Source organism: Lagopus muta, chromosome 10, assembly GCF_023343835.1.
Source record: "Lagopus muta isolate bLagMut1 chromosome 10, bLagMut1 primary, whole genome shotgun sequence".
Taxonomy (NCBI): Eukaryota; Metazoa; Chordata; class Aves; order Galliformes; family Phasianidae; genus Lagopus; species Lagopus muta.
Window position 1 is genome coordinate 1,025,141 of NC_064442.1, and position 120,675 is coordinate 1,145,815.

At 49.5% G+C, this 120,675-nt stretch overlaps 5 protein-coding genes and 1 long non-coding RNA gene across 29 annotated transcripts; 1 reads left to right on the plus strand and 5 right to left on the minus strand.

Moving 5' to 3' along the window:
• Nucleotides 1–2,268: 2,268 nt before the first annotated feature.
• On the minus strand, nt 2,269–20,445 carry KIF23 (kinesin family member 23). 7 transcript variants are annotated; one of them, XM_048956291.1, is made up of 24 exons: nt 20,227–20,445; nt 20,059–20,125; nt 19,854–19,982; nt 17,566–17,671; nt 16,754–16,890; nt 16,041–16,147; nt 14,939–15,109; nt 13,707–13,748; nt 13,190–13,302; nt 12,924–13,045; nt 12,263–12,365; nt 11,851–11,930; nt 11,644–11,763; nt 10,992–11,151; nt 10,277–10,444; nt 9,918–10,075; nt 9,556–9,729; nt 8,637–8,816; nt 7,975–8,256; nt 5,843–6,073; nt 5,171–5,253; nt 4,788–4,869; nt 4,604–4,674; nt 2,269–3,023 (listed from the first exon to the last, which is right to left on the minus strand). In XM_048956291.1, exons 1-24 carry the CDS (start codon nt 20,235–20,237, stop codon nt 3,008–3,010), a joined length of 2,913 nt encoding a protein of 970 aa, XP_048812248.1. In that variant the 5' UTR covers nt 20,238–20,445; the 3' UTR covers nt 2,269–3,007. The 7 variants fall into 7 exon arrangements, with proteins under 7 accessions (XP_048812248.1, XP_048812247.1, XP_048812254.1 ...); XM_048956290.1 differs by having other exon boundaries at nt 20,059–20,128; XM_048956297.1 differs by having other exon boundaries at nt 7,975–8,280; nt 20,059–20,128.
• Nucleotides 20,446–20,531: 86 nt separating this feature from the next.
• Nucleotides 20,532–28,080, minus strand: PAQR5 (progestin and adipoQ receptor family member 5). The gene is made up of 9 exons (XM_048956298.1): nt 27,509–28,080; nt 25,764–25,805; nt 25,381–25,552; nt 25,133–25,260; nt 24,856–25,058; nt 24,542–24,668; nt 22,896–22,992; nt 22,458–22,599; nt 20,532–22,310 (listed from the first exon to the last, which is right to left on the minus strand). The coding sequence occupies exons 3-9, from the start codon at nt 25,429–25,431 to the stop codon at nt 22,075–22,077; spliced, it is 984 nt and encodes a 327-aa protein (XP_048812255.1). The 5' UTR covers nt 25,432–25,552; nt 25,764–25,805; nt 27,509–28,080; the 3' UTR covers nt 20,532–22,074.
• Nucleotides 28,081–32,447: 4,367 nt separating this feature from the next.
• GLCE (glucuronic acid epimerase) lies at nt 32,448–65,503 on the minus strand. Of its 8 annotated transcripts, none has more exons than XM_048956089.1 (5): nt 65,406–65,451; nt 54,577–54,947; nt 39,584–40,143; nt 37,348–37,593; nt 32,448–35,087 (listed from the first exon to the last, which is right to left on the minus strand). In XM_048956089.1, exons 3-5 carry the CDS (start codon nt 40,128–40,130, stop codon nt 34,063–34,065), a joined length of 1,818 nt encoding a protein of 605 aa, XP_048812046.1. In that variant the 5' UTR covers nt 40,131–40,143; nt 54,577–54,947; nt 65,406–65,451; the 3' UTR covers nt 32,448–34,062. The 8 variants fall into 8 exon arrangements, with proteins under 8 accessions (XP_048812046.1, XP_048812045.1, XP_048812044.1 ...); XM_048956088.1 differs by lacking the exon at nt 65,406–65,451 and adding an exon at nt 55,026–55,207; XM_048956087.1 differs by lacking the exon at nt 54,577–54,947 and having other exon boundaries at nt 65,406–65,503.
• Nucleotides 65,504–70,266: 4,763 nt separating this feature from the next.
• On the minus strand, nt 70,267–75,801 carry NOX5 (NADPH oxidase 5). Its single transcript, XM_048956326.1, has 16 exons — nt 75,682–75,801; nt 75,394–75,544; nt 74,829–75,039; nt 74,144–74,378; nt 73,885–74,038; nt 73,392–73,564; nt 73,104–73,286; nt 72,669–72,801; nt 72,379–72,506; nt 71,887–72,042; nt 71,565–71,609; nt 71,299–71,423; nt 71,016–71,085; nt 70,729–70,828; nt 70,469–70,635; nt 70,267–70,398 (listed from the first exon to the last, which is right to left on the minus strand). Exons 1-16 carry the CDS (start codon nt 75,799–75,801, stop codon nt 70,267–70,269), a joined length of 2,283 nt encoding a protein of 760 aa, XP_048812283.1.
• Nucleotides 75,802–76,418: 617 nt separating this feature from the next.
• Nucleotides 76,419–99,829, minus strand: LOC125698091 (uncharacterized). Of its 8 annotated transcripts, none has more exons than XR_007379072.1 (7): nt 97,748–97,861; nt 97,020–97,127; nt 95,818–96,158; nt 94,930–95,148; nt 86,096–92,354; nt 78,348–85,995; nt 76,421–77,484 (listed from the first exon to the last, which is right to left on the minus strand). It is a non-coding gene; the product is annotated as an uncharacterized LOC125698091 (long non-coding RNA). The 8 variants fall into 8 exon arrangements; XR_007379073.1 differs by having other exon boundaries at nt 86,091–92,354; XR_007379076.1 differs by having other exon boundaries at nt 76,419–77,484; nt 78,348–92,354; nt 94,930–95,091; nt 96,052–96,158.
• On the plus strand, nt 98,128–116,366 carry ANP32A (acidic nuclear phosphoprotein 32 family member A). Of its 4 annotated transcripts, none has more exons than XM_048955986.1 (8): nt 98,128–98,317; nt 111,110–111,259; nt 111,401–111,523; nt 112,891–113,089; nt 113,306–113,392; nt 114,932–115,029; nt 115,929–115,989; nt 116,189–116,366. In XM_048955986.1, the coding sequence occupies exons 1-8, from the start codon at nt 98,264–98,266 to the stop codon at nt 116,248–116,250; spliced, it is 834 nt and encodes a 277-aa protein (XP_048811943.1). In that variant the 5' UTR covers nt 98,128–98,263; the 3' UTR covers nt 116,251–116,366. The 4 variants fall into 4 exon arrangements, with proteins under 4 accessions (XP_048811943.1, XP_048811944.1, XP_048811942.1 ...); XM_048955985.1 differs by having other exon boundaries at nt 98,130–98,317; nt 113,294–113,392; XM_048955988.1 differs by lacking the exon at nt 98,128–98,317 and adding an exon at nt 98,671–98,913 and having other exon boundaries at nt 113,294–113,392.
• Nucleotides 116,367–120,675: the final 4,309 nt, after the last annotated feature.

The window sequence follows — 120,675 nt, forward strand, 5'->3', positions numbered from 1 at the left end:
CTGGCCTGCAGAGAGCACAGAGCATCCACCGCTCATCAGTTCTCTTCCAGAGAAGCTGACTTGAAGTGCTGAAACACTGCTGGCTGCGAGCTACAGGAACTAGAGACCAGGAAAACAAGCCTCAGAACAAAAGCATTGAAGAGCTGCTTTCACCAGTGGGCTCCATGCCTCTGCAAAACAGAGTGATGCATCCCACCGGAATAGGGTTTGATCCTGCTTGCCAATGGGAGGAGCGGCAGAAGGAACAAAAGCCTGCAATGAACTGGGGGAGCTCTGAGAGGAAGTTACTGGATGGAGAAAGCAATTACCAGGATCTTCCCTGTTCAAGTTAATATTTCTTTTTTTCAGAAGTACCAACACTGCATAATTTGCCATGCCTTTACGCCCCCTGGTTGCTGTGGTCCCATGTACAACTGAGCTCTGCTGAGCAGCTTGTTCAAGTATCCTACTTAGTGAGACCCCAAGATGTCCTTGTTTTAGAGCCCCTGCTTGGGGCTCATATATAACAGAGCCAACTTTCCCAAATCCTGCCCAACAATAACTGAACATTATTTACTCCACAGGGCTCCACTCTTCCCTGCTTCAAGTAACGCCAGCCTCAGTCTGTGCAGAGCTCAAGGCAAAAATAAAGGTAAGCATTAGCACACAGCAAAAAACAAGCAAAGCCCCATACCTGCATTTCCAACCATTTCTTCCCCCCAGCAAGCTCAATAAAGGCTTTTCCACCCCCGCTGACAGCAAGTGGGGGAGCTGGCTGGGCCAACACAAGCAGAAGGCCTCGCTCAGCTATTGCACAGAGGAGCGTTGGTACAGGCAACCCTCCTACTGCGTGCTGCTGTTTGCTTTAACGCTTCCCACTGAATGTCAACGGAGACGAAAGAATGACAAGTACACAAAGATACCCACAATAAATGCCAGCCCTTGTTAGCTGAGTAAATTGTGTGCTTAGCTGAGTCTTAGAGGAATCTTTGCAGAGTAAACACTGCCAGTGCTATGTGCTAGAGTAAATATGTGAAGAGGACGCAAAGACACGAAGAACGACTTCACAGGAATGCAATTGAGTGGCACTGGATTCAATTCCTCCCACGGACAAGCACTGCTAGATCTGGGCCAGGAAACAGCTTGATATGCACTGAAATTCTGCCACCGTCACTAGTGCAGGAGCCCCTGTGCCCTCCCCCCCAGGCTGCCAGGCCTCATGCTGCATCCATCCCAAGGAGCACAGAGCACACTGCTGAGCTCAGTTCCCTTCCAAACACAAGCCTGAGCAGCCAGCTCGCACAGAGCTCACAGGCAGCACGTGAAGAGCAAGTCAGGCTTGATACAACTTGTTAACAAGCTGCCACCTTCCTCACAGCACTGCCAAAGACACAGGCATCCTCCTTCACAAGGTCTCAGATTTGCTTTATATTAACCTTTATTTGGACAAGGCAGCTGCAGCAACTCCTCGTGCACCCTCATTCGAAGCATGGAGCTTCTGAGAAAAGCTCCTACAAAACACTACGTGTCAAGACACAGAACTTCACAAGGACTGAGAAACAAACACTTCAGCCAAACATCCTTTGCCACAAGTGACAGAGAAAACAGCACATTGAGCGCCGAGTCAGAACTCCTCATTCATGTTGCTTTTGAAGCAACCCAGATGAAGCCACGTTGTGCAGCTACTGCTTTCTTTCACAAAGTTCTGAACACTTTCCCAAGGCTCCCTCCCAGGTTTCCCCACTCTCAGTACGATTTATGCTGATGACAGGGTGACTGAATCTAAATCAAAGAGATCATGCCTTTGATCGCTTGCTTATCGTTAATAGCAGCCAAATCATTTTGCTGCACGTAAAGGAGTTAATTTAAACACTTGAAAGAGGAGTACAGCCTTGACGAGTTTCTTTGCCTCTTATTTCTGCTGGCTGCCCTTCCTGTCCAAGGCAGGAGATGTGTGGCAGCGAGGACACAGTGCACAGGTTAGCAATGCCCCAGAACTCAGCAGTGCTCAAAAGAGGAATTCAGGGCAAAGCCAACCTCCGTGCAGGGCAGCTGAGCGCAGCATTCCAAGGCCAGCACCCCACAGCGGTTATTTCACACCACCTAGTGGCACTGGCTTGCCATGCCAGAGCTTCCCACTGCTCCATGACAGTACAGGATTTGCCCATTTAGATCAAACTCACAAAATCTCTCCAAGAAAAGAAAAGCAAAGCAAACTGCAGGGCTTACCTTGGCTTTTGTAGTTTAGCATACAGTGGTGTAAGGAAAACATGACCAGTAAGAGCCACTGAACAGAAGTCTTTATTTTAACATGCAGAGCCACATATAGAAAAGTCATCACCGTATCAGTGAGCACATCACTCTTTTACCCCATATCTACAGATGTAAAATATTTACTCATTTGCACCACAAAATAAAGTAGCCATGACGTCAAGTCATCATTACTCATCATCTTGGTATTCTCGTTTTGTTGCCACGAAGACTAGAAGATTGAGATTAAAATTGATTTCACAAGCTGATTCGTATATTAAATAAAGGGTAAAGAAATTTAGAATACCAAGCTGCTGCTGGCTACAATACATGAAATGGCATAGGAACACTCGTAAAGTGCATCACTGCGTCTGAGTAAATTGCAGCATTTACATCTCTTCAAAACAGAGCGCCTGACAAGAAAGGGACAGTGACCAGAGCACAGGTACATCCTATGGAGAGCTGAAACACATGCAAGGCAGAAGCCTCGTGTCGTTACTCTATAGAAGATACAGCTTAGTAATGAGGGCTTCACAAATACAAGACAGAAGGGTTTCTTCAGAAGCCCACAGGGCGCAATGGCAGAACCTCCCACTGAAAGTATTTGCACCACTCGCCTCCTCAGGTTTGCAAGAAGTATTTTCCATGTAACCACTGCCCAGCATAGGCCAGTATTAAAAAAATACAAGATGGTAGTGATGACAAAGCAGTTAGTTTAACACTGGCAGCAGGTAAGTGATAAAAATCAACGGGATCCCAGCGCAGCAGGACGTTAAGGTCATGGCTTTCTTCGCCTAGAAGAAAAGAAGGCAATCAAACAACTTTCAGATCTTACACAGCAGTCGTTTGCTGTAACAGCAGTCAATAACTCATTTATTTGTACTGCTGCGTGCATAAATTTAATGCACTTCCTGTGCTGAGAAACACTGCAAGCAAACTAAAGAACTTATTTACCCAGAAACAGGCGAATTCTGTTTTCTCGTTTTTAAAATAGCTTAAAAGTAAGTTTTATTTCAATTTTTTAACTTTAAACAAATAGAAGTTGCAGTTCAATACATGGGAAAACTACAGGATTGACTACAGTACTGTAAGGCTGCTGCAAGGCTGCCAGTAGCAGCAGCCAGCCTGGACAGGTTCTGTGAGAACAGCAACATTTGGGCCCTTACCCAGAACAGCAACCACTCATTTCTGAAACTCCCCGGAACACCTTGCCACTACAGTCCTGAACCCTTTTCGTACAAATAACACACATCACACAAGAGATGAGAAGCTGTGCTTCACTAATTCTTACTAGTTGGATTCCAAAGATACTCAGTTTGGGTTGCTTTGGCTTTGTAGAAACCTCTTTACTTCTCCAGCCCTCTCTCCTCCCTGTAAACATGTCTTGCAAAGCTGCAAATTGTCTTCCCTTGAGTTGAACAGGTGACTTCCACAGCACTGCCAGCACCTATCTGCAAGAGTCCAGGCCTGGGTACTTAGTTCTGTTCTGCAACATCTAGTTTAGCAAGACCAGATCATGTGCAACGTTTCTTTTACAGGCAAGAGATTTATTTTTTTTACGATGTCTGGTTGAAGAGTTAGGCACCAACTTCAAGTACATCGTTTCAACTTCTACAAACTGAGGCTTCTGATCTGGTATGGGTGCTGTGTAACTGCAGCTCTGACCCCATCACATTAAAGATGGATGAGAGCCCTGACCAACTCAGATTTATCCATGCACGTCAAGAGGAAGAAAGATTCTTCTGGCATGACTAAAGCCCATGCTTCCTCAGCAGATCTCTTAGCAGTTGCATTGCAGGTAGCAGCTAAAATATTAGCTGCATTCAGGTATGCTATTAAGCATATCCAATGATTCCCTCAGCTGAGGCACCAAAATGAATGGTGAGGTATCTGTAACCTCATGGCAATTTATCTAAAGAGACAAAGATGAAGGTTTTGTTTTAACTACATCAGAATCTGATAAAGGCTCGAGGGACTGGAGAAGGACAGTGCAATCCTATGCCACTGTCACCTTTGATCCCACTCCAGTTGTGACCTGCCAGGCATGCTGCACTCCCCAGCTTTTTGCAGTCCAGCTAAGAGCACTCTGAATTGCTGCAGCAGGACAAGATCAAACCTGACGTTCTGCTCACAGCACTAAATGCCAGAGAACGTGCCAGAACACATCTTCTGGGTAGAAGTCCCCTACAGATCTGTACTGCCAGTGTTTCCAACACTCAACAAGCCTGTTCACTTCACAGTATAATAAAAACGTATGCATCACAAACCCAAAGCAGGAAGGGCAACAAGGTGAAGGGGAAAAAAAAGGGTTGTCTCACCTTCGGAGTTACCAGGAAAGAGAACAATGCACCAAGTAGAGAGGAGAGGCACTTACTTGGGCTGAGCATGATGCTGATATCCAGGTCCAAGGGTAGATCCTGCCCTCATTTCCACTGCCACAGAACACTGAGAAGACACAGACAGTCAGTCTCTAACCCTGACCCGACCCAGCTACGAACACTACTCCAAGCCCTCATTGAGATCAAACATGAGATCTCTCTCCCTCCTTTGTAGCTTACTCTGGTTTCCACATCTGTCCATTCAGAGTCTGCAGCATCCTCTGGTGGATCAGCATTGGAAGGCGACGATCTTCGCTTTCGACTGTAAGACAAGGATGGGGAAGAACAAGAAGATGTTACAGGAATGTCAGTTTCTTTAAAGAATCTACAAGATTCTCATGCACAACAGCATACATTGTGTAGTTTTTCAATTAAGTGCTTTTTCTCTCAACAGCAGATGGGCCATCAGTGCCTAAGAGCTCTTCAAAGTTACTTTCATATGATTTTGAGTTAGCCACAACTACTATTTACTCAACCATTTGGACCAGAATCAGTTACACACCAAGTACCACAGTTATACATTACCAACAGAACCAGAGCCCAAAGTTAAGGGCACAACTCACCCAGTTGGAGATTCTTGCTTCAGAGTCTCTATCTCTGTGAACTGCACAGCCTGTCCACCACCTCTGGTTTTGAAAACATCACCCTGGGAGCCAAAAGCAGTTAAGAAGTTACAGCCACGAGGTTCCTGTGCCAGCTGCACTGTCAGTTTTCACATGAAAACTTAAGCACTTACTGCTACAGCTTTCCTTCAAGTTAGTAAGCATACATCTGCAAGAGTTCAAAGCTTAAGTCATCCCCCCAAATTGCTCATTAGTTGCATTCCAGGAATTCTGCTATGGAGCATCTGAGCATCCATCACTGCAGCCACCTAAATCAAATACCATTCCAACAAGAGCAACTCTGCAAGGTGAGATGCAGTCACAAGTCTTAGAAACTTTCATTATGGATGGATTGTTGTGTTTTACTAGAGGGGAAAACAAACCTTCATTACTTTCAAGTAATAATTATGTGATGATGATGCATACATAAAATAATGACAAAGTTCAAGAAAAGCATTCTCAGACTCTAAAACCTCCCTTGAATTCGGCAGCACAAAACTTGCAAGTCCATTCCCTTAGCACATGCAGTCAAACACACCTTTCTGCAAGGCACGAGCCCATAGCACAAACATATTGCCAGAAATAGGATTCGACAGGGTTATCACAAGTTCACCACGGAGGTGTTTGCTTTACCTTAATTAGTTTTGTTTCAATCTCCCCATCAGAGGCTAGCTCCTGGTGCGTCAGCATGTACTTGTCACACTTAGCTAGTGCCTTTTCACTTGCAGCTGCCACTGTGATGGCATGAGGGACATGAGGCTGCATGACTGTGTCAGTGGGCAGATTAGAAGGTGGCTTATGATCTACCCATCTCTCCCCAGCTGAGCGCGACCGTCTGCGTCTGAGACGAACTGGAGGTGTGTTCTGATCAGAGTGGGAAGAGAATCACAAGAAATCAGCACACAGCAAGCTTCTCAAAGGATCATCATTAGCAAAACTGATTTTTGCAGGTCTGGTTAAGATGCATTTATCTGAAGATCAAAGCTTTGTTCCTTTCAGAATCCACCCTGAAACGTACTGTTACCGTGAGCCTTGCAAAAATGCTTAATGGATTTTATTTCTGTGCCAATTATTTCCCACTAATTTGATGTCGTTTCATCCAATTGGTTGCATTCCCCACATGACAGGGTTTCCTCAAGGAGAACATCTTTCTCTTTGGCAGCACTCCTCCCAGATTCCCCTGATCTGATTGCCACAAACATATTAACCGACCTGAAAAGATAGATTTGGAAGTGCTGCCACAGATGCACTAATGGATCAAGATGTAATCTTGATGTAGCAAAGGAAACAGGTTGAGTATGACTTTTCAACAGCTGTGGAAGACACAAAGCCTCTGTTTACTCAGAAGTATTAAAAGCAGAGAAAAAGGAAGAGTGCCCATTGCTAGCATTTCTGCTTGTGAGCCCAGCTGCTGGAAATCCACAAGAAGCAGGAGGTTCACAAATCTGTAACTTACATTCATGAACGTTGCCAGTTGCTCAGGTAAACCAGAAAACAGTTTGTTTAAAAACCTGGGTCCTTTCAAAATCCCCAAACGGGCATTTGAAAAGAATGCTGCAGGCTCCCTCTGTTCTGTTTGCTCACTAGTGTACAGCTCTCTGTGAATCACAGTGATGTTAAATAACCCAAAGCTATGAGTGCAAATCCCTTCACTGTGCTTTCAGGTGATGCACAGCAATTGGGATTTCTCTCAGCAATAGAGATGAGGCTAGCTGTGTCCTTTGCAGGTTGAGCTCTTACAGAGCTAAAGCAGCTTCTAAAGATTAAATGTATCTAGAGATTCATGGCTTCCAAAGTTGTTTTACGTGGAAAATTAGGAATAAAACACTCAAGATCTCTCCTCTTTTTAGTGGAGAAGTGTAACTCTGCCCTAGAAATCTGGAAATTAAGTCCAAAGGAAGACATTACCACCAGTCACGTTTTATTGTGGGAGAGAACACCTCCCATAACCTGATGCTGGTGATTTGTGTTTTAGTTAATTGGAACAGCATCTGTTTAAACCACGTCCCACACTTCAGAGGGCTGGGACTAGCAAGCAGCAGGAATTCTGAAAACAATACCCAAAGTAAAACACCATGATAAGCTTCTCCCTTCTCGGGAAGCCCTCTCACGGGCTCTGATCCTGGGAGCAGGATGTAATACAATCCTCACGGATTTACCTGAGCCACTGTGACAGTTACATCACGACAGAGACACCACCATACAGACATTTGCACACAGCAATTTAATGAAAAAGCATCTCTCGACTATAAGCAAAGCCCCCCCAGTTCTAATGCAGATGTGAAACATTGGAAAGACTATTCTAGGAGAGCAAAAGTTAACAGCTACTCAAGTGAGAAATTTGTCCAAGCACTATTTCTAGTAGATATTTGCATGTGGCTGGCTCATAAGACCACCTTTTAAGCTGCCCAAAAAGGACTGTGGTAAGTTACAGGCTGTAAGACAGATTTGAGGAGACAGACACAAATTAAAACAAAGACACTTAGAGCTAGAAAAAAAAAAAAGGCCCGGTTAGTTCAGAGTTCCTTTCCACAGCTATCTACACACTAATGAGAAACAGAAATGCTTTCCAAAGATTTTTAAATGCCAAATCAAAGATTTAAAGAGTAATAGTGAGACTCAGCTTGGGAACAGCACTGCCCTGTGAGAAATACGTTCAGGGGAAAATTCAAAAGTCTCTTTTACACCCAACGTAAGGAGCAGCTGTGATGGACTTCTGAGCCACACTAACACTACACGTAGCTTTTGACAGGAGCAGCACTAACCCTGCAGCATTGATCCTCTTCTATCTCTAGCTCATCTCTACGTTTGGGAACCTCAGTGATTCCAGTCCAGCACATCCCTCGCCTTCTGTCTGAGGTGTTACAGTCTCTACTTTGTCCTGGTTCTTGTTGTCTAGTCCTTGTTTTAGAATTGCCACCGGTATGCTTGTGTGAAGGGGTTTTCTGCTCCCATTCCATAACGCAGGAAGCCACAGAAATGCTGCTACAGGAATTTGAACGTCTGTGCAGCTGCTGGTTGCTCACAAGCCGCTGGCTGTTAGGAACCTGAGTGATAAAGTTACCAGAAGGCTAAAGAGAATGGGAAAGTTAACGACACAGAACTATCAACTCACAAGGCAATAAGACAGTGCCACTGCACGCAGTCGATACTCAGCGTAGCTACCCGAATTTCTGGTTTTGGAGAGCAGTGACAGCACTGAGAATCAGATGTTCTTCAATGCCGAAGGCATTAGGAAAGTAGGAGCACAAATAAAATACAACAATATAAATACAAGAGGAGAAGAAGAATTCAAAAGCAGTTTAAACATCCAAATTCTGTGCTTGGGAAACGTTTTCTAGCCACTAGAGAAAAGCGCTCTGCATTTTAGTTCATTCTTAGAAGTACACTTGTCCCTTTACCAAGAAGTGCTTTAAAGGCAACTTACAGGTACTGGTGGTGGAGAGACTGATCTCTGAATAGGCTTCTCTCTCTCTCTCTCCCGTGAAGGCCTCTCAGGCTTTTCACTCTTTGATTCAGTAACAATGGCCTTCAGCTGCTTCAGTTTTTCATCTTTGACCCAAAGTTTGTTCTGCATTTCCAGCTGCTTTGCAGCTACACGACGCTCCTACAAAGATAAAGAGAAGAAAAGCATGAAGAACTTCACACAAACACAGACTATTTGGGCTACAAGTGTGTAGATAATTCTATACTCCACATGGAAAGATATTCTCTCCCTCTGAGATAGAAGCTGGTCAAAGTAATGATGTACCAAACTAACAAGACAGACTGCCAAGGTTACATCTAATGCCATAAATACTTTGCTTCCTAAATCAGGGAATGATTTATGAGGAACAGCACTGAGGGCAACAATGAGGGCGAATCAGAGCACTGCCTAACTGTAGATCTGTCGATAGCCCTGAAGAAGTAAACAGTCCTGTAGTAGCTTAAATTAATTCCTCAGACTTCCTTTCCTTACTGCTCACAAAGTGCAGTATCTGAACAAGAGTTTACATGAAGACAATGGGGAAAGCCTGATATTAGGCTTCTCCTGACAGCTGCCAGAACAAAAGATTCACTCCTCAGAGAGCCATACACCCAAAAGAACAAGTGCCAGATACCAAAACTAAGTGCGCAAGAGAGCTGCTCTAGCTGCATCATGGGCCCTTGAGGAATTCATCCTATCATACAACATTTATAAAATTTAGGAAGAAAACATCTGCTCAAGTCCTCAATTAAAAGCCAAATGCAGCTTCACTCTTAACAGCATCAAGAAAACAAAGAAAAACCTTGAAAAGCAATCAAGCTCCCCAGCTCCCTCCAGCACTACTCCTTCAGGCAGCTCTCACACAGGGCAATATACTCACACACTCCTTCTCCCATTTCGTGGTTGTTTCAGCAACCATGCCTTGCAGCCGTGCCTCCAACCTGCGCTTGTCAGAAACCTGACGTTGCAGCTTCTGGCTCTTGCTCTCTAATTCTTGCTGAAGATGACGCTTATCTTCTTCATAAATTGTAGCAGTTTTCTCTAAAATCTCAACCTGGAAGAAGAGAGGAAGAACTTTGCTATGCCCCCAGGCAACACAACCATCTAAACCCAGAAATGCAGGTTACGTCTGCTTGTGCTTATGATGTATCTTATGATGTGAAGAAGATTGCCAAGAGCTAGACAGAAAAAGCTTTTCATGCTTAGGAGCTGCATAGCTCAGAACAATGAAAGAAAACTAACCTTGTATTCCAAAGTCTTAATTTTCTTCTCCAGGTGTTCTAACTCTGCTTTCTGTCCTGTTATTATTTTCTCTTTCTCAGACAACTTTCCTTGAAAATAGTTTTCTTTGGACATAATGTTGGAATCAAGTTCTCGCAACGCAGTTCTGAATGTAAGTACTGCAAGAGATTCAACATTACTTTCTCATCCTTTCTTTCTCCTACTGACTCGACACTACCAGCTACTTCATTACCTCAGTGAAAGCGTTTTTAAGCCATTAACCTAGACAAGGTAATTATTCCATATTAGTACAGAAGAGGTGCTTGAGCAGCAGTGAGGGCACCAAAAATCGAGCTCTACATCAGTGCTCAAATTCTTACCGTTTCTGGCAAACTCCTCCGAAAACTTTTGTCGTAGTTTATGGCGTTCTTCCAGGACTTCAATAAGCTTTGGAAGTGTTTGATCATCATTAATATCCAATAGCTCACATGAAGGCAAGGGAGGAAAGTTCTGCAAAAGTATTTCTGAAGCAGATTGCTCTTCTGTTTCTGTAAGATTTAAAGCCAAGGAAGTCTGTCAGCAAGCTAGAGAACAAAGTTCTCATTTGACAACACATAGCCACAGATCATTCCACAGAATTATGAAGGAGACAGAGTGTAGAATTATTAATGGCAACTACATGTTTTCTGAATAGATGACAGTACTGAGAAGAGATTAAAAGTGACATTTTTTATTCATTCCTTACAATACCTCCAGGCGAGTCCTCATTTCTAAAGTAAACCCAGAGCCTACAAAAGCATCGAAGCATTATCTTCAACACAATCTCTTTTCCAGAGTTGCAGTAAAGGGACCCTGAATTCAGCTCATCAACAACAACAAAGAATTACTGTGAGAATTGTAGCTTAAGCCCAATTACTGTGTAAACAGTAGCACAGCATGAGAAGAGCAATTCAGGTGCAGCTACAACAGAGAAAGCTCACCACTAACAGCTCCTTGTGTGTCCTCAAGGCTCAAGCTTATACTTAAAGAAGCCTTCAGCCCCTAAGAACAGACAAAAAGGCACTTGCTGCGAACACTCTGCGTCCTCCTGTTTACCTTCATTAATTGGGCCACCTCGGATCTCCAGTTTCCTGGCCAGCTCGTCTCTGAAGGCCTGGTTCCTGAAGCGCCGTCCCGGCGTTAGGCCGCACAGCGGTCTGTCCACAGGCCTCGCAACCTCCACCTCCTGCGTCATCTCTGCAAAACGCATGACTTGCTGCAAAAGGACAGAGGCAAGCTCAGCAATGCCATAAAACAGCAGCTACCCAAAGCAAGTTTGGAAGCGATACCTTACATCAACAGAAGTTTTAGCAGAGACGTTATCGACATTGAATCTGAAGTGTTTCCCAGCTTGCAAATCTGAAGTACAGCACCTAAAAATCCCTCCCTAGTAACACCTTCCCTCCCTTCATTCCTCAAATCTGACTGTGCAGATATCTCAAGTTCTTGCAAATATTGTCCTAGTGGGGATAAAGCACCTAAATACAGCTATTGGGACTGCTGTAAGTAAGAGAAACTTCCTATGTTGCACACAAGCACTTTTGAGAGGCAAAATTAAGACTTCGAGGGCACATTTGCCCTGCATTACATCTGATTGCCTGAAGTATTCAGACAGTGTAAGTTATCATCCCTGCCACCTACTAAACTAGTACAGTAATTCAGAGCTAGCTGTGAGAGTAGGCAAGGATAAGGACTGCAAGAAAGTTACCAGGCTTTCCTCGTAGTCCTCAGCTTTAGGGTTTACGCATACAATCATACGCACTTTGCCTTCACCATCAAAATAGTTCTTGAAGAGATGAGTCAGTTTGGAATCTCTGTAGGGCACCATCTTAAAACAAAGCAGAAGGAAGTTCTAGTAAGCTTTTATCACACCAGCTTATTCAAGAGATAACTGAATGAATGGCAGGTTGCATACCTTATTTGTTCCATACTTCTGGTTTTCCCGTAGAACTTCAATACATGTTCTTAATGTCATTAATGACTGATTAATATTACCTTAAAATATAAAAACATCTCTGTAAGCAGCTATTTGCATCTTATTTCCAAATGTTGGAATGTTTATTTGTTTTTAAGATAAACTGTCTGTACCCGTAAGCCAATTGTTACTGACAGCCTTTCCAAGTAATCTGAAGCACACACAAATGCAACAAATGCTGCCAAAAATTCCAGTTTCCAAGCTGGAGGATTGAAGACCATCAAATGAGATAACCAAACATCATAACAGAACACTTAATGAATCTTCTCATGGTTTCTTTACCAGGAGACAAGATTAACACATGCACAGCCTAGCCCATACAACTCACAGGCAGTCTGAACACGGTACATACCTGCTTCTCGCAACCTGCTCCCTTCAGCTTTTGTTCTGTTGGTCCTTTCACTTCCAGCCAGATCAACTAAGGACAGCTGGCTTAAAGTAATCTGTTCCCTCTCCTGTTATGGGAAAGAAATTAGGTTAGGCTAATTATTAGCTCTATATTCTCTGCCTTGTAAGGCGGCGCTGGGTGGGCAGGGTGCAGGGGAACATCCCTCACAAACACAAGCCAGCACATTTAAACACATATTACACCTTCAGACTAAGATTGAGAGTGTTTTTATAGCCCTTAATAAATGCCTCATAGGGTTTTTGTGAACAAGTTTATCAAATCCTTTGTCTTGTGGCACGAGATAGATTATATTAAGCACTCTTGTCCAAAGCCTCTAAGTCATACTCTCACGTTAAGGTGTTTGGCTCAAAACAGAGGAAGAGTAAATGAAAAAGCAGCTTTGCTGCTCACTTTGCTGCTCTATTTACAGGAAGGAGAGAAACTAAATACTTTAGAAACTCTGTAATTTTGATTCACTTCACCAAAAGTATGTGAGGTTCAATAGCATAAGTTTAAGTCAGTAGGCCACACTGCAAGATTCACCACTCTTTCTCACTTCTACATCCACACACACACACACACACACACACACACTTCTCCTCTGACAGCATGCCCCAGAATTTACCTGCAGCACATTATCTCCATCTGCATCCAGAGGTGCCTGAGCCAACTTGATCGTGAAAACTCCATGAGATCGACTGGATTCCCGATTCAGCTGAGTGTTTGCAATACGCCTCTTCTTTTGCCCTGTTTGGAAGAATGACCTTTCCCTCCAAACACCTGCTTCATGCAACAGATTTGCCACCTACCAAAGTCACTTTGTTTCCAGCATGGTAATGTAAACTCCACACAGACACACAATCTTTTAAGTTACATCTCAAGACTATTTACCTTTCCAAAAGACTTCAAAAGCTTCCTCCGTGGATTTCACCTCTACTTCTGTGCACCCCATGACATACATGTTGTGATTCTGGTCCTCACGAAGCATTTTGGATTGTGGAGGTCTTGAGGGCAAGGAAGAAAGGAAAGCAAAGTTTCAGTGGAGCTGGATATGCAGTAGTATATCATCTCATGTAAGATCTCTTTTATTTAAGTACACGATTCACTCTAAATACATCACACAGCAGATGGAAGCAGAAGTACAAGGACACACACTCAGCCAAGGTTAGTTACACTCCAGCTACTAATTTAGAAGCCACGTTTAATTGCAATTCTTACAGGAAATCATTGGTTTGTGTGGCAGCTATTGCTTTACTACATGCATATGGCTCATATAGAAGCAAGATGGTTTCAACAGCGTTCTACGTTCACTAGTAAAGCAATGTAGAGACAAGGAGTCAGTTTATTTTCTGCTTCTACTGAAAAAAATCACTCTTCAGTAGTGGGAGTAATTTGCTCAGGCACATACATAAAGTCACCGTTTCGCACAGGAGTGTTGCAATTGTTCCACCTACCAAAAAAACAGGATTAGAAATATTAAGTCCTTCAGCCCATGTCCAAGATCTTTTCATTTTTAATGCACTGCACCTTCCGTAAATGGAGATTATCCAAGGCTTTTCCTAGGCTGATTTCTGGATATGATAAGCAACAAGCTAAACCAAATTTCATTCCTATTTAGAAAGCATTCAGATACTCAAACCCATTTCAAAGCAGTACCAAGCAGAATGCTCTGCGTTTCGATGTGATCAACGCACTCTGTAACCCAAGTAAGGTTACAAAGCAGGCAGGGTTTGTCCAGTGCAGCGGGTGCAAGGGGGACAGATCTGCCTGACCTGCACCTGCCTGGAGAACTGGTGCTACAGACACAGGCTGAACTGATACACAGACAGTAGCTGTCCTGGAGTTCCATACAGATTCCTTACGCAGAGTTCGTTGGACGCAGAGCCCTCCCTGTTGCGCGTGCACAACGGGTTGTGGGATGAAGGTGTTGTCATCTCCCTTTCATAACGACTTGCTTCACTCTAGTTTAGACTTTGTAGATTGGCCATCTCCTTAATTAACCCACGTACAAGGAGATACACATAACTTTCTTGGATACGGTCAAGTAAGTTTGATTTACAGACTGCCTTTCCAAAGATCACAAGATTCACTGGTCCTGGATCACCAAGTAGATACCTTTCCAAAAAAGCATCCAGAATTTCACTTGAGACTATTCATCTCTGTTGCTAAGGAAATGATTGGCACCAAATGGAAATAATACACAAGCTTTTGCCCAATATGCAGTTTTCCAGAGGAAAATGCCAGCTATGGAACAGCCTGCTCTTCAAGCCGTGGTCACAAGCTAGGAATAGCACTTGCAGAATAGCTCCAAGAGACTTAAAAACTCAGTAGGATACAATGCTGCCTAAAAAATTAAATATTGACTTCTTTATCTTTCGTTACATTAGGAAAACAAGCACTAAATCTTAGCAGCAACAGAACAACTCAGAGCACTTTGATACCATTGTCTGGATTCCTTAGGCATCACCTCATTCTCTGTGATTTTTGGAAGCAATTCACCTGAACTGAGCCAGATTTGCAGAGACTACAGTCACAAAGACATGCAATCCTCACAAAAGCTTCACCTCCCTAATTATTATATATATTATAATTATAATAACTAATATAATTATTATTAATATCCAAGTTATTCCTACTAACTTGGGTTTTATCAGGTCAAACGAAGTATCTTCCAGGAGGTCATAAATGTAGTTGTTGTAGATCTCGATGTAGGAGACAAAGACACTGTAGACATTATCTTCATCAACTTCTTCCACTTTGCAGTGATCTTGCACGTTGATCATATCAGCAAACTCTGGATCCACCTGTCGTCTGTTGATCACACACAGTAAGGGATTGTGATGAGGCACAGCCAGCTACCTTGGCTGAGCAGCCAAAGCACCAAGCTAACTGACAGTTGGTGTGACTGGAGGAGAGAAACGCGTTAGGAACTAAAGCCAACATATCCAGTTTCAGGTGCACTCAGAAGAAGTGAAATAGACAGATCCATCTACCCAGTACTGCTGCACTCAGCTCCAGAAAGAAGCAAAATTTCTGGACAGTTAACATTGCAATCATACACCACTCACAGTCTCTCTATTTTACAAAACATCCTCAAGTTTAACTTCATAGTACCCTATATAAACAGGAGGGGAGTCAACTCTTTACAAGGGTAGATAATAGCAGAACAAGGGGAAATGGTTTTAAGTTGAAGGAGGGAAGATTGAGGTTGGATGTCAGGGGAAAGTTCTTTGCTATGAGAGTGGGGAGGTGCTGGAGCAGCTGCCCAGAGAGGCTGTGGATGCACCGTGCATCTCTGGAGGTGTTCAAGACCAGGCTGGATGGGGCCCTGGGCAGCCTGGGCTGCTATGAAATGTGGAGGTTGGTGGCCCTGCATGTGATAAGGGGTTGGAGATTTGTGATCCTTGAGGCCCCTTCCAACCCTGGCCATTCTATTACTGCATGTGGTCAAATCATAGCATTATGTGGAAACAGATACCAGAAAAAAAAAAAAAGAAGAAAAGAAAAAAGCCTCATGTCGCTCAACTCTAAAGCTTAGAATCGAAGTATTCCCCTATGCAATTTCCCACCCTACATGGAACATAACACACTAAACTGCCATGAATGTCTTCTGCTTATTTGTTGTTTTCTTTCCCCCCCCCCCCCACAAGAATGAGATAAAGACATCAAGATAACTTGAAACCAGTTTCAGAACAACATTTACAGTAACTCCTTTTTCCTGCATGTTACAACAGTTACTTACTTGCCAGAAGCCTTGGGAACAGGTGTGGCGTCTCTTTTCTGCCTCTCTAACAGAGCATCTACTTCACATTGAATATCCACACCATTCTTGTCGTCGAGCTTAAAAACCTGAACAGTGAACATGTTTAGACAATACAGTGACAAACAGTAGTGAACATAAGGTGTTGGCCAGCAAAAGACAAGTGATTTGATCAAGCTGTCTGGCAGCCAGCAAATACCACACCCCCTCACTAACACTCAATCTGCTAGCTAATTCCAAGTAGATTTGACAGAAAACAGGTACTTCCAAAACAGTATTTCACAAAGGCTGCCAAGCTAGCAAGGAAAAAGCTTCCGGTATTGTTCCAAATAGATTTGGATTGGGAATTAAAAAAAAAAAAGACTTCTGAAGAAAAGAAAAACATCATTTTCTATGTTACTTCAAATACAGAATGAGATTTGTCTCAAGATGCAAAGGTCACAAAATCTTCGCTCAGACTCTTCTTTTTTTTACTGAAGTAATTAAGAAATGAGTAACAATTAGAAGGACAGTTAGACCATACATCTTCTTGATGTGCCTGTCCTGGATACCAGGCCCATCTCTGTGGTCCTGCTTCAGAAACCCAGAGTTTCCTGGGGCTACCTTCTGCTGTTGTTTAACACAGGAGGCATTCTGAGCAGTGCTTTAGGTTGTTGTGAGCAGCAGAGTGGAGAATTTGGTACAAAACTACTCACAAATCTCTTGGCCTGGAACGGCCCTATGCTGTTGAAGATCACGGCCAAACACCGTGGAAGCAGCCCTCCATCACCAGGAGATCCGGTCATAGTGTGGGTTTTACCACTGCCTGTTACTCCGTACGTAAAAAGGAGACCTAGGAAAGACAGAAGAGTCCTGCAATCATGCTCACAGCCTCAAAAAGCATCAGTTACATTCACACTGTTTCTTGGGTAAAACATTCTTATGAAAAAAAAAAAGACTCCTGCTGAGCTATCTATCAGTAAGCTCACCCCAGTGCAGCAAAAGCCACTCTTAGTCAAAACAAGTACTGAGCACCTGCATGAGTCACACTTCAACTGCTAATATCTGCCCTGTTTTGGGATCCTGCATTTGGAAGTGAAAACAAACGTAGCCTCTAAGCCCCAGGTGCAGCAGCCTGATTTGCTCTGGCTGTTACAGGGGAGCTTGACATTAACCTCAAGGTATCAAAGTGTGCCTAGGACAAATTGATTTGTTTCTATAGTCAGTCTTTAGGAGAGTATCTGACATCTTTCCCCTGAAAAATACATGTTTCTTCACTTAACAGTGCACAAAAGAATTATACCTGGACATACAAAGCATCCCAGGGAAGTTGTACAGGGGAGCTAAACCACAACTGTTTCCATTGCAAATAAGATGTATGTATATATGCAAATAAGATGTATGTACACAAATATATGATGATATACATATATATTTTATCTAGACAGGATAAGAAACCTTAAGACATGCAAAACCATAGCGATACCAAAAAAAGACACACAGAGACATGAAACAAGGAAACCCTTACCGTTTTTCCCATGAACGAGATCTTCCACGAGAGGCTTCGCCACTGCGTCAAAAAGCTCCTTTTGAGCCACAAGGGTACCAAATACTTCTTTAAACGAATACTGTGTCTGAAGTAAAGAAGACACATCACCCTAAATCTGAAGTTTCCCTGCCCAGAGGTTCGTTGCTTCAAAATGCTTCATTCTTTTTCCCTTAGCTCAACAGAACAAACTACTTGAAGATTACACCTGTGTTTGAACACACACAGTTGCTCCACTGTAGCTCTTTAATAATCACTTCAGTTTGTATATTGAAGAACAGCAACCTCTGGGTTTCATAGGGCTTATGTCTATCAATAACCACAGTGATCAGGGAGCCTGACCTCACGTGCAAATAGAGAAGCTCACAACCTTCAGTTTCAAGCTCAAGTTTTTGTTTGATCCCCAGCCTTTACACAGATACTGAAGGAACACCAAGGACGCCAGCAACAGATAAAGTCACATTCCAAAGTTTAATATTCTTGCTTTTAAATTCATGTCTTTTCCCAGCCCAGCCTGTTTCCAGTCATAGGTTTGCAACGTACTTGGACGGATCCAGCCACTTTTCTTCAAAACACTTGTAAATATTTAAACATCACTTCATATCCCTTCAGATTCTCCCAGCACAAATTCAGAAACAAAATATCCTGCATGCCAGCTAACATTCATTATGCCTTACCCACTGCCTGGGAACTGCTAAGTCACAGCCTGAACCTCTGATTGATCACCTGAGGTGAGCCATGAGTCAGCCAGAGGAGCACAGCTGAAGGCAATTCACCTCTGCTGCCAGAAGGGGTGCAGCCAGGCTCCACACCTCCTACACCTATTTAAGAGCTGGGGAAGGATCTCTTCTGGAGATTGCCTCTACTGGTGTTTTGTGGGTGAGCCCAGGATATGGGTAAGCCTTCTATTTATCCTTTTTTGTTATCATAGTCTGCTTTGCCTAACTCTCTTGTTTATTTTGTGATTATAACATCCTAATATTCTTTGATTATACACCCACAGAAAGAGATTCTCTCACTTAGAACTACTGCACTCTGTGAAATGGCTAATCACAGGTTCCCAACAACCAAACCACGCTCAGAGCTGAAGCACTCCAGCTCTTCATTCTGAACACATGCCCTAAAGTCCCCTTTCCAGTAAACACAAGAGTTGCTTGCTATAAGTGACCTGCCACCTTCTTCCTACTTCGCACCATTTCACCGCTTCAGAACAGGTTGGTTACAAAGAGCCCACAAAGATCAAACCCAACTGCCTGACCTCATCAGGGTTAACCAAAAGTTAAGGCCTATCACTGAGGGCCCGCTGACAGCCACAGGACACCACCCACCCTGCTAGGAAGCCCATTCCAGTATTTGACCACCTTCATAGTAACTAAATGTTTCCTGATACTCTGATCCTCCATGGCACAGCGCTGTGCTGTTCACTTATCTCACTGGTTACAGGGGAGAAGAAACTACCCACCCACTCTCCTCTCTTTATACATTAACTACAGCTTTCCCCTTCAGTACACACAGGGAAACGTCGCTCTTTGCTAAGCTTAAGGACATACCAGACATACCAACTCTTAACTCATTTGTGCCTGATTTTGTTTAGAGCTAGTTTCTAAGAACCGGAGCTTTGTGAACAAAACCTTCAAGAAGTTTTGCCAGTTTTATCTTTTTTTCCCCCTTTTGCTCTCACCCTTCCACCCTGCAGAAGCCTTTTTGGACATAGGGAATACAGAAGGACATGGAGACTCTGAAGCCTATCCAAAAGTACAACAGAGCTGCAAAGGAAAGGAGCCTTACGAGGAGCAGCTGAGGGAACTGGGATTGTCAGCCAGGGGGAGGCTCAGGGGACACCTCATTACTTTCTACAACCCCTGAAAGGAGGCTGTGGTGAGGTGGGGATCAGCCTCTGCTCTCAAGTAACAGCAACGAGAGGTGATGGCCTGAAGTTGCACCAGAAGAGGTTTGGACTGGATATCAGGAGACGTTTCTGCTCCATAAGAGCAGTGATGCAGTGCTGGGGTCACCACCCCCAGAGGCACCCACACAACACGGAGATGTGTCACGGAGGGACTCGAGCATTGGGCACAGAGGGCTGGGCTCAAGGATTTACGAGGGCTTTTCTACTCTTCTGATCGGTACAGCGATTCTGTATATCGATGCCAAAGGAAGGCAACGGTGCATTTCTGCTCCAAAGGGAATTTGAAACCTCTCTCAGAGCACCGCCTGCACCGGGCCCAAGGAGCCCCGGCAGTGGGGAAAAGAGCCCCGCGGGCCGTTACCTCCCGGTATTCTCCGTTGCGGAATATCCTGTATCCGTCGGGAGGGTGGATCTGCACCGTGCTCTCGTTGATCACCTCGATGCAACACTCCTGGTCCGGGCAGCTCAGCGGCCGCACCCTACAGTACACCTGTGGGAGAACATGGCTGAGCCACGGCCCGGCACTGCACGGCCCGGCCCGGCGCCCCCCGGAGCTCCGCACTCACCCCAACGGGGTCCTTCGGGCCGGGCGGCGACGCCTTCTTCAGCGCCGGCCTCCGTGGGGTCTTGGCCCTTCTGGGGGAAGGAACGAGGCGTGAGGGGCGGCTCGGACACCGCGTGGGAGCGGGACAAACCGAACCGAGATGACGGCCGAGGGGCCGGGATGGACTTACGCCGCCTTCATACTGTGGGGACGCCGATCGCCGCAGGGCCCAAACTCCGCGCTGCCTCACCCGACGGCCGCGCGCCTGTTCTGTTCAAATCCAACCAATCGGCGCGCACGCCCGCGTGGCGTCATCACGCAGCGTTACGTCGGGGGCGCCACCTCCCGTCCCCGCCCCGGGGCGTAGGCCGCGAGCGTTGCTATGGTAACGACGCAGCGCGCCGCCTGCGGTCAGAGCGCCCCCTGTCGGGCTGGGGGTGTGGAGGAGCGGTCCCCGGAAGGGACTGTAGAAAGAGATTTGTCCGAGGCGATAAATATCCTCTATTGCAATCTGCCCCAAAGCTTTTATTTCCAGATGTGAATACAGTGCAATCCACCAAACCGCTTCTCAAGGCCGTCTCCAGGTGAACAAGACGTGTGCTGCCCCAGGAGCAGCACGCCTGCTAATTTGTTCACGCTGGGAGGAACTGGGAAGGCTGCTCAGAGTCCAAAGCCAAACTACCGAGCAAAAAAACCAGAATGATGAACATAAAGTTGGCAGAGTCCTAAATCATGCCAGGTTTCTTTCCGGCTGCACATGTACTCCAGGTAAATAAGCTTTGCAATTATCAGCAATTATCTCCGAAGCAATTATTTTCACAGGCAGAAACAGAACCGTCCAAATCAGGTTAGAATACATCAGTGCCATCGCTCTATTAGTTTCCTCTCTTAATGAAACAAACATTGAATTCAACGTGTTGAATAAACAATTACATTCCAGTGCTTATAAATATTAATATCTTGGTCAGCTTTCAAAGGAAAGTTTGTTATCAAAAGACTTAGTAGCCCCATAATATCTTTAACGAGCTGCTGTGTTGTCACTCCAAAGTGCATCTCTTCTACCTTGCGAGAGGTAATTACACACAAAACCAGTTATACACCCGTATGATTACTGAGAGACAGTGCTCCACAGCAGGCATCACTGCATCACGTGTGAGGTTCTGGGTAAAACCGACTGAGGGCCCAGTGGCAAGCATCCTCAAAGCCCTGCGGAGCTATTCCGCGTGCTCTTGGAGAAGCAATTCCCTTGGGAAGGCTGTTTGATCCACAGAGACCCGAGGTGCCCTGGGTATTCCCCTAAAACTAAATGTAAGGCAGGCTGTGGTCCACTCCAACCCCACATTGGTTAGGCACTTGGGTGCAGTGTCAGATAGTTGGGGTTATACCCCCAGCACCAGAAACGTTGGGCTCAGCCCTGGGATGTGGCAGCTTGCACTGCATCCACATCCTGCCGTGGGGCTCTGCTGCTGATCAGCATCATGGAATCACAGCACGGCTGGGGTGGAAGGGACCCCAGGGCATACCCAGTTCCAACCTGCTGCCACAGGGGGGTTGAGCAGGTCACCCAGAGCTCCATCTCCAGCCTTGGGCACCTCCAGCAATGGGGCACCCTCAGCTCTGGGCAGCAGTGCCACTGCCTCGTTGCCTCTGAGTAATGGATTTCCCCCAACATCTGACCACATCTCTCCTTTCTCAGTTTAAAACCGCTCCCCCTGACAGCAAGGACACCTGTGCCTCTCCATAAGGCAGAACTGGTGAATGCCTCTTGCTCTGGAAAGCATTGGCACGTAATCTCCCTTTTCTGCAGAAAAACCGTTAAAGATTATTTTAAATATTTCCGGTGATGAAATATCAGCTCGATTAAAAGCGTTTCATAACCCATCCACAGCCTGAAAGCCATATGTACAAACACCAGTGCAATACGTTTCGCCCTCCAACACTGCTCATAGAGCGCACGCAAAGAGTTCACCCTGTGCATCAGCTGCCTACGTTCCGTGCAGCAGCAAACCGGGAACCCCCATCCTGCAGACCAGGTGCCCTACTGCCCGTGCAGCTTCTCCCTGTGTGAGGGTTCTGGTGCTTGGCAGAGCTGCGCAGAGCATCGTGCAATGACCGCCAACCCGATGGCCATGCACGTGCCCATGGGTGCCAGCACCTGCAGCAGCGATGTGGCTGGGAGCCGTGCCTGCCTCTCACTCATATCCATCAGGATGGCTTCCAGCTGGAAGTGCGTGCCAAGGATGCCGCAGACGTGGAACACCTGGTGGCTGTGCCCTGCGGGGAAGCCAAAAGTACTTAAGGAAACTCAAGCTTCGTTCAAACGCGACCGCCAGAGACAGAGACAAATCCCCTCCCGGAGCTGTGTTTATAAATGTGCGTTCTGCCTGACGAGGAAGCAAAGCTCAGCCTCCTGCCGCTTACCGATGTAGTCAAAGTGTCCCGGCGCGAGCCTCTCAGGCAGGTGGGTGGCGAAGATGAAGCAGGTGAGGAAGGCGAAGGCAGTGTGCCTGTAGTGGGCAGCGACCGTGGGATCCGCACAGCTCCGCGCTGCGCACACGTAGAACTAAGGGAGGTGGCGGTGGGACTGAGTGAGCCTCTTGGCCCCCTGGGTCCCAGCACCACCAGCCCCACACCAGCAAGACGCCCACCCCCAAAGACATTCAAGTTCCTCCCAAGCCAAGCCACCAGCCTGTGACTACGATCAGGCAGCAACACGCAGCTTCAATGAGTGCAGCGCCTGGATGGGGGCAGGAAAAAATAACGCAATCTCTTTTCCTGCAGGAGTTTGTTTTTCTTTTTTAAAAAAGGACCTGTTTTCCCAAACGCTTGCAGGCTGAGCAGCCCCGCGTGTGAGCATACCCTATAGAAGAGTGGAATGCTGTCGAAGAGATACGGGTACACAAAGGCCAGCGTGCGGGACGCCTTGCTGAGCCACGGTCGCTCCAGCTCCAGGAACCTGCGGGGAGCAGAGCAGCACCAAGTGAGGCTGCAGCAGTGCTGGGTCACGGCTGCCACCATCGCAGAGCTGCAGCGAGGTGCACGATGCTCTCACCCTCCTGCTACGACTCCCAGACCAGGGTGAGGCCATCTCTCTGGCTGCCACCCTTGGCACGTTTCCATCCATCGCTTAGGGCACACCAGGAAGCAATTCTTTTTTTATTCCCCTGATCTTGCTGCTGATTTTTGCGGCCATTCATTTGCTGCTTCCCATCAGCGGCAAACAACTGCCTCCCCTGCTGTTGCTAACTGAGCTTTCGCTCTTGTTTTTTTATCCAAGCTTTAAGAGCTTGGATTGCAAGCAGGATGCACCTGCATTGCTTTGGGACTTGCTGTGCTTTGGACCCTGCCTTGCTTTAGATTTTGCCTTGCTCTGCACCCTGCTTTGCTTTGGGCCCTGCCTTGCTTTGCGGTAATGCAGCTCTCAGGCTGCAGCCACTGATGTTTGTTAATTAAGCTGTATTGCAGCTCGTGCCTGAGAGGCATGGAACATCTCTGTGTGCTTCTGTCTCACACCCCGCCAAGACTCTGCAATTGTCATTTCGGGGAATGCACAGAGTGACTGAAATCTGAGAGTTAATTAACTTAATCAGTTGCTTTTTTTATGGCATCAACCTTATAATAGATGTAGGAGCCTGTTGGTTATCATCATACCATATCTGAGGCAGGAAGCCTATGTCTGGATGGGGAGTGACATTCTGCATTGCATTGCCCAGGAAATCAACACTGAAACACTGGAATGGCTGAAATCATACGGTAACTGAAGAGCCACCCCAAAAGCAGCAGTGGAGCAGTGGGGCTCTCCTTGGTCGGATCCAGATCTCACAGAACCTCCTGGTGCCAAAACGTGGGGCAGGCGGCCAGGAACAGCACAGGGCCCCATTCACAGGCAGGAATGCCTTCTGCTGCAGCAAGGAAGCACAGACAGGTTTGTCTGCTCTGTGCAGGAGACTCCAAACCCGCAGGCATGAAAGGAGCCCTTGTAGGGCTGCTGCTCCTGTGAGGCAAATCGCATGAAGGTCATGCATGCTCACTGCAGCCCACCTGGCCATGCTGGTCCTGCGACAGAGGTGATCAGCCAGGAATTGACTACAAAAAAAAACAACAGCCCAGCACTGAGCATGAAGCTGGAATGCAGCTGAGCCACTGAGATATTTTTTAGACTTATTCCAAACAAATGATCCGAGTCTGCTGGGGAGCCAAATCCCGCACACAAAGTGCTATCCGTGCGGTGAGACTGATGCAGGAGGGCTGCAGTCCCTCCTTGCAGCTCTGTAACACAGGGCTGGAGCCATGCACCACGCAAAAATACCTCTTGGGCTTTCCAAAATTAAAGCAGTGGTTCTGCATTCTGTTTGTCACGCTCTCCTGGTGCCAGCATGCAGCAGCACAAAACTCCCTTCTTCCCCTGCCTTGTTACAATACAGCTACCAGACCCAAAGCCCTATTAGTGACACTAATTAATAGTTATGCCGAAGCAATTGGGGAGGTACAGAGAGGGCACACACCTGGAGTAGCAGGCCAGGCTGGTGCTCAGCACCGTGTTGAACACCGCGATGGGGACATAGCAGCAGTGGAAGATGCTACCAACCCACTCTTCTGGGAACACATAGGCTGAATACGCCAGGGCCGAACCTGGATGAGGACGGGAGGACGTGGTGAGGAGCTGCCCTCTGCCCAACAGGGGCTTTCCAAATCCCAAATCCCATTTCTCCAGCCTTTGGGCCAGCAGTGCTGCATGGCTGCAGCCCGAGCCCTCCCATCCCCACAGAATATATTCCCTGCAGGTTCCTTATCCCGGGATGAACCCCCCCATCCTCACCCAAGCTGTACATGCTGAGCGCCGCGTAGTCGAAGAAGTAGCAGACGTGCCGGGCGCGGGCCGACATGGGGCTGAAGGTGTGAGCGCAGCTGGAGGCCAGTGGGTAGATGCAGCAGCTCAGCAGGTAGGCGAGCAGCGGCCAGGCGGGGGGGTCCCGGCCCCCCGGCCCCCACAGCCGCCCCACCAGCATCCACACGAAGTACCTGTGAGCACAGGGTGAGCGTCACACCCGCTGCGTCCCCTGCCCCGGCGACACGGTGACAGCCGTGAGACGCACCATGCAGGGAGGAAGTGTGTCCAGATGTTGAGCGTTTCGTTGGTCATCTGGAAGGCGCTGAGGACACAATCAGCTGCTGAGATCCTCGGGGGGCGGTACCCGCAGAGGATGCCCTGCTCCTGGTATCCCTGTGAGGTACAGAGTGGTGGCAGCGTCCCCCAAGGGGAGGTCCGGCCGTCAGCACCCTGCGTGCAGGGTGAGGGTCCCGCATCCCTACCAGCCCCAGGGGATGGAAGCTGTCCTCTGACCTTAGGCACTTGGTGGATGCTCAGCAGTCGTGGCAGCTTCAGGCTCAGCATTGCGCCGTCGGGACCGCGGCTCCGTGGGACGGTGCCTCACATCCCTGCCCTGGGGATGGCACCGGGAATGGTGGGGATGTGGCTGCGCCGTGGCGATGGCTCTGCGCTCAGGATGGGTGGCCTGGGGGACACAAGTGCTGGTGGAGTTGTGGTGTCCAACGCAGTGGTGCCGAAGGCGTGGATGTTGGGGATGGAGGGTGGCACCCCCTGCAGCCGGCATGGGGCTTCGTGGGGTCCCGCACTGCCACTCATATGGGGACAGGGTTGGGGAATGTGGGGCTCTCCCCGCCTGCTCTTTCCACATCAGACATCAGGGAACATCCAGCACTTACCCAGCCTGCAGTGTTCCTCTGCTCCCTGCCTGCACCACGGGGCTGTGGAGTAAAGGTGAAGAAAGCTGAATTCCCAGGGTGGAGAGCAGCAGAGCTGTGAGCAGCACCCTGCTATGAGCCCCACTGCACCCACGCCTCCTCCTCGCCCTCCCCATAACCTCCCCGAGCGGGGATTCGTCACACCTTGCTGCTGCACGGAGCGGCCACAGAGCCCCACCAAAGCCCTTTGCTCCCTTCTCCCAGTGCTTCCCAGTGTGTGCCCCTGCCCAGGCTGATGTGCCCTGATCCCTGCAGATGGGGCCGGGGGCACAGGGGATGCCCAGAAAGGACAGCAGCCAGGAGGTGGTTAACAAGGGAATAATTAACGAGGTGAGAGAGCAATAAACCTGACATGGAATGAAGTTGGAAATGCCTTTAGTTAAAGATTAGTCTCCAGTTGGGACTTTTCTCTTGGCTACTGCACCAGCAGCATGCAAGTATTTGCATTCTCCACCAGCAAAGGCACAGCGCTCTGCCTGCTCCCGTCCCCACTGATAGGAACACAAATGAGCTCAACGATGGGATGGAACAGAAATACTTTTTCTTATCTTGGAGATAAGAAGGTGCGAGCTGTGTGACGAGCTGGCACCAGGCACACGCTGCGCTGCAAATACATGGGGGTAGCAGCTGGGTTTGCAGGAGTGCAAAATAGGGATGGCAATAAGGATGAGGGGAGGGGCAGGAATGGAGAGAGAGACAGGAATGGGGACAGGGATGGGGACAGGGACGCCTGCCCATGCATCCATGCATCTTCTCCTCCCGCTTGGCTAGAAGGAACAGCCCAATGCAAGGAACAGCAGTACAAGCATTGCCCCACTGCATGCATAACTTCTCTGAGTGGCATAGGGGTGCTCAGGATGACAAAGTGACTTCAGCGAACTGAGAAACAAACCGAAAATGATGGGTGGCTGCAAAGCTTCCTGCTCCCAGGGGGAAACACAGTGGGTTGGCTGTGGGTGACGTGGTGGGGGCAGCGCCTGGGGACGGCTGGAGGGACCCTGCTTCTCTCAGCAGGGAGCTCCCCAGCTGCAACAACCAGTTTGTGTTTTTATGAGCAAAATGAGTCACTGGGCTGAGGCCGCGGGAGCAGCAGGCACACCCTGCAGCCCCACTCCTTCCTGCTCCAAGGGCACATTTGGTGAGACACAGGCAGTGGGGCAGGGATGGGGGACATCACCCTGGTGGGAAGGACGGACATACGTTGAACTGCGACCTCTGTGGTAGCAAGCTGCAAAGCCTGGAGGCGTGCTGCAAACACACCCTTCTCCTCCTCCTCCTCCCGCTATTCCTCCTCCTCCTCTTTCTTCCCATCCCGACGGCCATGCGCGGCCCCAACGCGTCCCCACCGGTGCGTCGGCTCAGTGTGTGCGTGGAGCCGTGCGTGCCAATGAAGGGGAAGGTATTTTAGCTGTTAATTGTTAACTTTCACAGCTTTCTTAGAGCAGCACAGGAGCAGGACCGGCTGAGCCGCAGAGCTGCTGTGCAGGGGCCGCTGGGTGCACAAGCAGCTCGGAGGTACCCAAACCGAGCTGGGTACCCACAGCACTTCTCCAGCAAGAGAAGAGTTCCATCTGCCCCACGCACAAACCCACACATCCCCGGGCCTTGCACAGCCGGAAAGCAGCAGCGCAGCAGCACAGCAGCCCCTGGGATAGCAGCACAAAGCGCAGCGACGGAGCAGGGCGAAGCGAGCGTGCCGTACTTACACAGCGGCCGGGCGCAGGGCTGGGCGATGCCGCGCTGGCGCCGAGCTGTTGCTCATCTGTGTACAAACAGAGCCCACATGGCCCAGCGATGGAGCTGCATGGGAGGGGACGGTGGGACGGGACGGGGCCGCCTGGGGACGGATCCCGCTGGGCGCGGGAAGGACGCGGGGAGGTCAGCGCGCACGGTTGGGTTGGAGCCAAGGAGCGCTGGCCGGGCGCGAAGGGAATGGGGGAAAAAAACAAAACCCACAACAAAACACCACCGGAAATCGCCGCAGCCAAACTCTGTCGGATCGCGCTCCGATCGGCTTCAGCCAGGCTGGGAGGAAGCAGGAAAAATGCGCGCTGCCAGGCTGCTCCCCGCGCGCAGCTCCCGGCTCCGCCGCTCTAGCACCGGAAAAGAGCAGAAAGTTGCTCAACTGTCTCCAAGGAGACTGGAAAAGTGCAAAGCGCAGTGTAGGGAGGGACGTGCTGCTGCCCAGAGGTGTCCTCGCATCGCTCCCTTGGTGTTGCGTCGACCCCTGTTCCGCATGCAGCTCTGCGGAGCTCACGGCATTCTTATAGAGCGACAGAGAGAGGACTGGGAGTCACTGGAAAGCACTGTGTGGCCATTACTGTAAAGAGCCGAAGGAATGGCATGCGGACATACCCACAGCCATTACCCTCAGCACTGCATCCAGACCTAATGCACCGTTCACACAGCACGGGGAGAATTAATGCTCTCAATCCGTCTCAACCCGTTCAGCCCAGCCAACACGGACAGCATGAAAGCATTTCCCAGAGCCGTGTGAGCCATCCCTCCTCTCCAAACAAAACGTCTGGGTTTGCTTTGGGAGCACAGCGTGGATGCAAAGGTGGCTGGGTTAGATGTGCCCCCCTGCATCCAGCCATGCGGCTCCCAGGGGATGCTGCTGCTGACCCCACTGCCCGGAGCCACTGTTCCCAAAGTGCTGTTGGCACTCAGGTGCACTTTGAACAATTTCCTGCAAAATTCTGCCTTTTTTCTTCTCCACACCATCTCCTAGTTGTTGCTCTGAGGTGCCCCCCAGCCCTGTGCCATGTCACCTATTGGGACTGCTTATCTGGGCGATGCCCTCCCTGAGGTGACATCGTTGTGCCCTATAAGGGATGCAGACGGCTCCTACTCACCCCTCACCTGCACAGCAGCTGCTGCCTGCCAGCACCATAACCTGGCAGCTCCCCTTATAGTGCCGGCCCCACACCCACAGCACAGCAAAACTTCCCAGCATCAACCTGTGAGGTCAGTTGGAAACCAGTGGAAACTCCCCCAGCTGTAAAAGGTGTTGAACGAGCTTGGGGCACAACCCTCGTGACATTGTTTGCAGCTAAATAGGAATGGAGCTGACACGCAGGCACGCACACAGGACAGCATGAGGATCTGGAAAGAGCTGCAAGCACGCGTCGGCCATGGGTTGCTGCTTGCTGAGTCAAACCAGCAGGAGAAGGCATTTGCAGTGGGAAAGATGCAGGGCTGCACAGTGCAGGTGTAGGATAAGGGTCACAAAGCAAGGGACGTGGACGGAGCACGTGGTGACACAGCAAAGCCCTCTGGAGATGCACACCCACCCCAGCTGTGCACAATCCCAATGCGCACCGACTCCTCCCAGCTGTGCAGCCCCTCCAGAAATGCCCCAACCCCACGCAGGGGTTGCAAAGCCCTGCACAGCCCAGGGCCCCCAGGGCAGTGGTGCTTCTCCATCCCGCGCACCCCAGCCTGACGCAGACGATGGTGATGATGCTCTGAGCACGTTTGGCTTTTCCCACTGTTTAAATTCTTTACGTGAATTCCACAATCTGACTGTGGGCTCTCTCAAAATTCCATCGTAGGTGCAAAGGCCAACCATGGGAAGGGCCTAAAATCTCAGGGCAAAGCCAGCCAAAGGAGGAGCGGAGCCATGCGCTGCTCCCAATCCTTGCAGACCTACTGCTCGTGGAGGCGCCAAGGCAGAAGTGGTTAATATTTAATGCAGCCCCAAGCCTGCATGTTTAATTATGCTCATTTAATTTATCAACGTGGTCTGCCTTGAGTTGCAGCCCTGCAAAACCTGGATCTTGCCCACGGATGGGGCAGAACGATGCGAACGAAAGCTGGGGACGTGCCAACCTAAAAACCCATCCTATGGGCCAAAGGCACCCTGCATTGGGAAGCGCTTCCTCCCACCCTCCTCACCCTCAGTGGCTTCTGGCCACAGTGCCCAGCACAGCTGGCTCAGCCCTGCCATGCACAGAGGGCTCAAAGCATTATGGTGCTCTGCATCCATAGTTAATGCTCTGTGAGCAGCTCAGCCCCTGGGCAGGGGGAGGTGGCAGCTCCTCACCAGCTGCCTCTGCCAACAGAGCCTTGTTGGAAGGGGAAAACACGAAGATCCAGCAGCACAGCTTGGGGTTAATGGGATCCAATCTGCACCAATCTGTGCCGGTACTCAGGATAAAGTGGGGATTTCCATAAGAAGGCCTCTGTATGATCAAATTAATGGGTTAGCATTCCCCAGCCAAGCAATGCCATTTAGATTTTGTGTTATTTTCCCTCTGGTAATGGGCTTTGCAGAAGCAAATCTGTTTAGGTGCTCCCTGCACACATGTGCCTGCAGTATCTGGGCTGGGAGGCAGCAGGGGCAGTGCTGGCACCAGGAGCATCCCCAGGGCCTTGGGTTGCACGGATCCCAGTTCTGGAGGACTGCTGGACACGCCAGTGTTGGAGAGCAGCTGTGATTCTCTCATTAAAAAACCCAAGGTGCTGCACCCACCGGGCTCCTGCCCTGCAGGATGAAGCCCCAGCACTGAGGAAGGTGATGCAGAAGCATTGTGCAGGTGCAGGAAAGCCAGCCCTGCATCACCTGCTGTGCTATTCCAGGGTGTGAGGAAAGCACTCTGTTAGAGCCCTCCGTCTGCAGAGACCGCACTGGGCATTGGGGCACTCATGCATTTCCTCAATGGGGTGACAAAGCACCGCTCTGTGATGGTTTAGAAGTGAGTGCCTCAAGGCCATGGCACTGCTTCAGCCCAGGTTGGCTATGGGCGAGCAGGGGGACACGCTCAGAGCCATGGCCCCACTGATGGGGGAGGATCAGAAGGCAGTGATGGGCCCACAGGATGGGGGCTGTGTGCAGGACAGGGGATGCTTTCCCATTATTGCACTCCTATGTGGTTCTAGGTGCCACAGCAGGTGCCACCTGTAGCTCATCCTCAGCTAAACCACCTGAGAGCCATTCAGCAAAGTGCTTTGAGGCCATGAAACAAGAGGAGCTGCTAAAACACTCCCTGCCCTGATGGCGAGTGTTCAGGATGGCTTTGAGCCCTCGCACTTCACCATGACAAACGTGAGCTTCATTGGACACAGAGCAATGCACAGCTTGGCACCCAAACGGCTCCTTCCCATGCAGGATATGAGCAGAGTGCAGACAGTGCTGTTCAGCATTCAGGAAGTGCAGCACATCCATGGGAGCCATCAGTCGCCCTCAGCAGATGGTGAATGTATCTCCTTTCACCACAAACTGAGCAGCAAACATTCAGACCCAGCACCAAGACAACATATGTAAGTCCTCCTCCATTTTCCCGTGCAAAGAAAGTGCAAAGAAAGGGAAATCTCCGATCTCCCCCATGCCCACAGGAGGGGACCCCAGCAGCTCCGCTCTGTGCCTTTCCAGGACTTCAGCTCTGCTTTTGGGGAATGAATCACGGTGACAGGTTGCACATTGGGACTGCTGGAGTAAAACTCATTTTGAGTCAAAACCCTTCTAAATTCCCCACAAGGAGATGCCTCAAAGGCCACCAGGATGGCGGGTTGATGGCTGGTGATGCACTGGATGTGGTGGTGGACACTTCCAGCCTCAACGAGCTGCAGCCATAGGGAGGGGGGAAGATACTGACCAAAATAACACAAGCACTCAGTGTTTACCTTAAGATAAAAAAAAAAGAAATTTATTTTACAATCTTATAAAGCAGCTTTACATGAAGCACAAACATTGATCCATTTACTTTGTATATAAACATAGTAGAACCTTTCCCTCTGCAAAAAGTCACGTCTCGCCGTATATAAAACTAACATGTGCACATTGTGCTTAAACTGCAAAGTCTGTACAGCTTTACAAAGGACCACCCTTTACAAGAGCATCCTGTAAACAATTTATTGCATATTTAACACATGGCGTGTATACCCCACATGTAAAAATGTAGAAAAAATAAAGTACAATTACAAGGTGAAGGGAAATAGCAGCTTTCGGTGAATGTCTTGCACAATGGCTGAGAAAACAGCACGGCCACACGCGGACGGTTGTGCTTGTGTGTCACTGGTGTGCCATGCAGCACGCCTCCAGTCGGCTCTGTGCACAGCGAGCATCACGGGGACGTCGAGCTGATCTGAGCCCCCAGGACCTTCGTCATGTCGACCACCGGGAAAGCGCACGGATCAAAGCGACTGACTTCAGCCAAGCGATGGGCGCCCACGTCCCACCATCCCCTCCCAGCTCTGTATGGAAAACACGACCCCAAGAGGAGCCCTCACACCGAATCCCTGTGGCCCCACGGCCCCTGGGGGCGGCGGGATGAAGTGACACAAGTGCCACGGCCAACAGGAACGCAGCGCGGGTATTAAGGACGCGGCGTTGCCCAGAGCAGCGGCGTTGCCACCAACGCTCCGGGGCCGACCCACCCCAACACAACCATCACTGCCATTATCAACCCGATATTGAAAAACAAGAAGAAAGTAATTAAATAATAATAAAAAAGAGGGCACGGTGGCCTCGGTAAGGCACCGGCACCGCTGCAGAGCAGCGCCCTGGAAGTGTCTCTCGCTTCCCCGAATCCAAAACGGGCAAAAACCGGAGGGGATGCACAGGGGGAGATGCTCTGCTTGCAGCGAGGACCGTCGCTGGAAGGAAGCACGTCGTTTGGGTTGTTTTCTCTGTGCACACGTGTTAAAGAAAAAAACAAACACAAAAACAACAACACTAAAAATAGAAATCAGCTCTGCTAACTTTGGTATCGAGATTTCTCCCGCGATGTCTGCTTTTCACATTAGCTGGTACGATCACACAGCACGCGTTTGCAGAGATCAAGTAATTACAAAGTCGCTGCAAATATCTGCAAGAAAAAAGCACTGAAAAAGCAAGAAAAGCAAACAAAAGCCTAGATGCACGCTGTCCTCGTGCCCAGCCTCTCTGCAGTCTGAAGCAGCTCTGTCCTCTGTAGGAGCACCTTAAGCCAAAGCACACCGACACCTGCAGCATGTCATGGGATCAGTGGAAAAGCCCCGCAGCCATACATGATCACAGCACGCCAGGACGTGTTGGGAGCTTTCGTGCCTGGATGGGATGGGAGAGCGAAGCCCAGCAAGCCTGCACAGAGCTGACGAGCTGGTGTTTGCTGTGCTACCAAACCACACCATTGCCATCTGATGATGCCATCGCTTTTACCCTTCCAGATCCACCAGAAACCTCCACGCTGTGAAGGCAGACCCGTGGTGTGGGTATGGGCTCACAAAGACAAGATGCAGACCATCTGCTCCTCTGCGTGCTGCCAGCACAGTGGAAGTGCTGGGGTTCTGTTTGATGACTGGTGTCGGGCAGCAAAGGCCGAGCAGTGCTAAAGCACAGACGGAGCTGCAGAGCCCTATGGGCTGATTGTCATTTTTCAAGTGCTGGATCTTGGGAAAGCAGGTTAAAAAACGAAAACCCCCATAGGACAGTGCTCAAATTACATTTCCTGCACGCTACTCAAAACCAGCTCCACGCCACACAGGAATTCAACACGGGTCTCCTACAGAACCAAGCCAACGCTTACAGAAACCTCTCAGATGTGATGAAAAAATACAGAACAGAACATCGGGCTCCACGAGAAGAGACTCCAGCTGCTGGGGGGGGAAGTGCTGCCAGCTGCCGGCACCCCACGTGTGCCTGGCTCCCAGGTCAGGGCTGGTGCAGCCGCAGCGCTGGGCCATCCGTGAGCCACCAACTTGTGCTTACGTGGTGCGACGCAAAGCCATACGGCTACAGGACCTCCAGACAGAGAATAAAAAAGGCCGGTCACCCCAGGGAGGGAATCCATACAGAAAGGAACACCTTGAAAAAGCTACGCTGTCCACTACCCAGGCTACAAGGAAACACACGTTTACAGCATTACACCACACCACCGGCGACGCTGTTCCAACATATACACAAATAGCTCCATTTCCAAAGAGGCCACATACTAACTTGTCAGGCAAGTGCTGGACTTTAGAGACCTGTATGGCTTCCGTAAATATCTTCCTGCAAAAAGCAAAAACAAAATCGTCCCCCAGCTCAGAGCACAGACGGGTTTTGCTTCGTGCGGGTAACGTCACGGTGGAGTGCTATAGAGAGCGAGCTGAAGTCCCCGATTCCTGCCCATCAGACCCAAAGGTTTTCACACTGGAATGCAATTATTTCAGGAGATCAGTTTTAAGGATCACTTCTTCAAAACGAATTTAGGATGCGACCTTTTCAGGTGTCCCCTCGCCGAGCTCCAGAAGCCCGAACCTTCGCCGCCAGCGGGCACGAGGGCTTTGGTTGTCAGCTCTAGTTGTGCTTTGCCCTGCCGCCCCGCAGGTAGCTCTTCCACCTCCTGACAAACTCTTTAAAAATCGGGGCCTCGTCGATGGTGCTGAGCAGCTGGAGCTGGTTGATGTGGGTGGTGTGGTAGTCCCAGCGCGCCAGGTTGGGAGCGGTGCCCAGCATGAAGTGCCGCAGGTCGTAGATGGTCCCGGAGCCGGTGTCGTAGAGAGGCAGCATGGCCTTCAGGGACTCCATGCCACGCTCATACAGCAGCCGTGCCTCCTTGCCCAGCTTCTCCCCCGCGGTCTCCTTCAGGTCGTAGAGGCCGATGAGCGAGTACATGAAGCCGTTGAGCACAAAGGAGCTGGGCGAGGTGGGGTACTCCTCGTACCAGTCGTGCCTGTTCATGAACACAGCCTTCACCCCGTGCTGCTCTGACGGCAGCTTGTAGGGCGCAGTGGCCCGCAGCGCGGCGCTGAGGAAGGCGTGCTCCTTGGTCAGCAGGTAGGCCCGCACCAGCGTGGAGATGGCCTGGCCCTGCGCCATGGCTGAGTACCAGCCCGGGTCCAAGGACCTGAAGCCTTCCCCAAGCTTCCTGGTCACCATGATGGGCCAGCCGCCCCGCTCGTCCTGGTTCCTCACCAGCCAGTTGCTCGCCGCGAAGAAAGCCGCCATGTGCGCGGTGGCCGAGATGGTGACGTTGTCGAGGAATCCCCTCCCCTTCGCAATCAGCCTCACCACCTTCTTAGGCATTATTTTGGTCTGCTTGACGGCCTTGGTGTTGGACAGCCCCACGCCCTTGCGCAGGTCGGTCACCAGGTCCCGCGTGACGGTGCTCCAGGCGGTGCGGGCCCCGATGCCGTAGAAGATGTCGCGCTCCCTGAAGGCGATGAGCTGTGTGTTGGAGACGTAGTGCACCGTGAAGAGCTGGTTCTTCTCTGTGGTCTCCAGCACCACAGAAATGCTCCCATTGGTTACGAACTTGAGATCGAAAGAAATAATGAAATCTCTGGTGTTCCCAAGCTGCAGGGAAACCCCCTCGGTGTTCTCTGCAAAACAAATAAACAACCGTTTGGTGGGAAAGAGCTCATTTCTTTAAAGATATCAAAGATACAGAGCGCGGCGTCCGGAGGTAACCAGACAAAACTCAAATGCTTTTAGGCGAGCTGATCAATAATTCAAACAGCCTCTGCTTTCTGTACATGTATTATTTAATTAAGCATAAAAGTAAAGCCGTGAGCGATGGCTGCGGCGGGGAGCAACCCACAGTCACTGAGCGTGCCGGGGGCTCAGCACACAGCCCAGGCAGCCGCTGCTGGGAATCCAGGATTGGGGCAGAGGAAAGCAGAGGCAAGGAGAGTCAGGGGGGATTCCGCTGAGCCTCCAGGTGATGCTGGGAGGACACAGGCCAGGAATTTGGGGTAGGGTACGGCCTTAAGAAATACAGTCACAAACAGATCTTATCATTTAGTAGAACCACAGAATTGTGATGGTTGGAAACGCCCTCTGAGATCCCCAACCCCAACCCACCCCACTACGCCCCCTGCCCACGTCCCTCAGTGCTATAGCCCCATGGAACCCAGAAAGAAGAACATATTAGAAGTATTTATTAACCTCTCAGTTGGCAAAATTCAGTTCAGTTTAAAACACAACAATAAATAAAGCTCCCAGGCGGTGGCACCTAATGCAATAGCACCTAATGCAGCTAATGTGTCTGTAATGCCACGTGCAAATGCCACAGCTTTGAGGCTGACCAACACTTAAAAGATGTTTTAAATTAACAGCTTTCCATAGAACAAAACCCTCCCGTGGAAGACCACCGTTTCCATTCTTCTACCTCCTGACACGTAAAATATCCCATCATGAGCAAACAGAGGGCTGTGGCCACCAGCAATGGCTTCCCCATCTCCAACCACTCCCAGTGCATTTCATATCATGGGCACTTCTGCACCGTAGGTACCACTGTGCTGTGCACAGTTCCATGTAAATAACTTCTGGTGCCACAACAAAGTGAACTATAATGGGAAAAGGGGCTTTAAGAAGGAAACCTAAAGGCTGCATGTTCTTTCCACAGCCATCAGCGCCTCTAAAGCCATTACTTACAGCCATCTCAGAGAGTGGATGCAGACTGCAGCCTTCAGCCCTGCACATCACTCTGCCATCAATAAAGGATGAGGACAGAACACAAAGCAGCTCTTTCAGCCTTCTCTCTCCCTGTATTTCTCTACTACAAAGACACGAGAGTGTTCGGCAGCTTTTCCCCAGAGGCCTGAGCCTAAGGTGCCAACTGCAAATTACTTCATTGTCTTTGTAAGTAATGGACTCATTAATTCTAATGGGTATTGATTGAGGAAAAACACATTACGTCCTTATCAACGAACCTGTCTGAGCACAAAGGAAACTCCTGCATGAAATAATCCACTTCTCAAAATAAACCTCTGCTCAGGATGAAGCAGAACAGGGGAAAGTCAAGCGGGTAACAGCAGGCATGTGGTGTGCAATGGGCACTGAGAGCCCACACACAGCCCCACAGAGCCAAGGCTATGGGGGTGTGGTGGGCCACCTCCCAGGGCCTGGTGGCAGTGGTACTGCAGCCTGGCAATGCCACCAGCACTGGGAGCTGTTGGGGGGCTTTTGTTGCCCATCTGCCCATTAGGGGGTTTTCCTTTCCTCCCTTGGAAAAATATTCATCACCTATATACGGTCACTGCAACACAGAAGCTGATTTAGTTATACTCAGAGAGGGTGAAGAACACAAGAAGTCATCCCTAACTGCCTGCACTCCCTCTTGCTGCCTCATTAAGGCAACCTGGTTAAACCAGAATGAGGTCTGCATGGCCCTCAAACTGCAAAAATAGTGGCATCCCAATGAAGCGATGCAGGGTCCCAGCAGCAGTCCTGCATGGCACATCTGCTCGGGATGAAAACTGCCCCTCTCTGCCATCTCACATCATACCCAGCTTCACATACCAGCTCTTGCATTATGCTCCAGCACTGCAGGCTGGAGTGCTTTGCTTCCATTCTGGGACCGAAGCAAGCAGGCTCAGGAAATGTGAGCACAGCTGCTCTGCTGAGCTGCACTGTAATATACCCACATATACCAATATACCCACATGTCTTTTAATTAAAATAAGGATGTTTCAAAGAGCAGTGACGGAGAAAAAACAGTAAAAACAATAAAATACACAACTCAATGATGTTTTCAGGTAAGGCCTTAAGGATGGAAAGCTGCTCCATACAAACAAAACCGGAAGAAATGGAGGAGAGCCCTCTGCTGAGCGAGCCAACCATCTGTCTGCCATAACCCACCTGGAGCAACAAAGTGTTTAACACTGGTGAACTTGGCTTTATCGGGCACTGTGGAAAGGGAGCAGCCCTTGGGCACGGTCCACTCGGCTGCCCTGCTGCCCCTGTCCTTCTCCTCAGCCGTTTCGTACACCTCGATGTGCGGGGGTTTCTCCGTCAGGTTTTTGCTGTAGTGACTCAACCCGTACTGTGCGATCTGGATGGGATAGAAGTAGCCCTGAGGCCCCCACTGGGTGGATAAGGGCACACCTAGGAGAGAGGAGCAACGTGAGTGTTTCGTTGGCACAGTTTCACATGTCAGTGTTTGCAGTGCTGCACGCTGCCTTCCCCATTCCTTCCCCACCACCGATGTACTCCTGGCAGACGTGAGAATCACAGAATAACTCAGGTTGGAAAAGACCTTCAAGATCATCAAGTCCAACCACAAAGGTTAACAGGCTTCACCACCAGCTGGACTCAAGGAAAGTCCACTCACACAATGAACTGCCCCCAATGGCACTGGGATCTGCGATGGGGCAGAACTGAGCAGATGGGAAGGGCAGAGCAGTCCTTATTGTGGTCCTCCCATCTAACTGCATCCTGATGCATCATACTGATTTTAACATGCATTTAAAACAGATTTTCCTCCCCAGCCCCCACACGACATCCCATATAACAAATCCCTTTGACACTGCATGCATCTTTTCAAGTTCAATGGCTGTGTTATTGCTGGACTGTGGTTTGAGTCACTTGGTGCTAAAGGAGGAACCTCCCAACCCTGAGCTGCCCCCATTACCTCTGCTGGGATGTGCCAATTAACCCAGCCACACACGTGCAAGACAAGGCAAACACACATTGCTTAGGATAGAATGGAGGAAAGCAGGATTCCCCAAAGCCCTACATTTTGTTTGGGGCAAATTCCCAATTGCAATGTAAGAATCCAAAGTGGGAATACAGCACCGTGACCCCCTTGCAGCACGTTTAGCACTGCAAGCTTTCATGTGCATGTAAGAAGAGAAAAAGGAAGATGCAAATAAACAAGTTGGCATTCGCACCACTCTCCCCTTTGGCAATGTCAAGCTCAGAAACTAATACTGCAGTGAAAATATTGCTTAAACTCAATGGGAAAAGCTACATTTTCATACATATTTCTGTGCTTCATGTTCCTAATAAATATCATCGATGGGGATGTGATGGTTTACTGCTGCCTGAAGAGAAAACCATCAGAGGAAATATTTGAGTCTCGTGTGCTATCGCTGCTCCTGGAAGCCAGCTCATTAGTGCTAAGCATCTGCAGTTAAAGGGTGCACTCGTTGAGACTGAAAGATGCAAAAAAAAAAAAAAAAGAAATGTGCTGGAAGAGCTTGACTTGAAATTCATACAAGATGACAAGATTAAATTCTCCAGGTCATAGGACGTAACAACGCATTAACCTTGCAGAAAGGGAGAAGGTGAAAATACAGCACGAGGTTTTCATCACGCAACAACGTGAGCGTTACCAGGGCTGGAAGCATGCGAGGCAAGAGCTAAACCTGGCTGAGTGTTTTAGTATTCAAACTCTTCGTCTACAAGCATTTCTTAGCCCTGTTTGCTGGCTGCTAACTATTGCCTTTACAATAGCCAGGCTCTGGCACAAGGATGGCTCTTAAAACACTTGCTGCAAAGAAAGGGAGGCCAATAGAGGAATAACCAAACAGTCAGGTGTGAAACGTGCCTGTTCCCTAAGCTGTATTCAGTCAGCAATTACTGCAATGAGAGGAAAGGAACCCCTCTCCCCAGCCTTCTGCACACAGAGGACACGTCGCTACTGGGATGTGCTCACACCTTTGGTAATGAAGGTGTTCCAGGAGGGCTCTGCCTACACCCTGCTCCCAGCACACATCATCACACCACAGAAACAAGTGTAAGGAAAGTTCACAACTTGAGCTGAGAGATGTCAGCCCTTTTAACAGCCCAGCTTAATCACCACCGTATGTTACCCCTACCCAAAGCAGTCCTTTTCCCTTCTCAGAAACCCATTTGGCGTTTGGACAAAGGATCTTGAACCAGAAGCGCTTGTTCGGCTGATGCCCAAGTGAAAAAGACAAATTAACCTCAAAAAACAAGTTGATGTGATGCTGCAGACTGCACCACACCTCTTGATCCCCAATGCATTTTCATCCACGCTGTCGTGACAAAATTAGGAGTGCTTTGCATCTCAAACAACAACAGCAAATTTCAAGAAGCATTTCAACCGAAAAGGAAAACGTGGAGCACAAACCTTCAACACCACTTATGCACTTCACTCTGTCTCGAACCTCTACGTTGTAGCCCTCGAAGGACATAAAGACCCCATCCGGGTGGTAAGGTGCTCTCTGTGTGTATACTTTGGAGTAGCTATGAGAGAATTCAAACCTGTCATAACCATCGTACTGAGCAATTTTCCCATAAACCTCAAAGTATTTCTCTACCCAGCTGAACGGCAGGAAGACCTCGCTGCCTTCCCTCCTCCCTTTGATGGTGTGCTCGTCGTTGATCAGACAGTCTATCTCCTCATACTTCAGCCCCAAGGCTTTGTTGAAGCCTCCCACGACGGGAGGAGCCTTCTGCTGTTCCTGGGGCGATGCTTCCTCGCTCTGCTTGGCCACATCCCGTGCGGGGCCACTGCTGGCAGCGGCCGCGCGGCGCTCGGGGCCACCGGGGCTGCGGGGGAATGGGCCGGCCCCATCCGAGGAGCATCTGTTCCACAGCAGCACCGTCACCAGCGTGAAGAGAGCGCAGATGATGATCAGAGTCTTGTAGTTGACCCGAGCTGCCAAGCAACGCATATTCACACCATACCTGCAAAACAAAGGGAGAGGTGTTCAGGGAGCGCAGCCGAGCGGGCTTGGTGCAGGAACTACTGACACAACCGTGCGTTTGGGAAAGACCTTCGAGGTCCTCGAGTCCAACCATTGCATTTCTTGCTTTCGTTTGCTTGCTTAATGGACAATTGGGGGGTTCTATTTCTGAGCTTGATGCATAGTTGGATGTTGTGAGTCCAATCACCCATCCCTTGGTGCCACGGCTCCCGAATATCGCCAGGGATGGGGACTCCAGCACTTCCCTAAGCAGTCCATTCCAACGCTTGATCAAATTTAAAAAGAAATAATCACAGAATACCCTGTGTTGGAACGGACCCATGAGGAATGCCAAATCCAATTCTTGACTCCACGCAGGGCAATCTAGGAATTAAACCAAGGTAAACTCAGCTGGCCCAACAGCAGTGCCCCAATGCTCCCTGAGCTCCAGCAGTGCAGGGCCATACGCACCACCATCAGGTGCAGAACCCTTCTTAACTTCCTCCCTGCTGAGTTTACCCCAAGGCCCCTCTCTGCAGGCATCACTCAGCCACTTAGAACCATAAAATCCTTGCAGTTGGAATGAACCTCTGAAGGCCATCCAGTCCAACTCGCTGCAATGCACACAGACAGCACAGCTACATCAGGCTGCCCAGGGCCTGATCCAGCCTTGCCTTTAAAGCCTCCAGCGGAGGAGACTTTCCTCTTGTCCCCCACATTGTGTTGCACATCCAGGACCGTGCCATTCCACGCTCTCACCACCAATGAGAGGCTGAGCAGCCATCACAGCATCACCACAAACCTTCACCGTTCAGATGGAAAAACCACCACCGTGCCCAGAGCAACGAGAGGATTCCCAGTGGAACAGCCCCACAACCAAAGTCTGGAGTTCACACAGCTAAAAATCACCTTTTTTTTAAAAAAATTATTATTATTTTCAAATGGAAACAATCAATTATCTCCCACCAGTCTTATGCTCCCGCACTGTAAGCACCATCTGGTCAGTTAAAACCGGACTTGAAAAGAGAAGTGTCTTATTTGCCAAAAGCCTGGCTTGCTGTAAGCTTTTAGAGAGCATAAATTTATATGTAATTGTATTTTTATGGAAACTCTGGCATAAGAATAAATCCAATTTTCTGCATCAGCAGATGGTTTTCAGTGATGATGCTTTTGGGATGACCTCAACAAACACGTTCTGCTCTTCTTACACACGGGGATAATTCACTCTTTAAAGAGCGAATAACATTTCTGACTCCTAGCTAGAAAACTCAACATTAATTAACTCATCTGGATTAGCAGGGGATGGGCAAAGGGATGGGGAACATCACCACCACGCTCTTCCCACACCCACTACCCCACGTGCATGACTGTTTTCAAACAGCCCCATGTGTTTTCCCCCAGCTGTGCACAGTCCCTGGCCATGCTGCCTCAAAGCCCTTTGAGCTCAGCTCGGTTCTGCTCTGGAAGCACACGAGCAAAACCCCAACCAAAGAAAGGCAGAGGGATGGGGCACGCAGCAGCTTTTGGGACCCCGAATGGGAGATGCTGATGCTCAGCTCCAGCACAGTGTGAGCTGCAGTGATACTGAGCATTTATGAGCTACAGATGAGCTGAAGAGGACTCAGGAAGAAAAGCAGAGTTTTCACTGCATGAAATTTCGCCAGGCACTGGAACATCCAGAGCTGCCAGTGCAGGAGAAAGGCTGACTGTGTGGTACACGGAGGGATGGATTTCTTTATCCAGCTGTGGAAGACAGAATTCAGAATTTCCATGAGAAAAAGAGGTAATTTAAAGCTGCAGAGGGGCTGTGTTAAATGGGCCTATTCCCTCGGTGCTCTTATGAAAAGCATTTCATCAGATGATACTTACAGGATTCGATGAGCACAGGATGGGAAAGCATTTCAAGGTATGGGGGGGGGGGGGGGGGGGGGGGGGCTGTTTTCTCCCATTTGCTGCTACAAAGGTGGGTTGACATCAAGAACCACCGGGCTAACCAAACAAACTGACTGCATTTTGCATTTTGCTGTGGCTTTGTGACTGCTGCCTGCAGGAAGGACAAACTTTGGCATCCCATGCTGCACATGCGCCACCAGCATTCCCAGCTGTGCGCCCATCAGAGCCTCTCCTTGAACTCCTCTCTCACCATTGGCATTTCATTCCTTCCTGGAGAGTTTTAGGGTTGAAAACACGATGAGGACTGTTTCTTTTGGAAAATTCCAAGACGCCAGAGCCAAATTTCCAGCCCAGCAGCTCAGATGCCTTTCCTCTATCATCACTGCTCTGCACAGAGCCCCATACATCCACCAAACAGGACGGCTCCTGTGCTGGGCTGAGCCGTCCTGGAAGAAGAAAGGAAATGCAAACAGAAGAATGGCACCTAAAGCAGAATAATAATTCCTGGCACAATAAGGATAAAATGGAGTTCCTGCGGGAAGCCCTGGATTTACTGAAGGGACCTTTTAATCCTTGGTAAGAGATGGGGGTGCCCACAGCCCTGGGCATCGCAGGCTGCTGGCAATAAGCCCCTGTAAACCGGAGCAGAGAAGCTGTGCTTCCCTGGAAAGCAGACATCCCTCTCATTCCTGTGCTGCCTGCTCGCTTTTTGTTGCTGGACTTTTCCCAAGCAATCAGCCCTATGGAACACAAGGTGTTTTAAGAGGTCTTTTCTTGCATTCTGTCCCACCCCAAAACACCTCTGCTCATCTGCATGGCTCACACGGTGAGCAGGAATGGCTTTAACCCTGCTCTGCACAAGCAGGCAGACAGACACGCACTTCGTGCACCTATCTTATTTTCCAAGGGGAGAGAAAATGACTTCTTATTTCCAGCAGGAAGGTCTCCTTTCCACTACCCCACATTGCAAAGCACAATTCCTCCTCCTGCACAAAGCTCCTGCGGGAAGGCTGGGTGTGCCAAGGGCAGGCAGGCACGCAGCCCTCACTTCTATTTCTGCTCATGCTGTACAGACAGCATTTAGCAACCAGGACCAACGAGCCTTGAGCACACAGCCCAGCCCCACAGGAGCTGAGGAAGACTCAGAAAAACAAACCCCAAGGCGACTTACTTCCCCAACCCACGGCGCTGGCAGCAGTTTAGGGCACTCCCATGGAAATTCTCCGTGCTCAAACAAGGATCAGAAGGGACTGAGCTGCAGAGCTCTGGGACACACAGCGCTGCTCCCAGCGAGGAGCTGGGTTCCTGCTGCACTGCGATAAGGTGCCGCCTGACTTTGAAGCCTGTGTGTCACACTGAGCTGCTGAGAACAGAGAGAAAAAACACCTCAGATTGGCAGTTCTGCGCACACTTTCAACCCCATGTTTAAAGAAGAGAAGAGCAGAACTTCAATATGTGCCCTGACCTAAAGGCGTACCTGGCCACGCACGCGGCTCAGCCTGCTTTTCCATTTCCTGCAATGAAATGCTGGTGTTACATAACAAAATAATAATAATAAAGAACTCAGGCCTTGTTTTTACTAACTGTGGAAAACCATTCTATCAAAACTCCTCACCTTTTGCCAAAGCCTTCTTCTGTCTCAAAATGGGATGAAAGGCTCCAACCTCTAACGGCTCTGCCCCTCCACTGGCTCTTCAACACAGATCTGCTGTATAATCCTCACTGGATTGCTGGGCAGGAAGGATCTAACATACAGAAACTGCAGCCACAAGGCCACCCCACAGCTTCCCAGTGCACCGAGAACCTTACAGAGCTTCATCCATACCCACACACCCATGAAGCACCAGGAGAAATGCCTACTGCTGTGCAGCAGCTCTTGAAAAAGGCACAGCACCTACAGACACCCAAGTGACCCTCTGGTAGAAATGGAGATTTGCATCTCATTTCAGCGTCAGATGCACTCATTATAGGGCTCTGTTTGTCAGTGGTGGTGGCAGTGCTTTTTTGATCACGGCTTTTTGGGGGTGCTGTTGGCACAAAAATCCGCAGCACAATCCCAAAGCATCCAAATATACTCATGTTTCTCACCCCATACAGCAAGCACAGGTCTTCCTTCTCAAACCCTGCAGACACTGCACGCTTTGAAGGGCGTTTATCAGCCCGTACTAACTGAAAATCAACTGCAGCTCCAAAGTGTAATTGCAATCTGAAGTGCACACCAAGGAAACAGATGAGTGCTGAGGATGGCAGGCTGGCATCCACCCGCACTGCCAGCAATGCACTCAGGGGCATTTCTTTGCACAACTGCTCTGTGTGCATTGGCCTGGCCGCTTTCCTGAACCTGAAGCAGCACTCACCCATCAGAGCACTGCCAAGGTGCCTTTGTTCTTCCAGTAAACGTGCCATAGTGCACTGCTAAGAACTCCAGCTCAGTGCCTGCTGTGTGCCACACTGCCTTACCAGGGTGCGTAGTTCGGAGGGACTGCTGTGCTAATTATCAGCCCATTCATCGTACAGCCCAATCAATCTCCTTGCTTTCCAGATGGATTAAGCTATTAAACCCCTCACTAACGGCACAAATAACTCCTAGATCTGGCTGCTGCTCACGGAGGCATTGCAATGCCTCTTCCTAAACTATCGAGTACTGCGCCGTTACCGCACAGATTAACAAAGCACCATAGAACCATTTCACCACTCTGTGCATTCAGGCTTTGGGAGGAAGTGTGGGATCCAACACCAGAACACACAGGTGAGGTCCTCTCTTTACACCTGTAAAGCGTAGTGAGGGGCAGTGCTGCCTGCATGGATAGGTGGGATGCCCTCGTCCTGGTGCCGACCTGTGCACTGCATGCTCACACGTTCTGCCCAAGCCATGCCCACGCAGCAGCAGTTGGCCTTTCCCAGCAGATCAGCATCTGAGCACAAGAGGGATTTTTGTGCACAAGTTATTTTAAGTGATTGGTGGAGTCGGTGCAAGACAGAGCAGTTAGCAGCTGTGATTCTCACAACGCATCGTGTCCCAACACCCTTATGTGAGCTCTGCAATGCAGAATTGCTGCAAAGAAGTGTTAAAATGTGAAGAATACACAGGGTTTCCAAGCAGCAGCGTGCTCATTCACATCCTCAGACTGCTTTGCTGATGGAAGCCTGCAGTCAGCCATGAGGACTTTCATCTCAATGGTGGGGAAGTGTCAAGGCAGAGTCACGGAGCAGCCAAACCATAATGGAAAGGAAGGAGAGCAAAGTTACAGCATCACAGCATAGAGCACAAGCAGATGACATCCAGCCGCAAGCTGAGCTGAACACAGGGATGCCTCAGCAGCAGGGGACAGGAGCACACAGACCTGGTGCAAGGGGAACTCCTAGTATCAGCTCAGCCTGGTATCAGCTGCAATGAGCTGGGTGCGAAGCCGCATGGACCCCTTATGCATTTACTACTGCAAACCCACAAGGAGTGAACTAAAATGCAAAGCTTTGCTCTCCTCGTTTTTGAGAAGCGAGGGCAACATCAAAACCATCCGATCCTCTGACAGCCCCCAAGGTGGCTGCTGCAGGAGAGCACTGCTGCTGCTTCTGTCAGCAATGCAACCTCACTGCAAATCAATGGAAAAACACAGAAGTTGGGATCAGAAGAGTTTTCACAACCATTTCCCATTGCCCCATCGCTGCTCCTGGCTCATCAGGAGTGTTGGAACGTTGTCACACAATTCCATAAACATCAGCAGTACATTCTGCAGCTCCAGCCGTCCCACACAACACCTTTTTGGGACTGGGACACCCCAGTTGGAAGTACCTCAGGGATCCACGCTTTCCTTCCCAGCACCATGCACAAACAACAGAGCCACGGAGCAGAGAGATGCAGGCACTTCTGCTGCCAGCTCGTGACAGTGCCTACAAGAATTCAGCACAGAGCGTGCTCCAAACGACAGCTCAGACATCTGGCAAGGATTTGGCATGCCTGCCTGTGTGCATGCAGCATCCCCGTGCATCGCTCTCCTTGGAGCTCCTGCAAACTCCAAACCTGCTGCTTTGCTGCACCTTTGCTATCAGCACAAAGCATTCACGTTCACACTCCTACGTATTTTAAAGCCGCATCACTGCTTCTTTCCCCACGCAAAAAGCAGAGGTTAAGGAGCACGGTGCTTCACAGCAGATAAATAAGACATGCTTTAAGTCACAGAAACTAGCTAAAAGCACCCTGTTTTTATCGCATGGCAAACGCCAGCACTGCGCACAGACAATGGCTTAGGCAGAGCTACTGATGGCAGCTGCAGCAAAATTAACTATTTCCAAAGGAAATGACCTGCACAACAATAAGCACTGCAAAACTTCATTACAGCGATGTTCCCAGGAAGCTTCTGAAGCTCGGACTGCAATTGCTTTCCCAGTACCTCCCCAGGGCTCCCATGCTGTCCCGTAGGAGCAGGCACAGGTCTCTCATTTTAGGACCAGACATGTACCATGCTTGGGACCACAGGTCTCCAGCCCACAGCTGTGAAGCCCCCTGCTCGACCCGTCCCAGAGCTCTTGTTCAGACTGCCATTAACCCTAGCCCAGTTTTTTTCCTATTTTTCCTATTCAGAGCTGACAAGGCAGCCCAGCACTGGTACAGGAAGCCCAAGCTAACACACAGATGCTGCTTTCATTGAAGCTCACAGCAAAGGCAGCTCCAGTTCCTATGTACTGCACCACAGTAACTTCAGTTCTGGTTTCCAGAATGCAGCCCACAAATGCAGGTAGCATGTAACAAGGTATAAGAGAGAGATAGCCTTTCAGCTACCATTTTTTTTTTCTTCCTAATCCTTTCTACTTCAGCTCCTCAGAAGAGCTGATGAGAAAGGAGGGCAGAGTAAAATTAGAAATGATATAAAAGCGAGCTGAAAGGTGCTCCATGCAAACGGCTCCAGCTGCGAGTCATCCTGCACTGTGGTTTATTTAATACTGAAGGTGATTGCTGTTAAACAGCGAACACACACACACAGAGAAGGGAAAGGTCAGAACGACTGCTGGGAGGACATGAAGCACTTCCAGGGGACACCTCTCTTTGGGAGGAGCAGCTCAGGGAATGCCACAGCCACTGACTGGGGAGAGGGGCAGCACTGCTGCCCACTGCTTCTGTGCTGTGCTGAGTTCTGAGATTCCAGATCAGTGTGAACAACTGGTTGGTTGTGTTTCTTTGGGAATGGACCATTTTACCTCATTTCCTAGTTGGTTTCATTCCAACCCAGTCTAAGGGGCCGTGGCTTTGCTCCTTGTGCTGCCTTCTCCTTACCAGGGCAAGGACAGCCTGCATCCTTCTGGGATTCTGCTCTCCCACAGTGACCTGCAGCCCCCCAAGCACCCAGCATGGGGACAAGCAGCTGTGCCCAGCCCATCACATGGAGCTGCAGGAAGGGAAGAAGTCACCCCACGTGGACAGGAACAAGGGCTGTGCAACTCACACAGTGCAGAGAGAGACCTGTGCTGAAGTTCAGATGGAAGAGCAGCTCTGTGCCTGCACTCAGAATCCCATTTGCCATCCTCCCCTCACAGCATCACTCCACGCAGTAATGAGTACTGAACCAGCTGAATTACAGCCATAAATGTGGTTCTCCAACCCCACAAATCACAGGTTACAGATATCCCAACTGGACACCACAGCTCTTGCTGATGAGACTGCTTAACCTTTGGAACCCACCTCACATCAGCATCCCCCCCCCTGCCAAGGAATGGACAGATCTGTGTTGGCACACACAGCACAAGGAGAAAAGCACTCTCTTCCAACATCACTTTGTACATCTGTTCCTGTTGCTAGAAGAAATTCTTCTGCTGTTTACCCCTTTTTTCCAAAGCAGCTTCTGGCTTTGCAGAAGTAGGAGTTGGCTTTTTTTTTTTTCCCCTATTTTAAGTAAATTGCTGTGAAACATCAACAAGCCCAATTCTTCCTCCCCCGCAAAGGTAGGCAGCTATTGGGCTTATGGCAGCAATGCGAAGATTTCAGAGTACAAAGGAACAAACAGGAAGGATGCAATCAAGTTTGCTATTCTGGGGAAAAGCAAAGCGAACTGGAAGCTTTCAGAGTCCAATTCAGAACTCCTTCATTACAAAGCATCTCCAAAACAATCAACATGTGCAGAAATTCTATTTACAAGCAAAAAGACCACAAAAACCAAAGGCCTTTCAGACTCATTCTGAACGTGAACTCAATCCCAAGGACATTCTGATGCTTAGCTACACACCAGCACACTTGACCTTTAGAGCATGACTCGCAGCAAATTGGTTATGACTCAACTGATGCTTGCTTTTTCCAAAAACACGTGTTTTCCAATGGCAAGAAGTGCTGTCTGGGACCCTGGGGCAGCAGGGCAGCCCACGCAGAGGATGTTCTCCATTGGCTCTGCGTGACTCTCATCCACTTGCACAGCAAAAGCACAAGTCCCAAACAAGCGCTGCAGCTGAATAGGACAGAGCAATCCATGGTCACCCACCTCTCCTCCCACTCTGTTCCACAAATGCAACTATCAGATCTTACATGAGCATAAATACGCTTTCAGCTTTAAACTAAGAGCAGAATGTTCTCACGCCTTGGGTCAGCGTGGCTCCGTGCCCAACCAGCACTGCATCCCACAGCTGCAGTGCTCAGTGCCAGGGGGCATCCCAAGGCTGGAAGCCCCGAGCTGCTCTGCAGACAGGCAGACGTTCAGCTGTAGGCTCAAGATTCGGATAGAGCTTTTACCAAAAACAATAATAATCCTTAGCAAAACCTACAAGAGAACGCAGTTATTTACTCCAGGGAAATACATTCAGAATGAAACCTTTTGCATTCAAAAAAAAAATAATCTTTTGCTCCATTTAGACGTAAGGAAGAACTTTTTCTCTCAGAGAGTGGTCAGGCACTGCAATGGCTGCCCAGGGAGGTGGTGGAGTCGCCGTCCCTGGCAGAGTTCAAGAGGCATCTGGATGAGGAGCTGCGTGATGTGGTTTAGTGCTGGTGGTGGCAATGGTGATGAGGAGATGGTTGGACTGGATGATCTTATAGGTCGTTTCCAACCTTGTGATTCTATGATTCAAGAAGCCTAAGTAAGTTTGTGCTCGATGAACACTCACTCAGGGTTCATTTACTGGGAAACCTTAGATGCCTCCATAGTTCAGATGCAGCACTAGGAAGGGCAGGCAGCACTGAAGCAGCCTGAGCTGGCCTTGAAGCCTCACTGAGCACCGTGCTGAGCTGGGGCAGCCAGTGCAGGAAGCAGCAGTGAGCCCTGGTTCCACCCATGGCACTGTAACCAGAGATGCAGAGCTACAGAGGGAGGAGCCGCATCCACCCATGTACAAACACAGGGATTGCTTTACAGATGGGCTACATCTGTCCCACAATAAGGGCATTCATCTAATGAAAATAAATTAAGAAAGACGTGCTGGGACTGACAACGCTGCCATACATCACCGCTCACCCTGACCACACGGCATCGCTGCAGGCAAAGGAGCTGCTCAGATGAGAACCACCCCGCAGACACACCTCATCGCACCACCATAAAAATGGTTTATTAGCAAAACACTTCCAAGCATCATCCGGAACTTTACAACACCTGCTCTGCATGCACTTGGTGTTTGCAGTGGATTTATGGCTGCTTTGTAGCTGCTTTAGAACGTCGGTGCTATTAATCCCAGCTCCGCCATTCACAAACACAGCACTGCCAGCATCATCCTTTCACGAGTGCTTTTCTAACGAGCAACCAGTGACAGCATGGCCAAAAATTTCTGCAAACACACAGCCATCCAGCTAGCAATTAGCTCCAACAATAGTTTTGCTGATGATACTTTTTACACCGAACACATCCAGCAGCACTGCAGAGCACACTGCACAGACAGGACAGCACCGCTCACTGTGAGCGAGCGGCTCTGCTAAGCTTCTCGATAAAAGGTATTCTCAAAGTCAACATCTTCAGCTAAATTAGAAGCATTTAATATTCTGTGCATATGTACACACGCATAGGAGCACCATGAGCATTTACCATCACTGCAGAGTGATGTGAGCAAGGTGCCATTAGCAAAGCTGCTGGAGAGTGCTGACTCCATCCATTGTCAGTGCATGGGGAGGTGAAAGGCTGCACCCTCCTGCTGGAGTGGCTGTGGGCTGCATGAAGGTGCTTGCAGAAGGCAGGGGAAACCCAATTAGGAAAGCAGCAACATCTTTGTCAAAAAACAGTAAGCAATTAAGCGTCTCCAACACATGGAAGATGTGTGTTAAAGCTGATTGTTGTCCATCAGTCAATGTAATTGCAACTCACACACAACCTGGCCCATGTAATTAGCTGGAAGCCTCATAATGAAACAAAGTGCTAAGGTACCTCGTGTCAAGGATATGTCCTCCAGTGCCAGGCAGGCAGAGTGCTGCTCCTGTCGGGTCTCATGTGTGCCTGGCCAGGGGGAAGACAGACAGATGCCCTCCCTTCTCCCCATCACCAGGGACACCCAGGTGAAGGCATCCCTTCTTCTCCCCCATGCTGCTCTTAGGAGCTCCTTTTGCTCCATTAGTGCTAAGCCTTGCCATCAAGATGTGCTTACAGACCTCCAAGACACCCACAAGGAGCACACAACACTTTCCAGCCTTCAGTGTGCTGCGGGGGCAGCCAACCTGCACTGTTTGGCATTGCTCAGAAGTGCTCTCCAAGGCAGGAGGAAGAAGACGGTGTCAGATTTGCAGTTGCAAAGTGCAAAGGAGCACTTTTCCAGGCAGCAAATGGTCATTGCTTTCTCGTCCGCACTGACTTTGAGGATGATGGTCTGTGGGCTCTAACAGCTGTGGGACAGTTTAAGGCTCTGTCTGGCTCTGTTTGAGCTACAGACACCTGCTGAGCTCCTTGTGCCTTCGGGTTTGCAGCCCAACATCACTTACCCACCAGTACCATGCCCTAGCCTCCTAATGAGTGGTTTAACACACAGTTAGCAGCCATTCACCACCCTTACAGAGTAAGGAGGAGAAGGGAAAGCTGCAGCTTCCATTTCCAGCATGGGAATTATATAAGAGGCAATTACCAGCCCGCAGCCAAGTCTCATTCCACCAGGTAAGCAGAACTGGGCTCAGCAGCAGCAGGATGCTCACAGGATGCCCCAATTCAGGCCTGTCTTAAGGAGAACCTTCTGAAACAAGAACTTTTCCACGTGCTGCTTGTTAAGAATTAGCTGAGGTCTTAATTAAGACAAGGCAGAAATAGTAAGCCATAAAATCCAGATCTCCTCGGTGATCTGAGGGCCACCTTCCTGGCTGCTCACACCACACAAGCTGTTCCATCCATGGCAATAGCTTCTCTTCTGCTCTTCCCCCTGCGGATTAATTATTAGTCCCCCCAGCCCTGCTCCTCCATCACATTAACGGATTCAATGTCATTTAAAACATATTAAATACAGCACTACAGCAGCCTTGAATAACTGAATAATTCACAAAGGCAAAATAAGGCCAACACGAAGCTGGCAGATCTTACAAACGTCATTCTTTAACCCACCCTCCCAGTATTGTTTTCTTAAACCAATACCAAACTTGGGGGCAATTATAGCTGATGCAGTTGGAGCAGCAGCAAAATAACTGTCAGCATCTCCTTCAAAGCACAGCTCCATCCCAGCCATCACTTACAGGAGAGCAGCATCACCACACGAATCAGAACACCTCTGTCCTTCTCCAGGATTCAAACCAAGCTGCTGTTAAATATGCATAACACCCAGCTGCATTAACACATTAAAGCTTTGCAGATTGCCATCAATGGTGCTGCTGCTTAATTTCACCCATCCCTCACCATTCACATCTTCAACTACTTTCATCCTAAAAAAAAAAAAAAAGAATTCACTTTCAATATAAAAACCTCGCGATGCTCACATCAGCAGATCGCTGAGTGCATTTAGGAGGATATAGATTTAAAAGCTGGCAGCAAAACTTTATTCCCCTCCTAAACAGGAGCGTGCTCTCCCATTCTATTGCCTGGGTGTTAATAAAAAACATGCTCTGCAATCAGTGAAGCCGGAGAAAGGCTGGGAAGGTGATGAGTTTGACAAGTCAGATGATTCCAGGGCAGACTTGCAGCACAGGCTGACACATGGGAGAACAAACATTGCAAGCAACCCATTGGAAACTCCACAAGGGACCCAGCAGCAAGCAGGCCTGGTGCCACGGCACAAAATGGATGCTTGGTGCAAACACACCATAACTTCCCAACGAGTTTGTCTGCTCCAGCGTGAGGATTTGCATTGCTAAACGCTCTTTTCTGCTCATTTAAGAGCAAGAGGAGGATTTGAAGCTGGAGCATCGCGCTGCATAATGCGAGCTGACAGCTCCCAGGCTGGGTGCACACACACCGTGCTCCATCCAACCAGCAAGGCTGCAACACACAACTCACCAGCACTGGTAGGCAGCAGTGTGGATTAATTACTGGGCAGAAGCCTCAAGTTTCCTTTAATCATCCCAAAGTGCTTTGAAATCACTTCTCAGCTGCAAAGGAGCTTTTATCTCTGGGCTGCGACACGAGGGGGAAAATCCCACGAAGGTTTCCCAGCCCCAATTTGCTTCTTTTGAATTAGGTCTCCTACGGTTGTGTGCAGTGGGATGTAGCATTACTGGTGAAGAAACTGCCCAAATAAATGAACGCATTAGCCAAATAAATAAACAAATAGTCCAAATAAATGAGCAAATAATCGCTAAAAGGAGAATCACAGAATCATAGAATCATAGAATCACCAAGGTTGGAAAGAGAAGAGGAGAAACAACTTCTGGAAAGTCAGGGAAAGCCAAGCGTCAGCTCAACATCTGTGTTTTGTATGGCATCCCAAACACCCAGGTCGGCACAACAGGTTAAAACCCACCCTCCTGTGCTCAGAGCTGATGCTTGAAGCGTGGCTAATTGCACAACACACCAAAGCAGGTAATTAGCATATTTCTCCCATAAAAGCAGTCAGGCTGGCAGCACACAGCCCTGCTCTCACGCACCACCTTCCCCTGCATCATTCACAGCCGTATTTACGCACCCCAGCACTCGGTCATCGATGGATCCCACGCCAACAGCACCAGGACTGCCTACAGTTCCCCTTCCAGCACCAACCTGCATCCAGGGCTGCCCCGAAGGGTTCGGAGCCCTCCGCACCCCTGCATCCCACACGAGGTCCCAAACCCACTCACCATGCAGATGGAGAGGAGAGAAGCTGCACAGAGGTGCCCCAGTGCCCAGCAGCAGCTCGAGGCGGGCTGAGATCCCACAGCCAGCACAGCTTGCGCCTCCTGCAGCTGCACAGTGGGGGTTATCCATTGGCAGCACACTGCCAGCACATCACTGCCCGGCCCTGTGCCAGCGGATGCATGCACCCGTAGGAGCACAGGCTGGCTCCTTGCTTACCTTAAGCAAAGGGGATTCTCTGAGTTCTAATGCAGCTCGGGTATTTTCAACTTCCAAAATTGAGGGGTTAGTGATTTAAAGTGATTTCCTTCTCCGATTTCCTACAGGGGAGATGTGGAAGGGGGGAGTAGGGGAGAAGGAAAAAAAAAAGGAAGGGAAAGAAAAAAAAAAAAAAAAAAAAAAAAAAAATCGACGCACTTAAGGATGTGCAGCAGCCGCTGGAGCTGAATTTCTCCTCTATCCGCAGAAATCCTCTTACTCAGCCCTGCCTGCTCAGAATCTCAAGGCTCAGCTCCTGACACGCGGAATCACTGAAGGATCAAGACAGAAATGGCACTTCCTCCAGGCAGCAGCACAGGACCCGGTCTGCTCTCCCCTACAATCCGCCCCAATCGCAGAGCAAATCCCAACATCTGCCTTACGCAGCGCCTTCATTATGCACTCCTGCACAGTTCCAAGCTAAAGCCCGTGCTGGAGGACCTCGGGTTTAGCAGAACCATTATCTGGTTTCACTTGAGAAACAGCACAAGTGGAAGAACATAAACCGAAAAGCTAATAAAGCAAAAGCCGGAGCCTAACCTTGAAAGGCATCACAGCTGGCTGCATCCAAGCAGCAGCAGGGGCTCTGGAGTCATTAAGGGAGCTCGTAACGAACCAAACTCCACCACGGCGCTTTATTTACGGCACACACACCGGGCCCAAAAGATTTCTGGAGGTGTTTCCATCTCCTTTATTACTTTTTGCATATTTCCCAACCAGGCGCAGTGCCACTGAGGCTGGAAGGTTTTGGATGGCATTTCGTAACGTGGCCAAAACTTTCTTTAAATAGCAATGGGTCGCCACGAACTCAGCATCCTAAATACAGGCGGATTAAGCAGGAATCAGGACACCATACAGCCTGGAAACACCGTGTAATTAACTCCTAAAGCAGCACTTCAGCGGTCTCTGCCCTTTCTCAACTTGGTGATGGCGTGTTGAATTACATCATTATCAGCTCCCCGCCAGCCCCCTCCGCCATCCCCAGCCCGAAACTGAACAAGAACTCTTCTGTTGGAGTCAGCCTCAAAGCACTCCTGTTGTATAGGGATTACCCTCTGCTAAGAGCAAACCCGGCTCCACAAGAGGAGGCTCACTCAGGAACCCCAAGTCTGCTCTTCCTGATCAGAAAAGCTGATACACACCTGGATTCAAAAATAACCACCACCTCCACGCATTCTTTTCCCACACTAGCTCAGTGAGATGGATTTCAGCATCCGCGCCGATGTGCGCCCATCATCCCTCGCTGGAGGCTCCAAGGACCGAACAAAGGCAGCTCTCACAATCACAGCCGTACTTCCAGCGATGCTGCGCCTGTCAGAAGCTTTCTGCAGCAGTGGGAGCACTCCTCCGGTCTCCCTCCAAGGCTTTGCACGCACTAAGCCCAAGCCTTGCCTCGTGAATGCTGATAACCACCGTTTCTTTTCTCTCCTTTAATGGATTAAACGCAGCCACGCAGACGCTTGTATTCGCGCATCACGCCCCATTAAATTGTCAGCTTGTCTTCCACGATCCTCTTAAAAAAAGAATAAAATATAAATACACGGCCTTGAAAACATCCTCGCAACAGAATACTCATTTTCTTGGCACTTACTTCGAAATGGAAGCAAACAAAAGCAAAACCCAACCAACAAAGCCCCGCATGCCTTCTCCTTACAGCCAGGTTCCAGAAGAGGAGACCCACTCTGCACAGAACATCTATTTTTAAATACTGTGCAGCGTTTCCCTGCTGCATCCAGCAGGAAGCTTTGCTCGCCTTCCCCAAGAGACACATTTTTATTATTCAATCCTTCAGAGCGTTGTCTTCAAAAGACATCTCCCAGGCTTTGTGCTCTCACCCTATGGGAGCAGCATCCAGGCTAGGAACAGGGGTTGGCTGCTTGCTGGGCCTCCAGAGGCTGCTCCTTCACCACCTTTCTCGTTCCCTGCCCACCTCTCAGCCCAGTATCCTTCTGCACCTGCAGATTCCTCCTCCTGAAGCCCTTGGGCACAGATTTGGGGTTGTCCCACAGATGCCCCTCAAGCACAATGGCCTCCAGCACTGCACAGGTTAAGCTCTGCCCAATCCATACCCATTTGGAAGATGTTGCCCATATATGTAGGTACAACCCCATACATCAATGGAGTCAGACCAGATGGCCCTCAAAAGTCCCTTCCAACCCTCAGGATTCTATGATTCTGTATCTTTGCCCTTAAAAGAAATCAAAGTACCCACGATGTGCTTAACTGAGACAACACAAAGGCAGTTTCCATTGGGGCATGCCTGCTATTTCCCTTTGTACACAGAAGCATTCCTCTATCTATGCATCAACAACTCCACTCTAAAACACGGCTAAAACCCCACAGCAGCCCCTCTGCACAGAAGGTGGGGCAGACCCCCATCCCTGCACTGTGCCAGGAATTGGGCTGAGCCCCCAGGGACCAGCAGGAAGCATCCCCAGCAGCCTGGAGCGTGGCCCCAGCCCAGCCCTGCTCTCATCCGCCCCTGACTTGTGGGAAGAGCAGCTGCAGAGCCTGGAAATGCACCCAGGAGAGCGCCTAAAGGAGCAGCCAAGCAGGTGCAGCACCCGGCTCCCTTGGCAGGAAGGCAAGGCGAGCCTGGCAGCACTCACACACAGCAAGAGGAGGGCACAGCTCCAGCACAGAGAAATCCCTGTGGTGCATCCAGCACAGGGATGCAGCTCTGGGCACAGCCAGCTCCATCAGGGCAGCAGCAAATGGGGACAGGGAGCAGAACGGGCACAAGTGACAGCTGTCTGCATGCTGCCCCGCCAAGCACCAAAGGGAAGGATGAAGTTGAATGCAGCAGCCATGCACCACGCACCTACCAATGCCTGACTTTGTCATTAGTAGCTGGCAAGAGCACGCACACAGGGACCTGGGAAACAGATACAGTTTGCTCCCAAACCTGCTTTCAACATCAAAATAAAGTTTTTGATTCCTTATGGTAGAAGGACAGGAATTTACCCTGCTCCTATGAACACAGCAGTAAAAGTCCCTATTTTCCTTCCGTGTCCTACAGAGCAGAGCTCTGAGCTGCCTGCAGAGCCCGAGATCACCAAGAGAAAAAAAAAAGATCCCACTCCATTTCCAGCTGTCGTGCATTCGTGACACTGCACCACGCCTGCAGACACGGCATGCAATTACTTCTCCCAGCTGCATTTCCTCATTTCCCATCTGAACCAGATCTGATGCTGAGTCCCAAAGTTCAGGGATGCTGCCCAGGGCTGGGGATTGCTTGGGGTGCCTGGGCTGCTCTCAGTGTGCAGAACCTCATGCTGATGTTTGCCATTTATTGAGAGCGCTTCCCAATTGAAACAAGGTCGTTAAGCAACAGCATCCAATTAACCGCTCGGTGTAAGGATGGCATTAATATTCAAACACTGAAAGCAGGCGTGGAACTCCGTGTTGCCTGAACCCACATGCAACAAAGCCACACTAATGCCATGCAAATCAATACGCATTTCAGCAGCCGGTTTCCATTCTGATTTCTGCCCATTTTAAGTGCCAGCGGTTCAGCTTTCCCCAGCTCGCTTCCTGCTGACAGAGGATTTGGGGGTTCTATAGGAGGCAGCAGCCTGGCTCACAGCCACCCGCTTGCACCCACGCCGAGCAGCTGCAGATCCCCTCCATGCACATCCACCTCCGGCTGCTGGCATTGCCAGTGTTCAGCCCCACATTGTCTGCTCCTCCCGGCTGCGATGCCATGCAAAAGCTGCTATTTAGAGCAAGCAAAAAAAAAAAAAAAGTGCCTGTTTCAGGGCAATCTTGTTCTACATGGCAGCTCTCGATAGGGTCACAAGAAATGCGCTCAGATGGAGTGATCCTGGAGGCAGGTTCCCTGTGAGCAGAAGCACAGACAGACCTGCCCACGTATGGGCACAGAAGCCCAGCAGAAGTGACTTCAGCTTCACACAGGAGAATCCCCACTCACAGCAGCGTCAGTTTTTGGCCCCGCAGCGATGCTGGCTGCATTGCATCCCGCTCTTGTGCTCCCAGGGCTGCACATAGAGCCTTGCATCCACCCAGGCAGGAAGCTGTGCGTGCAAAACAGCAGAAGCAGCCTTTTAAAAGCACATCCCAAGAGAAACGATCACAAACAGCAGACTACCCAGATACCGAGGGGTGACAAGCAGCAAGGAATGCAGACTTTGCACCTAACGCCATCCAGGACTGCTGCCATCAGCAGCCAGAACTTCATCGCGGGGAAGAGAAGGGAGCTCCAGCAGAGGGCACTCAGATGCAGGGAGAGAAACTCAGAGCCAGCAGGGCAGCAGCGTCCTGGAGAGAGCAGGGTTCAACACCCAGCCCTCAAACGGCTGTAACACTGTGCTCACCATGCAGACCACTGCAGGCTGGCCGCCTGTTAGATGCAGCAGCTTGACTGAGCAGAGCCATGTCCTCACAACAGAGGCCTTGGTTGCGTGCCCTGCTGTATGACAGGACACCTCAGCAGCCATTCAGCTGACTTGCCCTGCAGTTCTTGACACCCACAAACCCCACACAACTTGGGAAAAGCCAACACAGCCTGCAGACATCAGAAAATGAACACAGAAAACGATCAGTGAGCAAAACTGCAGATTACCAGCACACAAAGGTCTGCCTTCAGGCTCTCTCCCAGCCCCAGTAATTCCCAATCTGGGTGCACCCTACAGTCCCACACCTTTAAAGCAAAAACCAGAGAATAAGAAACCCCATGCAGACTCCAAGGAACTTCTCCCCTTTGGGAAATGCTTATGGAGTGCCCTATTGGCAGATACGTCAGCTGCTAAAAGAGGAAGGAAGCAATGGCAGAAGTCAAGCCAAGCACCATCTCAGATATGTTTTATCCAGCAACATTTTGTGAAGAAAGCTTAACTCTGCTTCTTTCTTCATCAGCAATATGAACAGACTCAGAGCTTGAATTCATTGCCAAAATAGTCATGGCACTCGTTAACAATTCCTTGGGTATTAAAACACAGTGTGTCACCAGCCATATCTCAGCCAGCCAGCCTCCTCCCTTCGCTCCCATGGAAATTTAACAGCAGGGCTGGAACCAGTAGGACCAGTTTTGTTTGTAGCTGGTTGGTGGAAAAGAAAATAAAAAGTTTCAATGGCCCAAGGTCCTTATGGAGCAGGAAACATCTCACCACCTGCATCACAGGTGCTCATCTTAAGCAGCAGCCACAGCAAGAGCTGAGCTCAGACCTGGCTCCAGCCACGTGCACCCAGCTGGGGATGTGCACAGCGTGAGAAGTGCATGCCATACAGCCCAGCACAGGGAAGCTGAAGTAAAAAAGGGGGAAGGTTGGTAGAACACTGTCTTTCATTTCTGCAAATAGCTGAGAACATGGAAGTATGTCACAATTATGCACTGCCGTGCAACCTTCATCACAGCACCTCTTCCACCACAACACTGTGCTGCGTTTTACTCCTAGCGCTGCATTGTTCTCCATAACTCTTCCTTTTTTTTTTTGTGATAAAATATTAAAAATGTTTCCTCTAAAAGCCTAATTCTCAGCAGGCTTAATGTGAACATTCTCCGAGAGGGCTGCTGGTGCTTAAAAACACGCATTAAGCAGCTGAAGCATTTGATGTTTGGAAACAAAGTTCCCCATCTGCGAGGGTTTTGGAAGCATTACACGCAGGCAAGATTTTCTGTTCTAAATCTATTTAACATTAAAAGAAAAAAAATACGTATCTCCAAACATGCAAAGCTTAACGCCGACAAACTGCTTCCTCCCAGATCTCCCCTGCAAAGGGGTTTGTGCACTGCCAGGAGTTTCTGTTCCCAACAGCCACGCATCGCTGGAACGCTCAGCTCCACCTCGCCTCAACACAATGGCAGCGTTTATCAATTAATCATCGTGCTCAGAAATAACTGCCCTACTTTCTTCAGCCGCCGAGGACTTGCTGCATGTGGCAACCAGGACAGGAGCGAGCGACGACCAACGGATGGGAGAGAAATCCTGAGCATCCCAATTTGGAGGGGAGCCGCTGGGATCATGGAGCCCAACCCCTGGACCCACACAGCAGCTCCCAAACGGTGTGCACTGCTCCCTGAGCTCTGGGCTGTGCCCACAGCCCTGTGGGGCTGAGCCTGCCCCCGATCCCACCTGCCCCAACAGCTCCATGCTGTGCCTTCAGGTCTGGATCAGCATCTGCCCCTCTGCTCCCCTGTGAGGAACTGCAGGGCTGCCATCTCCAAAGGTGTTTAAAAACCATCTGGACATGGTGCTCAGAGACATGATTTAACAGTGGGTTGTTAGAGTTACAGTAGTAAGGTTGGACTTGATGATCTTGCTTCCAACCTGAGCAATTCTATGACTTTATGATGGAGTTGCAGGGCGGCCCTACCAGACACGGAGACCTTCACTGATCCACACACACTGTGCCCTCCATGCCCACCCCCAGCCCTGCATCTCCTCCTATGGATGCTCTCCCACAGCTTTATGCCCTTTTTTACACTGTGATGCCCAAACCCTGTGCCCAAGGCGAGGCCACCTCAGTGCCACTGCTCACCATGCAGCGTGTGCAGGGCAATGCTGGCACTCCTTCAAACCAGACCAGCTCCAAGAGATGAACACAGGGGATGGAACCACGGGGCTGGGGCCAAGCTGCACCCACACAGCAGCTTGAGAAGAGCTCCAGGGCTGCCCCAGGGGCACGACGAGCCGGGTGTGCAGCATGCGGTGCAGATCACTGCTCTCAAAGCTGGTAGGGTTTGGGGATTAAACTCGGTGCTACCATATGGCAGATCACAACAGAGTGCTTCCTGCCGCCCACCCAACATGAGTAGCTTCATTGGCAGTTCGGCTTCCTCTGAAATTTGGGTGGTTCTTTTTTTTTCTCCTGGAAGAATGCCGACTGCACAAAAAACAGAGCCAGGGACCACCAAGAGGTGGAGGAGTTGAGCTGCCAGCATGACAGCCAAACACCACCGTTCTGGGCTCAACGAATCATCAAGATTGTGTCCCAACTCACCTTCTGTATGGCGGCTGCAGAAAGAATTCAAGGACAAAAGACAACAAAACCCACACTCCAAACCAGCCATGGAAATAGAACAGAACAGAGGTGCACAACCCAATTTAAAAACGGACCTTAAAAATACTGTGACCACACAAGTGACGCCATCCTCCCTGTTCTCCCACAGATGTCTCATCCTTCATCGTCATCAGCTGCAGAACAACCACAGCGCTGCTCATTATGCCTTCATTACCAAGAGGCACAAAACCTCACAAGATGATGGAGAGGCATTTTTGGCACTTTTTATGGCTGTGCTTCCATGGTTGGGATCGCTGCTAAGAGCCCCTGGCACCAAAGGAGCCCCTCAGTGACTGCAGGGACAGACAGCTCTGCTCCCATGCAGAACCATGCATGGATTTTCCCTTGCAGCCCACCCAGATGGGCCCCAGAACACTCAGCTCTGCTGCACCAAGCAATTCTATGATTCTATGTGACCTATTTGGGTTCCTCAGCTCCACAGAGAAGCAGGCTATCGGAAAAACCATACTGAGAACTGCTGCTCCCTCACTGCTGCAGGAGATGCTCTGATCTCGTTTGTTGACATTTATCATTAGGAGGAGAGACACCGAAAGCCCCATGAGGAGAGCAAAGCTTCTTAGGGGCTTTAAGAAAGCCTGCATTAAGCAGCAGGGACAGCAAGAGCTGATGAGTCCTTCAGCTCGAGACGCACAGCGCAGTTAACGCTTCACAAGCAAAAAGTTATTGAGAAAAGCAGAGGGTGAGACAACCCACCGAGCAGCACACAGCTCTGTGGCCTGGCACCTTCCAGCAGGGCAGCACAAGCTACAGCTTCAGGACATTTTAATTGCAACACCTCAAAAAATCACAAGTTGATGTTTGTAACGACGCACACTCGAGAAAATCGCTGCCTACCAAAGAGCAGAAACGGAAATCAAACTGACGACGACAATAAATTGATTCAACCCTAACCCTCCATCCAAACCACTGCAGTCCCGTTTTGAGGTAAGTCTGTCAGCTTGAGAAGTGCTTCCATAGGGATGTGTGGCATCTCTGAAGTTGCACGGATCTCAGCAATTAAGCACATCCAGGTCAGCTCGTTATGCTCCGCTCGTTAACGACAACTGGCTGCAAATGCAGACAGTGTTTTTAGGGAGGCAGCCCAATAAGCCATTTAGCAACTAATCCTTACACCCCTTTGAATTCTGCTCAAAACAATCCATTAGAAAACACGAAGCCAACAGCCAGCCATCACTTCTGGTTCAGTTTGCTCACATGACATCAAACTGCACGGGGCAAAGCAACAGCGCCTGGTGAGAAACAGGAAGGTGGAAAACATAACACCAAACACAGCACGAAGGTTACTTGAAACAGCTCCATTCTAATTAATATGTAATTAAAAGAGGTAAATCCCAAGAGAACTCAACAACTCAGGTGGGGTTGGAAGCCCAACCCGAACGCTGCAGGTCTACTGATCAGCACAGTGCAGGAGCAGCTGTAGGGCACAATGGGTACAGAGGATTTACCCAGGCATTAATGAATGTTTTAACCCATTAACGTGCTCTTAAGAAGGCAAGGGATGAAGGTTTGCCCTTAAACTGACTGAGAGGAACCAACTTCATTTCCTTGCATTGTTTCATAGGAATGAACTAACACACCTTCTGGTATTGTTAAGGTTTCTGTACAAAGCCCAACATTCATTAAATAAGTGGCAAAACATCCTGTTTATATTTAGACTTCCTTTCTTTTCCTATCAAAATCCTTCAGGTTCTCCCATGAAATTTTGGGAGTGGAGGCACAGCAGTGTCACGGTGCTGCTGCCATCCCTACCAACGCATGGATGGAAATCAGCTGCTGATAAATCCTCTCCTTTGTTCCGGGACTTTCTGGAATTTCCTGCCATACCTTAATGCAATTAAAAAGACAAAAATAAACACACAGCAGCCGCATTTCCTGCACAGGAACAGCACAGGGACTCTCTCTCAACAAACACATTCACCTTTTCATACTTATCACTGAAGCACACAACGAAATCCTCAGCACTGCAAGGGACAAAACCAGCCTCTAATCCTCTGTAACAGACTTCATTTCCCACGGCAAGAAGCAGAGTAGAAAACACAGCTCAAACGAAGCCACTTTAGAAGCTCTGCCCTCCCCACCAGGCACCGCTCGCAAGATTTCAGGCTACACTCCTTGCATCCCCACTTCAGACCCCTCCACCTCTCCCCATTACCTTCCATAGGTCCATGCGTTTGCTGGGAGCTCAGCAGGCACAGGTGACACCATATCAGGGGCACCAGCTGACCTTTAATAACACGAGCAATATAAACGAGACAAAAAGGAGAAGGTGGCATACTTGAGATAAGGCACTAATTAAAAGCTCATCGTTTCCTTTGGAATTAGCAGTGAGCCTCCTTCGGAAGGTTCTCATTAGCGTGCATTTTATCTGTCCCTTCCAATATTTCAAATTCAATATTTAACGTTTGAAACAGAGCTCAGGAGCAACCGTACGCTTGGGTAAATATTAGCTCAAGTGTTACAAAGCAGCACCGTCCTGCCCTGAGCTGCACCCTGCAGCTGCTGCCAGTGCCTGGGGGGGCTGCAGGTGGGCACAGCACAGGAAGGTGACTCTTTGTCTGAGTGCCACAGAGCTGGCCAAGGAGGAGGAAGCAGAAAGGAGGTGAAAGGCAGAAGGAAAAGCAGAGGGAGAGGGTTGGGAAGGAAGGGTTTGGCTCAGGATGGGGTCAAACTGCACAGGGAACAGCTGCAGGATGGGGAGAGAACGCAGCGAGCAGCAACACAACAGCAAAATGCTACGTGAAAATCCCAGTGCGACCACAGAGGAGCTGGTTTGTACCCTACACTGGGCTTCAGCACATCAAGGGAGCCCTTACCCCCACATCTCATGGGGGTGCAGGAGGATTTCAGCATTAATATCACGAGATAATAACACTGCAAAAATGGGGACGTCTTCCGACATCTTAGGTCTGCAGCGCAGGATCAGACCGATGACTCAACCGGCTTTGAAAGCCTTCAGAAATGAGATCCTGAAGTTTGGGCTGCTGCTCAGACATGAAAGGGAGTTCATCAAAAACATTCCCCAGCAGTAAAGTTCCCCGGTTCAGAACCACCGCAAGCAAGCAGCTGCCTTTTCATCTTCTGCCTCAATTAAATGTAAAGTAGCTCTCTTTCTCTGAACATTTAACTTCAGTGAAATCCAAGGAGGAAAAAAAAATAGAAGAAAACCACTAAGAGGCATTGGGCAGAGCTGCCCCTAAGAGCAGCTCCACCTCAGCACAGCACCTCTGCCTGCCTCCAGCTCACCTCCCGCTCAATACGTGCACAGTTATTCCCCACTTTGTGTATTCCTGCACAGCAGTGAGCCCACAGCTGCTGAGGGACGGTGCCCAGCCCAGCCCTACCTTCCTGTGGAGCAGCTGTAGGTGCAGCACTACAAATGGGAGCGCTACTATTAAGGAATCAATTGCACAATGAAAGCGCTGAGGACACTTGTCTTACAGAGAATTCCTGCCAAGCGCTGCCAGCCTCAGCTCTCCGTCTCTCCGGGCCTCCAGCCAGACTCTAATCATTTCGGGTCCCTTCTCAATTTCAGCTGTGTGACACAAAGGGGCAGCGTGGGTCGGCTGCTGCTGGAGGATACTTTTATTGACTATGTGAAAAAAGGAACTGCTGCCACCCTAATGCAGACAGAGACATTATGATCTCCTGAGAAGGGAAAGAACTTCCCCTGTGCCCCCACAGGGCTGCCTGCCAGCATTCCTGTAGCAAAGGGACCCGCCTGCACTGTCAAAGCACTGCACTGCCCAGGCTGAGCCAGGCAAAGGGCACTGCTCCCACCTGAGCTTTTGGTTATTTCAGGTTTTTAACGAAGAAAAACGTTCCAGAAGCACTGCTGCACAACACCGCCCCAATGCTGAGGCTCACACAGCATCGTGCCTGAGAAGGGCAGCACCGTGCAGTTGTGGCAGTTATCCTCCAGCTCAGAAACAAAGGAGTCACTTCTTCTAATGGCTACAGAGAGCACCTGGATAATCTTTGGCCTCAGCTGTACACATCGATCACCGCGTGGATCAGAACCCTCAGCCCTCCACTGAAGCATAACATAACAGCACCTTTAGATACACACGGATCACAGCATTCCCCCCCCCCCCCATTTCCTACCTGTGTCCCAACAGAGCAAGCAGCCTCTACAGGAGTACTGAACATAATTAAGGTGCGTTATAACCAGCCAAGAGCAGCACATCACAGCCTTAAAAGCCTTTCTGCTCAGCCAACTCCGACCAGCTGTACTCAAAGAGCTTTTAATCAGCATGTTACCCACAGGCAGCATCTAAAGGAAGGAGCCAAATGCCCCGCCGACCCTACCGACCAAAGAAATCCACTCTTTGTGTATCTGAGGCTCTGCTGAATCCAACACCGCTTAGAAGAACTGGCAGTTCTCGCTCTGCGTGCAGCGATGCCCCCCTCCCCCCACCTATGGGATATCTGCTCTGCAACGTCCACGTTTTGCTCCGAGGCAGGCTGTATTTATTAACACTCAGATCCGTCACAAAACCGCCCTGCAGCCTTCCAGGACAGGCAACCACAGAACAGCCGAAGGAAGCTCCGAGCACAAACGCACCCAATCTGCGCTGTCGTAGGGCGAAGTCGATACAAAGTGCTCCAGGCGGCTCCGTCCGCTCAGGACAGACCCTGCAGGAACCCACGTGCAGGGCCTGGAGCAGGGCTGTGCACAGACACGGTGCAGCTGGCACACACAGCCCGCACGCCCGCCTGCACCCAGGACGTCCCTACGAGCACCGCGTGGATCCCCGAGCCGCAGCCCCGCACCGCACGGGATGGGGCTGCGCCGTTAACCCCGATTCCCCCGCAATCCCACCGCCCGACCCACAGGGCCGCAACCATCGGCTCGCCGTCCCTAACCCGTGCGGCCCCGCCACTCTCGCCCCGCGCTGCCGGCCCGGTGGAGGCCCGGTGCCGCCGCTCCTACCTGCGGGCCGGGCCCTGGCTGCCGGCGGAACCCCAGCGCCGGGGAGGCGGGGGCGCACGGAGCAGGGAGCGCCGCGCCCCGCCTTGTCCCCGCGCGGCCAATGGGAGCTCCGCCCTTTTCGCTCTCTTCGCTCCTATTGGCCGCGCAGGGGTAAGGCGGGGCGCGGCGAGAGCTTCGACCAATAGGAGAGCGAGGCCTGGCGGAACCCCAGAGCCGGGGATGGGGTGGTGCTGCCCCGCCCGCACTTCCCGCGAGAGCACAGAGAAGGGGCGGGGCTTGTCGCCGACCAATGGGGGAGCGGGCGGGCTGAGGGCGCGGCCTATTGGCTGCGCGGCACCACGCCCTCTGGTACGTGCACGTGGCGGCGCGGGCGCGGGAGGACGCGGGGCGCGGCTTTAACCCCTGCGGCGCCGGGAAGATCAGGCGTATAAACAGGCTTTTTTTCCCCTATAATTAAACTAATTGCATTTTTTTTTTTTAAATCCAGAAAAAAAAGTTTGTCAGGAACAGGACATTCATTTTGCAGCTGTGGAACTGGCGCTTTGTTTGTATTTTGCTGTGATGCAGGAATCCCCCTCTTTTCCAGGGCTCCATCCGTTACATGCACTCCTTTTCAGACCTGCCCATGTCTGCAATCCTGCAATCTTGACCTTTTGCCAATTTTACCGTACCTTTCTCTTGCTATAAGAGCACTTATTGCATGAACTGAACATCACCTGTTCCTATTCAGCACTCCAGACCCCAAATTCCCATCCCTACTTAGGGCACGGCTGCTGAGGTTCCCATTGCTGCTATAGCAGCAGGTCTCCAGACCTGTTTTGCTTTGTGCAATAGCACTTGGCTGCCCAAAGGCCGGATCCTGTGCAGGTCTGCCCTCTGTGACTCCTTGACAATGGTACACACAGCTTCCTGCAAAGGAAGATAATGCACTTCGATGTGTATAAATAGAGCTTAAAAGGTGTGGTTGCAGTGCTGGTGTAAATGTGTGCATTGCAATTATTGTGTTGTTCAAGATTACCTGCTGCTGCACAGGCTCACTGAGCTCTGTCTGGAGCTGGGGGACTGACCTTTCACTGGTTTAACATTAACGGAGTAAGACAACACTCAGCAGTGCCTTAATTAGAGCATCATCGTCATTACTCATTAGCAGACCCAGGAAGGTAATTACAGTAGGCCCAGCATTGCCACGAGACTTCCACTGTTTTACCCTGCGATTGCAAGGCACAAGTTTCGGCCTTGCATTCTCCAGGATAAATGCAAGGAAGCCCCGGCACTGCTGCACAGCATGGCCATGGGATCAGAGAACGGCCTGGGTTGAAAAGGACCACGACGATCATCCAATTTCACCCCCCTGCTGTGTGCAGGGTCTCCAACCACCAGACCTGGCTGCCCAGAGCCACATCCAGCCTGGCTGTGCCCTGGCCCAGGCAGCAGCATGTGTGCATCACTCTGCGCATCACTGCTGCTCTTTAGCAGGCATGGAGGAAAGGGATGGATGCTGACCTTGTGCTGCATTGCATGGACCGACGGCGGGGACGTGCTGCACAGAGCCCTCAGCTGCTGCAGCTCTGCAGGGCAGGATCTCTCCTCTGGAATTGGCCCACAGATTGTTCCCATGGTGACACAAAGATGCACACTGCACTTTTGTCTCAGTTATTCATCAGTCCTGTTTGTCGCACACTGTGAAAACAAAATCGTGGGGTGAAGCACAAAAAGATCTGGAGATAACGGGGCTCGCTGCTCCTGGCTTCCCCTCTTTTTGCACAGAGGCCTGGTGCCATGGAAGCAGGCAGCCTGGCACAGCCACAGGTCGCAGTTGCACTCTCCCTTTCCTCCAGGAACCACCCCTGCTTGTTTTGGGGCTGTGTCTGAAAGCAACCACTTGCACACAGCAAACAAATACCACGGATGCCGTTGTTCCAGTGCTGGGTAAAGGATTTCGGCTGAGGCCCTGCACGCCGTAATGCATTTAAATAGAGCTTAAAAGCTGTGGTCCTGACGCCAGTGTAAAAAAATTGACATTACAATTATTATCTCGTTGCAGATTAGCTGCCATGCTGGTGAAATCCTTTATTTCAGACAGCCCCACGTCGGGACGCTTTTCCCCCTCAGACTTCTCCTGAGCCAGGCCCAGAGCTGATGATTCATGTATTAATATGTGGTTATTAGATGACTCCTCTACCTCCACGGCTGCTATCTGTCTTTGGCAATGGAGGAAGGAAATGAATTCTTAAAACCTCAGGAACAAATGGTGCACGCATGGAGATCAATCCTGCTCCCGCTGACGTCAATGGAAAAATTTCCATCGGCCTCAATAGGAGCAGAATGAGCCATATATATCAGACACTGGTGTAATTTACAACCCCACAAACATCCATAGAGCCGGAGGGGGAAAGTTGTGTCTGTTAAAAATAGCTCGTGGGAATTAAGTGGCAGTCGATGATGTCTCAGTTTCATGGGGACAGAGAGGTGCTGGGCTGTGCATTGGATGCACGCTGCGGTGATGCTGATGGCACATCTGTGGGTCCAACTCTGTGTGGGATGGTGGTACGGCTGGATGGGAGCTGCTGCTGGAGCCTCTGCACATGGGGAGCCCCGTGGCACCAGGACACGCAGGGCTGAGCTGAGGGCACACACAGCACTGCCCCTGCCACAGTGCCCACAAAATGATTATTGCATCGATGGAATGGGGAGGAAAGAGGAAGAAAAGCCCCAGGCATCTTCTGCTGATGGCAGCCCTTAGGTACAGGTGCTGCTGAGAGGCCAGCGCTGCTCGCTGCTTCTGGCAGCAGAGCTGGAAATGGCAAGAGAAAGCACAAAAAGCAATGATGTCCTTCCAGCACCGCCAAAACCTCCATCACCAAAACCATCATTGTCATCACCGCCACCAGTCGTCACCTCCATCACCAAAACTATCATCATCATCATCATTTACATCACCACCTCCCAGTATAAGTGACTGGGATCATGCTGCCACCAGCCCCTCCAGCTGCACCCCACAGATGCCCAGGAAGCTGCTGTCCTGACCCCCAACAAACCTTCTCCCTGTGCTTTGAGCCTCTGCTTCCTCGTGCCCGTGCCTTGGCTGTGCCCAGGGATGAAGGCTGCAGCCCCGTGCAGCTGTGTGACACCCTGGCCCACAACATGTCCCCATCCCCGCCCCACCAGGAGATGAAACAAAGCATCCACAAATGACCACCGGCCCTTAATTAGAAGCCACCAGCTAACGAGATGTCATCGAGCCAAATATTAGGAGCTGCCTAATAGTTATATCAATGAAATCAACAACAATTTAACAGCAAAGGTTAATTGCGTTTATACAAAAATCTGATAGACAAAACGATGCTCAAACAGTTGGGCAGACTAATTGAAAGCTAATGTTGCTCCTAAATTGAATTTCAAATGAATTTTACATCCATAGCTCATTCTGCTAATTTCATTCCCCGTATCCTGTAATTTGTTGGCAGTGATTGATTACTTAAGTGAATAATATCTATGTACCAGGGCTGCTTGGTGATGGAATGCTGTGGCTGCTGAGAAACCTGCTTCCCTGCTCCAAGGCAGAGCCCAATGGACATCCCCCATTGCCTGCAATGGAGCCGGCGCCTCAGCGTCTCGGGAGCCTCCGCTGCTGTGAGATGAAGGCAGTGGCATCTCAATAAAAGAACTGAATCTTTGCAATGATGGTTTTTGGTTTTTTGTTTTGTTTTGTTTTGTTTTTTGCATCCAACCAACAATTAGTGGTTGCTATGCTACAGCCGGAGCGTAATCATTGTAATAAAGGCAGCCAAGGGAAGGCATTAATCAGAGAGAGATGTGATTACCCAACCTCCAGCCCTATCCGGAGCCTCCTGTTGCTCTTCTGGTGCAGATCCTGGGCTCTGGATTTGGGGAACATCCCAAACTATGGGCTCAGCATCACTTGCAAGCATCAGTTTTGGGGTGTGCATGGCCCTGCTGGCCGGGGGGTGTTGGGACCCCATTCCCCCCAGCCAGCAGGGCCACGCACCCCCCAAAGGATGCTGCCAGCTCCATCCCCTGCCCCTCAAATCCATCCCAACAAGCCTCTAGACACAACTGCAAAAGAAGCACACATGCATATGCAGGAAGCTTCCACTTGCAATGCCATCCAGTAGTGCATAGATGTAAATTTGGGTGCATTTTGGGCTCAGCATGGAAGACAGCCCTAAAAGGACCACAGCAGGATGGGTACGATGTTATCCCAATTACCATCAGCCCCTCACTGGGTGGGATGCAGCGCTGGGAAGCATCCAGGCTGCCAGCATCAGTAGTGATTTCCTTGTCCACGGCTTGGGATGGTCAGATTTGCTGCTCTGGGCCCCCCGGATACCCCTGAAATCTCTTTTTTTCCACCCAAAGTGCACACAGCTGCAGGGCCGGGGTTCCTGGGGGCGGCAGGCTGAGCCCCTCCGGTTCCTCCACTGCTCGCAGCCCAGACCGGGAGATGTCCATTCACTTTACCGGGGCTGCAGTGCCCTCATGTGGCACCTCTCCTCCACCCGCAGCACATCCATCTATCCCCAAATGCTCTAGAAAACCACTCCTTGCCCCCCAAAACCCTATAAGGATGCTCCGGGACACCCACCTCCTCTGTCCCTTCTGTCTCCAAACGCTCCATACCCCACACAACCCCTACAGACACACGCAGATGGCTGCAGGACCCCATTCCCTCACCTCACCTGTGTCACCCCCCCCAGCTCCCTGTCTCCCCTCTGTGAGCTGCACTGCAGGACCAAGGCACAGGAGATGCCACACATCACAGCAGTGCCATCAGCCCGGAGCTCAGCCCCTTCCCAGCAGGTTGGGAAGGGTCACCATGCAGCAAGGATGGCGATGGTCTTTAGAAGTTCTCCTTGAAGAAGCGGAAGCCGAAACGCTCGCAGTGCACTCTGACCACTTTGGCCAAAGCCGGCGAGCCACAGAAGAACACGTGCACCTTGCCCTTCTTCTCCTCTGCCACCCTGCCCAACACCTGCAAGGGAAGGGGAAGGTGCCGTGTCTGTGCCGCTGCTGGCAGTGCCCAGCAAGGCCCTGGCCCTCACCTGGCTCCAGTCGGGGCGGCCGGGCTGTGTGCGGGTGCGCAGCCCCGTGATGGAGTCCTTCTGCTCCTTGGCGGCCAGCAGGTCCAGGGCCAGCTGCAGCCCCACCGCCTTCACATCACTCCTGCCCAGCGCTGATGTCATGTACAGGTGCAGCTCCAGGAAGCGCCCTGGACATGGCAGGGGGACCCGGCTGTGCCTCAGGATGGATCCGGGATACCCTGAGCTGATTTGGGGTGTGGGATGCTCCACGTCCCGCTCACCTCCCGGCTCCTGCTCCTCCTGCTGCAGCTCCAGCGCAGCCAGCAGGTCAAGGAACCATTCAAAATGCTGCTGGTCCCGGTTGATCCAGATGAAATCAACCTGGAAGGATGCAGCCTCCGTGTCAGGGCAGGCTGACAGCATGTGGGACACATCCAGCATGTGAAATGGGATGAGAGCCTGCATCTCCAATGGGATGAGACGCTCATGAAGCCTGCATTTCATATCCCCTATGGGATGTGAGCCTGCGTCCCACATTCCCCCTGCAAACCCCACAGCCTGCTCCCACCTTCCTGAGTGCCATGTCCTCATCCCACAGGGTCTCACGTTCGGGGCAGCTCTGCTTCCTCTGGCGGTACCTGCATGGGTGAATGCAACCCTTGTCTGTACCCCTCACACCCTGAGCACCCACACAGACCCCAAGCCTCCTTCCCCACCAGCTCCCATGCCCTGCCTGAAATCCCCTGGGTGAAGGTTAACCACAAAGGCAATACAGTGTAGGGCCCTGTGACTGCATGTCCTAAGTTTAGCAATAAGGAACTGCAGCCCTGAACACGTGGCACAGCCCCAACCTGTACATGATGCTCTGCAGGATGGATGCAAAGGGAGTGATGCCAATGCCAGCACCGATGAGCACAGCATGCTCTGAGGTGAAGATCCGGCGTGTCGGGGTCCCGTAGGGGCCATCAATGTAGCACTGGGAGAGATAGAGGCTGAGCACCCAGAAACGGGGTGACAAACCCAACACCAAAGCAGGATGCTCAGCCCTGGGCTGAACCAGCACACAGGACTGAGTTCCTTCCCAGCTCCCACCCTGCTGTGCCCACCCCGAGCTCACCTTGATGCTGCAGAGCTGCTGGTTCTCACCCAGCTCCACAGAAACCTGCAGATGTGGAATGTCCATCAGCAGCAGTGGGCGGCTGCCTCCTCCCTGCTCCCACAGCTCTGCATCCAGCATTCCCCACAGCCTGGCTACTGGCTGCTTCAGGGTTGGTTTTTCCCCATCTGCACCCATCAGACCCCAGAGCTGAGCCCAGTGGGAGTGAAGGCTGACAGACCCCAATCCCAAAGCCATTGGGGCAGTGACACCATATGACAGCAAGACTCTCCCCCTCCCCCTGGGGACGTCTGAGGGGTTTGGAGGCTGTGCTGGCACCAACCACCTGCAGGGATGTGTCCTGGTCCCTGTGCCCATCCTCGGTCCCTCGGGTGGTGGTGGGTGCCCCACTGCGTCGGTACGATGTCAGTTCAATGGCTGCATCCCCAGTGCTGGGCACAGAGCATCCCAGTGTGCCTGGGGTAGTGCAGGGAGTGGGCTGCAAGGGAAGGGGAAGGGAAAAAGGGGAGGAGGGGAGGGGAAACAGGAGGAGGGGGGGGGTGAAAAAAGGGGAAAAAGGGGAAAGGGAAGGGGAGAGGGAAAAAGGGAAGAAAGGGAGAAAAAGGACGGAAATGAGATGGGAAAGAGAGGAAAAGGTGGGAAAGGGAAGGAAAGAGGAAAGAAAAGGTAGAAAAAAACCCCACCTGTCACTGACTTTTATTCCTTTTTTGGAAAAGCCCAGCCTGTGCTGTGTGCTCCTGGAGCACCGTGACCCACAGGCACTGCCCTCAGCCCACCATGCAGATGGCACATGGCAGGGTTTAACCTTACCCACCTGCACCTGCTGCCACCACCTCTTCCTTTCCAGGCTCCCGTGGAGCTGCAGGAGCTCAGGCTGCCTGAAGAACTCGTAGAGCCGTGTGGTCCACTGCCCCAGAGAGCGGATGTGCAGCCAGATGGTGTCTGTGGGACGGGGACATCACGATGGCACAAGGGCTGAAGCACAGCATGCCCTGCACCAGAGCACAGGGGGGGGTGGTGGTGGGATGCTCATGGGATGCTCATGGGATGCAGGACATCCTGGCGATGCCAAAGAGAAGCCCCAGTTTGGGCTGCCCAGCACACCTTGCTGCTCAGGAGCACTGCTGATGCTGAATGGGTGCCATTCATAGGCAGCAATGGCTGGGATGTTCAGGTAGACGTAGTCCCCGGGCTCGTAGCGGAAGGAATGTGGCCGCTGGATCACCAGGTGGGTGACCTGGGTTGGGAGGAGCAGAAAGCATCCAGGCGGTGATTTACCAAAGAAATGGTGTTTTCACCTCTCGCTGCAATCCTTCACCAAAACATTGCAGATTTCCTGAATGCCGCCAAGTGACCCCAAAACACGTCTCTGCACAGTTGAATCTGAAGACTTCACCCAACCTTACTGAAGCCAAAGAAAGGAGCAGTGCTGTGATGCAGGGGAGGAGATGCAGAGCCCCGAGTCTCTCATGCGGGGCTGGAGGAGCCCGACCCCAACCCACAGGGCCCTTTGTGCACACCACAGTTTGGGCCATGCACCTGGGAAGGCAGCAGGTGGACCTCCACGATGCGCAGCCCCATGGCACGAGACACAGCTGTGCCCACTGCCTTCTCCAGCACAAAGAGGCCCCCAGGAACCAAAAACCACTTCCAGAAGTTGGGAGCATGGAAGAAGAGCAGAGCCCAGATGATGATGTAGGAGAGGTGGCTCCAGTAGAAAAGCTGTAGGCAGGGGATGCGGGTCAGCAGGAGCGGGTTGTGCAGGGCTCAGTGCCCTCTGTGCCATGGGATGGGGCACCTTTGGGGTGTTTGTGTGCATTGATGTACCTCGAAGTGCCCACCACGGCGGACGCAGGGGCTGGAGAAGGTGAGCATGGCAAACAGCAGCACCTGCAGGGCCAGCCCGGTCTGTGGGGCTGTGCCACCGAGCCCCCCACCACCGGGATGCGCCATCAGCAGGAGCTCGGAGAGGGCACCGTGCCCAGCCTGTGCCAGCCTGCCTGCAAGCAGAACAGCGGTGAGGGGTCTGAGTAGCTGTGTATGAAAGCACAGTCTGGGTTCGCTCAGATGTATTGAAAACGAAACATGTGTCCTTGTGCAAAAATGCCACGCGAGGACCACAGGAACCGCGGGCACCGGAGCTCCTGGAGCGGGGGAAGCAGGGGAGGGGGTGGGAAAGGTCTGCAGGCCCCGCTGCGGCGCTGCCCGCCTGGGAGAGCCGCTAGAGGGGGATAGCAGGCAGCGCACGAAGCGAGCATCTCCAACCGCAACCCCAACCCCAACCTCAGCCCCTCCCCGGCCGCGCATCCTCCCCGCTTACCGAAGTTGGCCACGTGCGCTCCGGTGTGCAGCACGGCCAGCGCCAGCACGGCGCTCCCCAGCAGCTGATGGAGGCTCACGCAGCGCTCCAGGGGCAGCGCTCTGCCAGCGGCGGTGGCACGCAGCCGGGTCAGGCAGCGCCGCAGCATCGGCACCTGCGGGGGGCAGGGCGGAGGGTGGTTCGGGGACCTTAAGGACGCCCAGCGGCGTCACCCCGCCGCCTCGATCTCCCTCCCCGAGACCCAGAGTTCCGCACTCACGGCGATGAAGGCGCAGTTGAAGTTGAGGCACTGCCCACAGCCCCTGGCCACCGCCACCCACCCGCTGCGGCTGACGTGCTGCAGGGCAGCCAGGATGAAGAGCAGCAGGTTGAGGCTGACGTAGCCCCCGAGGAAGGCGAGCTGGGCACGGCGGTTGTGCCAGTACCACGAAGTCAGGCAGCGCGGCCGCCGGCTCTGCCGTGTCGGTGCTGGGGGCTTCAGCCAGCTGGCAGCACTGCCAAGGCACCGCATGGCGTCCTGCATCCAACCTTGCACCTATCCGGGCACTGACCCTGCGTGCATCCCTGCGTGCAAATCCTTTGCCCACCGTCCTGTTACCCTAGCCGTTCACCCGCATCCCTGCCTGCAGCAGGGGTTGGAACTAGGTGATCATCAAGGTCCCTTCCAACACAACCCATCCTATGACCCCACTACCCATCCCAGAGCCCACCCCTGCACCCCAGCTCACCCACCCTCGCACCACATCCCAATCCCCACCCCACGCCCAAGTGCTGCAGCCACGCTGGCACGCTCCTGAGCAAAGGGACAGGATTGAGATGCCCTCAGCAGCGCTGCAGGGCACCCTGCTCTGCTGAGAGCCTCCACAGAGCAAAAGCCCCACAGCACAGCAGGAGGGAAGAGGCTCTCACAGAGGGAAGAGCACCCCACGGAACCACATCCCTACCTGATGGTCAGGCTCTCCATCAGCCCCGGGAAGGCCTCCAGCTGCTGCTGCAGCTCCTGGAAGGTGATGGAGCCGTTGCCATCCTTGTCGGCTGCTTCGAGCAGCACCCCGGCCATGTCGTGCAGGCGCTGCGGTGGCAGTGAGATCTCGCTCTCACGCAGGCAGGCCTGCAGCACCAGGAGCAGCTCGGCCGCGTCGATGGAGCCGCTGCCTGCAGGGAGAGCAGCACCGCCTCACAGCCTGGCCTCAAACCCCTCCACTGCAGTGCCATCCCCTCCTGCCTGAAGGGACAGCTGCGTCCACCCACAGCGATGCCATCCTTCACCAGCACGTTGGTTTGGGGGAATTGGAGAGAATTCTGATCTAAAATTCATTCCCATTCAGATGCTGCCACGGGGCTTCTCCCCTCCATCAAGGGCAGCAGGGAACACAATGCATGGCTGTCTCTCCGCAAGCAAAGCTAACAAGGCCGGTGCATTTGCTGCCTTACAGATGGGTGCTACTCCCATCCCGATGGGACAGAAGAGCACTTTTCAGGGCTGGGTGCACTGAGCCACCCTCTCACCATCGACGTCGTAGACTTGGAAGAGGAAGCGCAGCTTGTCAGCAGCAGTGCCGTGCAGCAGCAATCTCAGGGCGCTGTGCAGCTCCCCCAGGCTGATGGTACCACTGCCATCCACGTCAAACAGCGCGAAGAAACGCTCAGCAAAGAAGGACTGCAGAGGATGGATGTGCTGGGGCAGCTCTGGGATGCTCTGCACAGCCCAGAGCCCGTACTGCAAAGTGAGCTCCCGCTGCCAGCAGTGCTCAGCCTCACTGATGAGTGGAGATCAATGCAGGGTCCAGCGCCCACCTCCTTCACCTGAAGGGCAGCCTTGAACTCCTCCAGGCCGATTTCCTCACCCTGCCCTGCGATGCTCTGGAAGCGCTCCGTCACCCAGCTCAGCCACGCTGCATCCTCAGCTGTGCTCATGGTGCCGGGAGCCTGCAGGGTGAGCAGTGGGATGGGGACAGCTGGGAGCACTGGGGCCCTCGGGAGCTCCTGCCATCCTGTTGAGCCTCAGAGCACAGGGGATGGCACCCAGCGCTGCCAACATTGCAGTCTGCCCACCCGAGCTGCTTTGTTATCGACACACCTCACCTGCAGAGCTACAAACCACAGAGGCCCAAACCCGCACTGCTCACCTTCAATCAGACGTTGGATGCAGCTCTCAATCCCAGCACTGCTCAGCAGTGCTGCTCAGCCCCAGCACTCTCCCCGAGGAGCTGCAGCCCCTCCGTACCCTTTTAAAGGCTGATGTTCATTCAGTCCTGCTGAAGCTTTTCACGTCAAATCAAAACAAAAATGGATTTCAACAGAACCATTAAGGAGCATCTGGCTGCGACGTTCCCACAATGACCTCCTTAGTTTGGAACTGATCTGACGCTGCCTTAAGGATCCCCACCGAAACACTCTGCAAAATAAAAGGGCACATTTGGTTCTCTGAAGGCAGTGATCCAACCATCGGCCCAGGCACCGCAGACCATTGGTTCCGTATTCAAAATGCATTCACTGCTCCTGACTTCCCTGCTCCGCAGCCTCGGCGACGCACTGCAGGAACATGGACTGCTAACTTCCACTGGGCAGAAGGAAAAAAAGGTCTAAGGAAATATGTTAACCAAATACACCAAACTTTAAACAGAATCGTGGCATGAATCCATTCTAATGACCAAAAAGGATGGAGGAGGATGTCCTGGATACTGAACTCAAAACCACACAGCTGAACAGATTGAGTTTAAAAGAGCCTTTATGCCAAAAGGAAAGTGAGCTCCCATCTCCAGCCCTGAGCCTGTGCAGAGGGCTGAGCTTCAAGGAGGAGCAATAGCTGACAGAAGCTTTCTAGGAATTTTACTGAAACCAGCAGAAAGAAAACAGACATAATATACAGCTCCACAAATCTGGCAACCAGCAGCAGGAAATAAAAATAGCACCAGTACAAACTTGCTTTCCAGTGATCAGAAATGAAAATATGTCTGCCTAAAAGTAAAGAAGAAGAGAAAGAAGAATTGCTGGAGCCAATTTATTCTCATCACATTTGCACAGAACGTTGTGTGTAACTGCTGATACTCCACATGTGACTGCCTTGTCATCCTGCACGCCCATAGGCACCCCTGCAGTCTGGAGAAGCCCACTGAGCAACCTTCATCATCATTTCGCAGCAGGTTGGGAGTTTTGAAGCTTCAGTGTGATTTTTAGCATGGCTTCTTCAAGAACACTCCTTAAAGATGTCACCGAATCCATTCCTCAACTGATCAAGGATGCCATTCTCCCTTTTTGCACCCCCAGTCTGCAATGCTGATGCCAGCTCTGCCATGGCTGCTGCCAGCTGTGCAGACTCAAACCCACACAAAGCAACAGAAACATCTGGCTGAGGCAGAGGGGATGGCACTGCTGGCACACCAGGTTTCCTTCTCACCGTGCCCCTCACCAGCTCTTTTTGCTCCCCAGCCTTCCTCCTGCATGCTTGCAGCCAAGGAGCAGTTGTGCCATTGCTGGGGGTGGCAGCTCCTGCTGCGTGCTGAGCTCCTCGTGCAGCATGGTGCAGAACAGCCAGCAGGTGCCCCAGGGTTTCATCCTTTGCTGCTTCTCCTGGCCTGGACAAGGCTGTCCCTGATGCTGTAAGAGAATTAAATGGCTTTTACAGTGTGTAAATGGTGCATGTTTGCTTTGCTCACCCCCCAGCCTACATCACTGGTAGCAAACTTCAGTACAGATGCACTCGTGCTAGAATTATTGTTCTCTTCCTATTTACACAAGATATGTCAATGCTGCCATACGAGGTGGTATGCTTTCCTGAACGGGTGAATAATTAAAGATGCACAAAGAGAAAAACATCAAAGGCAACACCTATCATACAGTAACTGCTCAACCTAAAACCCTTCACGTTATCTCCTAATTCTGTGTTCTCTGAGATACGAATGATGGCAGACCACAGAATCACAGAATGGCCAGGGTTGGAAGGGACCCCAAGGATCACGAATCTCCAACCCCCTGCCACGTGCAGGGCCACCAACCTCCCCATTTCATAGCAGCCCAGGCTGCCCAGAGCCCCATCCAACCTGGCCCCAAACAGCTGCAGGGATGGACAGGGCATCCACAGCCTCTCTGGGCATTCCAGCACCAATGGTTTGGTGCTGAACAGTTTGGGTTGAAAGGAAGTTTTACAACCACCCAGTTCCAACCCCTGCTACAGGTGGGGACCCCTCCCACCAGACCAGGTTGTTCACAGCCCCATCCATCCTGGCCTTGAATGTGCACAGGGAGAAGGCATCCACAACCTCTGGCCAACCTGTGCCCGTGCCTCACTGCCCTCACAGTAAAGATTTTCCTCCCGATATCTGCTCTAAACCGACTCTCTTCCAGTTTGAAGCCATTTTCCCCCACCCTGTCGCCACCTGCCCTTATGAGAACCCCCTCCCCAGCAGGAGGAACCACAAACCAGTAACGGAGCTGGAAACAAAACCGACAGCAAACGTTACCCCAGACTAATAGCGCTGGGCTGGGGAACACCCCCTACAAAACGGCCCTTGCTCAGCACGGCCGGCTGCCCCTCACCGCCGGGCGGCAGCAGCAGCAGCAGCGCTACCCGCATCACCCGCAGCCCCAACGCCATGGCGGCGCTGCGGGGCGGTGCTGCCCGTTGTGCGCATGCGCACAGCAGCTGCAGGGCATGGCGTCGGGAGGCCGCGGCTGGGAGCAGCGCCGCGTGCTTCGCCCTGGGGGCTCAGAGGGTCGCAGGGTTGTTGCGGAGCCTCGTCGGATATTGGATCAGATCGCTGCCATGCTGAACAGACCCAGGGACTTCAGCCTTCCCACGTCAGGAGGTGCTCTGTGTATCCTTGCGTCCCTCCTCTGGGCTCTTTTCCTGGAGCACAACTGCTCCTTGGCTGCAAGCATGCAGGAGGAGGGCTGGGGAGCAAAAAGAGCTGGTGAGGGGCACGGTGAGAAGGAAACCTGGTGTACCAGCAATGCCATCCTCTCTGCCTCAGCCAGATGTTTCTGTTGCTTTGTGTGGGTTTGAGTCTGCACAGCTGGCAGCAGCCATGGCAGAGCTGGCATCAGCATTGCAGACTGGGGGTGCAAAAAAGCCTGGGCTGTTTTGAAGTGGGGAGCCCAGAATTGGGCAGCAGATTGTATACGTGGCTTCAGCAGGGCAGAGCAGAGGGGAGGATCGCCTCCCCCCGTGGTACTGAGCATCCTCTGATTAACAGCTCCTTTAGGCAATGAGGGGTGGCTGCAACACCCCTGTCAAACCAAGCGTGGCTCAGTGCAGCAATAACCCAGCTCCTGACCCATGGCTGTGTGCTAAGGAAGAGAACAAAGGGATTTGGAGCCAAGAAGGGGAAGAGCAGAGAGCCGGGACGGCTTTTTCCTGCTGCTGCAACAGCATTCCCCTGATGTCATCAAGCGATGGGGACTGAGTGGTTAAACAGACAACACATCTGGAACAGAGTGAGCCCCTTACTGTTTGAACACTCACCAAAAGGCTTTCATGCAGAGCACCGTAGCGGATTTTCCTTTCCACAGGCACAAAGTTGGCACCTTTCTGGGAAGGCCCACATTCAGATGGTGTATCACAAAGCTCTGACCCTTCCTGCACCCTTTGTAAAGAAGCCACATCCCTGTTCCACTCGAATGGCATTTCTCAGCAGGTGGGGCATGACACAGTGGGCAGCAATAGGAAGGACTGTGCAGAAATGCAAGCAACCTATGGGCACCCTTAGATGGGACAGGGGGAAAAGATGGTATCACGGAAATGAGCAGTCACCTGCAGTGGGCACTGAGACTCAATGGTGCGATGGGAGAGATGAGGGGCATCCCAAAGTTTGGGTCGGAGGAATCAGTAGATGTGAGAACAGCCATTCTGCAACAGCTGCAGTGGGATCCTTTGGCAGAGAATGCCAGGCCTGTGTTGCCTGAGGAAAAACGGCCTGTGAGCATTTATATTTAAAGAACAGTGGGAATAAAGTCAGGGAGACATTAGCAGGAACTGACAGGAAAAGAAAAGCACTCTGTGGGCGCTGGAAAAATGCAGTCTGTGCTGATACCCAGCTGTGCAGACACAGTGAGCCACTGCTCTGCTGCTCCCATTGCGTGGCCAGTGCTGGGCCCAGAAGGAAATCCTCTAGGGGGAGTCAGAAAATTGTCTAAAGGATTTTCTTCTCCCTTTCAGTCTGATGGTATCAAAAGACCAAGAGACCATGAGGCATTCCACAAAGAAAAACAGTAATTAAAGAACTTCATTAAGGGAGGAATGTTCAGAGCACAGCAGAGGCACCAGGCTGGGAGCAAACACACGCTGCAAGGCGGGTGCTGGTGCAGTGAACTGCAGACCAAAGGGGAATCTGCCTCTCCTTCAAAGTAAGCCATTTTCACCTGCCAAGAGATTGTTGGAGATCCAGGCAAGCCAAGGAGATCCAAGGAGCTTTGGGGCTGGAGGCGCAGCAGGCAGCGGGCCAAGGTCAGCAGCAGCACAGCTGTAGGATTTGCCATGCTGGGCTGCCTGCATCAGCACTTGGGGTTCCTTGGGGCAGCCCCAGATATTTGGGCGCTGTATGTCATGGCACAGCAGTACGGCCCAGTGTGACACCACTGATGGTTGGTGGAAGGATTCCAAATAGCTTTAAATGGCAAAGTGAATCCGCACCCCTTAGGAAATGCTGCCACTGAAACTCACAGGGGAAATGCCACCCCTGCTTTCCCCAGAAGTTACCAGCCGTTTCATTACAACCAGGATTCACTATCCACAGTCTGACCGGGTGCTTTTAACCTATTGCAGGCTTGCAGCTGTGAGCTCAGTATCACTCTGTGGCTGTTTAACCTCACCTGAGCAGCCTTGTGAAAATCAATGGCAACACACGTGCGTTAGAACAGGAGTTCTGTGCCAGGAGAGTTCTAATTAGGATCCTGCTACCAGCAAAGCAGCTGGAGGGAAGTTGGCACAGGAAAGACGGGGCTTTTAAAATGCATTCCTCTCAAAATAAAAGTTGTCTTTGTTGAGAGTTGGTGGCACAGGCTTTGGCCTACCTGAACCTTTCCTGTTCAGTTAAATTAAAGCACAGCTGATTATTCCTTTTAGGACAAGTAGCAGAGTTGAATCAGACGCAGCCACAGCCAGGTGGTAGCAGCACAACGAATGCTTACAGCTGTACTGCATGGGGCTGATTGGAAACTGGATGCAGAAGGCCAGCTTTGATGCCTGATGCTGGCAATGCCACTGCAGTACCCTTGAGACAATCTCTGAGTGGCTGCCAAGCACGCTTCTTCCTTGATATCCAGAGTCCTCTATTCTCCCAATCCAGAAAAGAATAAGCAAAGCACCTCAAGACCTCTCTACTGCCACTTTTTCCTGAAGTGCCTCGCACCATCTCCTCAGTTTCCTCTTGATTAAGGGAAGCAGCACGATACACCTTGCAGAGCACAGCTCACCTCTGTACTGCCGTGTAAGTAGCAAAAGCAAAGGTTTGTCTGTGCACAGGTTTTGTACTGACACAACTGAGGTTATCTGAAAACAAACCCAGCTCATTCATTAAACTTGCCTGTATTGGTGTCATTACATTTGTACAAAGACAGTTCATAAAAGCACAACTGCTATGCCTAAGTGCATGCACAGCTGTGCACGTTTTCCTAAGCAGTGTGCTAGGTCTGCAGAAGGTTTAGAAGTCTTTGGACGACACAACAGCCCACAGAACAGACACCAGGAACTCTGCTCAAAGAAAATAGTACAAATTCATTCATTTACTTTAGGAGGAAGGGATTAAAAGGTTCCAAAGTGTGCTACGTCCCTGATTTCCCACCCATAGGTCTTTCCTCGCTCTCCTCCCACTCTGAGGTCTGCATCTGAGCCAACCAAAAGCAATGCAGCAGACAATTAGCCTTGGTTCCCTGGGTATATTAGAGCTTCTGAAGGGAAATCAGGCAAATAACCACTTTTAATTCAGAAGCCTAGCTCAATTTTAATACTGAAGGAGTATGACTTACTTCCAGTCCCACCAGTTCTCCCAGAACCTCCACCCCATTAAACCTGCCCAGCAAGGTAACGAGTGACAACACACCTCCCCGGTGAAATGCAAGGTACAAAAAAACCCAAAACACTTTATCATTGGCATATTCATTGACAGAATGGCCTTAAGAGGACATCACAGGCTGCTGAGGAGCCCAGGAGCAGATCAGTGCCTCTTCAGGTCACACACCACCCCTTCAGGGGACAAGGGGCCACAAGACACACCTGGAGAAGCCTCAGCATGCAGCAGCACTCACTGCTCCATCACTTTGTTCCTTTCTCCTGCTTGCAGCTGAGTGCTACACCAAGTGCTCCTCAATTCTCAGACCTGTTGCACCTAATTGTGGCAAAGATCAGCACCAGAGGAATGGCAAAGTTGTAGAAAGTGGTGACCTATCACTACCTCTGCAGTTTCTAATAGTGGCATTACAAAGCAGAAAGTTAGTTTCTTGCGCTGGGGAAATGCATACAGAAATCATGGTGTGCTGCTAAAGAGAAATTTCAGAGCAAAAATCCTAGGAATACATCTGTTAAACATGATTTTATATAAATGAGACAGACTGAAAATCTGTCTGAACTCCAAAACAGTCCTTGCATCGAACTTCACAGCACTCAAACACCTCCTGGCCCACGCTGGTACCTGCTAAGGATTTTACCTTATTCTCAATTACTCCAAGTTGTTAAAATCAGGGATAATACAAAATGAAGTCTGTTTGGTGATACATATTTACTAAATTCATGGAAGACCAACAAATCTGGTTTCTAGAAATCCAGAGATGCAGAATTCCAGAGCCAGAAACAGAAGATAAGATCCTGGAAGCAGCAGTGGGTATGCTAACAAAGCGCTGCCACAACACGTGCTTGTTGGGCAACAAGTTAAAAGCCCTTTAACATCAGTGACGTCCCCATACAGTCATCTACACAAAGACAAGAGTACTGTGTTGGTTTTGGACTGTCTGACTATGCATGTTAGGCAACAGCTCCATTTTAGGGCTCAGTTACAGCCACATTAACAGCCAAGTCACATCTACTTACCTTGAAACAAGAAGAAATATGGATAAAACACAGCGTGACACTTAATGCTGACCAAATACACATCTAGAGTTTGCTGTTCTACCTTAAAAGGATATGACATGTACTCATCCCTATCAGTGAACAAGCTAAGCAGCAGGTACGATTATTACTGCATCGGAAGAAGAAATGCTCTGCAACACAAGGCAGTGCTGGCTCAACCCAAACTGGTTCTTCCCATCCATATCACCAGCCAAACTTCCAGCTTCTGCTCTGCTATCACAAGGCACTGCCTGCAATCCCAGCAATGGAATAAAAAGACCAGGGGCCTCAATAGCCAGCAGGTGGTTGGATCTGCCTCCGTCGTTTGACCGCTTGCCCAGCATTTACCTCACAACAGCAGCACGTGTTTTGCTGACCTCGGGTTTGATTTGAGCAAACAACAGATCAGGGAGAGCAAGCAGCAATGCAAGAGGATGGCAGGAGCCCACTCACAGCCCCTCTGGAGCACCACAATTCCATAGGCTGCAGTTATACTCAGATTATTTTACTTCGCCTGTTCAGTAGTGCAGGCCTTCCATCGCTGTTTGAGGTTCTCAGTAGGATGCCCTAGTTAACTCAAATCCTTCTGCACCTCCTTCATTGCCTTTTCTCTTCTCTTTGTTGGAGTTCATTTAATCAAACATGATACTCCATGATTCTAAGATGGGTTTGTGATGGAAGCCCTTTGCAGAAATGTGTGTATTATCCAAGCAGCACCTCGCTTTGCTTGAATTCATTTCCTACGCCTAGCTGTAAGTTGCACCCATGCTTCCTTTGCAGTCAGAGAAGAAGAGAAAGACACAAGTATTGACAGAAGGAAGAGGAAGGCTGGAGATTCTAAGATGAGATCAAGGGGAAAAGGTTTTGTTGGTGTTTGTGAGAACTATTAGTTGCTGAGCCACTGCCTTCATTGCAGAGGAACAAAAATCCCCCTCTAGCATTCACCCAACGTAGTGAATATCATACTAGAATCCTTTTTTTTTTTGTTTTTCCAACCTCACAGAATAAAAAATGATTGATTTCTATCACAATAACAAGTACTTTCCTTGCACTGACTTTCCCTGTACACCAGACCTTACCTTCACTAACCTATATGCAGAAACGCATTGTCTGAAACTTCGTTTCGTTGGCTTTTTTAAGGCTCATAGACACACTACTGAATGCAAATAGAATACAAACACTCAAGTCATTTTTCTTCTCCTCTGTACACTCATTTATCCCGAACTTCTGAGTGGTTTAGGTTCAGGCACAGTAAAACAAGCCCAGCATACACAGCAGCTCGGTTTGCTTGGTCACTGTGAGTGAGGACACACATTGGAATGCAGTTCCACATACCTGCACATGCTAATTCAACCTTTTTGTATTCCAGAACCCGATTCTGTCCAGGTGAACACCCACCTTTCTTTACAAACACGCATTCTCATCCACACTTGCTGTACTTTCTAGTTAAGACATCCCACAGCTGCCAACAGACACTTTTTGCATCTATTTTCACTCAAATTAACTGTCAGTTTTGAACACCTCCTTGACTCCTAAAGCTGCCTTGGAGGAAACAGACAGCAACCACAGCACTTGCACAAACAGCATTTCAAAATGCAACTCTTGTTTTGCCCATGCTGCTCTATATTCCAGAGCTCTTAACCAGCAGAAGTTGAAGCGTTAATAAACACAAACATTCATTTCCTATGGGTTTCCATTCATAAGGCCATGCGAGATTGGAAAGCAAATATTTAAGGAACAATGACAGAAACAGAACGTTTTTAAGACGACTGTGAGAACAGCAGAAATGGATGTAAGAAAACAAACAAGGTTCCACCATTTGTGGCTTTCAAGAAAGGAGCAATTCATGAAGTACGGGGAAAAGAAAGAAAAATGTGCTTTATTCCCGTCCTCAGGAGGCTTTTAAATATACACCATACATTGCAAGCTCTGGGAATCTTCAAAAAGAGAAATGCAGCCCATGAGCAGCAATAACGTTGGAAGCCTCTGAGTATTTCCCCAGCTCATCTCCCACCACCCATTCCATGCAAAGATCACTGTTTGCACTTCGTTCAGAGGACGCAGCAGCTGAGGCGCTTTGCACAGCTGCTACCTGAAAAATCCGACCCTACAACAAATGGTGCTGTAGGAGAAAGCTCGATTATCAAAACTTTATTCCAGCACTGAAGGCTCAACAGTGTGCTCTGCGTGTCTGACTAAGCAGCCAGTTTGCTGCTAGGTAAGCAAAGAATTTCTGATCCTGTTTGTACAGTGCTGAACTCTAGCACACAAGAGGGTGAACTGTGAATACTGTGAAACTCAATTGATTAAATCACTGACTGTTTTTAGTAATAGCATTTCTGTTAAGAGAAAGTGCTTCCATTTACTCAACTGTTTATCCAGCTTAAGCTGAAGTGGGAAAACGCATCCTGCATGGAGAAAAACAAACATATATGGCCTAACCAGCCTGCTTCTTTTTGGAGAGAAGTCTTTATGTTTAACAGATGAAAAATCCTTTTGGAATATTCAATATTTAATATCTGCTACTTAGTCTGAGGCTTGCTTTTGTCATATTTAAAAGGAAAGGAAAATAACATGTCATTTTCGAAGGCCTAGAATAGTAATACTGCACTCAGTACAGATAGCAGTTAATAATAAGAAATTCTATTCAGATTTTTCTCCATTTCCTCCAGGATTGGTTTTATCAGTCTGAGAATCCTGGTGAGGTTTTGCTTGGCCTGGTGTTGGCAGAGCATGCTCCTCAGCTGCCTCAGCACTGAGTTGTGTGGATGGGAAGGACACATTTCAGCCTGCAGACTCTTCAAAGCATCTGATACAGTTACATTTGTTTATGTTGTCTCTAAAATTCAAGATTCAGCAATTAAACTGGGATCATCTCATATCCCCAGGATGAGATAGTTAAGAAAAAAGAGTAAGTAATTATTCTTGCTAGCAAGGAACAAGTCCAGGGAAGAACAACTGACGTTACCTTGGTAATGGATGCTATCACGTACACAGGTGCTTCGCTTTTGCTCAGGTTCCCAAAAGTGGAGGTTGAAAAAGGATAAAATTCCTCCTCCTACCTTCGCTACCTAAGGGACAAGTGTCAGAGAAGGAATGGTTTTTGAAATAACAGAGAACGCTGCTGCAAGGATAAATCCAGAACACCATGAAAAAGATCAGAAACCTTACATCCCACCATGGACTTCTGGACAGCCTCAGCATCTTTTCCAGTTGTGTTCCCAGCCCAAAGCCATGCAGTTTCCTCATGCCAATCAGATAGTTTGGCACTGACACATTGACCAGCCAGACTCAGATCCTCATTGAGAATTACCTCCAACTTATCACTGCTGCCACTTCCACTGCAGAAAGAACACTGCAGGAAAAAAAGAGAAATTACAGGTGTGCATGAGTCAATAGTGGTGATTTTTCAGCTTGACAGCAGCACTGCACCATGTGGGGAACAAAGACATACATAAGCTAGATCTCATTGGAGTAGAGCACCCAGCTTTGAATGCTGAGCCCTAAGCCTGCTTCACACAGCTTACAGCCAGAAAGCCAGTCAGAGCAAGTGCCTGTTCAGAAAACAACCTGCAGGGAGAGAATGGAGAAACAGAGGTGGCTGCCCTGACAGAGACCACAAAATCTGTCAGTACTTTCAACTAAATATTAACAGCTCCAAAAGGAAATGGAAACGCCTTTTTCCCATTCATCGCCCATTTGAAAAGAAAGGGAAGATTCAGGTCAGACAATATGATGAGCGAGGACAGCAAGGTAATGGAACAAATGGTTGGGGAGCAGAAATTCCATTATCAGGGACCTCCAAGAGCAGCCCACACAAACATCTGCTCGGAACACAGAAGAACACTGTGCTGACCCTGCCCTGAATGGAATTACACACCAGCTCACTCTCCATACTTGCCAGCCAAGGTCTGATTTTTTCATGTTCCATCATTATTTGTTTTACTATCATGTCTATCAAGTCCAACCTCTGAGTCACGCCAGGTCCTGGGGCAGAATAAACATGTGAGAGAAATTCCACAAGAGGTGCGAGAATGTAACACAAGAGATAACAGCAGAATAGACAGGTAGGAATACCCAAGGAAGCAGCAAGGCAGCACTGAGCAGTCCCAGCTGCGTGGAAGGAGATAACCAAGGACGGCTGTGATCCTTACAGGAAAGTCAAGGTTGCTTAGGAGAAGAGGCTGCTTGTGATATTCTTCCTCATATGAAAATAATGATCTTACATGCAACAAGCAGAGAACAGAGGCTGGCACGCTGCAATCTGGGACAAGAAAGGGCTGCTCTGTCAAACCACTACCCTGCACAACACCACCCTGCGTGGAGTAAATATGTCATGTTAGGGAAAACAACGTTGGAAGGAGTGATTAATTAGACAGTGAAACACTGCAGAAGTTTTACATGTGCAGATGGCCAAGGAATTCATCTCTAAAATCTCACATAGAAATATGGAAGTCTAGACAACCCTAGGAAGGATTAGAGAGTCTTATTTCAGACGATGCCTGATTTGAATTTGCATGATAAGCAAATAAGGCTGTTTCATCTGCTGTGCCTGAGACAGTGATGAAGGAGGACTGGCAGAGGAAGATGAGAATCTCTGCTTTAATTACGTGATGCATGAGCTGATGCTTCATTTACACAGACAACATGAGATTTTAACTTCTGACAGAAAACAGAGCTAGGTAACACCAGAACTGCTGGTAAGACCATTGGTTTCATGCTCATGCAAAAATGAGGGACGTGAGATGAACGATTCTGGTCTTCCATCACCTACAGAAAACCTTAAGAGGGACAAACCTGACGTGGTCAAGAAAGAAGTAGGAAGGTGCAGAAAAAAACCTGGTGACAACCTGTTACAGAACCATTGGAGAACAGGTCTAAGGACATGGCTGCTTGTGGCAGAAGCAAGATGACCAAGGAAACTGCTGCTTCTTGGCTCTCATACTGGTGAGTAAACTTCTTGTTTTTTTCTTGGCTTTGCACTCAGTTGCACATTGCAGACTGACAGGTGTAGACTCAAGAAAAGCAGACAGCATAGCCCTTCCTGCTCTGAGATAAAGTGCATTTTTTGACTTGAACATCACTACAGTCAAGCTGTGAATCACAGCCTCAAATGATTCACCAGAAACATCATCTGCAAATGGGTAATACAAGATCATCTGTCTCAAGACAGACTGGATGACCAGCTCAGTTCACCAAGTTAGCAATGCGTTACATGTTAATGCCCAACATTCAGCAGGTTTGCCCACAGGAAGCACACCTTCCTGTATTCCACTGGATTGTGTCCACCTCCAATTCGATAAGGGGCTGCAGCACCACAGAAGCATCCAGTAGGAAACGGGGCGCATGGCAGTAAGTTTTAAAATGCAGTGCATCCTTCTGGAGGGCTGAGGACAAGACAATCGTATCAGCATTTATATATTCCTACACAATTACAGCAGAATCTTTTGTTCGGATCGCAGAACTCAGCTGTGTCAATTGAATCGCTCTGATTGAACTAATTGAATCTCAATTGCTCAAGTCTGGTTTTGAACAGTTTTGTATGACATTCAAAAGACTGAAGACTTCATTTATAAATGGAAGCGTGTGTGGGGAGGGACAACGAATGATTTGGCTGTTACCCAAAAGCTAACAAATGTGTAATACATTTCACTGGAGAAGCATACTGAGGTTTATCTTCCTGTGAAGGCCTTCATTTCAGTGCTCCCTGGGTTAGGGTACCATGGGGAAGGAGGTAGGGATCCTCACCCCAGCACTGACTGCAGTAAAAGTGCATGTCACTTGCCCAAGTCCTGCCTCCCCCCGTAGCTACTCTGCTTCTGCAGACTCGAAACACAGTTGAATTACAGCTTTAGAGGACACACAGTGCATACTCCCCATAAAACTGCTTTTGCTGATTGCAGACTCCACGTGCACCATAGGAAAAATGCCAGTGTGACCACCAGAAATTCTCAAACATTTCCAGAAAAAACATATGTTTAATTAAGCTTTATTTAAATGCCAGGCTAGATCTCATGGCTGATGTCTATCAGCAGCTTCTGTGCAAATCTGTTGATTGCTCTTTATCCTCGCTGCAGGAATGGAACTGCAAGCAGCTCACAAGCCAAAATCAAAATGCTCATGAGGTCAATGGCAATGATTCCATCAACAGTACAAGCCAGGCCACCACACCTGGTACCTGTTCAGCCTCCTCCACTACACCAATTTATTCTACTTATTCCAGTACAATACTTCCCCCTTAAAGGTATTCCTGGTGCAGATCAATATACAATAGAAGAATCCTGCCCTGGAGGTTTCCAAAAACACCCTTCTACTTCAAAATTAACTCTGCTTTGATAACTTCTGGGCTAAAGAGTTTACTTCCTTCCCTTTCACTCTCCCTTTGAACAAAGGCAACACCCACATATTCTAACACAAGTCTTCAATCTGTTGAATTTTCATTTTCTTCCCAAATGTCTTAAGAGCAGCTGCATCTACTTCTGTAACTGGGCAAGAAAATGGCAGAAGGCACACGGAATATGCAGAGCCCAGCCTGCACCTCCAAGCAGCACCAGACACTTTCAGATGGATAGAAGTTTGTGGTCTGCTCACATTTGGATATGCATATATATATATATATAATATATATCCAGGTTTCCCACATGATGTGCAGATCACTTACCTCAATTTACTCATCGTTAAAACAGACTCAGTTCTTCCTCCTACTCTGTCCATCTCACGGGTGTTACTCAGTTATCAATCCATTGGTCACATCTCCCTCAACAACATTTTGAACCACTAAAAACTGCAGCACCCTGTGTTACTCAGGGAGCTGGGTAAAACAAGTTTCACATCCCATTCCCACCTGTGATTTACCCTGGAGTTTAACTGCTGAATTATTTAACTAGGCAAAAAAAGCAGTGGGCACACGTCACACTACTCTACACATCAGCCAAAAAAACCCAAGCAAACAAAACAAAACCCAAGCACACTAAAAGACACTCAAAACCTGCTCTGCTTTTGGTCAGCCCTAAGGTGTGATGCAAATGGACACGGTTACTTTGTAGGCCCCTTCCAATCGAACCAGCCTATTTGCTAACCTCCTCTGGAGGCTGTGAATATCTAATTGTTGAGGAGAGGGAAGAGTCAGCTCTGAGATGAACAAACCTTCTTTTGTAACATCTGAAATAGTATTTTTCATTTTCAAACTAGAACTATTTTTACTTCATAGGCTTTAAATGGAGATTTTAATTTTTAAAACAATCAGTTCTCACCCTGCTTATCATATTGGAAAAAGGCTCAAAGATGCCATGGGAAAAGGACTGAACCATTCTCAGGCTTGAGATTTTTGTTATTAAAACCAAAACAACCTCCACAACCTTCAAGCAAACTGAGAATCTTAGTATTTAATGGCATTTCCAAGAGCACCATGTGACTGCCGTTCCATAAATTGATAGCCACCTATGACAAAGACAATATGCAATACAGCTTTCACAAAAGGTGACTTTATTAGTGCTGAGCCCCATGGTACTCATCTATACGTGCTGGACACACAAGCCACAGAACTACACTACTTACTGTCACTCAGGTTGCAGCCAGCAGGTGCTTGGGTCGAGCACAGTCTCTTACTGCACAAGGAGAAACCCTGCAGTGTTATTTTAGGACTCATCTTTGTGCCTGGATTTAAGCCTGTGGAACTCGTACCATCAGTCAGCAGGGACAATGAGGAATGATTACAGCATGTTTTTGTAAATTAGCTGACAACCTTCGATACCTCAGGATGCAGGAACTTGTGATTCCCTCTTTAATCTCTTGAATCGAGCCATAAACACCATTGCTGAAGAATGCCAAACAAACTTGAGGGAGGCAGGAGGACTAAGGAGATGGAATTGACAGAAACAGAATCAAAGACAAGTAAAAGGCTGAAAAAGAGCAAGAAACCCTTTGAAGAGGATAAGGAAGGCAAAGAAATTAGAAGCACTGCGTGTGTATGTATTTATGGTTGTATTACACTTGGAACAGCCAGGAAGGAAGCTAAGTGTTCTCTCAAATAGGACAAAATGATTACTTCCACTGCACAGGTGGCATGTTAGGAGATGCTAACACGGATGTTGGGGCAATGCAGGTAAGCAGATTGCTCTGACAGTAAGCATCAGAGTCCCTGAATTCTAGGAAATTCTGCTGTCTTTGATGCGAGACTGATGTAAGACTTTGGGGAATCCACTTCAATTTCAAATGCAAATTGCATTTGTCGAGTGCTAGAGAAGTGAGTTCTGATGGTGCACATTAGTGACAGAATGTAACATTTTGTGGTTAGTATTTCAAAATCCCCCCCACTCTCCAGTGAAAGCTCGTCCTCACTTGGTCCAGCCATTTACAGAGAAAGAAGCCTGGCTCCAGCAGAACATTCCTTCCCATTCTCCTTGTCCCAACGCTTCAAGAGCTCCACGCTCCAAATTCCACTCTGGGTCAAGTCTGAAATGTGTCACTCAGCATAAATGGAAACAAACACCAAACCACAGGTCAGATGCTTCAGATATTGCAGAATGACAGTTAGAAAGTTCTATCACAGCAAGAAGTTTTAAACCTCATTTAATAGGACACCGAAACAAATGCATTTATTACAGAAATAAAACCTCACGTGCTGAAAATGTTAAAACTGAAGGTGTTCAAGTCTTTGGTTTTCCTTGCCTGAATTTGACAGGTTTTACTCATCACCAGATTAATTCAATCCCTCTGTATCGCTACTCTTTTACTATTTTTTTTTTACAGAAAACACAAAACAAAACTCTGCCACTTCCAATTCCAGAGTTTTTCCTCAGCCTGAACACCTCAGGAAACCCTATGATGGTTCCATGCCAATTTGAAACCCAGCAGAAACCTCTCCACTCCCATACAGCAGCCTGGAGCTGGCACTGCTGCGGCCATCGTTATCACTGCCACTCGAGCAGCAGAGCACGGGCCACGACAGGCTTTTTTAGCACTGGCACAGGGCACTGCAGCAGCTGCACTGCTAATTACACCAGTCACTGCGCCCCATGAATCACATTCCTCTTCGAGTCCCCTGCCCAAGAACTGTCCTCACTTTCATCTTCGCTACTTAAACTGTCAGACTGAAAAGCTCTCATACCCACTGGAGCAAGTTTTGCACAGTACTCTCTTTCTACCATAGATATGCTTCTTATTTTGACTCTAAGAAAGAAATACTCTGTGTTGGTCTGGGATACTTGTGCTAAATTAAAACCTAATGATTCTGTGAAGCATAAAAACTACATTTCCTTTTTTCCTCCCACTGGATAGAGTAGAACTTTTCAAATGCTCCTGAAGTTTTCATAAAGCCCCAGCAGAACAGCAAGGCTCCTTTGGCTCCAATTGCACTCACAGTCCTGGTGTGCAGACCTCGTAAATACCAGCATCATGATCTTCGTGCTTTAGGTTACCCAAATGGCTGCTGTAAAAAAAATGAAACAAAAACTTTCTGTTTATTCCAAAGTACACAGCTTAGGTAAGAAAACTGGATTTTCTACTTTCAGGAGAATTCTCCACATCTCTTGTCATCTTCAGGAACTTCCTGCAGACTCTTTGATAAACTTCAGTGTAAACTGTTTCACTTCATTTTCTACTGAAGTTACAAAATGTATTTTCTTTGAATACTTCTTAAACTCTTTGTACCATAAATAGTCCTTTTCTCCCCACCTCTGATTTTGTTTAATCCCACCACACTACAGCTGAGTTCATCAGGTTTTGCAAAGGAGTTTTGTCACAGTTTTGCAAGAATCTGAGGCTCTTTTCCTGCTGCTGTGTTAATCCACACACAGCTCTTTGCCTGCCTAGAAATATACATTCTCTATTCCTCCTCACACAGGTCTAACAAGTCACTGCATTTTGATTTTTCACAAGCCTGAGGAAAGCTGCACAGCCTGCTCATTTGACTCAGAGCCAGGCTATTCCTTCACTTCACATACACATATTTTCCCCTTCCAAATAATTCTGAAAGTCTGTCTAATGCTTTCAGTTCACAACATCGAATAATTCCTGAGGTGTTACAAGAGTTTTGAAGTTGGTCACGCACAGGACAGCTTTCAAAAGGAAGACAGCAAACATACAAAGGCTGAATGCTTATTTACAAAATCAGTGGCACGTGCACAGGAAGTGGAACCGCTGCCCTCCACAGTTATTTATTGAGCCCTGCACAGGGATCTTTCTCACAGCAAGCTAAGCATCAAAGCCACCAACAAAAGCACTTATCTGTAATAATATCAGCCTATCTTCCTAACAAAATGTTCAATGCTTCAGAATATAAACAAAGAACAGCTTGGTCACCTGTCAAATGCTGAAGGATACACTTAAATACTCTTAAGCACTGTCACAAGAAGAAGGACAACACGCAGTACATCTGCTGCTAAATACACCCCCAAAACTCAGCTGAGCCCTCTCCAATAAGCAGGCAGTAACAACAGCTGGTTTGCCCAAGAAGGAAAAAAAACAACACATGTAGCAACCAGAGACTGGGGACAAACGGCTGCAGAAAGTGGTTTTAAAAAACAGTGCCAAAGTTATGGAAGGAGGCAGGCTGAAGGGTAAGTGTTGATCAGGCTATCGCTGCAAACAGCAAAAATGGGTGACTTTTGATTTCTTTCCTCATTTTGCTAAACATGATGAATTCCCAGGCTCTGCTGGTATGCCAGATCCTGTGCAAATAAAGGGGAGATAACGCTGTACGCTGAGCAATTGGGGAACAAAACTAGTTTTGAGACATACCAGAAGTATTCATCTCTTCTCAGTTGGGCACCTTAAAACAACTACTTCCCTTTAAGTACATCACTTTACTTTTCTTTTTTAGTTCTTTTCTCCTACTTGAAACAGGGTTTGAAGACAGAATGTTGTGATACAAATGTGCAGCACCTGCAAATGGTAAGTGCAGAAATCACCACCAATCACTCATGTGCCAGGAGTTACACAGTCACAGATGTCAGCACTGAGAGATACTTTGTTTTAATATAATTCTCCCTTGAGTTAGGCAAGCTAAAAAAGGCAAATAGGAGACAAAAACCCTTCTAGGTCTAAGCTTCACTCAGCTTGCACCTCACTAACCACTATGAGGAGAGATTTAACTAACTGGACGAGCAACAGAAGGCACAAAACCAACACCCAAGCCTCTTACCAACACCCTGAGGTCTTCATTTGCTTTTTCTATCTACAGCACTCCCATACTGAGGGTCTCAAAGCATAAATCTGTGTTGTCAAAACACACAGATTGTTTTCCAAAGCTTGTTTTCGCCCCTGTTTTTCCTCAGAACTCCTGGATACCAGTGATCAATGTTGTTCTCATTTCCTGCTCGTGACCAACCTTCACTGGAAGGATGGAGAAGTGAGGGCAGGAAGAGGGACAATTCACAAACAGAATTTTCTCTTTCCAGTTTCTGTATTTACATGCACAGAAATGACTGAGGAAGATGTTACACAAAACATGAAGGAACGCATTGTACAGATGCAGCAGGGACAAGCCAGATACCAGCAGGTCCACAAAGAAGTATTATAAGACAGAAAACAATCGGCAGCTCATTTCAGCAAACGCTCAACTACTCAGTAAGTTTACAGACATGGGAAATCCTCCTGCTGCCTCTCATATAAAACTTATGCTGAAGTAAAGCTGTAGCACTTCACATTAAAAAGAGAAAAGGGGGAGAGATGTGCACAGCAAAATAAGAATTTGGGATGAAATCACCTAATTGCAGTCACGCTAAATAGCTTTTCAATGTTAGATCAGAAAATACCTAAAAGATGATCATAAAGAAGCTTGTAAAAATGTAACTCAGTAAAGCCTTAGCATCTTCCACAGTGAGTGCCTTTAGCATTCCAGATTTGGGCCAGAGATCCTGACACACAATCAGCTTCTACGTGCAAACCTGTACTTAGAATTTGTTGGTCTCATAATTAACAACAGATGACTTTCGGCACTGAAGGAACTGGATACATATGTGAACCACATTCAAAATCAAACATGAACTGCACTGATTACTCACAACATCAACTTCTCTGTACTCAAACGTAAAAAGCCAGAAGGTACAGACAAGAACAGGGTATCTTCATCTTCCAGCAGGACACTGACCACGGCTCCCCACGACCACTTCCCACCATGGTGAGCTGAGCTCAGCCCAGCACTGCTGCCCAGCTCCGTAGGGACTCTGACAAGACAGGATTCCATAGGTTTGTCAGCACACAGCATTTCCAATCAGTGACATCTACAACAGAGAGAGGCAACTGTTTCCTTCATTGAAAGGCACAATAATTCCCCCATTAAGACTTAGCATTCCCACACCAAGACGTAACAGATTTTTTCCTCTATTACCAAAACAGCAAACCTGAGTCTTTATGGCACAATCATATCAATTTCTAAGCTAATTAATTTTTCTCATGCCCTAAATCTAACATTCAAACCAGTGACCGGGCATTGTTTGTTTTTAAGAAAAGCTGCACTCTGCACAGTTACTCAAAATGCATGCACTGTTTCGAGAGGACACTTCAATATCTGATCCCCAAAGTATTTCCATGCATTTTTAGTTCTCCCAACTATTTTAAGTCTTCTAAAATCCTTGCAACACAAGCAGCACATGCTTGCATGGGGCAGAGAGAAAGAATCAACATTTAAACTTTTCCTTTTGGCTCTGAACTTTGAATAAATTTCTCCCTGTGTTTTGGAGGGGAGCAGTTTATAATTTTAAAGAACACATTCTTATTTTCCAAAAAATGCAAAAGAATTAAAAAAAAAAAAATCTCTAGATCCTCAGAAACTTATTTTTTCCCATGGTGATAATTGACAGCTATTGTTCCAATCAGAAAGGTCAGCACGGTGGACCAGCAGTACAGGAGCATAACAGCAAAGGGAGCAGCGCAGATGGAAAGGTGCTCACCCATCTCTGAGGATCTAGGCTCACAAGACAGACTCCGTAAGGGAGGGATCCCCAACCACAGATCCTGGCCCAGTGGCAGTCAGTCCTTAAATGAGGCCTAAGAGAGGTGCAGCCAGGCTCCACCCCTTCCTGTCTCACAGTTGAATTGCCTTCACCAGTTCTCCAGGGCTGACCAGTCCTTTCCCCAGCTGCTCAATCGGTGCTTCAGGCCAGGACTCAATGGTTATCACACACCTATAGATGCTCTGCTTTTCCAAGATCTTCACCTGTGCCATTAAACCACATTCCAGACTGAGACCTCCTTGGTGAAACTTCAACCTAGGGATCACCTTTGTTCACGCCTGTAAAGAAGAATTTAAAACAGAAGTAAAATAAAATTCACCATAAGCCAGAAGTTTGAAAACTGCCAAGTTTACATCCTAAAACACTGCTTAGTAACTTTTAGCACACTGAAACCAATGTTATCAAACTAAATAAAACAACTCATCCATGCTGCAGAGAAAGCAGAAATCCAATGTCTCTAACAGCTAAACTATGGAGAGACTTGTACTGTAGAATCACAGAATGGCCTTGGTTGCAAAGGAGCACAGTGCTCATCCAGTTTCAACCCCCTGCTGTATGCAGGGTCACCAACCAGCAGCCCAGGCTGCCCAGAGCCACATCCAGCCTGGTCTTAAATACCTCTGGGGATGGGGCATCCACAGCCTCCTTGGGCAACCTGTTCCAGTGCCTCACCACCCTGTGTGAAAAACTTCCTCCAAATATCCAACCTAAACCTCCCCTGTCTCAGTTATGTCATAGAACTGAGCTCAGGTTAGAAGGAACCTTAAAGATCACCCATTTCCAACCCCTGGTGACCCCACCAGATCAGGCTGCCCAGGGCCCCATTCAGCACAGCCCTGAGCACTGCAGGGATGGGGCACCCACAGCTCTCTGCTCAGCATGCACCAGCCTGACCTCACCGTCATCTGAAAGAAGAATTGCTTCCCAACAACTAACTTAAGTCTCCCCTCTTTAAGTTTAAAGACATTTCTCCTTACTCCATCACTATCACGCAGTTTAAATAGTTATACCCCCTCCTGCTTATGAGCTCCCTTCAAGCATTGCAGGGCTGCAATAAGATCGCCCTACAGCCTTTATCACAAAAACATTCACCTGCTGCAAATAAGGAGAGCTGTGGAATTAAGATTATTGCTTTTTACCTTACACTGGATCCAGCTCCATCTCTGGCAGCTCACTCAGTCCCACAGAATTCACACTGAGCTGCACCCACTGCAGCTCCTCCAAACGACGCGGGTAAGATAAATACCCTACAAATGAAAATATTACGGTAACAGGCTGGCAGTAATTCTCACCTTTTGATGACAAACACCAAACTGCTCTCACGGCCTTCTCACTGCCTCCTGAGCACACAGGGAGCCCCGCCAAGGGCCTCGTGCTGCTCTTCTCTGCGTGCTGCCGGCCTCCAGCACGGCAGGGCCAGGCCGGACCCAACACAGCCATAGAACCGTGCCAGGACATTTCCGACACCTCGTTTCAGCAGCCCGCCCGGCCAAAGATACGAGAGAACGCACTTCTTATTGGCAACGCGAGCCCTCGGCCGCACGGAGCCGGGCTTCGCGCGACCCTTCCGTTCACCGCACCGTTAGCAGCTCGGCAGCGCCTTTACACAGAGGAAGCCGCCCGGCCTGGGCCTTCACAGCACCGCCACCGCCTCCTCAACCGGACATCACCTCAGCACCGCACCGCACCGAGCGCACCGAGCCCCCCCAGCCCCCCCCCCAGCGGCACCTCCTCCTCCCCTCACAGGGCGCCCCCTCCCCCGCCGGCTCCGCCCCGCCCCGCGCTCTTCCCGCCCATTCCCCCCCCCACCCGCCGTCGGCCCGCGCGCCATTCCCCTCAGCCGCCCCTCTGCCGCCCCGCTCCGCACCTTTCCCTCCCTCCTGGCTGCGCGCCCCTTCCCCGGGCGGCTCCGGCTGTAAGCGCCGCTCCCCGCCCCTCGGCGCCTCCCCCAGGATCCGGCAGAGCGGCGGGGGGAGAGCGGTGAGGGGGGGAGCACGGCGCGCCCCAGCCCCACCGCGGAGCCGCGCCGCTCCTTCCCCATCAGCCACCAGCACGGAATGATCCTCCGCTCCCAGCCGGGCTGTCCCCCTGGCCGGCTGTGCCGCTCCCCTATTGGCTCCCACCGCGCCTCGCTCCCTCCTATTGGCTGCAGCCAAGCAGCGAGGCGAGGCGATTGGCTGGATCGGCCGTCCATCAATCCGGAGCCCCCACCTCCGCAGTTATCAGGTTAGTGTTCGCCGCGGCGCTGGGGCTCGGGATTCCGAGCGGCGCTGGTTGAGCCCTCAAAGTCCCTCATTACCGCGCGGGCTGAGGGGGGGTCTGCGGCGGTGTCACCACACGGAGCGGAGCCGGGGACAGCGAGCGCCTCCCGCCAGCCGCGGCCATGGACATGAAGAAAAGGATCCACTTAGAGCTGCGGAACAGGACGCCCTCAGATGTAAGCAAAAAAAAAAAAAAAAAAAAAAAAAAAAAGCAAAAAAAAAAAAAAAAAAAAAAAAAAAAAGGCAGCTCATCTATCTATATTTTTTTTATTATTTTTTTTTAAAGGGGGAGGGGGGGTGGAGGGGGTCGCCTTCAAAGCTCCGTGCCCGAGGGCCGCGGGCCGGGCGCTGCCTCCTGCGTGGGGCGGGAGTGGGGGGGTTGGGGAGGTGGGGGTCCTCACCTCGCACCTCGCACCTGGGGGGCGATCCCGGAGCGGGGCCGGGGGGGGGAACGGCCGGGTCGTGGCGCCGAGGGGGGGAGGGCGAGTTGTGCCGGGGGGGTCCGGAGCGCGGCGGGTGTGTGCGCGGCGGGCGGGCGCGGAGGCTGGGGAGCCATATTTGTAACTTTGTGGTGCTCATGAACGCGCCCTTTCTCTCTCCTCCTCTCTCCCTGCCGATGCTGAGCGGGGGAAAGGGGAAAAGGGTTGTGGGGAGCGCTCGCGTGGCGGTGGGGGAGCGGGGAATGAAGGAAGGAAGCGGTAATAAAAACAACGATTGCGAGGAAGAGAATGCGCTCCGCACCTCTCCATCCCCGCACGCACAGAAGGGCCGGGTGCGTGTGTGTGTGTGCGTGTTTTCCTCTTTTTTAGCATTATTTTTAACCCCCGTCCCCGCACCTCGGGGCCGCGGTTCGGCCTCTCCCCGAGCAAAGCGGCCGAGAAACTTTGTCAGGACGAAAATGGTCGGCGCCCGGGGGGTGCCCCGAGGCGGGCGGCCCCCAGCCCGAGCCCCGCTCCGAAGGTGGCGGCGGCGACGGCGGGTTTCGAACCCGCGGCCCCGAGCGCTGCGCCCCCCGCCTCTCGCTGCGGCCGCGGAGGCTGAGGGCGGCGGTGGGGTCCGCGCCGAGGGCGGGGGGGGAGAGGGGGGGGAGCGCGGCTGAATGGAACGTACCTCTCGGGGAGGAGGGCGGAGGCGGATGGATGGATGGAAGCTGCTCTTTAAACTTTAAAAAGTCCTGGGCCGGGAGGAGGAGGGCACGCGACGCGGCCATCCCGCGGGGCTCGTTGCGTCCCCTGCGCGGGGGCACAAAGCAGGCGGATTGCCGAACCGCTCCCGGGGCCGTCTCCAGGCGCGGGCAGCGCAAGTAGGACGCGGCGCCATGTTTTTTTTTTTTCCCCTCCCGAGCTCTGAGGGAGGAGGAGGAGGAGGAGGAGGAAGCAGGGCGGTCGGGCCCTCCCCGCCGCTCCGCGCTCCTCTCCGCGCCGGGCGGGGGTTCCCCTCAGCCGGGGCCGCCTCGGAGCCCTCGAGCCGCTCGGCGGTGGCGGTTGTTGGGGGGTGAGCTGTGCGGGGGTCTGGGCGCGCCATAGCGGAGCGCGGCCCTCCCCTCCCCTCAGGAGGCGCGGCGGGGGCGGCCGGGGCGCGGAGGGGCTCCTCCATGACGGACCGCCGCCGTCTGCCATTTTGTCGCCGCTGTCGCCGGGCGGGTGGAGGTTCCTGGCGGCGAGACGCGACGGCGGGACGAGCGGAGGGTAAAGCGCGGCCTGCTCCTCTCCCACACCCTTTCCCTTCCGGATTCACCTTTTTACAGCGCTTTTTTTTCCCCTCTGGGGAGTGTCGGGGGGGGGGGGGGGGATGCGCTTTGCGTAGCGCCCGGCGCGGCTTTGTTGTTTTTATTGTTACCGTCGTTATCTTGGAAGTATTTTTTGTCTTTACTTTGGTTTTGTGGGTTTTTTTTTTTCGCGTTTATTTGTTTTAGTTTTTGTGTCTCTACCGCTTGTGCTGCTGGAGGCTCAGATTCAGCGTTCTGTGTGGACTCAGCCTTGATCCCGAGCGTGCTGGGTGCAAGCTGGGCTCTCCCCATCACCATATCTGGTTCAGGTCCTGCTCTGACTTAACGGAAGTTCACAGAGCCCACGTTGAGTGCTGGTTCAGTGCCCTGAGAGCCCCAGTTTGGTGCTGGTTCAGTGCCCCGAGAGCCCCGCTTTGGTGCTGGTTCATTGCATAGAGAATCCCAACTCGCCGCCGTGTTGTTCCCCTTCCGCAGCTCAGCAATCTGCGCTGTTGTGAAATAATGCCTGTTTAACCTGACATGTCTTTTTTTTTTTTTTTTTTTTAAACCTCTTAACCTTTAATTCTATCGCCGTGTTCCTCTTCCCGAGGTAACAAATGGGATCACGATCCGTCCTATAGGCAAACAGTTGCGCCTGCATACAAAGGGGAGCTGCCCTTTGAGAGTGCTGCTCTGTTTACAGTCACTCCTGCAGAACCATTGATCACAGATGCTTCCACGTGCTCTTGTGCTGTGGGGAGTTAAGGGTGCAGTTTGAACTCCGTTTCTGTAAAGTCCCTGTTAGAAGAAAATGCAGCTAAATCCAGCCAGTACTCCAGAGAAGACGTTTGAAGCTGAGTTTTAGTGTAAATATAATGCCAGGTGTCATTGATTCATGGATTTTAGTAAGATGTGGGGCATGAACAAGATGGTTCTGGACGTTGTGTTAATCTCTGCTCTGATAGGCAGGCGGTGTTTCTTGCATGGTCCGTGATGGATCGTTGTTTTCAAAGCTTTAAATGTAGCGTAGATAAATCTTGGTGGGAACAAGGGCACAAATGGAAGCGCGTTCACTTTTTCTTGGAGCCGTTACTGTATGTGTGCTGAAGTTTGCAGTGCCTCTCACATTTGATTTATTCTGTTCTCAGAGCTTGCAGAATCGAAACGTTCTGTAAATCAAGCTTTGATAAGGGAATGTTGATAAGGTGTTTGAGCTCAGAAAGCCCCTGTTACGGTTTTATGCTTTGGGCTAATACAGTTGTGTCAAATACTATGTAATACTGTACAGCTAGCTACTTCAGTTGCTCAGTTACATAACCCTGCAAGGTTACATGTTAGCCAATGAAAGGTGATATAATGTCTCAAAAGTGGATTCTATAGTAGCTATTTCTTCCTCAGACTGCTGCTGTTCTGCATGAAGTCAGCGTTGGTGAGCAGTCTGGGGTTACAGTGCCTGAAATTCGGTGGGTGTTGTGTTTGTGTGTGTTGGTGGGAAATCCATTTGTGGTGCCTGAAACTTGTTTTTCCTTGTCGTACTGCTGGAGCTGAGCTCTCACATCTGCCTTGCAGGTATTTCCTCTTTTTTTTTAACCCATTATGTGAACGTTTGCTCAGGGCAGTGCACATGCTGTGGCCTTTGACACTTTGCTGATCTTATCATTACCATCTTCTATTATATTATGTAAAAGTGCCTGCTATAAATCGGTGAGATCCAACCATTTTATGTGGGTTTTCTTCAGGCCATCAGCCCGTGGTGGTGTAACTTGTGGCAGCACGGGGAGCTGGGTGCCTTGGTGGGTGTTGTTGCTCATTCCTGTTGTCTGTAACCCAGCTCAGCTGTTCACACGGGCTGTGCAAGGAGGTCGGTGTGAAGGGGGATTTCTCAGCCACGGGGCACAGAGGCAGCATTTAGAAGTTATGCACAAAACTCATCTTTGGTGGCCTGGTGCTACCCACACCAGTTCACTTAGTCTGAGGATTTAGTGCTGCTTTTGAGAGCTTTATCAGCACAGATTTATGACAGTCATAAAGCACTGCCTGCAACGTTGGGTATTTCTTACAGTTTCTCTAACTTTCTCTTTCACTTTAAAACTTATTTGAATTGTGATTTCCCTCTAGTTTACTGTAGGTTTTAACATTGAAGGGAATTACAGTGCGAGTGTCTATGTGAAGCATTCTCTTGTATGAGGAATAGAAATAAGAGAGCTCTCTTAAGCTAGTTAGTTGGTGTGATACTCACAATAACATCCCTTCAAAGACCTGCATTTGAAAAAGTTCTGGTATTGGAATTTGGTAAGTGGGTCAGGATACACACGTTTACTCATCCCCTGCTGAATAGCATACAAATGGAACAGGGATGTGCTGCAGGTTAGCAGCAGTGGGACAAGCTGGTCGCACTGTAGCGTGCGGTGCTGTGCAACCAGCATGTAGAAACTCTGCTGAACGTACAGCTTAGCATGGATTTTTGCAGTCTTGAATCACTTAACCACTTATGTAGCTGACAGCAGGGTGTAAATGTAACAAAGAAGTAGCTGGGGGGTTTTTGCCAGCTTCCTGGGTTTGTATAATAGCTGCTTTTCAAGGCTCTGAATTTTTAGATGCAAACCTCTGAAGTCTGGGTGGACGGACGGGTGTTCGTCTTGGAGGAGCTGCAGCCCACAGACATCAGGCTTGCAGGATGGGTGTGATGAGTGTGAGCTGTCCTCACTGAAATGTAGGCTACCTTCTCAGCTGATGACTGGCAAATCCTCTTAACCTGGACCAAGTTTAAGCATGTGAGAGGAACTATGAATATAAAATTAAAAATTAAAATTAAAAACAACAGCAACAACAACAACAAAGCAACCACCTGACGGTATGTAAACCTGATGGGAAGTTTCTTAGCATCAATCTCCTGGGGTGTAGGTGCTGTGGCTGAGTTCAGTGTGTGACTATTTTGTCTGTCCTTGCAGCAAAATTTGTGCATTATATATCAAAGGAGTGAATCAGTGATGCGTTTTTAAATGTTCATTCAAATGGTGATAAATGCAGGCCAGAAGGCTGGCGTTGAGTGCTTCTTCCCATTTTGTTCCTTCTGTGGAGTGCTCTTTCCTCCACACCATCCTTCTGACCTGAGGATACGGGTGTTGTTCACTTGGAGAGGCCTGAAAAGAACTGAACCTGCAGAATCTGAGTAGGTGCTCTGTGCTGAATGCTTCCGAGTGAAGTAAGGGTAGAGCAGGGCTGGTGCCCTAAAGAGCCAGGGATGGCAGCGTGGTGTGCTGGGCTGCACTCAGCAGCCTTCATAGGCTGGCAGCTCACCTGGATGGGCCCAGCAGGGCTCTGTGACTACTGCAGGTCTCAGAGGGGAGCAGTTGTTTGTTGTGCTCAGTGTGATGGATGCCCCCCAGCTATTTGTATGACACCACTGCACTGTGCGTACGATTTTTTTGGTCTCTGTGCTTGCACTGCCACCCTTCAGACAAAATAGCTGGTACAGCAGAGCTTGTGGGTTTATCACTGTGTTGCTCAAATCAGTCGTGGAGTCCCTGCGTACGTAAGGGTAACGTTTTGAAATAAAGAGAGTCCTCAGTGTTTGCCTCCATATCGCTGTGCAAGTTGTGTTCTCTAGGGGAGTTCTTGTCTGTCCATCGGCTTGGTCAGTTGAACACTTCCCCTCTAAAGCCATAAAAATGCTGGGAGCAGCTTATCTTCTGTAGATGTGATTTGCTGATGCGCTCTGTAGCAGCTGACATCTTCAGAGGCTGCTTTCTGTATAAACTGTGCAGCTCTTGAAATTAGTATTAATTTAAATACGGCGTTTCTTTTTTATGCACGTCACTTTGTTGCTGAGGGCAGTTTGATGCAGCTGAGCAAAGTGAAGTGGTTCGGCTAAATACTTTCCACTTCTAACTGCAGAGTTTTTAAATGAAAGTTGTGATGTGATCTACTGTTGGGTTGTTTTATTTAACAGTAGCTGGCAGTGACTGAAGAGCGCCTTGGATGTGCTGTCAGGCATGGTGGCTCTCCAACAGGGAAGCTGGGACATGGAGCTCCCCATGAAGTCACCTGCCCCAGCCAGGAGCAGGGCAGAGTGCTTGGCCAATGAAAAAGGAGAAGAAATCAGTGTGAATTTTAGCAGGTGTTTAACACGAAGATTGAGCAATTTAATCACTTACAGGTTTGAAGCAGTCACTGTCTAAATAAATATTTGGATTCTTTAAGAGTTTTGCTGCTAATGCTAGAAACGAAAATGAAAACTAGTTCTGTGCTTTTGAATGAAGGAGCTTTCTGTGTCCCCAGAGCGTGTTCTCAATTTATTAATTAGTGTGCTGCTTATGCATATGGCTGCATTGACCTTGTAAGTGTTTGAAGTATCTTCATGTGACCCGCGGGGTTTCTTGCTGGGGTGCTGTTTCTTGAGAAAGGCAGCAGTAGGTTGTTGTTTGTTTTTTTTTCCTGGAGGTTTTTGATTCTGGAGATGCTTCTTAATTAGATACAAAGGTGTAGTCAGGATCATTAAGACTCTTAACCCTTCTCCTGCCCACGTATTTCACTTGCTCCGTTAGCTTTCTCTCAGCTGCAGTGTGAGGGGGCACGAAGTTGGCTGGAGCCAAATGTGTTGCTCTCGGGTCCTGTAACTGTGGTGTGTGAAACGTCAGAGGGTAGAAGAGGTAAAGATCTCAGAGCTACGCAGGCAGTCTCAGACCGCCTCAGAAGAGAGAGCAGTTTCAATAACACAAGTTATTGAAATGTTTTCTTATCTCTCTTCTGCTCCTTCCCTGTTCCCAAGGTAGCGGTGATGCAGTCCTGGCACACTGAGTTTCTGAAAAAGAAATGCAGAAGATGAATTCAAACATGAAAGTTTGGGGTTGTGTCATTAGGAGGAAGCCTAGATGAATTTCAGAGCCTGGCAGTAGTTTCACATGACCTTGTTGCAAGACTTTGGAGTTCCAGCTCAGCTGAACACAGAATGGGCAGAACTAGCAGAAGTGGAACAGGTTGCCATTGGACCAGCCTGCACTGGATGCTGTTTGCTCACCGCCTGCAAACTGCGTTGTTTCAGAAGGGCCAGCAGGAGAGTGTTGGTGGAAGGGCCAGCTGTGTTAGGATTTGGAGAGTGTTTTGTGGGGAACTCTGCAAGCTTCAGCCTCAACTGCTCTGCAGCTCTGATGCACACCAAGCGTTTGGCAAGGCAGAGCCCTGCTCAGGTACCTGCTGTCCATAACCATACCTGGTGCTCACAGTGACAAGGGCCACGCATTAATTGCATCCCATCTCTTCCCAGCTGTCGCTCACTGCCTCTGGTGACATGATTCTCGAGTGCTCTGCCTGCTGCATGTCCTGCTGTATCTCGGGGCAGAGATTTGTGTTCTGTGGCCCTTTTTTTTTTTGAGCTGTATTTCTCCTTGTTCCAAGCTTTGCAGATTTCTGTCCAACGCAGAGCCTGTGCAAGGTAAATGGTAGTTGGCTAACTAACTTTCATTGTTTAAGACAATTCAAGCAAGTAAAAACCTATTCATTTATTGCATCTCAGCTGCTCATAGTGAAACCTTGAGGAGATGCATCAAAATCCAACGTCAAAAGTTGTTCTGGTGAGGAAAAAACAGCTTTGCTACTGTCACCTGCAGCTGGTGCCTGTGAGCTCTGTTCTGGCTGTCTTTCTATGTGTGTAAATTGGCGGGCAGGTTGGAGGCTGCTGACACTGTTGGAGTTTTTCCTTCCCTGTTAAATTGGTGGTAGAAAAACAAAAAAGTACACAGTCAGTCACATCCTGCTGTCCATCCCTCCTCTGCATCACTGTATGTGGGCAGCACACCCAGGGCATGTGGTCATCCAGTGAGCCTGGGATAGCTGAGCAGCTCTGTAAGTGTCTTAACTGGCACACAGCAGTCCTGATTTGAGCCAGAAACTGTTCTGTGTTCTTCCATCAGGAGGTGAACTCTGCGCAGACAGGCTTTGCTGTTTGGTTGTGTCGTGGGATACTTTAAGGTGGCTGAAGCTCTGTTGTGTACACGAGTGGCAAATGGCATGTGGTGCTATCTTTATTTAAAAAGGTATTTGTTAAAAGTGAGTTCTTTGCACGGGGTGTGTTGTGGTGACCATCTTGGAGAAGTTGAGTCCTGTCAATGATCATTGAGAGCAACTTCATTCCCACAAGGCACAGAGTAGGCTGTTTTGTTCGAGCATTTGTTGACCTAGTGACGTTCTGGGTAGCATCTGAAACAGAGATTTTTGCAGCATTGAAGTCCTTCCAAAGTAACTTCGAGGGAACCTTGTAAAAATTATTTGTGAAAAGCATCATACCAGCCTCGTGCAGCTAAAACAACGCGCTCTGTGGGGACTTGTGCAAGATCTTGAGCCTGGTTGGATGCGTTCTGCCCCCAGCACGTGAGAACATCCTGACTGCAGAGGGCTGGTGGCTCTGCAGCTTTGGGGCACAAACTGAGTGGAATGGAAACCCGAAGAGATCAATTTCTGCTGGAGGATCGCCAGCTCTACATGGGTACGGATCCAGGAACTGGAAGGAACTCAGTCTTTGTCGGATTGGTTACGACAGACAGCAAAGGTCTCTCGTTATCTTTTCCGTGGACAGATGCAGGGCTTTGCACAGACTGAGCATGCTTCTGAGAGCAGAAAGTCCTGGAGACACGAACCCAAGTGCCTTGAAGAAATGTCTGCACGACTGGGAGAGAATAAAACGCTGCTTTCACAAGTGATTTGTGCGTGGCTTCCACCTACCACAACTGGCTTCCCTTGGTTTCCCCTCCCTACTTTTGACTCTCTGCCTTGTTCCAGATGAAGTTTCCATTGGGCTAATAGGTGTGAAGGACTTATCTCAGTGTTCCCCTGGCATTTGGCTGGGAACAGAGCAAGACAGAGTTAACACCCTCATCTTTTCCTGTTTCTGGGGGGTTAAGATGCCACACGCTGAGCTACCCCTATCCTAGGGGCATCACATACAGCAAACCTTCAAAAGCATCTGATCCATTGTGCTGAAAATGAGATGTTACAGTCTTAGCAGTTCTGCTTGTGAAGCCACAGAATGGCACTTGTACTTGTAAATTTGCCTTTTATCTTTTAAAAATTGCATTCACAGCTGTGTCCTTCTGTGCATTGTTAAGCCTTCAGTCACAGACCTGGAGTCAGGAGCTTAGTCCCACTTCTGGGTCTCCCTGCCCAGGGACTGTAGAGAAAGTCTCTACTTCAGAAAGCCTTTTTTACATGCTCCTGTGGAGATGCAGATTAAGGGCTAAGGTGATTCCTTGTGGTGCACAGTAGCTGTCTGTAGCTATATTCCCTTGATTGTGCATTTAGAGTATGGTCACAGAACAGGAGTGAGCGAGCTGGGGATCTTCTTGCTAGTGCTGCCATGAAATTCAGTCATGGCTCACACGTGACTGCCTGTACTTGGCCTAGGAATAGGTTAGAGTCCTGCAGTACACGTGGCTACATTAAGAACACCATACAGCTGGGCATACAGCTTAATGTGGTAACCATACTAGGAAAGAGATAAGAGTCCTTGGTTATCAATTAGGCAGTAGTACAGGGTGTGATGTCATGAAAGTCCTGAAGAGATACAGAGCATGCAGTAATCTGCAGCCAGCAGCACAGCATGTGTTAACAGCAGCATGATGTCATCTTCTGAAAGCCTCTGAGACCCTGGCAAACAGAAACTGGCATGGCCTCAGGGGAAGAGGTCCAAGGCACACTGGCTCAGGATTTGTTGAAGAAGCTGCAATCTGCTTACGTGCACACGTGTGAAAACATAGGGGTGGACCAGCAAACCACAGCACTGCAGTGGCAGTGCACAGGGCAGCAGGATCACCTGCCTGAGCAGCTGGCATCCATTGGACAGAGCGAGGAGGTGCAGGGCTGAACGTGAGCTGAACAAGAAGGCAGGCTCCTGGCTGGCCAAGGAGCTCTGGGCAGATGAAGCTGTGGAACATCCCTACCCAAGCAGGCGAAGGTGCTGTTGAAGACGTGGTTGTTTGCTACAGGACCTAACGTGGCTACCTGCATGTTAGGTTTTCTGCTAGGCACTCATCTGTAGGTGCCTTCTTAGCTGTTTAGGTAAGTATCACAGTGTCATCTGCAGTCGTTGGTTGCCTATGGCATGTTGCTCTTCTGCTGTTTCTTGCTATATGGCAGTACTCTGGGGAGAGAGGGAATGGCGAGCAGAGGTCTGTCTTGTGTTAGCACTGCCTCGGTTGGTCCTCACTCCAGTTCGTTTGAGCAGCTTCACGTTGTGATGTGTGCAGTAGTAAGGTTGACCAAGTTGGGTCTTCCTGTCTTTGCAGCTAAACACAAGCTAGCTCAGGGCACTTATTACACTTATTACCTTCTGTCTCTCCAAACAGGTTCATGCTATTGCCCTTAGTTCCAACTGTTCATCTACATGCATGCTATTAAGCAGACTGCAATGTGACAGCCAGATTGGTTCAGACCAGTTGAAGCCTACTCATCTGGCTCGGGCTTATAGCAAGACTCAGGAAGGGTGCTTCCATCATCAAGGGCTGATTCTGTGTTTTGGTGACACAGTGTGAGGAAAGAGACAGGTAACATTACAGTCTTGCTGCGCACTGTCAGGTGTTCATGGGAAGTCAGGTAGATGTTTGGAGAGCAGCTCGGAGTGGAATTTCCATTTCAGATTTTGAAGACTTCTGAAAACAAATAGGTGTGTAATCCCCTCGTGGCAGCGAGCTGTTCTGTGTGGAATGCAGCTCTCCTAAGGTCACCTTTTGCTTCTCTCCACAGCAAGGAGAAGAGTGTTGCAATTCTGAATCAAAACCAAAGTTTTCTGAAGGACAGGGAACATCAGTCTTGCTGTAGAAGGTGCAGACTGAGAGTAGAATCCAGTTGGCCACCATACTAGAATGGTCGCCAGTTCTATGCCACCATATTGAAGAGTTTTTCTTTTACACACATGGCTATTTCCCACTCCCCTTCCAATCTCTCTACACTGGAGGAAGCTTTGCCCTGTTCCCCATTTGCTGTTTCTCCATCCTGCCCTTGGGTGGGATGGAAGGGGTGTTCCTCCTTTACGAGGCGAGGACAAATGATGCTTTTCCCTGTTGGGGCTCAGTGCTGCTTCACTTCACGCTTTGGTGTGCGTAGCTTAGAGCTGTGGCTGACACCGAGTGCAGAGCTGTGCTGGCTGCAGGCTGTGAGCATTACTGCTCATGCACTCCCTCCTGCTTTGCTTCATCTTTCTCCTTGTGCTCTCACCAGCTTCCTCTTCTGGCCTTTTGCAAAGAGAATAACACCAAAAGGACCCTGCATGGGCAGCAGCCTCAAAGGGGGAGGGAGGATTGCTGCTCTTGTGCATGGGTGGGCACTGACCCGCAAAGATAGCAGGGCAGGCGAAGGGCTGTGCAGGCTGCTGAGCAAGGGCACGGGCAGATAGGCGCGGGGTGCAGCTGCTGGGGTTGGGCTGGAGCCTTTTGCTTCACTTTTCTCTTTTTTTGCTTTTGTTTTTTAAACTTTTTGGCGGGAGCTCTGTGTGCCTATGGAGCAGATGGCTGGGGCAACTGAGCGTGTGTGTGCCTGGAAGGGTCTTGCTGCAGGACCCCGATAGTTACATACGGTTACAGGAACGAGATATGCATATGTGCCTTTAAAACCGCTTTCCTGCTGTCTGTATGTTAAAGAAAGTGTTTGTTTGTTTTTAATCTTTGGTGGAATGGATGTATGGGGAATCTGGAGCATTTGACTTGTTTTTCAGTTTCTTCTAGCCAGCCTGAAGTTCTGCTGGAAGAGCTTTATGTAGTCATTCCCTATCATCATTCTTCTAGGAAAATTGTGGAGTCTTGGGAAACGTATTTCCTGTCTAACTCTGGTCCTCCTACTCAATGAATCACTTGTAATCTCGTGTTGCTTTGGGCTGACTTCCCTATTGACTTCAGTGCCTGGGATTTAATTAGAAATCTCGGGATGTTATTTGGAACTACAAAACTACATAGGATTCTTCTCTGTGCAGCAGGGCCACAGTAATTCAAAAAAGGAAACATTTGCATGTTAACTGTCCTCGGTGTGACCTGAATAGTTGCTTCATGCTTCCAAATACCCCCTTTTTGCAAACTTCCCTTTATCCCATCCTGCTAGCAAACAGCAGCACCCTGTCTTTTACAGACCTCTAAACAAGCCGCAGAGCTGGAGGCCTCTGGCTGCCTGGTGCAGAGAGGTGTGCTGTTCTGCTGTTCCAGGTGTTTGTATGTGGGGACCAAATAACCCCCAGAAATTCTTCGTTGGTGTGAAAATGTCTGAGTGTTCTCCCAGTGGTTGGGACCTTCCTGCGGAGTCACAGAGAGCCCAGAAAAGCCCATTTGCTGCTAATGGTCTCGAGTCCAGTAAGGCTGCCCTGGCCCTAGGGTGAAAAACATCAGCCTTGCTCAGGGCGGGGCATCGCTCAGCTTCTCAAGTGCATGAACGCTGCTGTTCAGTGTCCCTTGGAGATAACACCTGCAAGGAGAGTGGGCATCAGTTTTTCAGACAAAAGCAAACACAGCCGCCCCTTCCCAGGCAGTGCTGTGCTGCTCAGCACTGTGGTTCATTATCTCCACCCCTCCCACTGAGCTGCTCCCTGCGTGGGGCAGGCGAGATAAGAGGCCAAGAGGCTGCAGCAGCAGCAGTGCTCACCAAACGTCCCCTTCCAGCATCACCTGCAGCACTCCTTGCCATTCCCCAGCATCTAGGTGCCAACATGGGGCACATCTCCCCCTACAGCAGCCCGAGGGAGCAGGGATGCAGGTGGGCTCTGCCTGCCTGGTACAGGATTGCCAGAGCCCACGTTTGGGTTTTCAGAACAGACACTGATCTCTCCGTGCTTCTTCAGTCACCCCTACATGTAGAAAGAAGCTGTTTTAATAAGCGAGGGCACGATGTTGTAGCACACTGTGTATTACAGTGTCAGGGTGGTAGGTTCATTTAATTTATTTATTTATTTATTTATTTAAACAATGATTATTGCTTACATTTGCAAAAAACAGCTCTAACAACCAAATCTTTCAAGCCAGGATTAATGTTTTTGGACTGGTTTTGCTTTTTACAGAACAATACAGAGGTGAGCGGTTGAAGCAAAGCTAAATATCTGTGTTTGTGAAACTCTGCTTAACTGGCATGCTAACAAAATTAGGGATCAGGCACAGAAAATAGCCTTTTGCATACCTGCCAACTTGCCATGGAATAAGTTTCATTTTTTGCGCTGTCCTTTGCTTGTGAGTGAACTCTTTATCCTCCATACAGAGCTGCTCATGTGCATTTTGCATTGCTCTCTTTCCAGGTTAAGGAACTTGTTCTTGACAACTGTAGGTCATACGAAGGCAAAATTGAAGGCCTCACAGATGAGTTCGAAGAGCTGGAATTCTTGAGTACAATCAACGTAGGCTTAACCTCAGTTGCAAACTTACCAAAGTTAAACAAACTTAAGAAGGTAAGTGTATCCTTTCTCCTCCTCTTTGTAATACGCTGAATGTAAAATGGTTGTCTGCATAAAAATGTGATTTATGACTGACCAAGCTGCTTTGTGATGCGTGTTTGCACTAGAAACTGAAGGTGTTTTTGTGCCTTTTAGCTCGAGCTAAGTGACAACAGAGTCTCGGGAGGACTGGAAGTGTTGGCAGAAAAGTGTCCAAACCTCACGCATCTAAATCTAAGTGGCAACAAAATAAAAGATCTTGGTACAATAGAACCTCTGGTAAGTCGGTGGATAGAGCAAAACCAAAACTAATTTTGTGAAGAGAAGGGGCAAAGCGCTGGCTCGGCAGGGACGACGCTCAGGGTTTTGACATTCTACACCCGCTTTCAATTGAATGCCTTCAGCCCCTGTGCTCGTCCCCGCAGCCTGGCGGCCCTTGCTGCCGGACGCCTGCAGAGCTCCGAGCGGCCGGAGCCGGGCGTCCCCGCGGGGAGCGTGAGCCGCTGCTCCCCCCTAGCGGCCAGCGCTCCGCCCGGAGCACCCGGGGCTGTCCGGGCTTTGGGCGGTGTGGGACAGAGGGACAGCCCCGCGGGGGTGGGGTCACCTATGGGCTGCCTTGAGAAGCAGAGCAGTGCTGCGCCGTGATGATCGAGAGGAGGCAGTGAGCAAGAGGCAGCTTCCAGCTGAATTTCCAGCTCCTTCCTCCTGGTTTCCATCGTTGTGTGTTGCTCGCTGCTGATGTATGCTCCTTATTTCAGTGCTGAGTTCAGGTTTATCAGGTTGCTGTTCCCAAAACCATTCAACTGTTGATTCTAACAGTGCTTTTTAAACCAAAAATTAGGAAATAGTACCGTGTGCCCTTTATTGTCCAGAAATGAAGGCTTTCAACTCATGCCCACTTCCCAAATACTTGCTCCTAAATGTCTTGAAGAGCATCTTTGAAATGAGCCCTTGGCTCTCCTTCCCTCCAGCGGGAGGGGAAAGCAGAGCACTAAACTCATATAACAAACAGATGAGGGAGGATTATAACTACTCCTGGTTTCAGACTCGTTTTCTTGTCACCATTGCTGTACATGCTAAACTCTGGAAGAGAGATATTTCATAAGGCTTGATACAAATCCTTAACTGCTCTGCTTGCACTTTTATTGTTAGTACTTTGAAGTGCTGCTGGCGATGCAGACCTCTTATCCAAAACAAAAAAAAAATTCCCTTTTGGATTTCTGAGTCCTTTTCTCATTCTTCCAAAATTAAAGACATTGTCATCAAAATGTTTAAAATCTCTTCTAGTAAAATTCTTGTGTCTGAAGAATGGTTTGTTTCCTTTTCCATTGTAAGCAGTAGTCCTAGGATAACTCCCTGCTCTGCTAGTTATTCTTAACTTGGTCCCTCACAACACATGTGATTTTTGTACCATTACCTCTTTCCAAATCTCAGTCTTCCACTTGCAAGGTGCTTAACTTAAGAGAGGTCAGCAGCACTCCCAGGCACTGCAGATTTCTCTTCTGCCCCAGTTTCATAGGCAGAGGCTGAAATGACCCCTTTTGTCCCGAGAAGCTCTTGAACACATTAACCAGCTCTTGTTAAAGTGTCTGTCCTGTAGAGTTTTACTGCAGCACCGAACTTCAGAGACTTTTCTTTCCTTGCAGAAAAAGTTAGAAAACCTGAAGAGTTTAGATCTTTTCAATTGCGAGGTAACCAACTTGAATGATTATAGAGAAAACGTATTCAAGCTCCTCCCACAACTCACATACCTCGATGGCTACGATCGGGATGACAAAGAAGCACCAGACTCTGATGCAGAGGGCTACGTGGAGGGCTTGGACGACGAGGAGGAAGATGAAGATGGTATGTGAATTGTGCTTCTTAGTGTGTGTAAGTTAAAAGAGCAATATGCTGCTAGTACGTATTGCTTCCAGCTCTGACTTGTTGGCAAGAGAAGGGTGTTCTCAGCAGCTTCTTCCTGACTGATGTAAAGGAGAAGTACCTCAGTGTCCTGAAGGAAAGAGGGGGAAAGGAGGTGGTCAGGGCCTGAAAGAACAACTTTCTCAGTCTTATCTCTAGTGAAAGATCGGGATGACAAAGAAGCACCGGACTCTGACGCAGAGGGCTACGTGGAGGGCTTGGACGACGAGGAGGAAGATGAAGATGGTATGTGAATTGTGCTGCTGGGTGTACCTGAGCTGGAAGGTTGATGTGCTGTGTGGTATGTTTTGCTTCCAGCTCTGGCTTATTGGCAAGAGAAAGGTGTTCTCAGCAACTCCTAGCTGAGTGATGTAAAAGAGAAGTGCTTCAGTCCTAGCAAGGGGAATGGAGATGGGCAGGGCCTGAGAGCTTTTTTCTCAAGCTTATTTCAGCTGAAAGATGGGGAGTGAAAGGCTCCAGACTAAAGGGGTCAGAAGGAAGAAGACAGGCAGTAAGGACACCAGAACAGTTAAGGGAACAGTAACCATCAGGGGATGAGTATGTAGGGGAGAAACATAAGAAAAGATGAGATGCACACCCTTCAGTTTTCCAGGAACCATCAGGGAAGTGTGTGTGGTTGCATAGACCCTGACAGAGAAGGGCAGAGCAGGAAACCAGAGTGGGTCTAGAAAAGAGTAGCTGAGTCAAGGGATCAAGTAGAGAAGCTAAAGCATTGCTGGGGGGAGGTTATAGCTTGTCTTTGAGGATGAACAGATCTGATTGGGATCAGGAAAAGAGTGGAGAACGTATGTACTGAAGCTTGCCTGGGGCAATCTCTGTGAAAGGCACTAATGAAGCAGCAAGCAACTTTTTAATAATAGGAAAATGAACTGTGGGTTCCAGTGTGCTGTAGGTGCCGTTCTGCCTCCCTAGCAGACTGCACTCAGAGGCATCAGTGTGCTGGTTGGATGAGTATCAGGCTGACTTTGGGGAATTTGCTAGACTCTTCAAACCCAGCTGCACAGCAAAAGCAGAATAGCTGGACTTGCACTTTTCCCTTGAGTGCTGAATGTGAGCCCTGGTGAAAGGGGTGAGAGCTGCAGCAATGCCAGGCAGACTGGTGCATTCATCCAGCAGCACAAAGGTTCAGCATGGACAGGTTCTCTTCATCAGAGCACAAGTCTGAGCCTGTGCTGAAATGCATGAGAAAGCTCCCAAAACGCCATTCCTGCAGCATGAGAAACATTCTTGGCTTGTTGCTTGGGCCGGTTGCATTTAAGTACTTTCCTCTTGAAAACAAATTGCAAATTCTTATGGTGGATTGTGACCCCCTTTGTATTGCTGCATGAAGGCAAGGTGCTTCCCCTAGGGAGCGTTCCCACTGCACTGTTGGCTTGTAAAAAGTTCTATCCCATTCCCGTTGGAAAAAGATGGACGCTTGCAGTTGAAAAGCTGCAAAGCTGCACAAGCTCTAAAACGCATTTCAGTAGTGGGAACTGGAGCAGCTGAACCAGTCCTGAGGCTGCTGTGACTTGCTGTCAAGCATCCTGCAGCCCTGGAGCAGCTCCATCCGTGGAGACAGCTGCCCCACTACCCTGTTGCCTGGCTAAAGAGGAGCAGAACTGTGCCTGTCCCTGCCCAGCAGCAAGAGGGCTTTTGATTCTGTATTGCATGTAAGCAGTGCTTTGTTTGCTCCTTGTGTCAATTAGAGATCCTGTATCTTAAGGCAGTGTTGAAAAAATAAGTTCTAAATGTCTGAGTAATTAATCTTGTTTAACTATATAGAAGAGGAGTATGATGATGATGCTCAGGTAGTAGAAGATGAAGAGGATGAGGAGGAAGAAGAGGAAGGAGAAGAGGAGGACGTAAGCGGAGAGGAAGAGGTGAGGATTTATGCAGCTAATAATGGTATGAAGTGAACATTCCGTAACTGGGAACAGCTGGGCACACAATGGACGGAAGGCTGCAGGCCTTTTCCATAAAGCAATTGCATGTTTTCTGTTTGCACCTGAGAAGCATCACAGCGAGGGTGTCTTTGAGGACTGCCTGTCTGTGAGCCAGCTGCCATCTAGTGACCACTGACATGAAGTCATTCTGGTTTTGCTGATGTCAAAAGTACTATCAGAAATGTCTGCAGACGTAGCATATGGGCCTCTGAGTGGCTGGGTCTACAGGCAGGAGTGGGACATGAGTTATTGGCCTTGTGACCTTAGTCTGAGGTTCTTCTCTGTATGTGTGCCTTGTGATTCTTTGGGATGCTTGAATTCTTAGCATCGTCCTGCTGCTGTGTGTGGGGTATGACATGCTGGCCACGTTCTGCTGAGGCTTCACTGTTAACAGAACCACTGGGAAGGGGGCTGAAATTTGTCTGTGGGAGGTTAGCCACTCAGAATCTGAGGTGTCTGTCCATGTTGTAACTCCTTACCCACCCAATGTGTGCCTTCTCCTGCTGAGCAATCATAAGGAGCAGTCATCAAGTTTTACTGAACTCAGGGCATCATAACAACATTTGCAGCTACTTATCATCTGAAGTATGGAACCACTTACTTGCTGAAGAGTTGAAGCTAGAAGTGGTGCTGTGATTTTCTGCACTGAAACTTGGGCCAGAGTCCAGTTATGCTGCAGAAAAAAACTTCCAACAACTGCACTTATATAAGCGTGTGGGAAGTGTCTGCCTTTTGTTTGGTTTCTAAGATGCTTCAAGGACTTTCTAAACTTCACCAAATTGTGAAAGATTCTGAGCTGAAACCAACTTTCTTACCTATTGTTGTTGTTTCTCCAGGAGGACGAGGAAGGCTATAATGATGGTGACGTAGATGATGATGAAGATGAAGAAGAACCCGGTATGGCAGTAATCCACTTTTTCCTTGAGATTAAAGAAAAGAGATAGATAGATGGATAAGCTTTCTAAAAAGCAGGCTTGTGTTTCCATTCCTGCTCCTTTGGCCACTTGGCAGCAGAGCAGAACTCACTGAACTTGCCCAGCATCTCAGCCACTTGTGGAAGCTCTCATGTCACTCAAGTTGTGTTTTGTTTTTTCAGATGAAGAACGGGGACAGAAGAGGAAACGAGAACCCGAAGACGAAGGAGATGAAGATGACTAAACTGAATAACCTATTTTGAAAATTTCCTATTGTGATTTGACTGTTTTTACCCTGTATTTCCCCTCCCCACACCCCCAACCTTTTTTCTTTTGTTTTTCTTTTATTTTTTTTTTTTTCCTCCTGATTGTAATGTTGCTGTGGGAATAAGAGGGAGAAGCAGACCGGGTGGGCAAGGGAATAAAATACTATTTTTACTGCCACTCCTCCTCCTATTCATTTAATATATATATTTTTTCTTTTTGTCCCTCTTTTAATCCCTGTAACTGCAATAGTAAGTATAAACCAAGTGGTAATTTGTTTCTTATTATCGGAGTGGATAGTTTGACATCCCTAAAGAAAAAGAGTTTTAAAATCAGTGGATGTACCCCAAATACACATGCTTTGTTCTGAGACAGCTGGATATCCTCGGTTGCTGAAGTTTTCCACCTCTGCCAGTCACAGAATGCATTGTAAGCGTTTCTGGGGGTGCTCCTAATCTAGGCAAAGCACCCCTCTGCAGCAACAGGTGTGAGAATGGCATATGGATCAAGTGATTTCTTTGTTGCCTGTCGGTGAATGACTGCCATTTTCAGCCATTGCTTTCCCTGCTTTTTGTAGGTACCTTTTCTTTCGCTGTCTGTAAATAGTGACCAAATGTTTCGGGGGGGTTTTTTGGGGTGTTCCTTTGGATCTGGTTTGTGGGGTGAATTTGCAGTCCCCTCCCTCCCCCTGCGTGTTGTGTTCTTCTTTCCTTTCTGTTCTTTGGTTGTTTTGTTTGGTTGTTTATGGCTAGGGTACAGCCAATACACTGAAAATGGCAGGCATTTAAGTATATATATATAAATATATATAAAAAGTGTTCCTAATTCCTGAGTTACTAGTGAAATGACTTTGACAATTGTAATAAAAAAAAATGTTTCAACCCTTTTAAATAAGGTGTGTACTATTTTGGTCTGTAATATATAACACCTAGTCAATTTTAAGTGATGAGAAACTACTTCCACTTGTGCTATATACTTGGAAAATTTTTACAAACCTAAATACAGGAGGCAGTACAGCATGTAGGGTAGAAAGTTTCTTTTCATACACTCAAGCACGAGATACTAATACGAAATTGTATTTTCTTACCTAGTGGAAGTCAGTAAAATGACTGAAAATACCTAGTGAATGTACAGTTTTACTTTCATATCCCTCTTTAAAATAGCTTTAGAAGTGACTTGTATTTCCTAGTCAATATTTCATCTGTATAAATACATTTGCAACAGTTTTTTTTTTGTTTTTGTTTTTTTTTTCCCCAGAAGAGCCAAACTTTGAGTTTTATGTCTGTTTGTCATTGATGAATTTCAATAAATCTTTTTATACAATTTTTTTTTCTCTGTGGCTTATTTGAGTCAAATGTGCCACTGGGAATGAACTGCACGCCTTTTCCACAAGGCACTCAGTAAGTTATTCTGGTAGACGCCCTGATGTTTTTAGTAGCTGGATGATATGTTTTGCTCTACAGAACTGTTAGCCACGGTTGGGTGAAACCAAGGGAGAGGTTCTGACTCTGCTGTAAATAATAGCATGCCGTTTTTCTTTCAGAACAAGCCGGGTTTTTTCAGTGAGCAACGTGATCAGCGCAGCCCGGCGCGTTCGTTCCTGCTGTCTGTTTAATCCCACCCCTGTTTATCCGGGCCCAGAAGAAAGAACTCTTGGTTCCCTTCATCCCAGTGAGGCTCTGTGTGAGCCCCAGGTCAGTGTGTCTGGGGCCTGAGGAGCATCCCTGGCTCTCACCCACAGCCAGCCTCCTGTTCCTCTCAGCCAGTCCTCAGCAAAGCCTCTGCATTTCCCTCTTTCAAAGAGTTGTTGGCAGAGCAGGCTGTGTTTTTTGAGCACTTGAGCGTGTCTGCGTGCCGTGCGAGAGGAGAGCGAGGAGCTGCAGAGCATCGTATGCTCATCCTTCATCGGGTCTCTTTGAACAAATCTTGCTGTAACAGGCAGGCTGCTGCTGGTGGTGGTGGGTTGGGGTTTTGTTTGTGGGCTTTTTTTTGGCTGTTTGTTTTTGAGAAGCAGGCAAACTGTTGCTCCCACCCCAGCCGGGGTCTGCTGCTGCAAAGCAAAAGCCACAGCCTGGCCAGGCAGGGTCATAGTCCTGCAAAGCAAACAGCAGCAACCAGCAGCAAAGACAAACTGAAGAGCTCACAAGCTCCAACCCAAACAGAGCCTTTGTGTCATTGAACCAGCTTCAAATTCAAAGGTTCCAGGTGAGCTTTGTACTGGCAAGCTCAGCCTCTGAGCGTTTTTCTGAAGGTGGAAATTTTCACTCAAGCTATTCAAAGCATTCAGCAGCAGCTGGACCTGACCCTTCCTCCAGAATGAGCCAGAGACTTGGAAATGAGCACGCTGCTTCCCTGTGCCCCTTTGCATGCAGGAGATGCAGCAGCACGGCTTCACGTGGCAGTGCTGGAGTGACATTTGTTTTAACCTTTGTCACCCATGGGCTCTAGCGAGCCACCGCTGCCTTGCAAAGCAGCTCTCACTTTCATCTGGGAAACGTGCAGACACCACTAAGCTCTTCCCTTTCATAAGCAGTGACTGACCCAGGTGTCAATTAAGTGACACTTCTCTTTGTACTGCTGATTATCTCAAAGCTTACTTTGAAATTAATGAGGTTTCCCAAAGAGAGGTGCAGCAGTGAGCCTGCTGCTAATGCAGGGCCACTGTTTACTGCCTGCTTGCTGCAGCAGAGCCCTGTGCATGGTCTAGCACTGCTGATACACTGACTGCAGGTAGGAAGCAGGATTTTGGTTGCACCTTTGTACTGGGAAGGGGGTGCTGCAAGGCTTTGCTGCCGCCACTGAGGGCAAAACGGAGCTTTGCTTAATGTGGCTGATTTCCTCATTATTTCTCTAAGCGTGGCATTGACGTGCTGCATGCCAAGGGTTTGTTTCCCAAGTAGCTAGAGGTACCAACTTGCAGCCTCCTCATGGGGAAAAAAAACTGCCCAGAGCCTGGCATTTGGTGACAGATCAGCAGGAAAGCCCAAGAAAAAGTAAAAATAAATAACAGACGGCTCCAGCTCATTCAAATGCCTGTTTTCCTCAGCTTGGCCATTCCCACTTTCTCCTCTGAGTGTTTGAGCTGGAGAATGGCACCGTGCTCCTTTTCTGCTATCAGTTGTTTGTTGACGCTGCTGCTTTCACTCCTCCTTCCCAGAGCCAACAAAAACCCAGTGGAGAATTTCTGGCTTTAAACATCTTCTGTTTGGAGTTTCTGTTTTTCTGTTACAATTGGAAGCTGCACCAGTGCAAAATGTGCACGGAGAATGGAAGCATCGGCAGAGGGAGAACCAGCCAGGCTCTTGGAACATCCCTCCTGTGAGAAAACCACCTTTTACTTCTAACACCTTCCTGGAGCACCTTTGCTACAATTGTAATTCTGCTGCGATGCAGTCTGAGCTCAGTGCTGCCGGGCAATATTGCAGGGGATGGAATGTTCCCATGCTGAGCCCTGGCTGTGTTTGAAAGCCTCCTCACAGGGGGTCTTGCTTTGGGTCAGAAAGCAGCAGTGCATCATTTTAAAAATGTGGGTTGTTTTGTTTTTTCTTCTTTTTAGCTATGAGAAATCTGAGCTCCCAAGGGCAGCCCTGAGCCTCGGGGTGGTGGGGAAGGCAGGGCCAGCAGCACCCTCAGCTCATTGATGGGAAACTCCACTGATTTAACTGACAGGCAAAAACACAGGGGCTCTTCTTTTCTTAAATTGCTCAATTTTTGCTTTCAGAAAGCAGTTCTTACGTTGTCTGCACGTTAAAGGGGCTTGAACACAGGAGATCTTTTCCAGCAAGCACTCGCTCTGAAGATGCTGGAACCAATAATGTGAAGGATGGGAAGCACCACACGGCCAAGCCAAGCATTTGCCTCCGACAGAGCACAACCTCCAGGAAGCAGAAAGTAGGTCAGGGCGATAAGGCTGAGCACGGATGGGGAAAGCAGAGCAGGAAGGAAACATCCCTGGCTAGGGCTGCGCTGGGAAAGGGCCGGCTGCTGCTGCTGGCGGCTGAGTTCTGAATCCTTTCTCCTTCTAACCCACTGTCCCTGAAGCTGTGCCATCAGCAGCACGAATGAAGGGCGAGCCTTCTGCTTGGATGTGTGTGGGGAGAGCCTGGAAAATCCTGCAGCTAAATGAGGTGTTTCAGAATTGCTGAGGTTGCAAAAGGTCCTGGAGGTGCTGTGCATCCCAGGATGCAAGGGAAGCATCTTTAGGCTTTAAGCAAATTGTAACGCTTACAAGAGAAATGGAAAAAATAACTGGGAGCTTTATGTCATGGGTCTTATTTAGACCCTGGTAAAACACTGCAGACCGCCCAGAAGTGCTGAAACACCCCCCAGCCCCAAAAGCAGAGCAGGGCAGGCAGCTGGGATGCAGCTCAGTGCAGAAGCTGTCTTGTGGCCCCATCCTGCAGGG

Coding starts and splice junctions, on each gene's coding strand:
- KIF23 (XM_048956297.1), bottom strand. Junction 13,303..13,706: donor GTGCGAAACGGTGACTTTAT/GTATGTGCCTGA, acceptor CTTGCCCTCAAG/ACCTCCACAATCCAAAATGC. Junction 8,281..8,636: donor TCTCTCCACCACCAGTACCT/GTAAGTTGCCTT, acceptor CATTCTCTTTAG/CCTTCTGGTAACTTTATCAC.
- PAQR5 (XM_048956298.1), bottom strand. CDS start 25,431: ATGCTGAGCCTGAAGCTGCCACGACTGCTGAGCATCCACCAAGTGCCT. Junction 25,059..25,132: donor ACACACTTCCTCCCTGCATG/GTGCGTCTCACG, acceptor CTGTGCTCACAG/GTACTTCGTGTGGATGCTGG. Junction 22,993..24,541: donor AGCCTGGCCTGCTACTCCAG/GTGTGTGCCCTC, acceptor TGCTCCCCGCAG/GTTCCTGGAGCTGGAGCGAC.
- GLCE (XM_048956085.1), bottom strand. CDS start 63,984: ATGATTAGAGTCTGGCTGGAGGCCCGGAGAGACGGAGAGCTGAGGCTG. Junction 37,594..39,583: donor GTGCATAAGTGGTGTTGAAG/GTTTGTGCTCCA, acceptor CCTCTCTCCTAG/GTGTGCCCTTATCCACCCAG. Junction 35,088..37,347: donor TAAACACTTTGTTGCTCCAG/GTGGGTTATGGC, acceptor TTTGTTTTGCAG/AGAACACCGAGGGGGTTTCC.
- NOX5 (XM_048956326.1), bottom strand. CDS start 75,801: ATGAGCACAGCTGAGGATGCAGCGTGGCTGAGCTGGGTGACGGAGCGC. Junction 74,379..74,828: donor ATGGAGAGCCTGACCATCAG/GTAGGGATGTGG, acceptor GTGCCTTGGCAG/TGCTGCCAGCTGGCTGAAGC. Junction 70,399..70,468: donor GCCGCCCCGACTGGAGCCAG/GTGAGGGCCAGG, acceptor CTTCCCTTGCAG/GTGTTGGGCAGGGTGGCAGA.
- ANP32A (XM_048955988.1), top strand. CDS start 98,719: ATGAACGCGCCCTTTCTCTCTCCTCCTCTCTCCCTGCCGATGCTGAGC. Junction 98,914..111,109: donor CGCACGCACAGAAGGGCCGG/GTGCGTGTGTGT, acceptor CTCTCTTTCCAG/GTTAAGGAACTTGTTCTTGA. Junction 113,090..113,293: donor CGAGGAGGAAGATGAAGATG/GTATGTGAATTG, acceptor CAACTTTCTCAG/TCTTATCTCTAGTGAAAGAT.